The sequence below is a fragment of the Pelodiscus sinensis genome, chromosome 4 (genome assembly GCF_052426305.1).
Source record: "Pelodiscus sinensis isolate ZL-2025 chromosome 4, ASM5242630v1, whole genome shotgun sequence".
Taxonomy (NCBI): domain Eukaryota; kingdom Metazoa; phylum Chordata; order Testudines; family Trionychidae; genus Pelodiscus; species Pelodiscus sinensis.
The window spans coordinates 5,742,253-5,882,525 of NC_143055.1; the positions used below are offsets into that span (position 1 = coordinate 5,742,253).

Genomic DNA, 140,273 nt, shown 5'->3' on the forward strand with positions numbered 1-140,273 from the left:
GTGTGTTTGTTTGTGCAGGGCTGGAACACTTCAGTTATGGGGATTGGGAGTTGGCCAAAACTCTCCGCCCTACGTCAAGAGGCCAGAGGGTTCTCAGAGAGCAAAATGTCATGGGGATTGAGCGGGATCTTTTCTAGAATTGGCCTTTGCTGCCCTTGGACTCTTCTCATGGCACTTTAGTCTGAGGGCCAGTTTCTGTACAGATCTAGCGAAATCTAGGCAGCCCTCTGCTGGGCCCACTCTTGTTTTGGATGTTTTGATTGTTTACAGAAAAAAGTTGTAAGTGAAAAATAGCGTTCTGCAAAGTTCTCTGAGCTCTCTGGCTTTGCATCTCCTCTGCACAGCAGCAGATACGCACCCATCTGTTTTTGCTCTAACACCCCACTGGGGTGTTAGGTTCAGGAGAGATTGGGGGGTGGGTGGCAGGAAGCTAAAGAAAAATACATTCCCCATGTTCTGAGAAGAGTCCTGCCATCAGCTGAACTCCAGGGGTGGAATCTGTGACCTTTTGCAAGAGGTCAAGTCATTGGAGGCAGTCACCAAGACTCACGTGTGTTTTAGCAGGCCTGTTTGGAAGGGAAAGCAAGAGGCACCCAGTTTGAATACTTGCTGCAGGCCATTCCTGCTTTTGCTCCACCCCAGAGCAGCGCGGGGGCTAGTCACAGGCAGGAAAAGGAGAAGGAGGATAATGGGGGATTGTGCGTGTGGAGAGAAAATCGATGGCCTACATCTAAACACGTGTGCCAGTGCTAGAGGGGTGTCCATAGCAGGTAGAGTGAGATTAAAAGGACCTAGTTCCTCCCCTCCCCTGACTCCAGAAATGCCCCAGCTGCGCTGGAGTTTGGTGGGTTTCTTTAACATTTTCTCCCCTTTCTGAGGTTGAAATCTGGAGCAAGGAAAGTTACAGCTGAGCCCTTGTGGCCGGACGGGCTGGGGGCAGGGGAATGGGTTTCTGAGCCAGCCTGGCTCCCACAGAGGCGCTGCCAGGGAGGGGGCCGGCAGCTGCAGTCCCGGGGGCGCCGGTTTCTCGTTCCCAGCCCAGGGCCGCGCCCCGCTGCCTACAAGCCCCAGGATGCCGCGGGACTGGGCCCCACTTGGCCGGGGCCGGGGGAGGCGGGGCAGGGCGCTATAAGAAGCGGGGCTGGCAGCCGGGCGGAGGCAGCGCGCCGCGGGGATGGAGACGGGCAAGCCCCGCTGCTGCCGACGGGCGCGCCCGGGAGCCCTGGGGCAGCGTTTCCTCGCCCTCCTGCTGCTCCTGCTCCCTGGCCCGGCGGCCGCCTCGGAGGCTCCCGGTAAGAGGGAGGGGGACGCGCCCAGAGGGACCCCGGGGCTGGAGGGGATGCTCCTGGGGTGCGCGGGGAGGGGCCGCCCCGGGTCTGGGCGCGCACGGGCGGCGGGAGGGCGCTCGGAGTTGGAACGGAGCCGCCAGCTGGGCAGGAGCGCGGGGAGGGGGGGGGCTGTGGCCGGCGAGGGGCGCCCCGGCCCAGGCGGACTCCGCTCCATGCCTCTATATGGTCGTGCCGGGGAGCAGGAGGCGGCTTGCTGCTGCCGCCAACTTCCCTCTGCCCGGGGCGGGCGCCTGGCGAGTTCGCACCCTGGAGGCGTCGGCTCCAGGGCGCATCAGCCAGCGGCCCCGGGCGCCTATACTGGTCCCCTCCCCTCCAGCTCGGGTGGAGGGTCTCTCCGCCGTCAGCAGAGGTGCTGGAACTGGGGGGTCAGCCACAAACCGGCTTTCCCCTTTGGCTCGGGGCCTCTCAGCACCCCCTCTAAAACTGCCCCAGCGCCCTTGGCCTTCACCCACCCACAGCTACGCCGGCCCCAGGCCCCCGCCGCAGGGGCTCAGTTTCCTGTTGGGCGCCTTCTTTTACCGTGAAAATCCGTTTTCTGGAAGGAAACCACGTTTTCCGGGCAAGGTGCTGCAGCCCCGTGCAGCTGTCTGCTGTTGACAAAAAGGCGGTGCAAGGCGATGTTTGGTGCGCTCCCCTTCTGGGGGGTGGGGGTCGGCTCCCGAAAACTGGAAGGAGGCTTTCTGCTTGAAGCAACACCCGTGTTGTATCCTTGGGATTTTTTTCCCGAGCGCCCTCAGCATGGTCTGCACCAGCTCTGTGTGAAAAGGACCCTCAGAACTGGGGGCATGAGGGGGGGGATCCTAGTTTGGCAGAGGAAACTGGCCAAGTTTGGGGGCAGGCGGGAGCTGTGGAAGGGGAGCAGAAAGCTTACTGGATTGTAGAGTGCAAGGCAGGGACTGTCTTTGAGCGTTTGTACAGCGCCTGGCACTGTGATTGGAGATTCTGGGTAACCGGTAATAGCTGCATCAAATGCAGGAAAGCTGCTGTTTTGGAGAGCGCGTTTGCAGAAGAGGGTGGGGCATGCATGCAATTCGCTGAAAAACAGGGGGATGGATGAAACACCCCGTTGCAGTTCAATTGGTTTAGTTTTTAATGAGGTCCCTGCTTGGAGCCCCTCCCATTCAAGGCCAGGGCAGTTTTCAGCACAGCCAGGATCTTAGCATAATACAGAACTGACAGACTTCAGGCCTCCCTAGGAATCACTATAAACACTAGGGCTGTGTCTAGACTGGCAAGCTTTTCCGCAAAAGCAGCTGCTTTTGCAGCAAAACTTGCCAGTTGTCTACACTGGCTCTTGAATTTCTGCAAGAACACTGACGATCTCAAAAGAACACGGACGATTGTGCAAAAGGGCCAGTGTAGACAGCTCAGATTTGTTTTGCGCAAAAAAGCCCCGATGGCGAAAATGGCGATCGGGGCTTTTTTGCACAAAAGCGCCTCTAGATTGGCCACGGATGCTTTTCTGCAAAAACTGCTTTTGCGGAAAAGCATCCATGCCAATCTAGATGCTCTTTTCCGCAAATGCTTTTCACAGAAAACTTTTCCGTGAAAAGCATTTGCGGAAAATCATGCCAGTCTAGATGTAACCTATGTGATGTGCCCATCCTATCTCCAGGCTCTCTGGAGAAGGGGGCGTGAGAATGCTCACGTGGATGGAAGGAGAAAGCCTTGATCCGAATCAATTGGAAATCAGTCCAGTCAGGATCTGGGACTCGGTGCCTCTTTGTAGGTTCCCGTAAGTTTCTGCCGGCTTTAGAAGGGGGGAGCCAAACTTTCTCCTTTACACGGTGGTTTGGCCTTTTTGGCAGAATGATTGATTATTTCTGCCTCCTTCAAGAACCTGAGGTCACCAATTGCCCCCAGCTGTTTCCGGAATTCTCCCCCCCCCCCCATCCCCCCTCCCGACAGAAACAGTGAGTTCTGTTTTTCCCTTTCCCTTCCGGGCCTGCTGTAATCCAAAGGCAGGAAACCACTAAGGGGAAATGATTCTTTGGTGTTGGGATGCTGAATTGGGCCCTGGTCTGTAGTTCTAATCTGAGCTCCAGCGTCTGCTCCTTTTGTGATTGGGCAGCAGATCACGTCAGTGCTCCATGCCTCAGTTTCCCTGCCTGGAAAACAGAGATATTTATGGGCCTCCTGGGGCGTGAGGCTTCATTGTGTTGGGAATAACCGGGAAGTCCTATAAGCTCATATATGAAGCTGCATACTGTGCAGCCCGCAGTGTGTGTAACTGCTAAGACTTTCAGCGGTGACACGGTTACCTTTTTAACCGACTTTTCACACCCCTCATTTTTAGCAGTTACACAGTTAAAACAGCTTTTTACATCCCTGCCAGCAATCAAGATTGGATGTTTCTGTAAAAGATTTGCTGTAGTTCAAACAGGAATTAACTTGGGGAAGTTCTGTGGCCTCTGTGATAGAATCATAGGACTGGAAGGGACCTCGAGAGGTCATCGAGTCCAGCCCCCCGCCCTCAAGGCAGGACCAAGCTCCGTCTACACCATCCCTGACAGATGTCTATCTAACCTGTTCTTAAATATCTCCAGAGAGGGAGATTCCACCACCTCCCTTGGCAATTTATTCCAATATTTGACCACCCTGACAGTTAGGGATTTTTTCCTAATGTCCAATCTAAACCTCCCCTGCTGCACTTTAAGCCCATTACTCCTTGTCCTGTCCTCAGAAACCAAGAGGAACAAATTTTCTCCTTCCTCCTTGTGACACCCTTTTAGATATTTGAAAACCGCTATCATGTCCCCCCTTAATCTTCTTTTTTCCAAACTAAACAAGCCCAGTTCATGAAGCCTGGCTTCATAGGTCATGTTCTCTAGACCTTTAATCATTCTTGTCGCTCTTCTCTGTACCCTTTCCAATTTCTCCACGTCTTTCTTGAAGATGTGGGAAGGCAGATGAGATGACCTACCCTGCTATGAATCTGAGAGACACTGACATCTCTGGTAATCTTGTCATTGTAGCCTTGGTTTTAATGCATATTTGGTTTCGGACCCAATCTTCAGCTGGTTTTTAGGCCGGGCCTGCACTAGACCTGGTAGGTCGGCTTAAGGTGCACAACTTCAGCTACGGAAAATACGTAGTTGGAATCGGCTTGCCTTAAGCAGACTGGGGCCGCGTCCCACGGCGGGAGGCCGACAGGAGCAAACATTTCCCTTACTCCTCGCGACTGCAAGGAGCGCATGCGCTGGCCGGAGCGGCCCTCAGCGTTCGATTTCCGGGTCTATATTAGACCCGCTAAATCAAACGCCGGAATGTCAATCTCCAGCCGGTGAAGACATGCCCTTAGCTGCCAGAGACTCCACCCGTCACCTCTCCCCCAGCCCAGTCTGCTTGCAACTATTTGCGCTGAGGACACGAAACAAGCAGGAGGAACCCTGCTCTTCCGATCCTGCCCCCTCCCCTTTGGCACTCGAAGTCCGAACCGTCACTGAAAGCGCACGCGCGTGTGTGTGTGTGCGCACGCACGTGTTTAGCGTCCCCAGCACTCGATGTTTTGCACGATCTTGTGCTGTTTTGCAAGTTTCGTCTGTTTCTTCAGCACCAGCTGGTTTGTTTCTAAAACTGACTCCTCGGTCGCTGTTTGCTCTGGAGCCTGGTGCCGTGAATTGTTAGGAAAACCTCGGGATGCAGGTGTGTCCCTCACCAGGTAGGGGAGCTGTGGGCACAGCCTGGTCCTGGCTAGGTAGGGTGGCTCAGGGGGTGGGAAATGCGCTGAATGGAAATGGGTGACAGCTGTTACTTGTGGCAGCTGTGTGAAATTACACAGTGAGACTCACTCCATGGGCCACCTTCCTTGCTAGTGGGTAGAAGCCAAGAATTGAATTGGATCGTGGTGACTGACCTCCCTTCTGGCCCGAAGACCTGTAGCACAGGGTAGGGCTACAGCCAACACTAGCGAGGGAGTAGAGAGAGCTCTTGGAGTCATTGTGGATAGTTCTCTGAAAACATCCACGCAGTCAAAAAAGCAAACAGAATGTGAGGAATCATCAAAAAAAGGGGTAGAAAATAAGGCCGAGAATATCTTCTTGCTTCTGTATAAAGCCATGGTACGCCCACACCTTGAATACTGCATGCAGATCTGGTCGCCTCATCTCAAAAAAGATATATTGGCATTTGGAAAAAGTTCAGAGAAGGGCAACAAAAATGATGAGGGGTTGGAACGGGTCCCATATGAACAGAGATTAAAAAAAGTTGGATTTTTCAGCTCAGAAAAGAAGTGACTAAGGGGAGATATGATGGAGTCTATAAAATCATGACTGGTGTGGAAAAAGTGAACAAGGAAAAGTGATTTACTTGTTCCCACAATATAAGAACTAGGGATCACCAAATGAAATGAATAGGCAGCAGGTTTAAAACAAACAAAAGGAAGTTTTTCTCCACTCAGTGCACAGTTAACCTGTGGAACTCCTTGCAAGAGGATGTGATGCAGACTAGCACTTGAACAGGGTTCAAAAAAGAGCTCGATAGATTCATGGAGGTTAGGTCCGTCAATGGCTATGAGCCAGGATGGGTAGGAATGGTGTCCCTCGCCTCTGTTTGTCTGGAAACGGGTGACGGGAGAGATCACGTGAGGATTACCGGTTGTGTTTCCTCCCTCTGGGGCATCTGGCAGTGGCCACTGTTGGCAGACAGGACATTGGGCTGGAAGGACCCCGTATGGCCGTTCTTATGCTCTTAACATGTGCACTGTGGCCAGCGTGAGTTCCCGGCTGCTGCCGGGGCCGTGTTTGTGGGGTGACGTCACTAGGGTGGTGTGGTCTCCAAGCGAGCAGCCTGGCGTCTCTCCCCAGCAGCATGTTGATGTTCAAGAGGCAGAGACTTGCTGGCGGTCGGTACAGGCTGTGAGTTTGTGTCGGGAGCCGAGGTGTGCCAGACCACTCTGCTGCACTGATTGACATCCAGGGAGTGCTTTTCTTGCGGGGGAGGCGGAAGAGGCTGCCCGAGAGGCAGGATAGTCAGTGGTTAGAGGGGCGTTCTGAGAATTGGCGGATTGGGGATCGATTCTCCCTTTTCACCGTATATTCCCTGTGCCGCCTTGGGCGAGTCGCGTTATCTCTGTGTCTAGAGAGCAGCACCCGCTTGTCCCCGGGTTCCGCGTCCGAGGCTCAAAGGGACCCCTGGGGTCATTGAATCTGCCTTCCCGAACAACACTCCCTAGAGGACTTGCCAGAGCGATTCCTGGTGGAAGCTGAGCCGATTTTTCGGAAAAACAATCCGTCTTGGTTTGAAAACGGCCAGAGCCGGCGAAATCACCCGGCCCGGTTAACCATGGTGAGAGGCTCGGGCATTAGGGTCTGTGTAGTCACAGACATGCCTGAAATACACGAGAGAGTCCCCACCCCACCCGCTAGGGCTGTTCCCCCGGATTCCTCAGCCGCTTTCTGCCCAGGCCGTCGGGGGCGGAGGGGAGGGAGCCTGCCGTCAGCACCGGAATGAGGGGGGTTCCCGTCTCTCTTTGTGACGTCGTTGTTTTGTGGGGGGGGTCACCTGCCCGTGTGCGCTGCCCCCTGTTCACTGTCCCGTTCCCATTTGCAGGGCTGCCGCCGCACGGGGAGCTCGTCACCCCTCGCTGGCTGCTGGGAGGACGCAGCAGGCGCGCCGTCAGCGTGGCCCAAAAGGTGGGTGAGGCTCAGCGCGGGCCTGTTCCTTGGACCCCCCTTGGCTCGTGCACTGAGCGGTCCAGCGCGTGATCATCTCGGGCGTGCGCCGCGTGCTCGTGTCTTGCTCTCCCTCTCCTCCAGGGCCCACGCGAGGGGCTAAGAAATCAAGATCTGCCCGATCTGAGAAACGGTCAGCTCCTTTGGCCCTGGGAGCTGCTGAAATTTTCCCCTCACGGTCCCTTGTCGAGCTGGCCTCTTGCCCCTACGGGCCAGCAGCCGCATGCACCTCGGCTGCTGCCCAGAGCTGCAGCCAAGGCCAGATGTGATGTAGGGTGTGAATTTCCTGCTGGCAGTCGGTACCGGTGGCGAGTTTGGCTCGGGAACAGAACTCCACCAGAGGATTAGGCCGGTTTTCACAGCCGCTGGTCAGCTGGGATTTCGGGATAGTGCAGGCTGCTGCTGCCGCCCTGTGCAGAAAAGGCGCGCTCCAAGGTGAAGAGCCCCCGAGACGAGGGCAGGGGAGCTGGCTCCTGGCTGCCGGGGATGCCGTGGTGGCAGAGGGAAAAGCCCTGACTCTGTTCCGGCAGGCAGGTGAAAATCGGACGCCCCGCCGTGGTCTCTGGGGAAACACCCCGACAGTGTCCGTGGTCTCAATGAGATTGGGTCTGTGGCTAGCTGCCCGCTGCCTCGGCCTACCAGGAGGCTGAGGCTGGGCGTGATAAAACGTGTGTATTTTGATAGGCTGAATTTTTCTTTGGGTACATGTGACACCAGGGGGCTCCCTGGGAGCCGGTGCACGTGGGGAGCTGGCTTTTGAGCCGGTTCCCTGTGAATACCAGCCCTCCTCCCGCGCCGCTGCTGCCTCTGATACACAGGCAGCAGCACTGCAGGTGGGAGCTGCTACGTGCGGGTGTGTACCAGCTCCCATGGAGGTGCCTGCCCACCCCTTCTCCCTCCCCCACTGCTGCCTCTGTCCGGGGGAGGGCAAGGTGACTCCCTGGGAGCCGGTGTTCAGCTTAAAAGCTGGGCCCCTGGGCATAGTGGCTCCTGCCTGCCCCCCTGCACTGCTGTTAATTCAGGGGCAGGCAGCTCTGTGGGAGGCGGTACGCCCGGGCAGCCAGCTTAAAAGCCATCTTTCTGCGCATAGCGGCTCCTGCCTGCTCCCCCCGTGCTGCTGCCTCTAATACAGAGGCAGCAGCGCCAGGGCCGGGGGGCAGGTGGCTCTCCGGAGCGGGTGCTCACAGGGAGCCATCTTAAAAGCCCGCTCCCCATGTGCTCCTGCCTCCTTCCCTTCCCCTGCTGCTACCTCAGATACAGCGGCAGCGGAGGGGGGGAGGGTGGTGCGTGTAACAAGCTCAGACTCGTCGGTTAACCGTTTACCCTGTGACAGCCCTAGAGGGGGTCTCGGGTCTCCGACAGACGTGCACTTAGCTGGGAGGGGCTGGGGGAGCCGCCCTGTGTGGAAACGGCCTCCTTAATAGAGGGCCTTTCATCCCGAGGGATCCCAAAGCACCAGAGGCCCAGTGCAGCCGCCGGAGCGCCCCTCCGAGACGATGGGGGGCAGGTGACCCTGGAGAGGTGGAGACGGAGCCCAGCAACGCCTGGCCTGTGGGTGCAGCCTTCGCTCCCACCAATTCTTTCCTCTTTTGAAAAGCCCCTTCGGTGCGCGGGGCCTGGCCTGGCCCGGCTCCTGGGCCTGAGGTGCTGCTACGCTTCCCGAACAGCCGGCTTTCCTGCAGTGGCTTGGTGGGCTCCACGGCTGGCTCATCAGCTTCGTTGCTTCCCGGCCCTCCCACCCCGATGCCCAAGAACAGGGGTAAATGGTCTCCTGTCCTGGCCTGTGCCTCAGTTTCCCCGTCTGCAAAATGGGGGCAATGCGGCCGATGCACCGCCGGATGGCTTGCAAAGCGCTCCGCGGCCTAGAGGGATGCAGAACGTTGAGCGTGCAATCCCATGGAGTGAGTGAATCCTGCAGGGGGGGCGGCGTCTTCCCGGGGCTGCATTTCGCCCGGGGGTGGGGTGGCTCCCGGGGGCTGCTCGTAGGACGGGATCGCTCCGTTCCCAGTGAGTTACAGCCGCTGGGGGAAGAGAGGCCTGGTCTACATCTAGGCCAGAGGGCAAGGGGGTGGGGCGGGGAATGCGGGATAGTCGGGAGTTTTATTTAGCCGGCTGCCTGCGACCCGCGCCCGGCGTTCCCTCGGGAGGTGATGGGGCAGGAGGGGGTCCAATCTGCGTGCACCACAGCCCTGGCTGTGCCCGGTGACGACCTCGCCGAGCAGCAGGATTACAGGAGGGAGGGGCGAGACCCCTCCTCATTTCCTGGCATCTGGTCTGCCTTGAGCGCGTCCAGGAGCGTAGACACGGCGGCGGCCGGCCTGGCGGGGAGGCTGCTGGGAAGCAGGAAGCGAGTGTGGGGGCAGGGAGGGCGGGTTGTGGGAACCGGGCTGGGGGTGGGGGAGGGCAGAGCCGCATCCTCGCTGATCTCGGGGCGGGGGGTGTTTGGCGCTAGAGCTAAGCGGGACGTTAGGTCTGCGCCCGGCACCGCGGGACCTGACTGGCTCTCGTGTCGAGGCAGCCCCCAACCTAGAGACGGGTCCCCGTCCTACTCTGAACCCAAATGGACCGTAACAGAACCCCCACCCTCCCCTGCCTGGCTGGAGCCTGGGCTTGGAGGGCCAGCGAGCTCTGTGCCGCAGCTCCAGGCGAGGCCACTGGGTGCCAGGCGGGGGCGTCCCCTGGCTGCCGGGTTTGTCTCCGCTCTGCACGTGCACCCGGCCTGGCATGTCAGGGTGCCCGCCTCTGGGCACAGGGAGATCCCCGGGAAGGGCCGCGGGCCGTGGAGCGGAGTCTGGGAATGAAAGCGCCAGGGGCCGGTCCCAGGAAAAGCCCACGCCCAGGGGGTTCCTGGCCCGGCTCTGTTCTGAGAGCCAAGGGCTGGTTGCTGAAGCTGGACACACATTAGCCTTGAAACGGGATGCTGTTCCCTAGCAGGGCGAGGGTGGGGTGACGCCCTGGATCGGCTTCCCGGGCCCCTGGGGGGCTCGCCGGGGTTTGGCATCATGAAGCCAAGAGCTGCTTGCGTCCAGCTTCTGCGGGTGACTCGCCAGCCTAGGGAGCGGGTCCGGCTGCACGGTCAGGGTGGTCCCCTTGGGACTGTCCATCTGTGACTCCCCAGGCTCATCCCCTGCAGAACGGGGAGAACCGGTCGCCACCGCTGCCCTCCACACGCTCACCGCGACCCAGGCAGCTCCGCATCTAATCAAACCTCCGTCTGCAGCCGGTCGCCTGAAGGGGCCAGGACGGAATCTTGGCCATTAGCCCAGCTGGACACAGGGTTCCGAAGGGGTGGGCGGTGGGACAGAGACCCCGCTTTGATGCTGGCTGGCCCCTGTGCTGTGGTCGTGCTGGGGCTGGGAGGGGAATTCTCCCCAGGGACCTTGGGGCAGGAAGGGATTTACCTTCCTCTGGCGTCAGCCAGGCCCAGCTCACCTGATCCGTGGCAGGGGCCTCTGCAAGGGCCCCTCTCGTTTTCTCCCACCCGTGTGCGGAATAAATGTTCTCTGCACTGCAGCACGCGTGCCTGTGCACCTCCAATGCAAACACTGGCTGTGGGCACTCTGCCAGTCAGCTGGGTGGCATTTGATCCTCCCCGGGCGGCGGCCCAAGTGCTCCACTTCCAGGGAACACGGGGCCGCGGGGGGTGGAGGGGTGGCGCCGCAGCCTCTCCCTGTGGCTCACGGCATCCGTCCCCTCCGACTGAAATGCTCTGGGGGCACCTAGCACCCCTGCGCTCAGCCTGGGGGTGTCTGGGGGAAGTTCCAGGGCCTGGCAGGCAGAGGAGGGACCAGCCGTACGATCCGCCCTGGGACCCGCTCGCCGAGGGGTGGGGTGGCCGGCAGATCTAGGCAGGGGTGGGTCAGGGAGATCGTGGCTAGCAGCCTTGGGGCAGGGCCGTTTGGCTCAATTACAGCAGCCCCCCCCATGCCTTAAGATCCGCACTAGGAGTGTGATGGGATCTGTCCTCCAGGCCCGGCGGGTTTGCGCTCCTCCCCACGGGCGGGCTTGTGCAGGGAGAACTAACCCGCCCGGGAGCAGGTGCGCGGTGGCCTGGCTCGCTGGGGGGCGGATGTCTCTGGTATCCTGCTTCCTTTCCCTCCCGCTCCGGACGGAGCCGGCTAATCGTCACGCTGCTCCTGCCAGCGGCCGCCCCTCGGCGGTGCGCCGGCCGGGGAGAGTGGCTTGCCGGAGGGGGGGCTGTGTGACTGGCCGGCTCTGTTCAGACCCCTCTGTGCCAGCAATCGCCCCTCCTCCCGATGGCTCTGTGACTCGGGGAGAGCCCGGCGGGCTGGGGGAGCACGGGGCAGCTGGCCTCGGCCGTGAGGGGCTGGGCGGATCTCTCCCAGCAGGGTTCCTGGGGCAGGGGGAGCGGCCGTGCAGCCTGAGGAACGCACCAGGAGGCAGCGTGTGGCTAAGGCCCTGGGCTGGGACTCTGGAGACCTTGGCTGGCTACTCGTGCTGTGGGCCTCAGGCCAGACCTTTCCTCGCTCCTTGCCTCAGTTTCCCTCCCCGCCTGTGGCTGGTCAGACCGTAAGCACATGCCGGGGGGAGGAGCTGAGCTCTGCTTGGCACAGGGCTGTGAGAGGCAAACCGGTTACCTGGCGCCCCGAGCAGTAGCCTTACCGGCCTGCTTCCCCAGGAACCGGTTAACTGTAGGGTTGGGCGGGGGAGGGAGGGGGGGCGCAGACGGTTCCCCACTGCGGCCCGGCCGGCCAGAGCAGCCCTGCTGGCATTGGAGGGCCAGGCCGGAGGCGCCCCCGCCCATAGCAGACTGTCCAGATGCCGGTTAACCCATTAAATCCCGTCCTTTCCCCGCTAGGCTCTTCCAAGGGCTGTGTCCATCCCTCGCTTGGCTTGCAGCTCGGCCGTCTCCCCCAGGGCCTGTGTGAAGGGTCCATTTGGCTTCCCCGCGGCCTGGAAGAGGGATGGGCGCCTCCCTGGGTCTCCAGGGCCCGGTTGGTGGGGGGCTAGGGGAGCTCCCCCACCCAGAAGTGCTGGGGCATGTGGCTTTAAGGGGCTGTTGGAGGGTGCTAGCCCCATGTCTGTCGAGCGAAGAGGGGCAGCCCCGTGCAGGGTGCTGGAGAGCTGGGGCTGGCTGGCTGCCGCACGCCCGGGTAAGGGCCCAGTTCTGCCCCACGGAGGCTCTTCTGCTAGTTTCATGGGAGCAGCCTCCTGCCCCTCATGGATCAAGGGACTGAGCCGGCAGAGAGCGGTTCCCTGGGCCGGCCAGAGGAGACTGACCTTTGTGAGTGACCTCTGGCCCCTTCGTACAGAAAGGGAAACTGAGGCCCAGGACCCCCGGCACGGAAAGGGAAACTGAGGCCCAGGACCCCCGGCACGGAAAGGGAAACTGAGGCCCAGGACCCCCGGCACGGAAAGGGAAACTGAGGCCCAGGACCCCCAGCACGGAAAGGGAAACTGAGGCCTAGAGTGGGAACGACCCTCACGGGGAGCAGGGCAGCGCCAGCGTGCGAGTTCCAGACTTTAACCACCTTCTGTGCCCAAGGCTTTGAGTCTGGGGGCGCAGGGGGATGGGGGTGGCCCCTTGGAGAATTCGGGTTGCCAGGCGCGCCCCGCCGCCCGGTGTCCTGGCTGGGGGAGGTGGAGGGGCCGGCCTGGCCTGCGGGGGAGTTCCCGAGGGCAGGGGGAAGGGCTGTGAGGGGGCGACGCGGGACCCCGACGGGGCAGAGAAGGGAGCTGAACAGTGAAATGCGCAGCCCATGTTTGGCCAAGGCAGCGCTGTTTGGATAAGCTCATGTTCTAAAAATGCAGCCGGTTCCCAGCACCGCCCCGGAGCGCCCCCCCGCCCCCGCCCGTGGAGCCGCCGCCTGCGGGGGGGAGGGGGGGGCCGTGCTTGGGGAATGACTAAGGGGCACCCAGGGACACGGCTCGTTTTTTACTGTCTGCGCCGGTCTCCTTTTTTGGCGCTGGGAAGATTTTTGCTGGTGGGGGAGGGGGAGGCCGGTGGGACATCCTGCCTGGCAGTTTCAACACCCCCCTCCCGCCCCACGCCGCCACCGTGGGGCAGTGAGCGTGTGGGCCGAGGCGGAGCCCCTCTGGCTTTAGTGTCTGTCTTCTGCCAGCTCCCGGTGGGGGCGGCGGGGCAGTGCCGGGACTAGGGGTGTCTGGTGCCGGGAGGGGGACCCCGTTTAGTGCTACCACGAGTCGCCTCTGGCTGGGCCCCCCGCTGTGCAGCGGGAACGGAGGCGGGGAGAGGCCGCGGCGCTTAGCACGGCAGCTCGGACCCGGTGGCTCCTGAGGTCTGTGGCGATTAGGAGCCTAAATCCCTCGGCGGTCTCCTTTACCTCAGTAATTCGGGCCCTTGGGGTCGCTCTTCAGGGGTACGAGTGTCGGCCGGGCGCCCCGCTGCAGGGGACGGAATCCTTAGTGGACCGACTTCGGGGGGGTGAGGCGCAGGCTTGAGAGCCGCATGGCGCGTCCGTGAGAGCCGGGCTCCTAAACCACTTAGGCCAGGGCTGCGGAGAGGGACACGCTGTTCCGAAGCCCTGAGCCCCCCCAAAGACTGTCACTTTGAAATGGGAGGGGGCAGGCCCCTAGCAAACAGGATGGCGCAGACCCCAGCATCCCAGTCCCGGAAGTGCCCGACCCTCCGGGCCGTTGTCTCTGGGCTGCGCCACGCAGCGCCGACGGGGGCCCACCGTGAGCCCGGCCCGGCCCAGCAGCTGGCATGGAGCCCTGTGGAGAGGAGCAAAAGTTGCAGAATAAGGAACAAACTGCAGCCCCGCTAGGGAGATGGAGCCGCCCGCTGCCTCGTGGGGGTGTGGCCTAGTGGTTAGCAGTGCTGGTCTGGCAGCCTGGGCCCTCCGCCGTGGCATTGCTGGCCTCCCAGCCGCCAGCCCTGGCAAAGAGACCCCGGCCTGGGCACACAGGGCTTTGTGGGTTCCCGCTTCAGAGCTGTGCCCGGGGGTTGCCTGGAGCACTGTGCTGGGACTGCAGTGTCCCGCCGGGCACGGTGGGGGCCTGCTCCACCCCGGGAGCAGGGTTGTCCGTGCCGGGCGATTAAAGAAGGGGCGGGTTCTCGCTGGGCGTGGGTGGGCCTCCGTGTTCCCTGTAAGCGGCCACCCAGGGGGGATTCAAATGCCGCCCAGCTGGTTAGCAGAGCACCCAGAGCCGGCAGCCTGTATTTCTGCTGGTGGTGCACATCTGCACGTACCTCGGTGCATGCAACAAAATTCATTCCACACCTGGCTGGACGACGTTAGAGGGAACAGCGGTGGGCCTGAGGATTTGGGGGAGGAGGCGGCAGCGCCCCTCTTCCGCCTTGCCCGGCCTCCGAGGCGATGGTGGCTGGAAGAGACGGGGAGGCGAAGCTGTGTGTCTGGCGTGGATTTCGCCCCAGCGGCTGATTCTTTCTTGGCCCTGCTGGTCATGGAGGGGTGGCTGCCTGCTGCTTGCGTGGAAAGCAGGATGAGTGGCAAGTGAAGCAGGGGTGGGAGATTCTTGAGGGCCACGTTGGTATTGAGGGGGGGGCCACGTTGGTTGCTGTAAGTTTTGCCTTCTGCAAGAGCCAGCCCTGCACAGCTGGTTTTCCGCCTGGCCGGGCAGCCAGCTCCGGGCAGTGGCCGCTCTACGGGGATGGAAGCAACGTAAACTCAGGTGGCTCTCTCAAGCCTCCATCACCGTGCTGCCACCTGAGTCTTCCTTGGGAAGGTCTTCCATCCCTGGGCAGTTCTCCCCAAGGGAGCAAGGCCTCTTGCTTCCCCCTTTTGTTTGCGTTGCACCTCTGCAAGAGGCCCTTCCAGAGGAGGAAGCATTTCTTCATGTAATGCACAGTCAACCTGTGGAACTCCTTGCCGGAGGATGCGGTGAAGACCAGAACTTTAACCTCATGCGCAGGGGCTCCAGGGCGCACTGCCACACGGGAGCAGACTCCGCTGAGGCCAGAGGTGGACAGGGCTGTGGAGACTGCCGGCCGGCCCACCCCTGGAGGTGGCCCAAAAGCCTTGATACCTTTGCAAACTCCAGAAGCTCCTTCCCCTGAAGCAGCGGGGCTTTCTCGCATGGCCAGGAGGCCCCTCCCGTCCTCTGAGTCCATGTGTCTCACCCAGGGCGAAGTCCCCCACCCCGCTATGGGCCCAGGAAGGGCCTTCTGGCTCCGAGGGGCTGGCAGCTGTCCCAGGATCTCCTGCTGCTCTGCTGGTCACCGCCCAGCTCAGGAAATTGGAGTGTCGTTTGGCTCGCGTGGGGAAACGCTGGACTGCTGCCTGTCGGGAGGGGCAGATTGCAAGAGAGACATAAGCAGAGTCAGTATCAGGAAGAGACATAAACAGAGACGCCCAGGGAGAGGGCTGAGTCTGGCCGGCCGCGGGTACACACAGCGCAGCTCTGGCTGGTGTCAGGGGACCCGGTTTGAGAGCGTTGCGTTTGGCGCTATGGCTCTGTGCACACCCTTCCCCCCCCCCCCGGCTGCATCATGGGTAGGTATCCCGTGGTACCTTGCTAGGACTGCCAGCCCTTCCAGATTGGCCGGGAGTCTCCCAGAATCAGCAGCTATCTCTCTGAAAGCAGCCCTGGAGAGTTGGATCAAATACTTGAACACTGAGACGTCTGATGAAGGAATGCCTAACATAGCGAATGCTAGTGGGAAGGGGGTAGGTTTAGAAGATAAAATAAAAGAACAAGCTAAAAATCACCTAGAAAAGTTAGATGCCTGCAAGTCACCAGGGCCTGATGAAATGCATCCTAGAATACTCAAGGAGCTGATAGAGGAGGTACCTGAGCCTCTAGCTATCATCTCTGGAAAATCATGGGAGACCGGAGAGCTTCCAGAAGACTGGAAAAGGGCAAATCTAGTGCCCATTTATAAAAAGGGAAATAAAAACAACCCAGGAAACTACAGACCAGTTAGTTTAACTTCTGTGCCAGGGAAGATAATGGAGCAAGTAATTAAGGAAATCATCTGTAAACACTTGGAAGATGGCAAGGTGATAGGGAACAGCCTATAGCTTTCTTTGATAGGATAACGAGTCTTGTGGATAAGGGAGAAGCGGTGGATGTGGTATACCTAGACTTTAGTAAGGTGTTTGATACAGTCTCGCATGATATTCTTATCAATAAACTAGGCAAATACACCTTAGATGGGGCTACTATAAGGTGGGTGGATAACTGTACTCAGAGTAGTTATTAATGGTTCAAAATCCTGCTGGAAAGGCATAACAAGTGGGGTTCCGCAGGGGTCTGTTTTGGGACTGGCTCTGTTCAATATCTTCATCAACGATTTAAATATCAGCATAGAGAGGATGCTTATTAAGTTTGCAGATGACACCAAGCTGGGAGGGGTTGCGACTGCTCTGGAGGATAGCGTCATAATTCAAAATGATCTGGACAAACTGGAGAAATGGTCTGAGCTAAACAGGATGAAGTTTAATAAAGACAAATGCAAAGTGCTCCACTTAGGAAGGAACAATCAGTTTCACACACACAGAATGGGAAGCGACTGTCTGGGAAGGAGTACGGCAGAAAGGGATCTAGGGGTCAGAGTGGACCACAAGCTGAATATGAGTCAGCAGTGTGATGCTGTTGCAAAAAAGCAAACATGATTCTGGGAGGCATGAACAGGAGTGTTGTGAGCAAGACACGAGAAGTCATTCTTCCGCTCTACTCTGCGCTGGTTAGGCCTCAGTTGGAGTATTGTGTCCAGTTCTGGGCACCACATTTCAAGAAAGATGTGGAGAAATTGGAGAAGGTTCAGAAAAGAGCAACAAGAATAGTTACAGGTCTAGAAAACATGACCTATGAAGGAAGGCTGAAGGAATTGGGTTTGTTTAGTTTGGAAAAGAGAAGATTGAGGGGAGATATGAGAGCCGTTTTCAGGTATCTACAAGGGTGTCATAAGGAGGAGGGAGAAAACTTGTTTTTCCTGGCCTCTGAGGATAGGACAAGAAGCAATGGGCTTAAACTGCAGCAAGGGAGGTTTAGGTTGGACATTAGGAAAAAGTTCCTACCTGTCAGGGTGGTTAAACACTGGAATGAATTGCCCAGGGAGGTTGTGGAATCCCCATCTGTGGAGATATTGAAGAGCAGGTTAGATAAATGTCTATCAGGGATGGTCTAGACAGTATTTGGTCCTGCCTTGAGGGCAGGGGACTGGACTCGATGACCTCTCGAGGTCCCTTCCAGTCCTAGTATTCTATGATTCTATGATCTCCCTTGCCCTGTTTCCGGGCATGCCGCATGCTGGGCAGAATGGGGGCAGCGTAGGATGCTTCGTGGAGGCCTGAGGAATTGTGGGAACGTGGGATCACACTCCCCCTGCTAGATCCCAGAGGTCACGGGGCCCCTGGCGGGGAGGGAGCTATAAAGTTGTTTAAAAATGTGTAATGGCTAAAAATCCAAGCGGTTTCCCGCACTGCGGGCTCTGCGGTGTAAAGCTAATGGATGAGCTGTATACTGCGCGCTCCTCAGGAGACATCGTGTGATCTGCGGTGGGGGGCTGGGCCCGTCACGGACAGGGGCTGCTCTGGCTGGCTGGTTGGAGCGGCCGCTGCCTGCAGGGAGCCCCGCGGGAACGGGCAGGGAGCTGCTGCAGCTACACCCCTATGGAGGGCGAGCACCCGCCTCCGCTTGGATGCAGAGTTCAAGTCCCAGTGCTGGGGAGGGGCGTGGCACAGGGATGCCCCGGGGCAGGAGGAGTGGGGAGTTCCGGGTCCGGGTCCGAGCGGCTTGCCCAGCTGTTCGGCAGGCCCGGGCGTGTAACGTGGGCAGGCAGGAGTTGCTGGCTCTAGCCGGCCGGGAGCCGAATCGGGCTACTTGAGAGCCCAGCCGCTGTCCCGGGTGCTGTGTTGACGTCCTGATCCCGGAGCGGGCCCTGCCCACAAGCCCGTGTCCCCATCTGGCTGGGCGTGAGGTGGCAGAGGCTGGTTTCAGGCAGCGGCCCCAGCATGCGAGTTTCGGGGGTCAAGGCTGCTCCTCGGCGGTTGGCACGGGGCGGAGCTGCGTCGTGCCCCGTGGAGATGGGCCACGCGGGTGTGAATCCGCAGCTCTGGAGCCACCGGGGTGCCTGCGTCTCTGGCCTGGCTGCACACACAGAAGCCGGCAGCGTCCTGGGGAAACCGAGTCAGCCCTGTGCTGGGCAGTGCCCGGAAGCGGAGATCCCTTTTGATTCCCGGGCTGGATGCACGAGGCAGCGACCCAGCCTGCAGAGACGGTGGTGCGGGGCCCTGCCTGGACAGCGGGCAGAGCAGCTGGGGGTAGCCGCCAGGGACCAGAAGAAGCGATCGCAGGGGCCCAGTTCTCTGTTGAGCGAGGCAGCTGTTTGCACTAGTGCCAGGGCGGTTTCACGCTCGCTTCGCACGGGGGCCGGGAGCTGTGCAAGGCAGGATTCCGAGGGGGGGCAGGAGGGAAGTGGCAGCGCAAGCCAGAGCCGAGGCTGGAGAGGAAGAGCTCCGAGTGGGGCTGCAAGGAGCCCCCCAGGGCGGGAGCTGGTCACCCGGGGGCCTTGTGCAGTCGGACAAATGGCCGCGGCCCCCGGGGCTCTTACCCTGCGGGCTGACCATCGCCAGCCAGTGTGGGCTGCACTGGGGTCTGGCCCCGCCCCTTTTACATAGGCCCCGCCCCGAGGGAGCCAAACCCCTCCCCCCCGGAGCATGGGGAGGGCAATCTCTCGGGAGCAGCAACTCTCTGCCCCAAGACAGCTACAGTAGGCGCTTTGGGGGTGGAGTCAGGGCGGGGCCAGGCTGGCGGCTTAGGAAGGCAACGCCCCCCCCGCCTAGTTTACCCACCGCCCTGGGCGAGGCCTGGAACATGGGCGGGCGGGGGCGGAGGCTGGCTGGGTTGTAGCTGTGATGTCCCACCTAGCCAGTGTAGGCTGGAGACGGGACTGTTTACCCAGGGGCTGGAATTCGGGTTTGGGGGAGGAAGGCTGGCCTAGTGGTTAGGGAGCTGGACGGTGACTATGCGGGACACTTTACCTAGGGGCTGGAATTTGGGTTTGGGGGAGGAAGGCTGGCCTAGTGGTTAGGGAGCTGGACAGTGACTATGCGGGACATTTTACCCAGGGGCTGGAATTTGGGTTTGGGGGAGGAAGGCTGGCCTAGTGGTTAGGGAGCTGGACGGTGACTATGCAGCAGTCTCTCTGTATAATCTTGGACGGACCCCTTGTGTTTCTGTCCCCATCAGCCCAGCCGGGGGAATAACCCTTGTTGCATTCAGTTCTGTTCTTGGGGCAGGGACGGTCCCTCCCTAGCACAGCGGGAAGGGGAGGGCCGGTGACTGGAGTTACTGCCAGGCAAATGCTAGGACCTATCCTGGTCCGTGGGGAAGAAATGCCCCTTTTCCCATCTCCTCCCCCCGGGAGTTCCCTGGGGGGCTTCCCGTTGGTTCCCACGCACTCCGAGCCGTCTGACCTTCTTTGTCCCTTCTCCGCTGGTGTGAAAATTCCTCAGTTCCCTGCTGAGGCTGTGGAAGTCGGAGCCTGAGCTGCTCCCCAGAGCTCCCTTTGAACCCAGGAGGGGCGACCGGCTGGCGTGGCTGCCTGACGCTCTCCCAGCGAAATCCACCAGGGCGGCTTCATTTCCGTAACCCCCGAGCCTGGCGGGAGCGGCTGGGCTGTGCTCACAGACACTGCCCTGGAGGGCGGGGAGGGACGATGAATCGGAGGCTGCGCGGTTCCGGCCTCCCGCTGCTGCAGAGCTGATCCTGCGCGACCAGCGTCTGGGGGCGAAAGGAAGGGGGTGGGCCAAGGGCACGTCCTGGAGAGCCGGAGAGACCCCGGTGCCGGACATCTCCCTTCGCCCAGACAGCTGCTCCCTCCAGGGCTGGGCGGAGGACGACGGCGGCGGCGTGCGGGACTACGGAGCCCCTCGCCTGCCAGCCCGTCCGTGCGACACGCCAGGCGTGAGCGTGTGGCCAGCGGGCCGTGCACTCACTGCCGCCCGGGTCCGACCAGCGCCGGCGGGAGATGCCCAGCGAGTGGCGGGTGTGAGGCCAGCGGCCTGGTGGAGATTAGGGGTGTTTGCAGGGGCCTGGGTACCCCGTAAGCCTCGTCCGGAACGGGAGGGCCTCTCAGCCTTTCCCCTGCTTGGGGGGCAGAGGAGGGCAGGGGGAGGCCTGTGAAGTCAGCTAGCTCATCACTGGGACCACAGGCTGGCACCCCAGGCATGGCCCCTTCACTCCGGGAGCCCCTGTGCCACTGGAGGGCGGTCGCAACCCCCTGAGCTGAGCCCCCCAGCCACGGAGCGTCCGCCCCTTCCTGGCCACGACTTACAGACCCCGGCGAACCGGCCGCTCTGCCCCCACGCTGCGAGGAGCCCGGGTGAGAGGGCAGGGCAGGTGACCCCGGCCCCCTCGAGGGGAACCCCGAAGGCTACGGGACGTCCTGCCGGCGCCCTGCCTGGGGGAGCTCACCGGGCGCTCGGTGGGCGGGGCCTGCGTTTCGACAGCGGTTGGAGCAGGGTTCTAGTCCCGGCTCCCCAGGGGCGTGGCTGCTGCTCATTGGCTGCTGCAGGCGGGCTGGCTACACCGCGGGAGGCCGGGCATGGCCAGGTCCCAGTTCCTCACCCTGCCCTGGGGGGGCTGGCGGGGCCCTTGGCCGGGTCTCTCCAGGCGGCGCTGGTGACCCCGTTCCTGCCTTGCTTCCTTTCCCCAGGTGCCAGCGCCCGCCACGGGGGACGTGGCCGTGACTGTCCAGGGCAGGGAGCTCATCCTGGCACTGGAAAGGAACCAGTAAGTACCCAGCGGGGGAGCCGGTGCGCCGTGGGGTCGGCCCGGGGTGGGCGTGGGCCCCCTGCTTGTGCAAGGGGTCGTCTGAGCTGCTCCCAACACAACGGGTTAAACTGCAGCAAGGGAGGTTTAGGTTGGACATTAGGAAAAACTTCCTACCTGTCAGGGTGGTCAAACACTGGAATAAATTGCCCAGGGAGGTTGTGGAATCCCCATCGCTGGAGATATTGAAGAGCAGGTTGGACACACACCTGTCAGGGATGGTCTAGACCAGGGTGGGCAAGAATTTTTGGTGGGGGGGGGGCACTGCAAGATTTTGGTAAGTGGTCAAGGTCCGCACTTTTTTATGGAGGGGTGCAGGGCCTGGGAGGGAGTTTGGGTGAAGGAGAGAGCTCGGGGGAGGGAATTGGGGGGCGGGGGAGGGTGTGGGGGCTGGGAGGGAGCTCGGAGTCGGGGTTGGGGGGCAGGGGAGGCTGTGGGGGCTGGGAGGGAGGCTAAGTGAAGGGGGGTTCCCAACGCATGAAACTTCCCCCTCTCTCGCTGGCCTAGAGACAGAGCGGACAGCCCCACTCTGAGCCTGGGGGCTGCTCCTGCCTGTGTGTCTGGGGGGCTGGGGGGCGGATCCCCAGGTCGGATCGTGCCCCCCCACCTAGAGGGCTGCGGGTGCCTGTGGCGTGTCTCGGGTTGCTGGCACTCGGCGCTGCCTGCCCTGCGGAGGGGGGACCTGGCCGGCCTGGGGTTGCTCTGCGGCTGGGCTGCATGCCGGCCGCTGTTGCCGCAGGGCTGTTCATCCATCCACCCTGGCTTGTTTTGATAGGGTGGCTCACGGGACGGGTGACCCTGGTTTGTTGTTGTAGGATCTGCTAGAAATCATCTGCTTTGATGGATTTCCTGCCCCCTGCCAGTTTGGAATTCAGCCGCGCTGGGAAGCCCTTAACCCCTTGCTCTCCGTGTATGCAGCGCCGTAGCGTCTGTGGGCCCTGCTCGGTTCAGCAATGTTCGCCGCCCAGCAGGGCAGGGTGGGGCCGGGAACTCTCTTGCATTGCCAGGGAAACTGAGGCGGGGAGGCTAAGTGACATGCCAAGGCACACAGGTTGCTCTGTGGCAGAGGAGGGACTTGAACCGAGGGTCCCAGACTCCCAGCCCTGGACAAAACCCACGGGCGCCCTTCCTGCCACGCAGGGCCGGCTTCCCCGCAAATGCCTGGCCCAGGGAGCTCCCAGCGACTCCAGCCCCCGGTGCCGGCCGAGCGAGAGGCACGGAGCTGAAAGCTGAGCTCTTTGGACTCCGCAGGGAGAGGCAGCCAGACTGTTTGGATTTCAGCTGCCAGGCTCCTGGGGCGCTCGCTGGCAGGGAGAGGCCGGGTGGTGCCGGGGCCCCGCTGGGATTTGTTTGTAGACAGGCTGGGCCGGGGAGGAGAGGAAGAAACCAGCCACAGCGGAGGCCAGAGAGAGGGTCTTTGGCTTCCTCCCGAAGGCAGCAGCAAAAGGGCCGAGCGCCGGTTGGATCGGGCAGCGCAGGCCGCCCGGCGTGAGAAAAGAGAAGCCCTTGGAGCGTGCAGGCAGGAAGGGGGTGAGAGAAGCCGTAGTGATTGCTGGGCTGAATTGGGCCGTCTGGTTCCATCTCCCACCCCTCCAGCACGGCCTGGGAGGGCCCTGCCAGCCCCCCGGGGCACTGGGGCGGATCCCTGCCCCCAGAGAATCTCCCCTCTCTGCCTCCTCCTGACCCGGCGCAGCCTCCGACCGCTCCTCCGTCTCGCCTCCCTCTGGCTGCCACCGTGGGCCCCACCCTGGGTCCACCGGTGTCAGCAGTGGCCAGTTGTCGCTTCCACGGCGGGCCCACTGTTCTCCCGCCGAACACGGCGTGTGGCTCTGCCGGGGGAGGGTGGGCGGAGGGAGGGATTCCTTCCTGACCCCGCATGCCGGCAGCCTGTGCCCTGAAGCCTGCGGGTGGCTGATGCTCGGGGGGGGTCGTGGCCAGGGAAGAGGACGAAGGACAAACTGTGGCAGCAGCTCTAGTGGCAAGAAGCTGGAATGGGAGGAGAGAGGGGGGCAGGAAGAGGGAGCTGAGGATGGGGCAAGGGCGGCTGTGAAAAATCATGGCCTAGTGGTTAGAGGCTGGGGCCTCGGAGTCAAGGGGGCTGGATTCTAATCCTGCCTCGAACCCAGCTGGGCCAGGTCCGAGAGCAGCCCAGGCCAGAGCAGGTATTTCAGGCTCGGCCAGACCCGGGGCCCGTGCTCTGCTCGCTAGGCCGCTCTGTCTTTGCTTCTGCTGCTGGCTGGACTCCAGCTTGCGTGGCCCGGCTGGCCTTTGCTGCCCGGACGCAGCATGTGATCTCAGCCGCGGCCCCTGCGCCGGCCTGGAAACGGGGCTGCATAGATCTGCCGGGGTCTCCGTCCCAAGCTCGTCCCCGCATGGGGGTTTGCACCAGCTGGTCTCCGCAGGGGGGTGACTCGGGGGCACCTGGCCGCGAGGAGCGAGCTGGGCGTTGCTGGCGCGTGTGCGAAATGAACGAAAGGCATCTCCCCAAGGCGGCACGGCCTGTGCACAGCTGGCCTGGGCCGTCGAGGGGCCTCTTGTAGCCCGGGTCACGGGGAAGAGGCCGCTAGACTTTGCTCCGACTCCCCCTCCCCCTCCCCCCGATTGCCGGGAAGCAAGTGGAAGTTGGCCCTGGAGAGCGAGATGCTCCCCCCTTGGGGCTGTGGTGAGGCCGGTGTTTCCCACGGTGCCCCCTGCCGGCCCCTCAGCCTGCCAACGGGACGATTTCACCTCCCCCAGCTGAAGTGATATCACTGGCCCTGCCCTGGCTCTTCTGCCCTGCAGCGGAAGGACCAACCCTGGGAGCTTCCTGCTGCTGGGGCCCGCCCTGAGCCAGCTGGGGCATTGTGCATCTCACCGGAGATTTCATCTCTCGCTTTTCCACGGCCCACGCCCACCCCACCCTCGGCTCCCGCCCCGTCGCTCAATCAGGACTCCCCCCCGGTCCCGCCCCGCGATAAAGCCCCGGGAATGTGCTGAGTCTGAAGCGTATGGTGCGGTGGATCAGACGTGCCCAGCGGCTCTGCGGGGTCGGCCAGGCTGTGGGAGGCTGGAAATCTCCCAGGAAAAGGCTCTTCCTCGGGGATTTCTGGCTCTGCTCGGGAACGCAGTCCCTCCGCGGCGTCTCGTTCCTCGCCCAGCGGGCACGGGGGGGCAATGACTTCGACCCGGTGTAGCACGTTCAGCAGAGAAGGGAGGGTTCGTGGTGTGTGGCCCGGCCTGGCTGTACGTATCGGTCTCCCCGTTGGCTCACTGGCCGGCTGCGCCCAAGGCCAGCTCCTTGGAACAGCGGCACGTGGGCCCCCAGTGGCGTTTTCAGATGTCCTGCGTGGGGTTTTCAGCAGCTCCTCGCTGTGCCCACGGTTCAGCCGGTGCTGGGGCTCACACAGCCTCCTGCTGTTCCAGACTCTCCCGGCACCCACCAGTTGCGGCAGGACCACGAGAGGATGCTGGTGCCTCCCCCAGCCGCCGGTGTCTGCCTGCCACGACTCCCACCAGCTTGCCCTCGGCTCCCACGTTAGCGAGGCTGCTCCGCCCGGGCGGCAACGTCTCCTCTCGTGGGAGCAGGTGCGGATCGGCACGGGCGCGAGCAGCAGCCTTTCTCCCTGGCCTGGGCTGCTGGGCTGCTCGGCTTCTCCTGGCCTGAGACCCGCTTCCGAGTGGGATCTGGCGGGTACACGGGGGCCGAAAAAGTAGCCAGAGAAAAGACCACAGCCCTTCCCTGCCAGCAGCCCTGCCGCACATCACATGTCGCCTGGAGCCTGGCCCGGGCAGGAAGCATTTGCGGATAGACTTGACTTGCAACCCAAGTCAAACAGAGAGACGCTCTCCGCAGCAACCGAGCCGAGAGACGGGGGAGAAGGGGGGGCCGGAGACACAGCTACCGTCATAACCCTCTCGGCCCCGGTTCTCCTCTCTCCAGCTCTGCTCTCCCCCGGTGGGTCTCACTGACCTCAGGGGAGCTGCTGCGGGTGGCAGGGCCGGAGGGGCAGTGGCAGCGTTCGTCTGGCTGGACCTGCTGCCTGGGTGGAAGCCAGGGCAAGCAGTTTGCAGGCCCCTCCGTCAAACCTGGCCTGTGACCTAAACCTGGTCTGAAAGAATCGGGCTTGTTTAGTTTGGAAAGGAGAAGACCGAGAGGGGACAGGACAGCGGTTTTCAGGTATCTAAAAGGGTGTCACAGCGAGGAGGAAGAAAAATTGTTCTCGTCAGCCTCAGGACAGGACAAGAAGCAAGGGGCTTAAACTGCAGCAAGGGAGGTTTAGGTTGGACATTAGGAAAAAGTTCCTGCCTGTCAGGGTGGTGAAACACTGGAATAAATTGCCCAGGGAGGTTGTAGAATCCCCATCTCTGGAGATATTGAAGAGCCGGTTGGACAGACCCCTGTCGGATGATCTAGAGCAGCGTTTCGGAAATTGGCGTGAGCTTGGCCTCAGGCCCGGCCTTGGCGCACCAGACATGAGCTCCTGAAGGAATCACTCTCAGAACTGGCCGCCCCGGTTTGTTTATTTACTGGCGCCGTGGCCGCAAAGCCTTGCGGCTCCCATTGGCTCTGTTTCGTCCTGTGCAGCCAATGGGAGCTGCGAGGCTCTGTGGCCGCAGCGCCAGTCGGTAAACACACTGTGAATGGATTTCTGGGAGCGATGCGGCGGCACGCTTTCAGAAACACGCGTCTGGACGGGGCTGGCCCCTGTGGGGAGGGCCGGGGACGGGGCTCGAGGGCTGCGCGAGGTCCCTTCCAGCTCTAGGGTTCTAGGATTCTGTGAAAGCTGTTCCCTCCGATGGCTGCTCGAAGTCTGGGCGAAAGGAGCTGGTGGGTCTGAGCCCAGCCTCCTTACAGGGCTGCCTGCTTCTCAGACTCCCTGGCCCGGGCAGGGGGCAGCCTGTGGCCCTTCGAGGGTCTGTGTGTGGCCCACAAGACGTGTTGTTTCCCACTGCCCACGTGTGGAGTTGCCGAGTTTGGCTGGTTTCCGTCTGCGTCACTACCGGTGTCACTAAGTGACTCGCACGCAAAGCCAGGGCCCGTGGGGGGAGGCGGGTGCCGACTGCAGACAGCACTGGTGGTGAGAGCCGGGTGCTCCCTCTGAGGCCAGGCCCAGCGCTGCCCCGGTTCCCTCCGCGCCTCCCGCCAGTTCTAGGGACGCCTGCGCAGCGAGCCATCTGGCCCTCTCCCGGGAGTCCCTCTTGGGTCTGACCGTCCTGCCGCCACTGGGATGCAGGAGGCCCCGCACGTGGCCCGCTCTCCGGCCTCGCTTGCCCCTCGCTGCCTGGCCCCTTTGTTGGCCTCTCAGGTTAGGGGTCTTGGGCAGAACCGGCTGGGAGCGGGAGGAAACGCAGCGGCGTGAGCTCGTGCCCGGCCTCGGCGCACCGGACTGGACTCGGCAGGGTTTTGACCAGCGCCCCGCGCAGCCTGGCACTTCCCCCTCCGTGCTGCGCCGCGGATGCTCCGGGTTTCTCGCTGGCCGCTCCGGCCTGACGTTGCCTCGGGCTGTGCTGTGGGTGCCCGTTTCCGGGCCGACCGCCGGCCTGGTGCTCGCTTTGCACGTGGCGCACTCCCGACACAATGGCAGAGTTTATCTTTCTCTGCGCCCTGTCCCTTCAAGGGCCGGGGGCTCTGCCCAAGGAGACACAGCGGGGGAGGAGGGTGTGACCCAGGGAGACTGGGGCGCTGTGCAAGCTGCATTGGGTTATTTGGATGTGGCAATCAGTAAAACCTCAGTTTCAAGCCAGCTCCCCACTCGCCCAGCCCGATGCAGTACAAGGCACATGACACACACTAGGGTACGTTTGCTTACATTGCTGCAGCGCCGGGAGGCAGTGGTCTTGGCCTCGGTCCTGGAACAGGGTATAACCTTTGTAACCCTGATCCATGTCCGCGATGGGGAAGGTGATAAAGATCAGTCTCTGCCCAACAGTGTTGTGTTTCTCCCCCACCGCTGTGATTACAGCGCGCACCGTGTGTGAGTGGGGCGTGGGGACCACTTCCAATGTCCCCCTGACTTAATGGGATGGGCCCCGTGCCTGTTCTTCCTTCGTTATCACCAGGCCATAAGCGCTTGGAAGCCAGCCTGGTTTGCGGCTGTCTGGCTGCCTTGGGTAACGAGGGAGAAGCCAGAAGGAAACCCGAGCCCGGTTTGGTTGGAAAATGCTGACCTCTGAAGAAGTCTGATGAGTCACGCTGCTGGCTGTGAGCAGAGAGCAGCAGGGTCCCCGCAGGGAAGCGCGCACGGGGGGGCATGCACGGAAGTGGCTGGGCACGAGAGGGGTGTGTACACGCGTAAGGCTTGTGCAAAGGTGCTGGTGTCCCTGGGAGGAGCACAAGGCCGTTTGTGTGTTTGCATTCACCAGGGGTGGTGGTGTAACCCATGTGAATGGAGGGTGTCGCTTCTCCCTCGACTGCTGGTCCCCAAGGTGATGATAACCTCCTACTGCTGCCGGCGGAAGGGACTGGTCCGGTAGCTCCAGTGGTGGAGAGCCGTGCTGCGAGGGGCAATGTCCCAGGTTCAGACTTGCTGGTGCTGTGTGACAAAGACAGTTACCGAGAGCTGAGTGTGGGTGGGGAGATGTCTGTGTCTGTCTGTCTGTTTACAAGAATAGTCACATGGACAGACACAGCCCCTGAAGGATTTAACTAAAAATATGGAACTCCCCCTCCTCCTTCCCCACCCATAAAAACCCGGGACAAAATTCTGATGAGAGAAAAAAAGGGGGAGACCAAAGTTGTTGAGGAAAAAAAAAACCCAGCATGGCCCCTTTAAGAAAAGCCTTTGAAGCTTTTCCCCAGTGGCCATCTTGTTTTCCTGATCAAGCCAGAAGACAACTTCCCTGCAGAACCAGGTAAGCGGGTGGGTCCAGGGGGCTCGGGTGCTGGGCCCGGTTGCTGAGTGTGTCATAGGGTTGCCAGGTGTCTGGAAGGGAAAAAAAAAATCAGAAAATAGCGGACATTTTAGGTGTTCAGTATTTTCGGAATTTTTTTTTACCGGACAGGAGGTGAAAATACCGGACTGTCTGGGTCAATACCGGACACCTGGCAACCCTAGTTGGGAAGCCAAGCGAGAAGCCAACCCCCCTCCCACCGATCTAGCCAAGTGAAGAGAAAAAAGCCCCTCCCAGATGTGGGCCCCGACTGAGAAGCAGTGGCCTCCCTCGGTAGAGAGAGCCACGGGTCTGAGCCACTATGGCAGATGTGTACCCGGCCACAAGATCACATCCCCGCTGTGTGAGTTCAGGGAGGACAAATTGATTCCCTGGCACTGTACGGCACATGCCCCTTGGAGTGAGCTGAGGTCTTGTGTCTTGCGTGGGCATGAAAGATCCCATATTGTAACCACAAGGCTTTGCACTGCTGTTTGGTCAACATACCCCCTATCACTGCTACCCTCCTCCCCCCCCCCCAGAAGTGGCTGCATTTTGGTGGGGCTGGCGTCGCCCGTTGGTGAAAAATGTCTTGTTTTCTTTAGTGGCAGTGGCCCTGTCGCCACACACTAGTCTCTGGTCAGATCTTGCCCCCGCGCTCTGCTCTAGTGACGCCCGGGTGGAGCGCCGGGAGCAGAAGCCGATGGGGTTACAAGCGCAGAGCGTGCTCCTCGCCCCCTACACGTGGGGCACAAAAGGTCATGCGGCCCGAATTTAGCTCCCTTGTAATTGCCGTGCGGCCCCTGAGGTGGCTGGGGGGAAGCCACGGCTCGGTCGGGGCCGGCGGATTGGCCCAGGCCGGGGCGGGGCGGCGAGGAGTGGGTGGTCCGAGAAGCCACAAACAATCCACAAGTAAGTGTTCCAGCCGGGCTGGCTGCCAGGGAGACAGCAGGGGCGGGGGAATGGTTGGCTGCTATTTTCTGCAACTTGCTTTTCCCTCTCTTACTGCGGAATAAAGCAGACCGGGGGGGGGGGGGCGGACGGGGGGGGGGGGGGGGACGACAAGGGCATGGAAGTAACCCGCCTCTTTAGAATGGGAGCTGCAGCTGATGGAAATCAGGGCAGCTCCTCTGACTTAGTGGAGCCACATTGATTGACACCCGCTGGGGAGCTAGCCCTTTGGCTCTGATCCTGCAAGGCGCTGACCCTCATCTGCCACCGCGGATCTCACCTTCCAGCCCGCAGCAGCAGCATCCTTGTGAGGCCGGGTGCCCGGTACCGGGCACGGTACTACATGGACGGCAGCTCAGCGTGGATCTCCCTGAATTCGGGGATGCAGCCTCTTGGGTGTCACTCCTGGGAGCTTAGCACCTTGCCATCCTTGGGAAGGCCTGGGGGGCTGGGCCCAGCCTGTCAGCAGAGAGGGAAGGGCCCAGAGCAGAGGCAGGGGCTGGGAGAGGGAGGATGGCCAGGAAGGAGGGAGCAGGTGGGGAGGGGAGGAGAGGGTGAGTCACTGCTGCCCTGGAGCTGTCTCCGGCCCACTGCCCTCCCCCCTCTTGTGGCTGGGTGCAAGGACCCTGTTGGGCTCCTCTTCCCTGCCCAGGTGGGGATGGGCGTCTGTCGGCATCTTCCATGTGACTCCCAGGGGCGGAGAGCCTCTGAGAGCACCCCTCGTCTCTCCCCCGTTCCCGCCCGGGCATGGAAGTTCCCTGGGGCTCAGCCGCCTAAGCAGCAGCTGCCAGCCCCATGGATTCCTGGGGGCCATGTGATCAGCCCCCTGCCCTCTCTGACCTCCTAGGCAAGCACTCTGCCTGGCGCTTTGAGGGGGCGCTGGGACTTCATCCCAGCCATTCTTGCTGTGCCGGTAGTCCTGCGGGGCCGGGTCCAGCAAGCTGCCCTCTCAGCAGTGTGGGTTGGCCCTGGCTGACCCTGGAACGGCTCCCCCCAAGAGGGCTGCCTTTAAGTGGTAGCTATTCATGCGGGAGGGGCAGGTCAAGGTCCCATGTACTCGGTGCCAAGCTGAGTTCTGTGGCAAGCGCCCTCGATCCGGCCCCAGTTTTGTGTCCGTTCCCATCTCGATGTTTGAAAACCCACATTGTGAGCAGCCCCGAGGTACCGAGGCTGAATTCAGCTCATGCAGTGTCTCCATGGACCGTGTGGGGCTGTGTCCCGGAAACGGCCGGAGGGCTGTGTGGCGAGCTGGGAGGCACAGGGGGCTTCTGGCACCTGGAGAGGCAGGTTGGGATTGTGGGCATGTCACGGCTCAATTCCCCAGCCTGGCACTTCGAGTGTAGAGATGGGGGTCGGCTAACAGAATAAACTCTGTAAGCACCTGTCTCTGTAACTCCCCAGAGACAAACTTGTCCGGTCTCAGTTCCCCTTAAACCCAACAGGAAGAGGATCGATCGCTGCCACCACCCAAGTGAAGTTAAAAAATATATAAAATAAACCCTTTTCGGGGGAATAGATCATGTGAAAATCCCCCCTCTGCCCCAACCTCTGTTTTGCTTGGAGTTGGGAAAGGGAATCTGCAGAGAACAAGGGGTCTCTGCCCCTCCCTGGTAACTTAGGGTATGTCTACACTAGAAAGTTAGTTCGAACTAACGGACGTTAGTTCGAACTAACTTTCCTATGCGCTACACTAGCGCTCCGCTAGTTCGAATTTGAATCGAACTAGCGGAGCGCTTAGTTCGAACTAGGAAAACCTCATTTTACGAGGACTAACGCCTAGTTCGAACTAGCTAGTTCGAACTAAGGGCTGTGTAGCCCTTTAGTTCGAACTAGTGGGAGGCTAGCCCTCCCCAGGTTTCCCTGGTGGCCACTCTGGCCAACACCAGGGAAACTCTATGCCCCCCTCCCGGCCCCGGACCCCTTAAAGGGGCACGGGCTGGCTACGGTGCCCGTGCCAGGTGCAAGCCTGCCAGCACCCAGCTAGCAGACCCTGCACCTGGCACGGCACAGAGCCACCCACCCGATGCCCCCCAGCCCACCCCCTCTTGCCGGGACCAGGCTGGCGGCTCCCGGGAGCTTGCCCTGGACCGCAAGAGGCGGGCATCTTCCTGACTAGTGCGGACATCGTGGACCTTGTCCACGATCTCCGCACTAGGCACAGGAAAGTGGCCGTCTAGGGCAGGAGAGCTGCCAGCCTGGCCACCCAGGAGCAGGTGTGCATGAAAATCAAGGGGGTCCACTGAGACCCCCGACACTGAGCCCTGAGCTTACAATGGCCGTCCTGGGTCAGACCAAAGGTCCATCTAGCCCAGTAGCCTGTCTGCCCACAGCGGCCAACCCTAGGGACCCTGGAGGGGATGGACCGAAGACAATGACCAAGCCATTTGTCTCGTGCCATCCCTCTCCAGCCTTCCACAAACTTTGGGCAGGGACACCACTCCTACCCTCTGGCTAATAGGACTCCATGGACCCAACCTCCATCACTTGATCTCACTTCCCTTTAAACTCTGTTCTAGTTGTAGCCTTCACAGCCTCCTGCAGCAAGGAGTTCCACAGGTTAACTATTTGCTTTGTCAAGAAGAACAACTTTCTCTTACTAGTTTCAAGCCTGCTACCCATTCCTTTCCTTTGGTGTCCTCTAGTCCTTCTTTATGGGAACTCATGAAGAACTTTTCTGAATGCACCCTCTCCACCCAACCCCTGCTTTTAGAGACCTCTATCCTGTCCCCCCTCCGTCTCCTCTTTTCTAAGCTGAACAGTCCCAGTCTCTGTAGCCTCTCTTCATCTGGGACCTGTTCCCAACCCCTGATCATGTTAGTTGCCCTCCCCTCTCCCAGCCTTTCTCTTCCCCTCTCCCACCTCCTTTTCCCAGTCTCCCCCAGTTTTTTTCAATAAAGACAGAGTCAATGTTGGAAGAAACGTTATCTTTATTTTGTACATCAATAAGAAGGGGGGCTAGGGAAGGGCAAGTGGAAGGAGGTGAGGGAGGAATGGGGTACGAGCCCCCGATGGGGAGGACTGGGCTGGCTCTGCGGGCTTCTGGGGGTGGAAGCTCTCCTGCAGCCCCCCAATTACTCCCTCTCCCCAGATGGCAGCCTGCGGCAAGTGCAGCCGGGCTGATGGCCGAGTGGTGTGATGTGCCCAGTGTGGGCACTCAGGGCACTCCAAGCCAGAACTTCTTTGCAAGCGGGGCACCCCTTAGAACTGTGTGTCCGGGGTGGGGGTCGGGACCCTTTAAGCGCAGCCCTCGGCTAGCCTGAGACAGTATCTCCATGCTCTAAGTCCTCCTTTTATGCCCTGCCGGCACTGCTTCCGGCCATCCTTAAGCCCTGTTCAGAGTCCACTCAATGTGGACTTACTAGTTCGAACTAGCAAAACGCTAGTTCGAACTAGTTTTTAGTTCTAGATGCGTTAGTTCGAACTAGCTTAGTTCGAATTAACTAATTCGAACTAAGTTAGTTCGAACTAGCGCTGTAGTGTAGACGTACCCTTAGGCACGTTGGTTTAAGGACACACAAATCAACTAATACCTGTTAATCAAAACAAAAAGAAAACACTTTTATTATCAAAACACAACTATTGTTACAAGCATAGTAAATGACTGGGTGTTAAAAGCCATGGAGTGAAATAGACTCGGGGGAATCTCTGGGTTTTAATCCTTAGTTACGAAAGAGAAAAATAATTAACCAGCTCAGACACGATTTCCAAACAAGGAAAACAATAGAACGTGATGTGCTATATAAACTTTTCTCTTACTTACACATTTCAAGGAGTTCATTCCTGGGAAAGCCCGACTCCCCTGTTACCTCAGGGAAAAAACTGCTCTGATCTCCAACAAAAGGAGAGAGGGGAAAAAAACCCACCCCTCTCTCGGTTTGAAATTCCTATCTGCCTTTCATTGGCTGAATACCCGAAGCCCCCTCCCTCACTTGCATTTCCAGAGTTGCTTAACCCTTTCCTCACTCAGATAAGTCAGACTCTCCTTAGCAGCTCCTATACCTGACAGGGCAAAGCAACCTGGCTGGATGTTTCTGCCCAACGGCCGGGTGGTGAGAGAGCTGATGGGGTTAACGTGCACTCTGCCCTCATCAGCGCTCCGCTCACACCTCTCTGAGCAGTTGCTTCAGGCTCTCTGCACACTCAGCCTTGCTTCTCTGAGTCACGTGGCCAAAGCTCCTTCAAAGCCAGGAGGGCAAGGAGGTGTTTCTGAAATGGAAGCAGAGACTGGCGCACTAGGGCAGAAGCCACGGCCAGCGTGTGCGGGGCCAGGCACGCAGCGCTTGTGCAGCCCTCGGGCGTCCGGTGGGGTGCCGGCTCTGTGGGGCCTCTCAGCGTATTCCGCAGCCTGGTCTACATGGCCGACGGCTGAGGCCGCTGTGCCCGGGAACGCTGGTTTCCCAGGCGAACAGGCCGCGTCATTCGCAGTTTCCCTCCTGTCGTTTGCTCGAGCGCAGCCCACGGCTGCAAGGGGCTGGGGGACTTGGGCCATCTTTGCTCTCCCACCCGCAGTGGGGTCATCCCTGCCTAATGCCCCTCGCTTTCCCCCGTCCTGCCCCGGGCAGGAGCCCCGACGGAAGCAAACGCCGCCTTTTCTGTGGCTTTCACGCGCGCTCGGCCTCTGGTGATTTGACAGCCAGCGGCGATTTGTCAGCGGGGGGCTGGGTGTGGGGCAGCTGCCGTGGGGCTGTGGAGAGCTCGCAGGCAGCTGTGGGTCGGTGACTCGCTGGCGGGGGCAGGGCCGGTACAGGAGGCGGTGGATGGCTGCCGTGTCTCACAACCAGCTTCCTCTGGCTGAGGAAGCTGCTGTTGCTGTGTTGTCTCAGCACTTGCAGCCTCTCGGGGCTGTATTCTCACACCTCCCTTTCTGAGGGGGCCAGGTGCCTGGCCCAAGGGGGGGCAAAGCAGGGCCATGAACCCTAGTCTCCCAGACCTAGCTGGTGCCCTAACCACTAGGCCATTCTGCCCCTGGAAACACACCACGGCTGCAGACTGCTCTGTCGGCACAGGGCTGGGCCCCCACAGACACCCCAGCCCCGCTGGCTCCCCCCAAACTAGGATCCTGCTTTTGCTCTGCGGCTTTGCCACGTTTGCTCGTGTCCCCTCCCACCCAGTGAAAGGCCGGTTTGCTCCCTGTGCCCGGTGGGTTTTTCCTCGTTCCGTTCCCACCCTCGGCCGGGCAGCGTTCACGTGTGGGGACCAGCGCACGGCAATGCCGTTGCCATGGTGATTTGTCGTGCCCTGCGGCAGCAGGTCCCCGGCGGGTCGGGGGCTTCTCCCGTCTGCGGGTTGGCCGGGCTGTAAACTGGCTGCTGGGCATCGCGTGGGCTGCTCTCTAGAAGGTAATAGCCTACTACTGGTGCTAGCCACGGGCGCTCTTTCTTCAGCTTCTGCGGTAGAGGGGTTGTGCTTTGGTGCTGGGTTCAAACTGGCGCCCCTGCCCCTGGGGAGGGAAGCGAGGCATGCGTAGGTGGAGGCGAGACTGTATCATGAGGCGTTACCTTGTTTGGTCTCTGGCCTGGATGCCATTTCCCGGGGACAGACCTCACGGGCTGTGGCTGCGTTTTGTCTCGTTTCTCCGGAGCCATCCTGCCCGTCCCCTGGACAGACACACCTGCCCGGCTCCCGGCGCTCTTGCCTCCGTCCCCCGAGGCCGGTCCCATTGGTGACAGCCTGTGCTGAGAGGGGAGCCCGGGCAGCCAGGACGGGGCAAAGCACATGTGGCGCAGAGGCCTTTGGGAAGGAGCCGGAGGGGCCGGGCTGTGGGGTTGGCAGCAGCCCACGCGGGAGGCATCTCTACGAGCAGGCCAGGGCCCGCGCCCCGCTCTGGGCTGAGCTGCCTTCGCTCCCTGGCCCCTGACTGCTTAGCGCCAGGGTCGGGCAGGCCACAGGGGCCCGAGGAGGCCAGCGACAGCCACCCCCTGTGGGGAAGGCCAAGGGGCGACTCGCAGGGAAAGCGGAATGGTGCCCCACATCGGCCTCGATGTGCAGAGCCATAGCAATGGGGCAGGCGGAGAAGGGGGGGGTGAGCTGGGGAGGCCCAGAGGCTTCGTTTTGATTGGCTCCCTCTGTGGAGCTGCCTCAGTTTCCAAGAGAACAGCACCACGGGGGCCGGTCAGGGGCTCTGGGCTTGGCTTTGTGTCCTAGACACTACTGGCCCTGTCCCTGCCCCTCTCCCCCCCGATAAACCCCTTCCGTTCCTGCCCCCAGGCAGGGCTCTCCTCTACCGGCCTACCCCTGCTTCCCCCCGTATCAGCCCCAGCTCCCCTCCTGTTTGGCTGGGTGTGTCTAGTTGTGGGAATGCGGCTCTAGGGGTGTGCGTGTCTCCTTGGTGTGTTGTGTGGATCCTCGTGTGTGTGTGTGGGGGGGGATGTGTCTGTGTTCAGTCCCTGGGGGGTGTTTTTGTGCGGGGGGTGCAGGCCTGTGTGGTTACAGGATGCGGCGTGGGTACGCACCGGGCACGTGCAGGCTGTTCCGTGGGGAGGTGGGAAGGGCTGTCTGTGGGGCTGTCCAGCCCCGTCTGGCTCTGGCCTCGCGTAATGCCCTCCCCGCACCCCGACCCGTCAGACGCAGGGCGGGGCTGCCTGCTCCGGGTGCGAACGGCGTGTGAGTGATTCCCAGTGCTCCTTGGGCCTGCACGCCCGCCTGTGCCGGAGAGGAATAGGTGTGAAGCGGGGGTTCGGCAGATCCGGAGCAGCGACTGGGCAGCTTTCCACCGAAGCGACCCCGTCTGACCAGGCAGGGCAGCAGTCAGTACCAGCCTCTGTGCCGGGGGCCCAAACCCGCCAGGTAGCAGCTCGGACCGGTTGGCAGCCAGGCTGGGGCAGTGGCTTTGGGTCGCTTCTGGCCCGAGTAGCAGCCTGGGGCAGAAAGGCGCTAGGTCTCCCCTCAGGCCCTCTGCCCCATTTCCTGGGCCAGTGCCTGCCCCTCTGAGGCAGCGAGACCGGCACTTCCCGAAAGGCCTGGGGTTGCTCACCGGGTTCTCCTCTGCTTTCCCAGCAGGCTGCTGTCACCGGACTACACCGAGACGCACTACACAGCCGGCGGGCACCGGGTGACGCTGGCTCCCAACTACACCGTGAGTAGGGTGCCCGGCGTCACGAAGGGCAGGGGCGCGGGTAGCTCGGCTCTCCTGGCTAGATTCCCTTTCGTTCTGTCCGCCTCGCCCCCGCGCCCGGGGCCTGATCCTCTTCTACGGGCGGCTGACAGAGGCCTTCAAACGTTCACCTGTCCGCAGCGTTTTGAACGTGGCAACTCAGACCACGGGGGAAAAGGCTGGCCCGTCGTGTGACACTTCCTCCTGGATTTTCACCTGCCCTACAGCATGTGAAAAAGAGGAATCAATGAACATGTTACATTTTGAAAAACAAAGGAAACGGGGCAGGGGGAAATCACCAAATTCCCTCTCCCCTTTGTTTTGCTTTTTGGCCAGCTCTCTGCTTTTGAGATCCCGTCTTAATGGTGCAGGCTGGACAGACTAGACAGACACATGGTGTGTGTCTGGGAGGGGGGAAACTGAGGCACGGAGTGGTCAAGTGACTTACCCAGGGTCACGCTGTAGGTCAGTGGCAGAGCCAGGATTAAAAACCAGGGCTCTGGCCTCCCAGGGCCGCACTGCTTTCTCAACCCACTTGGAGCTGGATTCTGTTCCTAGGCCACATCCTGCTGCCAAGACCCATTGTTTTTAGGGGTGTGCTTGGCTGAGCACCCGATGGCACGAAGCAGCCGCCGTCTGGCCAGGCAGCAGGAGCAGGACCCAGGCTGTGCAGAAGCCATAGAATCATAGACTACTAGGACTGGAAGGGACCTCGAGAGGTCATCGAGTCCAGTCCCCTGCCCTCATGGCAGGACCAAATACTGTCTAGACCATCCCTGAGAGACATTTATCTAACCTACTCTTAAATATCTCCAGAGATGGGGATTCCACAACCTCCCTGGGCAATTTATTCCAGTGTTTGACCACCCTGACAGTTAGGAACTTTTTCCTAATGTCCAACCTAAACCTCGCTTGCTGCAGTTTAAGCCCATTGCTTCTTGTTCTATCCTCAGAGGCCAAGATGAACAAGTTTTCTCCCTCCTCCTTATGACTCCCTTGTAGATACCTGAAAACGGCTATCATGTCCCCCCTCAGTCTTCTCTTTTCCAAACTAAACAAACCCAATTCTTTCGGCCTTCCCTCATAGCTCATGTTCTCTAGACCTTTCATCATTCTTGTTGCTCTTCTCTGGACCCTCTCCAATTTCTCCACATCTTTCTTGAAATGCGGTGCCCAGAACTAGACACAAGACTCCAACCGAGGCCTAACCAGCGCAGAGCAGAGCGGAAGAATGACTCCTCGTGTCTTGCTCACCACACTCCTGTTCATGCCTGTTAACAGCCACGCCGGCGTCTGCGTGCACCTCGCTGCCACAGTATCTGGGTCTGTTTCCCTACAGGGAGAGGTGACCCTGAAACCCCCTCGCCTACCCCACCCCCATTCCTACTAGCCTATTGTCCGGCACCAGCTTTGAAGTGCAGCAAAACACGGTTCTGTGGCCAGTGGAGATGGAGTCGCGGGCGGCGAAGGAGTCCAGATCTGTCCACAGGACTGTGCCACCCGCCACGCCCCACTTGCTGTCACCCGCCCCAGCTGTCAGTCGAGTCTATCGGGGGCACCAGAGCCTCAGGATTAAGCCTGTTCCCTTTCCTTTTCCCTTTCCTTTCTACACTCATTCCTCCCCCCCCCCCATGGATCTTTTCGTTCCATCCCAATGTGGAACAGGCTAAGTGTTCTGTCCCTGGGGTATCTGTCTCTTACCCCACCCCCTCCCACTGGCCAGCTCACCCATGGGGTGTGGATCCCCCCCCCCCCCGGCGCCCTGCTTCTCCTCTGCCCTGGGGCAGGCGTGGGGTCTGGGCGGGAGGGTGGGCGCAGGAGCAGGCTGGGGGTGGGAGGGTGGGGCAAGGAGGCAGGTTGCAGAATTAAGTAGGGGGGTCTGGGCGGGAGGGTGGGTGTGGAAGTGGAGGGGGGGTGCAGGGTCTGGGCAGGAGGGGGCCCTCAGGGCTGGATCAGCAGCTCTACAATGCTAGGAGGGAGAAGCCCCAAGGCTCTCTCCGGGACAGTTCGGCCCCGTGGGGTGGGCGTGGTGCGTCCCTGGCTCTGCGCGGCCCTTGGACGGCGTTGGCACCGGCCCTGAGGGGCAGAGGCAGGCCCCGAGGCCGAGAGCCGGACACGCTCCCGCCCAGCGCAGCTCGCCGGGGGAACCGCCGTGAGGAGCCGCGGGGGCCGACACACGGAGCGTGAGGAATGCAGGCAGCATAGGGCCGCCTGTGTCTCTTGGACGGGATACAGCCCGTCCCAGGGCAGGGAAAGAGAAACCCGCAGAAGAAGGCATCCACTCTCCTCCCCTCCCTGCCCCGCACCACATGCTTCAGGCCTTCCTGCCCTGCCAGTGGCTTCTCACTCCGACCCCACCTCATGGGTATCTGCCTCCCCCCTCTCTCCCAGCGGCTGGCCTTTGGATTGTCCTCGCGGGCTGCCCCACAGTTTGGGGGAGATGGTGGTCCAAGCAGGGGGCAGGAGTCGGAAGCCCTGAGTTCTGTTCCTGCCTCTGCCACTGACTTACTCAGTGACCTTGGGCAAGTCACTGCCCTGCCCTGTGCCTCAGTTTCCCCATCTGTAGAGTGGGCATAATGACACCTGTCCATGTTTGTATAGGGAGAGGAGAGTTTGGTCCAGAGCCCCTGAGTTTGGGGACCTTTGGCAGCCAGCGCATGGGCAGTGTCTGGCTGTGCTCTAGCGCTGGGTGGGGTTGGTTCTCGGGGAGGGGGGGACCATGTTCCACGTGGGTGCCTGGTGCATGGCCCCGAGCCACCGGAGCGAGGTGCTGGAAGTGAAAGAGCTCTGATCCCAGGGCAGACGCCCTGCGGGGATCCCGGCCCACGCTGGTGTCGACGGCGCAACGCTCGTTGCCTTCCGTGGCCGGGCGATGGGGCCAGGGCGTGCCGTGCCGGGGGAGGAATCTGGCTCGGTGCCACACCCACCCTGTGGAGGGAGCCCTGAATTCCCCGCCCTTAGAGGGGAAGGGTGGTTGGGGGGCACGATGCACTCTTGGCTTGGGGTCCAGCAAGGCTGGTTTGTCTCCCAACAGTGGGCGGGACTAGCAAGCGGCAGGGTCTGTCTGTCTGGCCCCTGGTAGCCAATCACGGCCGTCCTTTGCCCTTTTCCCAGGATCACTGTTATTACCACGGTCACGTGCGAGGGCACGAGGGCTCCTGGGTGGTTCTCAGCACCTGCTCAGGGATCAGGTAAGGAGGGGAGTTCGACACGCGGGTGCAGGGGCCGGCCCGGTCTGTGGCACACGACAGAGGAGGGAGAATTCAACCCTTCTTCCTCCTGGCCAGGGTGGTGCGTGGGCGTGGTTCTAGGCACTGGTGAATAGCCACGTGGTGGGCAAAGGCGAGACTCACCAGCCAGACAGTCTACACGTAGCCCCCAGCTGATCCTGGCTTCTGGGGAAATGCTATGGGGAGCCGTGGGTCAGCTGGGATTCCCAAATGCTTATCAGATAGTCGACTAGTCTAACATCCCTGACCCCGCCCAGCCCTGAGGGACAGGCAGGACGTTAACGTGTCATTAGCCATCGGTGTGTAAGTGCGTTGCTGGGCCAACGCCCTCGCTCACGTTCTTGGTGCCTCTGTCTCTGTTCTGCTCGCCTGGCTCTCTTGGTCAAAGCTGCCCTTTCACGCCCCGTGGGCAGGGAGCGATCGCCCAGTTCCTTTCCCAGTCACCCCTCTCCTCTCTGTTGCCAGCGGCCTGATCGTGCTGAACGACACTGACAGCTACTACCTGAAACCCCTGGGGTCCCCAGAACCCGAGCACCACGTCATCTATAGGGCAGAGCACCTGCCAATCCGAGGCGGGACCTGTGGGCACCGCGGCCTGGGGGGGAGCAGCGTGGCCGAGGTTGCCAGAGGCGTCCAGCTGGTTCATCGGCGGGTAAGGCTTTGGTTTCCTTTTGCTGCTCTGTGCACAGGGCTGGTGGCTCAGCGGGTGATGTTCCTCCCTCTGGGCTGGGCCGGAGCGCAGTGCACTAGCATGGTGTTAACAGTCCTGGAGGGGTCCTGGTTTGGATGAGACGTGAAACTGACGAGTGTGGGGAGGACAGAACCCATGGCGGGTTCCCTGAGATCCGGGCGGGCTTCTTAGTATCATGGTCCCGTGACAAATCAGCCAATTGCGTACGAGCTGCCAGGGTTCTCCTTCCGGCTCCGTGCCTCGGTTTCCCCATCTTCAAAAGCCCTGCAGCATTGCCCAAGGCACGTGCTCTTGACGATCAGGATGGGGGTTGCTGAGAATTTGCACAGGGCCCCGTCTCCAGCCCTGGCTGCCTTTTCCTCCTGTCTGGTGACATGTGTGCTTTGTTGTGCAGGCCAAGAGGGACGCCTGGAGGACCCTGAAGTACATGGAGCTGTTCATCGTGGCTGATTACACCCTGGTGAGCACTTAACTCTCAGACACTGGCTCCGATTGATCGCCCTCTGGAGGAGCACGGCCGCCTGTCAGGGAGGGAGGCTGGTACAGAAGAGCCAGGATGTCTGTCTGTCTTTTGGGTTTTTATGTTTGTATCTGTCCTTTGGAACAGCCGCGACTGAGCATATCCATCCATCATTATATCCACTCTTAGCCTTCCTTTTGTATCCAGGAGATACTGGCAATTATTACTTTATAAGGCCCACAACCAGTGGTCCCTCTAATTTTTCCCATCACTGTGTGGAATAAATTTTGTTACTTGCACTGAGGTATGGGAGGGGGTGAAGAACCCCAGAAAGGGTTACTCTGGGCCATCTTATTCATTGCTCAGCCCCTCTGTATTACAGGCAAAGTAGCCACGTCGCCACCAGCAGCAATAACACTGTCCCTCAGCCTTGCTAAAGGACTTACATGTCCCCCCCTCTCTGCAGTATCTGGATGCTTCACGTCTGTTCATGTATTTTCCCCTGTGTCGCAGACCGAATGTCCCCATTGTACAGTGGGGGACCTGAGGCATAAGGACACTAAGTGACTTGACTAAGGGCAAATAGGAAAACGGTGGCAGAGAAGAAGATTGAGCTAAATCCCCTCAAAAGTCACGCCCCATTCTGGTCAATGTCATGGCCCTGGGATTTGAAAATTAGTTTCACATTTGCAGATCTTTGCTTCTGACATTTCAGGATGCTGTAGTTACTATGGGGGTCCCGACCCCAGGGGGGAATCACAAAGCTGTTGTAGAGGGGCTGCGGGGTTGCCACCCTTCTTTCTATGCTACGCTCAGAGCTGGGCTCTGAAGGCCTCTGCAGCCGCAGGAGCTTGCTGGCGGTGGGGGTGGGTCTCATCTCCCCCATGCTCCTGGGAGCACCCCAGCTAGTCCCGGTCGAGCCAGGGAACAGCGTTCCCTGTGAGATGGGCGCTCGTGTGGCTGCTCAGGAGAAATTCCAGTACCGCCTAGCTGATTAGCAGAGCGCCTACAGCTAGGGGTTTTCCCCCCTCCTGGTGGTGCACATGCCTCGGTGCACATAACATTTATTCTGCACATGGATGGAAGAATCCACATGGATGGAAAAGGTTAGCGGGAACGTTGCGACAGTCACAGGATTTTCCCTTCCCCTGCCTGGGCGCTTTCCGCAGGAGATCAGACCCATTTCTGGGTACCACCCCGGGTCAAGCAGAGCCACATTTCTCAGCAAATCAACGATTTGTCTGAAAACCTTCGCCCAGCTTTCTCCATAGCCCTCCCCCGTGTCTCCCTTCCACTGCCTGCTTTGACTTTCCTCCAGCCCATCCTCCGGGGCAAAGAGAATCGCAGGTGCCCAGCTCTGCCCCCCGGTCACATCCCTCGAGCTGGCGCCGTATGGGTCTTGTGGGGCACCGCTAATGCCCGCCCTGGACGTGCTGCGGGCTGCGGCGGGCGCTCCCGGGCCAGCCTCTGCTCTCCGGCTGCCTCGCGCCAGTGGCAAAGCGACAGGAGACGTGAGATTTGGGGGCATGTCCGTGGCTCGGAGGATCAGGCTCACCCGTCAGTGCTGAGAGGGGTCTGGAAAAGCCAGCGTGAAAGGACGGGCGTTAGGCACGCTGAAAGGAAGCTGCCAGCGCCCTGTCCCCATCGCTGCCTTGGAAGGGCTCAGAGAGCTGGTTTCTAGATAGGACGCGCCCTATACCCGCACGTGGCAGGTCTGAACCAATCTCCGCTGGCTACGGGGCCGGTCGAGACCCGGTCGCATCGTAGGGCGCTCCTGGGTTGTCGAGATCCTGCCCGGCCCTTGGGATCAGGGAGCTGTTACCCGTTCTCTTGCCCTCCCCTCCCCGCTCGGCACGAGGGGGCCCAGAGACTGAGGTCCACGGTTCCCACACGGTTGTGCAGGGGTCAGCTGGCTCTGACTCCCTTGGCTTTCCATGCCAAGCCAGTGAACTCACAGACTCCTGGCCTGGCAGTGCGGCGCCGGCTAGTGTCACCCGGCTGTTCCAGGTGCTGAAGAGGGCAGCCCATCCTCCACATGGTCCCTGAGCCGCTACGATGGGGCCCCTGCTGGGTATTAGATCGAGGCGCTGGCCTGGGAGAAGCACAGGAGGACTCTAGGGGCGAAGCTGGGGTCCTGCAGCAGTGCCGTGGGGCAGGGCAGGGACTAACAGCCCACTCGGCCAACGGGCAGGAACCACTCCCTTCCGGCGGGGTGCTGGATGGCAGGAAGAGCCGCTCGCGAAGGGCGCTAACCTAATCTACGCGTTTCCCCTGCTCACACTAACCGCCACCACCCTGGTCTCGGGCACAGCCGCTCCTGCGGTCAGGGGTCATTTGGCCAGTGGCCGCAGCGCCCCTCAAGCTGTCCCAGATGCCCCCTTGTGGGTGATGGTAACGGCCCCCCCCTCTATCGACTGCGCAGAAACTGCTGTGAGATCCACCCCCACCAGTCCCGTGTGCCAGCTGAGCAAGGTGCCTTAGTCGTGTTGCTTAAGGAGGGCCTAAAATCCGCCTGCTGCCTGGCCCAAAGCCCTCTCCTGCTCCTCTCTCTCCAGTTCCTCAACCAGAATCGCAACCTGGGCCGCACCAAGCAGCGTCTCCTGGAGATCGCCAACTTCGTGGACAAGGTACGAGCCGGAGTGGGCGCCGCGGGTGTGTGTACAGCACCCGGCTCGCTGCGCCGAGCCCCCGCGCCGCACAGGCAAGCCTTCGCCGGCGTCACCGGCCTGTCCCCCGGTCCCCAGGGTGTCGTGTCTCCGTTGAGTCGCAGGCCGCTCGGTGTGGATTCAGCAGCCTGCTCTCCGGGCGGGGAGGGCTCTCCCTGACACAAGCCCTGCCCCTGTGTCGAGGTGCAGAGCTAAGGTTTGGCCCTTCCCGTAGGGCAAAGACGGGGAACCTACGGCCCTGGGGCCGGATGCAGCCCCCCAGGTTGCCTGGATCCAGCCCCCGAGGCTTGGGGCTCCCCCCCAGCCTGCAATGCCACTCCAGCTCCCTGCCATCCCCCTATGGGGCTGGAGCACACAAAATCTACCAGGCTGTGGTGTGGAGGGGACTGTGGGGAGCGTCTTTCTCCTCCTCACTCGAGGGCCACGTCAACGAGGTTTTTTTTCTTTTTGCTTCTCAGGTGTGTGTAGCCCCCGGACTGATTTTTCTGTGGGTCAGCGGCCCCGATCCTAAAAAGCCGCCCCCTCCCCCCCCCCGCCATAGGGGCTCCTTGCAGACAGGACTCCCAGTACCCGCGTGTGTCACTGTGAGCGCTGAACGCGCGGCGGCTTTTGTCCCGGGGGGTGGCCGGGGCTCCGTGGCAGAAGCCCTCTGAATCCAGAGGAGCCCCCCGGCGACCCAGCTGTGACATCCTGTTGGGGCGTCTCCGCCCCCCTCAGTTTTACAGGTCTCTGAATATCAAGGTGGCCCTCATCGGCCTGGAGGTGTGGACGGAGAGGGACCAGAGCACGGTCACCGGCGACGCCACCGCCACCCTCTGGTCCTTCCTGCAGTGGAAGAAGACGCTGCGGGCGCGGAGGAAACACGACAACGCCCAGCTGCTGACGTGAGTCCCCCGGTTTGGCTGTGGGTGTCTCCCCCCCCCCCCCCCCCCCCCCGGCCGCACTAACGCGCCCGCCCCCTCTCGTTCCCGGGCAGCGGCAGGACGTTCCAAGGGACGACCATTGGCATGGCCCCGCTGGAGGGGATGTGCAGCGCGGAGAACTCGGGCGGCGTGAGCGCGGTAAGGAGGGGGGGTCCCATTAGCCCCTCAGTCTCTGGAGCACCCCCACCCGGCTTGCTGCCCTGCGGCGGCCTCGTCTCCTGGGCCAAGCCTGCAGACACGGGGGATCTGCCGACGCCAGCGGCCCGGCCTCGTGGCTGCTTAGCCGCACGCCCAGGCCTGGAGCGGGCAGTCGCCGTAGGCCGCAGGGCGGGGGGCGTAGTGGAGCTCGCCCCCGTCAGCCGCAGCCCTTTCCCGCTGCAGTCGGTGGCCTTGACGCTTTCTCACGGGGCTGCCCTTGGGCTGGGCCACACCGTCCTGGCCCTGCGCCCCTCAGGGTGGAATTCCGCAGGGGGCTGACTCCCCATTCCAGATCTGACCCTCCCCTGGGCCCCTCCGCCCTCCCCATGGGGACGCTCGGGAGTACAGCCGGACACAGGCGCAGCGGCCCTGGTCTCTGACGTGGGCTCCCTCCCCCATATTGGTTCCCCTCCGAGCTGGGATTCCCCGGCGGACCCCAAAGCTCCTGCCATTGAGGTGCCGCGAGCATCCTCCGCTTCCCTCGTCGCCAGGGAAACCGTCTCCGCCCTTCGGGGCTCCCAGCTCCCTAACCAGGCCGAGCCGCACGGCGGGGGCCCTGATGCCGCCTCCCTCCCTCCCCCTCTCTGCGCCAGGACCACTCGGAGCTGCCGATCGGCGCCGCCGCCACCATGGCGCACGAAATCGGGCACAACTTCGGCATGAGCCACGACAGCCAGGGCTGCTGCGTGGAGGCCACCCCGGATGAAGGCGGCTGCGTCATGGCCGCGGCGACTGGGTGAGAGGGCGCCGGGCGAGGGCGTGGCTGGGCGTGGGGGGCTGGTGCGGGTTTTCCCCACTCCCCTCCCTTCACACCGGCACGTGTGGCCCTGGTCTCTTTCTGGTGCCTGGCGGGTATTTAGCAGGAGGTGAGGTGCTGCTCTTCTGAGAGCCGGAGTCTCTTTGCTCGTGTGGCCTGTGGTTTTGTGGGGAGGCTGCACGCTCCGTCCCCACCTACCACAGCGGGTTTCGCCGACGCCGTGGGTTTCTGTACGCGTGCGGCCACCGAGTCCCCAAGAAGACAAATGCATGAGCCTCCGAAGAGCCACGTACCGGCTTCCCAGGGCTCGGCGGAGAGCGGAGCTAGCTAGAAAGCAACCCGAGGGAAATTTGTGCCTAACATAGTACAGCCTTTGCATGCCATGTGTGGGCTGCCAGGGCGACGCAGTTTAACCCCACCGTTTTCAGTTCTTCGGGTGACTTATTTCACGGTGCCCATCAGCAGCTCCGTTTCGACAAGGCAGCCGCAGAAACGCGTCAGGTAACGGTCTTTGACAAATAGATTCCTTGGTACGTGAGCACGTCTTTACGGCTCCACAGCCGACGAGAGGGACCGAATGTCACAGAGTCTCAGAACCCCCCCGTCCCCAACCCGGCTGTGGGGCCGGCAGGCTCAGCCTGGCAGGAACCAAGTGTGGGGTGTCAGGACTCTGTGTGGGGCACTGAATGCAGGTGGCGCGACGGGGGGTCCGGAGGCATTGTGGGGTTCTGGGTAGGGGGGAAAGGAATTCTGCAGGGGAGCCAAGTGAAGGAAGTTGGGGCTCGGTGGGGGGTTGGGTGTGGGGTGGGAGGCTGGGTGCAGCTAGTTGGGGCTTACTGGGCTGGAAGTTTGGCTGTGGGAGGGCTCAGCAGGGGGTGGCCCAGGTGCAGCGAGATCCAAATTTGGGGGGGGAGACTTAGCAGGGGGGAGACTGGGTGTTGGGGGGAGGGGGTCTGGATGCATGGGGTTTTGCAGATGGGGGGTGGTAGCTCCCTGTAGAGTGACCCCTCCCCCCTGGATGGGGAGCAATGGGGCCAGGCAACAGGGGGTCGGTGGGGAGCTTGCTGCATCCGGGGGACATTTCCAGAGATGGGTGTGATTCCATCCCGCTACCGGGGTGCACAGTAGGCGCCACCAGCTGTGGCATCCCCAGCCCTGGCTCCGAGCATACCGGGAGAGGGAGCTTTGGTCCCCCATGGGTCGTTACTCTTCCGCACTCTGCCGCCTGGCCCCAGGGCTGCTGCAAACAGAGCGTGAGTGGTGCACGGGGGTGGATTTCACCCCATGGCTATGGACGAGCCTGCGTTCCCCAACTCCCAGGCATCCGGGCCGCCGGGCGTGGCTCTGTGTGCTCCCTTCTCCCCCTCGGAAGGGGTTGCCCCTGTTTCAGCGTCTCCCCCGCTCTCCGCAGGCACCCGTTCCCCCGCGTGTTCAGCGCCTGCAGCAAGCGGCAGCTGCAGAGCTACTTCCAGAAGGGAGGCGGGATGTGTCTCTTCAACCTGCCCGACACCAAGGACCTGGTGGTGGGCAAGAAGTGTGGGAACGGCTTCCTGGAGGACGGGGAGCAGTGCGACTGTGGGGAGCTGGGGGTACGTGCCTCGGGGCGGCCAGGAGGGCGCGGCTCCCGATGGGGCGTTGGCCGGGGCGGGGGCGGGGGAGGGCATGGGGCAGAAAGGGACTGATCCACATGGAGGGGATTCCCGGGGGGGGGGGGGAAGGGACTGATCCAAATGGAGGAGGTTCCGGGGGGAGGGCATTGGCCTAGGCAGAGCAGGGGCGGGGAGGGAATGGGGCAGAAGGGGACTGATCCAAATGGAGGAGGTTCCGGGGGGAGGGCATTAGCCTAAGCAGAGCAGGGGCGGGGAGGGAACGGGGCAGAAGCGGACTGATCCAAATGGAGGAGGTTCCGGGGGGAGGGCATTGGCCTAGGCAGGGCAGGGGAGGGAATGGGACAGAAGGGGACTGATCCAAATGGAGGATTCGGGGGGTGGGGGGGAGGGAGGGACTGATCCAAATGGAGGAGGTTCCAGGGGGAGGGCATTGGCCTAGGCAGGGCAGGGGAGGGAATGGGACAGAAGGGGACTGATCCAAATGGAGGATTCGGGGGGTGGGGGGGAGGGAGGGACTGATCCAAATGGAGGAGGTTCCGGGGGGAGGGCATTGGCCTAGGCAGAGCAGGGGCGGGGAGGGAACGGGGCAGAAGGGGACTGATCCAAATGGAGGATTCGGGGGGTGGGGGGGAGGGAGGGACTGATCCAAATGGAGGAGGTTCCAGGGGGAGGGCATTGGCCTAGGCAGGGCAGGGGAGGGAATGGGACAGAAGGGGACTGATCCAAATGGAGGATTCGGGGGGTGGGGGGGAGGGAGGGACTGATCCAAATGGAGGAGGTTCCAGGGGGAGGGCATTGGCCTAGGCAGAGCAGGGGCGGGGGAGGGAATGGGGCAGAAGCGGACTGATCCAAACGCGGGGGTGTCCGTTCAGTTCAGTGGGCTTTAGGTTGCACTCTGGGACTCTGAGCACCATAGTGTGTTTTGTGCAGCACCTGGCGCGGGTGGGCCCGATCCTGACAGGGCCCGTGGGTGCTACCCCGTGATGTGTGGTCAGTGAGACATCCGTGTGAGCTGGGACAAGGTCTGGGCCCAGAGAGATCCTGCCACTCACTTGGTAGGGCAAGTTGCGCCCCACCCCGTGCCTCGTTTTCCCCATCTGTATAATAGGGGTAATGAGGCTGACTTCCTCCATGAAGTGTCTCAGGCCCTCGGGACGACGGACGAGCTCCTGGGGTGGGGGGACAGGGATCCCCAGGAGCCAGCCCTGGGGTGGGGGGTGACGAGGATCAGCTTGAGGAAGGCCAAGGAGCCAGCTGATCGCTGTGGCTGGCTCTCCCCATGCAGGAGTGCACCAACCCCTGTTGCAACGCACACAACTGCACGCTGAAGGCCGGAGCCCAGTGTGCCCACGGGGAGTGCTGTCAGAGCTGCCAGGTACGCTCGCCCGCCGGGGGGTTGGGAGACAGCTCCGGGAAGCGCGCTGCGGGCTGTGCCGCACGGCGGGTCCCGGCTGTACCCTCGAGCTCAGCTGCGGCAGCTCTTGGGTCGGCGCTGGGGGGTCGGGTGGAGTCCCCTGGCTGCCTTGAGGGCAGCTGTTACCCATTAGCCCCCTGAAAGCTGGGGATCCCAGGGAATCCCGGCTGCTGCTCCTGTGGCCGGAGAGATGAGCTGGGATTTACTGGACCAGCTGCAGTGGTTGGGCCCCATGGGGAGGTACCGAAAGGAGTCAAGACAGTCTCAGTGCCGATGGAGTGGCTGGTTCAGCTGCCAATCAGCCTCCATCCCCTCCCCATCCCCCCAGAAGACTTGGGGGTGGCTGAGGGGACCAGGCTGACGGGGGGGGGGGGGGGGTAGGGAAGCCTCATGCCCCACCCGAGGGCTCGTGGCGGCTGCTGGGCGCACGGCGCCAACGTCTCCCTTCTCCGGCAGCTGAAGACGGCCGGGACCATGTGCAGGGAGGCAGCTGGCTCCTGCGACCTCCCTGAGTACTGCACGGGGGCCTCGCCCTACTGCCCCGCCAACGTCTACCTGCTGGACGGCTCGGCCTGCGCCGCCGGGGAGGCCTACTGCAGCAACGGCATGTGCATGACTCACCAGCAGCAGTGCGAGCAGCTCTGGGGGCCAGGTGAGCCGGCTCCCCCTCCCCGGTCCTGCCTCTCGCCCTGGGGCCGGGGCTGAGTGGCTCCCAGCTTGCCTGGCCTCTCTTAGCAGCCCTCCGGGCCGGCTGGTGCTTCTCCGGCCCGTCCCCTGCAGGCGGGAGGCGCCTCCGATGGGCTGGGCAGCATGTTCCCAGGCTGCGGCTGCTGCTTCCCAGGCCAGGTCTGGCTGCATCAGGCCTGGGGGGAATTCGGGCAGCCCTGTGCATGCCCTCGCTCGCACGGCAGCCGTATCCCCACCAGTGCCCCACGCTGTGCCCCCTGCTGCCCGCACACCTGCATGGTACCTTCCACGGGGAGGGCCACGCTGCCTCCCCTTAGTGCCCCCTGCTGGACCAGGCTGGGCACTGCGGCGAGGCCCATCTGCCCTGGAGACTGAATTTCTCTGCCAGGCCACGGAACAAGAGCGGCTCCTTTTTCCCCCCTTTGGCCTCCCTCTCTCTGAGCTGCGGTGCTGCCTCTGTGCAGCCTGGGGGCCGGCTGCTCCACGTGGCTCTGAGCCTCCTGCCCTCTCTCTGGCACCCCACCCCGTCCTCACAGTGTGGGGTCGGCATGCAGGGTGGCTCAGGACGTGATGATCCTCCCCCCCCCCCCCCCGCAGGGGCCTGGCCGGCTCCCGACGCCTGTTTCCAAGACGTCAACACGGCTGGCGACGCCTACGGGAACTGCGGCACGGACAGCCAGGGGCACTACGTGAAGTGCGACCGGAGGTGAGGGCGGGGGATTCACACCCACACGTGCAACACGCCAGCTTAGTGAGTGTGATCACCGTGCCCCCTAGCCTACTGCCCACGCCTCGCTCCTGGAGATCCCTGGATGCTCAGGGAAAAGCCCCAGGTGCACCTGGTGCTGAAGGTTCCGAATCCAATTCTCATGTCTACAACATGTGTGTCTGGGCTTCCCGTATCCCCAGCCTGGTATTTTAAATTCCTTCCCTCCCTCCAGGAGGCCGGGCTCAGTTCCTCCTCCTCGCATGCAGAGCGGTGTCTACCACTCCTGCAGGAACAATCCGTTGCAAACATGCAGAATGGGAACCGACTGTCTAGTGAATGGGGTTTGGGGTTCCCGTACCCCCCTGTGTGCCTCTTGCGCCAGGCGTCCGAAGAAGTGGGTTTTGCCCATGAAAAGCTCATGGCACTATATATATTTTCATTAGTCTCTAAGGTGTTGCAGGACGTCTAGTTTTGTAAGGGGGTTTTATTTATTTAATTTTTTTGTCTAGGAAGGAGTCCTGCAGAAAGGGATCTAGGGGTCAGAGTGGACCACTCGCTCAATAGGAGTCAGCAGTGTGATGCTGTTGCAAAAAACCAGACATGATTCTGGGAGGCATTCAACAGGAGTGTTGTGAACAAGACAGGAGAAGCCATTCTTCCGCTCTGCTCAGCGCTGGTTAGGCCTCAATTGGGGTGGGACTTGACTACATCCCTTTTCTCAAAAAGGGATGTACATTAGCCAGGATTTAAATTTCCTGTGCTTCATTTGCAATTTTGAAGTATCTGATGTACATCCCTTTTTTGAGAAAAGGGATGTAGTCTAGACTACATGGAGGTTAGGTCCATAAAAGGCTATTAGCCAGGGGATAAAATGGTGTCCTTGGCCTCTGTTTGTCAGAGGCTGGAGAGAGATGGCAGGAGACAAATCGCTTGATCATTGTCTTCGGTCCACCTCTCTGGGGCACCTGGTGTTGGCCACTGTCGGCAGACAGGCTACTGGGCTAGATGGACCTTTGGTCTGACCCAGTACGGCCGTTCTTATGTTCTTATGACACAGCCTTGGAGTCTTGTGTCCAGTTCTGGGCATCACATTTCAGGAAAGATGTGGAGAAATTGAAGAGAAAGTCCAGAGAAGAACAACAAAAGTCATTAAAAGTCTAGGAAACATGAGAAATGAAGGCAGATTGAAAGAAATGTGTTTGTTTAGTCCGGAGAAGAGACGATTGAGAGGGGACATAACCGCTTTCAAGCACCTAAAAGATTGTTTCAAGGAGGAGGGAGAAAAATTGTTCTCCATAATCTCAGAGGATAGAACAAGAAGCAAGGGGCTTAAATTGCAGCCAAGGAGGTTTAGGTTGGACATTAGGAAAAACTTCCTCCTTCCTAGGATGGATAAACACTGGAATAAATTGCCCACGGGGGGTTGTGGAATCTCCAATACTGGAGAGATTTAAGAGCAGGTTAGACAGACACCTGTCAGGGATGATAGACGGTGCTTGGAATCTCTATCACTGGAGAGATTTAAGAGCAGGTGTGATGGGCTGAGGGCGTCCGCTCAGGGCGAATTGCTCAAACTCGGGGCTCCTTACAGCCCCTGACTGGAGTCCCTTCCCAAATAGGCCGCAAACCAGTCACGCCGAACGCTTCAGCTGCCAATCTGGCCAGCTGGAAGCCTCACAAGCAAAACCCCTCGGACATCCCAACTCTTCCTGTGTCCCAGTCAGCCCCAGGCCTGCTCACAGGTGAGGGGTTATGGAACCCGATCTCACCTATCCCGAACGGGTTCTTCCAGTCCCAAGAAACCAGCCACAGATCCCAATTAATTTACATTCTGGATCTTACCCACAAGACCACGCTGAGCCAATCCCTGAGAATCTACAATCTAAAGGTTTATTACTAAAAGAAAGAAAAGCATGAGAGTGAGGTTATTAAGGAGAATACATTACATGCATCGAATCTCCCAGTTCTCAACACAGGCTCTTAGCAGAGATGTTACAAACTGCTATCTTAAAAGTCTCTGGTGCACATCCTATGTCAGGATGGGTCCACGGTTCTTCCCGGCTCGTTGTTCCCTGCAAGGCTGCATCTGGGATCAGGAGCTGAACTCAGGACCAAGATGGAGGGTGTCACATGGCACTTCTATACCTCTCCTGGCATCTTCTTGGCCAGAGAAGGTCACATGGTCCAATAACCTATCCCTGCTGGTCTGCAGGTATCAGTCTTGTTCCTGAGTTGTGTATTGGCACCTAGAGATTCATTGTCCTCTTGCTAATTAGCATAGCCGTGGGTTGAGCTTTCCTTGCGCAGACAGAGAATTCTCCAGCATCCACACACAGTCCCTGTTTCTAACCTCACATAGCTATTATACAAATGACTAGTATATACAGAATCAGTAGAACAGGCGCTTTCGTGGGACACCTCACATGGCCCGCTTTGTATACACTTTGGGGCAAATACCCCCCGTGGGTGCGGCAGGGATCTGGCTGCTCCCCTTAAAATCCAGTAACGCGACAGCACCGTAGACAGACGCCTGTCAGGGACGGTGCTTGGTCCTGCCGTGAGGGCAGGGGACTGGACTTGAGCTCTTGAGGTTCTTTCCAGTCCTGCGGGTCTGTGACTCTCTGTGACGTGTGTCCCCCTGGCGTGGCTGCCGCTCAGTGGGCGAGAGGCCAGTGAGAGCATCGGCCTGGAAACGGGTGCAAGAGGGGCAGCGTGTGAACTACCCAGAATCCCTTGCTCCTCCTACAGCGCGTCCCGATCCTCTCCGACACAGGCGGGGGGCAGTAACGTGACGAGTTCGGCTCGGCCGGCGCGGGCGCCCCCTTCGGTAACCGCGGTGCCTCCCTCCCCAGAGACGCCAAGTGCGGCAAGATCCAGTGCCAGAGCTCGGCCAAGAAGCCCAAGCAGACCAACACCGTCTCCATGGACACCACCATCCGCTTTAACGGGCGGGAGGTGAAGTGCAGAGGGGCCTTCATGTACACCAACAGGGACGAGGAGGGCGACCTGCCGGACCCCGGCCTGGTGATGACGGGGACCAAGTGCGGGGACGGGATGGTACGCCGGCGCAGGACGCGGTGCTCCGTGGGGAGTCACCCAGCAGAGCCCGGGGCAGGACAGTGATAAGGGGGAGGGGTGGTGCACTAGGGGGGTGAATGGAGCCGGGGGAGGGGGGGAGGGGCGCTGCGCTCACGGGGTGAATGGAGCCAGGGGGGGGGGAGGGGTCTGGGGAGGGGGGGGAGGGGCGCTGCGCTAACGGGGTGAATGGAGCTGGGATCGGGGGGGGGAGGGGTGCATGGAGCCGGGGTCCGGGGGGAGGGGCGCTGCGCTAACGGGGTGAATGGAGCCGGGGTCTGGGGGGGAGGGGCGCTGCGCTAACGGGGTGAATGGAGCCGGGGTCTGGGGGGGAGGGGCGCTGCGCTAACAGGGTGAATGGAGGCGGGGTCTGGGGGGAGGGGCGCTGCGCTAACGGGGTGAATGGAGGCGGGGTCTGGGGGGGAGGGGCGCTGCGCTAACGGGGTGAATGGAGCCGGGGTCTGGGGGGGAGGGGCGCTGCGCTAACGGGGTGAATGGAGGCGGGGTCTGGGGGGAGGGGCGCTGCGCTAACGGGGTGAATGGAGGCGGGGTCTGGGGGGGAGGGGCGCTGCGCTAACGGGGTGAATGGAGGCGGGGTCTGGGGGGAGGGGCGCTGCGCTAACGGGGTGAATGGAGGCGGGGTCTGGGGGGGAGGGGCGCTGCGCTAACGGGGTGAATGGAGGCGGGGTCTGGGGGGAGGGGCGCTGCGCTAACGGGGTGAATGGAGCTGGGATCTGGGGGGGAGGGGCGCTGCACTAACGAGGTGCATGGAGCCGGGATCAGGGCTCCCCCCGCGCGCCGAGGCCCGTCCCCGCTAACGGCCCCTCGCTCTTCGCGCCCAGGTCTGCAAGGATCGCAGGTGCCAGAACGCGTCCTTCTTCGAGCTGGAGAAGTGCATTTCCCAGTGCCACGGCCGGGGGGTGAGTAGCCGCCCCGGGGCTCGGCTGCGGTCGGCTCGGGGGGGCGCGAGGCTCACAGCCAGGGGGCCGCCAGGACAGGTGGGGCGGAGCCGGTCTGAGTCCGTGGGAGCTGGTCCCCCGCGTCCCGTCCCCCTGCCCGTCTGCGCCCGCGCTCCGGCTCTGACCGCCTCGCCCTGCACCCGTAGGTTTGCAACAGCAACAAGAACTGTCACTGCTGGGCCAGCTGGGCCCCCCCGTACTGTGAGAAGCCGGGCCTGGGGGGCAGCGTGGATAGCGGCCCCGTGCAGCACGACAGTGAGTTCTGACGGCAGACGGGGGGGGGGGGGGGGGGGGGCGGGTCCTGGCTCCCACATCCCCCGTAGTTGAAGGATGGGGTGGGAGCAAAGGGAGCACAGAGCTGCTGTCTCTGGTGACAGGCCAGATTCAGGGCAATGGGAATCCGGGGGAGAACCAGCTGATGGGACAGGTCCCAAGCGTGGAGAGTCATTCAGCACCCCCCAGGGATGGAATGGTCGAACCGTTTAAACGGGTAATCGATAAGCATGAGCTGATCAGTTACCGTAATGGGGGGAGGGGGACCAGGAACCGGCATGGGGTGGCAGCTGGCTACCAGGGAGTGGGGCTGGGAGGGGGCCCCGGAGCTAGTTGCTGCCCCACACTGCTGCCTCTGTATCAGAGGCAGCATGGCTGAAGGGTGTGGCTCCAGATCACTGTGTTCCCACGCAGCCGTGCTGTGGATCCGTCTTGTGTGCTGAAGTCTGTCCGTCAGACGGGAGAGGGTGTTTCCAGCCCCCGGGTAAGGGGCAGATGCGGCTTCAAGCCCCCTCCTGATCTCTCTGCTCCCCCCTCCCCAGACCATGAAGCCATCCTGATAGCCCTGCTGCTTGTCTTCCTGCTCATCCTCCCCGCCACAGCTTTGGGGATCTACTTTTGCTACAGGCGGAAGGACTCGCTCCTGAGCAAGTGGATCAAGAGCGCGAGGAGAAGCCAGGGGCCGTGCAGGTGAGGCGCTGGCGGAGCTAGGGGCCGGATTGTTCCACCCCTTTAGGCATCGCGGGGCTCCGTGTTGCCAGGCCCGCCTGATTCGGGAGCCTCCGTCTCATTGTCCGAGGAGATTTAGGCACTTCGGAGCCATCCTGCGATGCCCAAACACCTTGACCAATCTGGGGCTGCCTCTGGCCTGAGGCCGGCTCCACATGGTGTGGCGTTGGGGGTTCCTCACAATGTAGGCCCCTGTGAAATCGGCATCTGACTCGGTGCCTGGGTTACACTGCTAGCCCGATGGGAGGTGGAGAAGGGATTTTCCCTTGGCTGAATTGGCGTTTTCATCTCCCTCCGAGGCACTGAGCAGGGACGATGCGTCTCTGGCTGCATCCTCCCGGAATACGGCCGGCCTCCAGCCAGGGGCTCTTTTGCGCCGGAGGGCGGCAGGAGTTTTCTGTGCTGGACCAGAACTAGACCAGTTCAGCGTGTCAATATGTTCTGTCCGGTCCCCTTCGTCCTACTCCCGGAGCCCCACCCAAACGTTTAAAAACACGGGGGACAACGGTCAGCCGCCCCCGTGAAAACGCTGCCTGCCCTCGGGTATGAAACCTCTCTTCCCCTTCGGGGGCCCGGGCCCGTCCCGGGGTCTGACAGCCGACCCCAGTGCGGGCAGCACTTCCAAAGCATTTGACTGTCTTTCTGCTGTTTTCCCTGTGTGCTCGGTGGCAGGAACGGAGCCGTGGGTCAGAAGGGGCAGGGGGGTCATTCCAACGCGGCTTTCTCCTTGCACGACGTCTCCTCCTCCAGCAAAGTTGCCCAAAGCACCCCCAAGGTAAGCAGGGGGCCTCCGCTCGGGATGCGACTGATTACGCCAAGGTCAGCTCCCCTCTGCCTCGTGTGTGTGGGCTCAGGACTCTCTCTAGCAGCTGGCTCTGACGCCTCCAAATCTGCTCCCCCGTGGAAGTTAGCAGTGTGATCCGTGGAGCTCAAGTAGGCAGGGAGTGTTGTTTTATTGGTGCTGGAGGCTCTGGGTTCTGCGCCTGCAAATAGCCTGGTGGTTGGCAGGGTTCCCGCTAACCTTTTCCACCCATGAACGGAATAAATTTTGTTTGGTGCACCAAGGAATGTGCAGATGTGCACCACCCATAGAAACACATGTTGCTGGCTATGGGTGACTGGGTGCTCTGCTAATCAGCTGGGCAGCATTTGAATCTCTCCTGGGTGGCTGCCCAAGCGCACAGCTTACAGGGACGACTGGTGGCTGGGTGCATGTAGCCAGGGCTTATTTAATTAGTATCATGGCCAAAGGGCCCGATTCTGCTCTGCATTTCACTGTGCTAAGTGCAGAATAACTCCTGCGAGGCCAAGATTTGCACCACACCTTTCAGGCCAGCAGGGTGATCATCTAACCAGGCTGGAAAGCTTCCCCACAAACAAAAGGGGAAGCACAAATCTGTCAGGGATGGTGTAGATGGAGCTTGGTCCTGCCTTGAGGGCGGGGGGCTGGACTCGATGACCTCTCGAGGTCCCTTCCAGTCCTATTATTCTATGATTCTATGAAAAGGAAGTTTTTCTTCATGCAGCGCACAGTTAACCTGTGGAACTCCTTGCCAGAGGAGGTTGTGAAGACCAGGATTTTCACAGGGTTCAAAAAAGAGCGAGATAAATTCATGGAGGATAGGACTGTCATGTGGTTCGATTTATTTTAGATCCAAGGGAAACCAGGATGCTCCAGGGATACTTAACCACTTTCTTATTTATTGCAAGCTTTAAGCAATTAATGCGGTTGTTTCAATTTTACAAGCCTTAACAATTACTATACAATTTAAACCTTAAATACGGTACTATCTAAAGCAAATAATACAGGGCAAAGCAATGCAAAAGCAATTAATAGAAGATCTACTATAAAACAATAATAAAGCTTAATTAACTTACACTTCACCTGTATGCTACCTACAGTGCAAGGCAGGAGGTCGTGGTTCTGTTGGTTCCCACGCAATGGAACGCCATCCTCTGGGCCACCGGTGTGAAGGGCCTGTTTACTTCTAGTTACATCCAGCAGGATGTGAGAGTTAATCCTGCTCTTTCCCTCCCTTTGATTGTTCTTACTAAGCCCAATTTATAGTAAAACGAGACTTGGTCGTTGGAATGCTATTTACCAATTAATGACGTAGTGCATAGGGTACGTCCAATGCCCCTATTGTGGTACATGCTGCTCCGGATGTTGCTGCGATGTGCGTCATTGACAGTTTCGTGGCTGCATCTGTAAATTTTGCTTATCAGAAACAGAAGGGCCTGTACAAGGCCGCTTGTCCTGTGTGTTTTTGACGTGGTCTTTGCATAATCTGCATTGTTATGCAAAACATTCCTTCCTCTCGGGCCCTGCCAGCAGCCTTATTTGCACCAGACTTGAGTCAGGCCTGGGTTTGCTTTTAGGCAAACATTACTATTTATTGCCAAGGCAGGAGAGCAAGGACCGTCTATATAGCCAGGATGGGCAAGGAGGGTGTCCCTGTTTGTCAGAGGCTGGGAATGGGTCGCTTGATGATCCCCTGTTTTGTTCACTCCCTCTGGGGCACCTGGTGCTGGCCACTGTGGGCAGACAGGACACTGGGCTAGATGGACCTTTGGTCTGGCCGCTCTGACGTTCTAGAGCAGCGCTTGGACAGAAAGCCACGTCAGAGGCCTGAATTAGGCCACGAGGCTGTACCGGGGCTGCTGCGTGGCTTCCAGCCACTCGTGGCCTAGAGAGAACACGGGATGGTCTCAGCAATAAAGACAAGAGCTTTCACCACCCTCTCATGGCTCTTTTGTCCCCCCGCCCCCGGCCTCTTCCCCTGATTAGCTTTTCACGTCCAACACCGATTTGAACAGCGCTTCCCTTTTGGCTCCCGCCTTCTCCGGGACAACGTGGGACGGGAGGAGGGCGGGGGACGGACATTCGAGCAGGGTGGACCCGCACCCCGCAGGGGCAGCTTCCCAGAGGTTGCTATCACGTCCCCTCCAAGGGCCACGCCTTGACGCTGCCTCTCGGCTGCGGACGGCGTCGTGCTGGTTGGTCCGTCCCAGCGCTGGCGCGAAGGCCCCTCGTGCTGGAAGGCAGCGCTGGGTTTAGTGAGCGTGGCTGCTCTGGCTGCAGTAGGTGCGTAAAGTCCCGTTAAATGGTTAAACGTTACGTTTAATAGGGTAACCACTTCAACGGGGGTGCCTTAACCGTAACCGGTAAGGGTGATGCTTGCTGGTTAACGTAAGAACGGCCACACGGGGTCAGACCAAAGGTCCATACAGCCCAGTGTCCTGTCTGCCCACAGTGGCCAGCGCCAGGTGCCCCAGAGGGAGGGAACAGAACAGGGAATGATCACTGATCCCTCCCCTGTCGCCCATTTCCAGCCTCTGACAAACCGAGGCCATGGACTCCATCTCTACCCGTCCTGGCTATCCATATTGATGGACCTACCCTCCAGGAATGTATTTAGTTCTATCTTGAATCCTGTTGAAGTCCTGGTCTTCACAGCCTCCTAGGGCAAGGAGTTCCACAGGTTGGCTGTGCGCTGCGTGAAGACAGACTTCCTTTGGTTTGTTTTAACCATTCCCGTCCCTGGAGCCTCCAGCTCTCCTGTCCTGTCCCAGAGTGCACTGGGGCTGGTGGAGAATCTGGACCGGATACCTGCAAGGTTGGCTCTGCCTCCAGGTGTTGTGAATCCCTAGTTGTTCCCCCGGGGCAGCGCCCCTCCCCACTCCCAGGGATTGGCTGACGGGGGCCCTCCGTCCCGTGAAGGAGAAGGGGCGCAGGGGCAGTTGAACCTCCGGGAGCAGAGGAGCACGTATATTGCACCCCAGGGTCCCTGCGGACCCCCCCCCCCCGAGGGCAGCCCCCACCCAGTAGGCTCCATTTCTTTGTTCTTCCGGCCTAGCAGGCAGCCAGGGGGATCTTCCCCCTCAAGCCAAGCGCCATCCAGCCTGGTTCCCAGCCCGTCAACGTCGTCCACCCGCTTCGCCCGGCGCCCAGCCCGGCCGCCCAGCTCCACCGAGACCTCAAGCCGGCCAGGCCGCCGCCGCCAAGCGGCAGATCCCCCGGCGTCCCGGCCAGCGCGAGCGGCTCCCACGCCAAGCGGCTGCCTCCGAAGAAGCCTCTTCCCAGCAGCCCTGTGAGGCCCCCGCTGGTGAGTTTGCCTGCCCCCCCCGGCACACAAGGGATTGGTTACCGGCTCAGTTCCCCCCCCCCCCCGGCACACAAGGGATTGGTTACCGGCTCAGTTCCCCCCCCCCCCCGGCACACAAGGGATTGGTTACCGGCTCAGTCTGTTCCCCCCCCCCCGGCACACAAGGGATCGGTTACCGGCTCAGTCCCCCCCCCCCCCCGGCACACAAGGGATCGGTTACCGGCTCAGTCCCCCCCCCCCCCGGCACACAAGGGATCGGTTACCGGCTCAGTTCCCCCCCCCGGCACACAAGGGATCGGTTACCGGCTCAGTCCCCCCCCCCCCCCGGCACACAAGGGATCGGTTACCGGCTCAGTCCCCCCCGGCACACAAGGGATCGGTTACCGGCTCAGTCCCCCCCCCCCGGCACACAAGGGATTGGTTACCGGCTCAGTCCCCCCCCCCCCCCCGGCACACAAGGGATCGGTTACCGGCTCAGTTCCCCCCCCCCCCGGCACACAAGGGATCGGTTACCGGCTCAGTCCCCCCCCCGGCACACAAGGGATCGGTTACCGGCTCAGTCCCCCCCGGCACACAAGGGATCGGTTACCGGCTCAGTCCCCCCCCCCGGCACACAAGGGATCGGTTACCGGCTCAGTCCCCCCCCCCGGCACACAAGGGATCGGTTACCGGCTCAGTCCCCCCCGGCACACAAGGGATCGGTTACCGGCTCAGTCCCCCCGGCACACAAGGAATCGGTTACCGGCTCAGTCCCCCCCCCACCGCCACACAAGGGATCAGTTACCGGCTCAGTCCCCCCCCCCCCCCCACTGGCACACAAGAGATCGGTTACCGGCTCAATCCCCACCCCCGGGCACACAAGGGATCGGTTACCGGCTCAGTCCCCCCCCGGCACACAAGGGATCGGTTACTGGCTCAGTCCCCCCCCCCCCCCCCCCCGGCACACAAGGAATCGGTTACTGGCTCAGTCCCCCCCTCCCACCGGCACACAAGGGATCGGTTACCGGCTCAGTCCCCCCCCCCCCCGGCACACAAGGGATCGGTTACCGGCTCAGTCCGTTCCCCCCCCCCCGGCACACAAGGGATCGGTTACCGGCTCAGTCCCCCCCCCAGCACACAAGGGATCGGTTACCGGCTCAGTTCCCCCCCCCCGGCACACAAGGGATCGGTTACCGGCTCAGTCCGTTCCCCCCCCCCCCGGCACACAAGGGATCGGTTACCGGCTCAGTCCCCCCCCCAGCACACAAGGGATCGGTTACCGGCTCAGTCCGTTCCCCCCCCCCCGGCACACAAGGGATTGGTTACCGGCTCAGTCCCCCCCCCAGCTCAGTCCCCCCTCCCAGTCTGGCACACAAGGGATCGGTTACCGGCTCAGTCCCCCCCCCCCCCCCGCAGCACACCCCCCGTCCGTTCCCCCCCCCCCCACCAGCACACAAGGGATCGGTTACCGGCTCAGTCCCCCCCCCCCCCGGCACACAAGGGATCGGTTACCGGCTCAGTCCGTTCCCCCCCCCCCCCCGGCACAGTCCCCCCCCCCCCGGCACACAAGGGATCGGTTACCGGCTCAGTCCGTTCCCCCCCCCCCACCGGCACACAAGGAATCGGTTACCGGCTCAGTCCCTCTTGCAGTGCATTGAGATGTGCTCGCCCCCTGTCCCCAGCCAGGACCCGTTCCCGGCTGCCGCCCCTGGTGTCTCCTGTCCCCCCGTGGGGGGAGGCCTCGCGGCTGAGCTGGTACCGGAGCCCCCCCGGGAGAAGGTTTAGACCCCGCCTTGTGCACACGGGGCTGGGGCTTGGCAGCTCCAGAGGCTGCCGGGCGGCCGGCTTGTTTGGCCCCAGATCGGATCCCGCCCCGGGACCCACCCCCCGTCCCTAGCCGCCTTTCTGGCCCTTTGGCAGAGCCGCCGTGCGCCATTAAACAGCCGCTGTGTCCCCTCTCCCCCGACGGTGTTGCAGCAATGGGCAGAGCTAGGAGTCTGCCACGGCGGGGCGGGGGGCGGGGTGAGATCGGGGTCCCCGAGGGCACCACCTCTGCAGCACTACCCGGTTTCCAGGCCCCAGCGGCCCCAGCTCCATGCTGCAGCCGCTGGCCAGTGCCTGGGGCTGAGCCCTGCTTGTCGCCCTGCAGATCGTGGCCCAGCACAGACCCCCTCGCCGGCCTCTGCCCGGGAGCCCTCTCCTGGCCAAGTCGCCTCCCGCGGCACAGGGCCGGACCCTGCTGGTCACAGTCCCTCCCACCAACTTCAAGGCCACCGGGGCCGGCTCTGGCGGCCTCTCGCCCAAGTAAGTGCCGAGTGCAGCTCGACGCGTGGCCCGGCTGTGGGAGGCCGTGGCGCGGTGGATGAGGCCGGGGGGGCGGATGCGCCCCATTGGGCGGCTGAGGACTCGGTAACAGCGGGGGGCAGGCGGGCAGCACCTCCTGGGCTGGAAAGGGCCCGAGTCAGCCGGTCCGTGGCTGCGGGGAGCCAGGGATCTGGCCCAGGAGGCAGCACTGGGTGGCGGGTGGGGAAGTCTGGGCACAGACCAGGGGCTGAGGTGGGGGGGGGGTTAGTCTGGGGAAGGGAGCTGGGGGGAGGGGTCAGTGAATGGTCTGGCTGGAGGGGCACCATGGGACAAGGGTGCGTGAGGTCTCACTGACCAAGAGGTCCCAGAGGGAAGGGGCCCATGGGGCGGGGGGGGGAGCGGCTGAGGGAAAGGGCCCATGGGGGGGGGGGGGGAGCGACTGAGGGAAGGGGCCCATGGAGCGGGGGGGGGGGGGAGCGGCTGAGGGAAGGGGCCCATGGAGCGGGGGGGGGGGGAGCGGCTGAGGGAAGGGGCCCATGGAGCGGGGGGGGGAGCGGGGGGGGGCTGAGGGAAGGGGCTGAGGGAAGGGGCCCATGGAGCGGGGGGGGGGGGAGCGGCTGAGGGAAGGGGCCCATGGAGCGGGGGGGGGAGCGGGGGGGGGGAGCTGAGGGAAGGGGCCCATGGAGCGGGGGGGGGGGGAGCGGCTGAGGGAAGGGGCCCATGGAGCGGGGGGGAGGGGAGCGGCTGAGGGAAGGGGCCCATGGAGCGGGGGGGGGGGGAGCGGCTGAGGGAAGGGGCCCATGGAGCGGGGGGGGGGAGCGGCTGAGGGAAGGGGCCCATGGAGCGGGGGGGGGGGAGCGGCTGAGGGAAGGGGCCCATGGAGCGGGGGGGGGGAGCGGCTGAGGGAAGGGGCCCATGGAGCGGGGGGGGGGGGAGCGGCTGAGGGAAGGGGCCCATGGAGCGGGGGGGGGGGGGAGCGGCTGAGGGAAGGGGCCCATGGAGCGGGGGGGGGGAGCGGCTGAGGGAAGGGGCCCATGGAGCGGGGGGGGGGGGAGCGGAGCTGAGGGAAGGGGCCCATGGAGCGGGGGGGGGGGGAGCGGCTGAGGGAAGGGGCCCATGGAGCGGGGGGGGGGGGAGAACATGGGGGCTGGGCTGGGGCTTGGACAAAGCCACCAGGCTGTGACTGGCTGTTTCTCTTTTTCCTCCCGCAGGCCGGGCCCGCCTCAACGGTGAGTACACGGCCCTCCTCCCCCCCCCCTCCCCTTGCCGCAGCCCACTGACAGGAGCTGGCCCCGGCAGGAGCGCCTTGGGGTTAGCAGCCTGGCTTGGGGAGCGGGGAGCAGTAAGTTCAGTCTCCGGCTCCGCCACAGACTCCCCCTGGGACCTTGGGCACGTCACTTTCCATGTGTCTGCCCTGCATGCTAAGGGCTCGTGTGGGCTTGAAGCTCTCCCGTGGCTCCCGGCTCTGCCCTTTTGCAGGGCGGCTGCAGCTGCGGAGCCAGCGCGGAGGGAAACCCAGGCCCCTCCGTGGCAAGCCCAGGTCATGGACCACAGAGTCCGTCCGCCGGGTCCCGCAGACCCAGGTTGACAGTGCAGTGTGGCCATCCCCTTAGTCTCTGGGCCTCGGTAAATCGCCCTTCCCGGCGACGCCGCAGCGAGCTCCCAGGCCCTGTGGCTACGGCCCGCGTCTGAGCGGCCTTCTCAACAGGCATCAAGCCGGCCGGGAACGTGGCCCGTGTTGCTAGGCGCTGCACAAACCCCGGGCCTGAGAGCTCCCGGTCCCTGCCCCTGAGAGCCTGCAGTCAGAGCACCTCAGACTGGGGGGGGGAGGCGCAACAAGGCCAGGAGCAGCCCCCCCGGGGGCGAGAAGGGAGCACCAGCCATTGCAGCTCCGCTCCCGGCCCTGGGGCCAAGGCTGGGGTGTGCCCAGGGGCGGCGTTACACCTGGCCGGGGTCCCTGCTGCCAGCACCCACTGCGGCCCGGCTGCAACTCCTCTCCTGCAGCCCCAGTCTCGGCTCCCTTGCCCCGTCCACTCCTCCCCTCCTGGGGCCACACCCCACAGCGGCCCCAGCTCCTGGGGGGGGGGGGGCAGGCAAGGACAGAGGAGGCTCAGACACTTGGGGGCCGCTGGTCGAAAGAGACACGCCAGCCCCGGGCTGGAAAAGCACTCGACGGTGCCTGGGCCCTGAGCTGTCTGTGCCCGGGTGTGAATTTGAGCCGGATGTTCAGGAAGCCCCTGGGTTTCTCCTCTCTCCAACCTGGTGTTTTTCTCCTCCTCTCCGTCAGGCCTGTCCCGGGGTTCAAAGCCCCCTCCCCCTTTCGGAAATGACGAGCCTGGAAAAAGCGGGAGGGATCCTCGCACGAGCTCCCCGAACTGGCTCTCTGATTTGCACTATGCGGGTGCCAGGCTCTCTTGGAGACCAACGGACTCTTTTTGTACGAGGGGGGGATGTGTCTGCACATACCTGGGGGGGGAGGGAAAGCGGTACTGGGGTGGGGTGGGAAGGGTGCGGAGTTAACTGCTTGCCAGGCAAATCGCACAGACTGGTTCTGCCCAGCGGTGCGGGCTGGGCTGGGGAGGAGCACGTCGGGGTCTCCTAAGCAGCCAGTGGACGAGGCGGGGGACCAGCCGCCGGGCAGCGCCCAGCTACCTACTCCACCATGGCACGCCTCTCGGGTCACTGAGCCCCATGCGGTGACCGCAGCTGGTGGTGGTGAGCCTCCCGTGTCTGGGGTCAAAGCCATTCCTGACTCAAACGGCGCCACCTCGCAGTGGGACGTCGGACCGGCGTGTCGCTCCTGGTGAGAGAGGCCACGGCAGGCGTGCTGCGCCCAGCAGGGTCAGCTGCTCTGAAGAGGAACCACGTGAGCGTGTGTGTTTCACGTGGCACGAGGGATGACCGGGTGAAAACAGCTGTTTCCCCAGCCGCCTGCTTTGTTCCTGCCCGAGGGTGGAAGCCGTGTGGTTGCTTGGTGAGCTGCTAGTTTTATGATGAAAATGGGGACAACGTGTGGACCAGCAGTGAGAACAGAGGACTGGGGAGACCGTCGTCTAACTCTGCCACTGACTCACTGCGTGGCCTTGGTCAAGTCACTGTGCCGCTCTGTGCCTCAGTTTCCCCGTCTGTAAAATGGGGGCAATAATACCTACCTCACAGGAGTGTTGTGAGGTTTGACAACCTGTTGTCTCTCAAGGGCTTTCTGATCCTCAGATGGCGGGTGCTGCAGCGTATGACAATGTGTTTAATGTCTGAGTCACTTTACAACACGATCAGTGCCTCTGAAGTGAGACCAATGCCTTTCTCCAGATTGCCTGCCATCTTTTGTTTTGCTCCATCTCACTCACAGCCGTCCCTTGGGCCCTTCAGTCACACGGGGCCCTGGTCACGGCTCTTGCTTCTCAACCCGCTCGCCGACTCCTGGGCTGGAAGGGGTGCTGTGGCCTGCCCGACTGGCTATCACAGGCCAGAGAACTAGCTCCAGTCCTTCAGGGGTGGGGTACCTGAGTCCCAGGAGTCGGAGGCAGCCCCTGGCTTGCCTGGATCCAGCCCCCCATGGCTCAGGGCTCCCCCCCAGCACTGGCGTGCCAGCCCCTCCTGCTATCCTCCTGGGGGGGCCGGACACACCAAATCTACTAGCCTGCCCCCCCTGGGCTCTGGTGCGTGAGGGGAATGTGGGAGGGTCTTTCTCTTTCTCCATCGGGGGCCACGTCAGCGAGGGGTTAGTTGTATTTTGCTTCTCACTTGTGTGCGGCCCCCGACTGATTTTTCTGTGCGTCTCTGCCCCCCCCCCCCCCAAAAAAAAGGTTCCTCGCCCCTGACGTCCCATTTGATGTAAAGACTGTGATGGAGAACACGCCCCAGCGCTCGGTGAGTTCCTGCAGGGGGCTTGCTGTTAACCATGGGCGCCTTATTTCTGGCCTGAATGTAGCGAGCGGGCGCGTTCAGCCTTTGCAGGGTCAGCTTTGTGTGCCCCTGGGTAATGGGGGAGTCACCCCGTTCCCTTCTCTTTGTGCCTAGACTGGGGAGCCTCTTGTGGGCCTGCCGGCCTTCCGGCTCTGCTCTGAGCCCTCTCCGGGTTAGCCGCCCCCGTGTGTGGTGGGCCCCGGAGCCAGGAGCCCCGCAGCCGTGGCGCCAGGGCCCCAGAGACGTGACGCAACCTGGCTGCCCCTACTTGAGACCCCCCCCGGTTGGATGGCCACGGGTCACGCCGCCCCGCGTGGCCGCGGCGGAGCTCACGGTCAGCCACTCCGCCGCCGGGACCCCGTGTGAAGACGCTGGGAGCGCTTCTCGGCCCAGCTGGGGTGCAGAGGGCAGTTCAGTCTTTCCCGCCAAAACGAAAAGCGCGCCAGCTGGCAGGGGCGGGGCCTGGCACAGGGAGGCTGACCTGGTCCATGGAAGTGGCCAGCAACGTGGGGTGAGCTAAGTGCGTTCGCACCGCTGTGCTCTCCGTTCTCTCAGGCCCCGCTGGCAGCCAACGCCCTGGCTCCTGTGCCGCTGAGAGGTCCAGGAGGTCCCCCGGCTGCAGGGGATGATGGGGCTGCCCCCGGCGGGCCAGGTACCTGCAGCTGGGGAAGGCAGCTGCCAAGCCTCCAGCCACGAGCTGGGGACAGGTGTTGGCTCCTCTAGTCTGAAGGCACAAACCTAACCCATAGGGAATCCCCCCTCCCCAGCCAGCTGTTTACAACTGGATCGGCAAATGCATTTGATTCTTTGGGAAATGGGTCTAGTCACCTGTATGGGGCAGAGCCCCCTGCCTGGATCCCCCCACCACCCTGGACGGAAACCAGGCTGCTTCACTGCACACGGGCGCCGGTGCCTCTCGAACGCAGCACTGAGCAGTCAGCCGGGCATCCCCGTTCTGCTTTCCTATCCCAGGGGGCTGGAAACCTGCCTCTCCGGACAGAAAATATCCCTAGGCAGGTGTAACCCACACGCCCGGATGTAGGGTGCTGTCCCATGGGCTGGCACTGGGACCGCTTACAGAGAGAGACTTTCCACTACAGCAGGGGTGGGCAATAATTTTTATGGGGGGGGGGCCACTTAATGAACTTTGGTACATGGTCACGGGCTGGGTCCACTTCCCAGAAGGGGCGGGGCTTCGGCAGAAAGGGCGGGGCTGGGGCGGAGCCTGGGGCAGAAGGGGCGGGGCCTAGGGCAGAAGGGGCGGGGCGGGAGACTAGCCTCCCTCCAAAGTTGTCTGGGACCTGAGGCTTAGAAGTAAAACCACAGCAAGGATTTCGTGGCTCCTGGCCCCACCACTACTGCGTTGCCTGGCAGCCAGCCGGTGTTGTGGTGGCTAGTGAAAGAGCTCGCCGCGCCAGCCTCTCTCGGGCCATGCCTGGGAATTCGGCGGCAGGGGCAGCAGGGTATAAATAGAAAGCGGCCAGATGCAGCCCGTGAGCCGGATCAAAGTTCAGGTGGGCCAGATCTGGCCCAGCCCTGTGCTGCAGCCTCAGCTTCTAGCTCAGGCTGGAGAGACTCCAGAGGCCATGGAAACCTGCATGGGGCAGTGCATTGCTAGGCGCTCCCCAAATCCCAGCTCACCGCCCAGACGTCCGGCCCCTATTCAGACCACTACGTAATCAGGGGCTTCACTTGCATCCCCTGCGAAGGCACTTTCCCGTGAAACGATTTAACGCAGGTTCAGTAACCGGGGCCGTGTCCACCAGCCCCCCACCGGGTGGCAGCAGAGGACTGTGAAAGGAACCGTCCCATGGCCGCCGGAGAGCAGCGACAATCCGGCAGGGGCCACCCTTCCCCCTCGCATCTCTCAGCCTGTCCTGTGTGCTAGCCGGTCACGAATCCGGCTGCTCTCTGAGATGCCTGGCGGGGACCCGTTCTCTCCAGCAAGGGGCCTGCTGCGAGGCCCGGAGCCTCAGACAGGCACGGTGAAGCTCCCCCCGCCACTAGCACAGCACCCCCAGAATCAGAGGAGCCTCCGCTGAGCAGCACGGGCACCGCTACCGGGGTCCCTCCCGAAACTCCCGTGAACTGGAGGCTCCGTTGGGGTTTCCAGAGTCCCTGGGGATGCTCGGAGGGAAGTCGCTAGGTGCAGGTGACCCGGCTGAGTTGTCCCTCCGTCGTGCGGACTTGACGATGGCAGACGACGATGTCCTGCCGGCATGGGATGCAGAAAACTAGCGGGCCCATCTTTCCCAACTGGGCCTTGGAAAGGCAAGGCCTACTAGAGGAGACGTTACCAGATGGACTCAGCTCCACCCCCGGGTCAGCTACCCCAGCATCCTGTCTCAGATGGGGGCCAGCACCAGAGGCTTCAGAGGAAGAACCCCCCTCCCCCAGTAGGCAGCGAGGGGATATTCGGCTCCCTATAAAGCAGTGGTTCTCAACTCGTTTCAGTCCACGGACCACCAGGCCAAACAAAAAATTTTCGTGGACCACCTCCTTTGGGAGACGTGATAAAAAAGAGCAGACAACGAACATTTTGGTTTCATATTTATTTCTTACTAGATTTTTGGATTCCCTTCTCACTGACAAGCTTTTCAATGTTTGGAGTGGTACTCGATAATCATAGAATCATAGGACTGAAAGGGATCTCAAGAGGTCATCGAGTCCAGTCCCCCGCCCTCAAGGCAGGACCAAGCTCCGTCTATAATGCACAAGGACTATCGCTTTCCACTGCCAGCCGATTCCTCTGTTTGGATTGAACGTGCAACCAACATGCAAATCCAGTCTCACACACATAAGTTGATGCAAATGGCAATAGAAATCTGACTGCGTGCGCTGACAGACTTGGGTAATTGCCAGTCAAGCTGGCCCAGAATTTCTCTATGGTAGACGGCTGGTCCACGTCTTGAGCCGCAAAATCATTTTTCAGATCCAAGAATTCCTCCTGCAGGTGACGCTATGGATGACGCGCCGCGTGCTTGTGAGCACGGCGTAAAACAGCCTAACGGCGGCGCCCGCTCACACCGTGTGACTTTGGACACTGTTCCTGTGGACCACTGAAAAAGTCACCATGGACCACCAGTCGAGAACCACAGCTATAAAGAACTCCCAGTCCTTTATGGAGACTGGCTTAAACTGTGAACCTCCTTTCTGTCCTCCAAACATCTTTTTACCAGCACTCTTCTAACTGGTCGTTGTCATCTATAGAAATAGCCCATTTTCTTGGAATCTGGCCTCAGAGATTCCCTCAGGCCGTGCCTTCTGCACACTGGTCACAGGTTGCATGACAATAAAATCCCTTTGATTCGTTTTGAGTTTGCCACCTTTCTGTTCCATTGCAGGGAACAGGGAGAGCAGACGTTCCTAATTCCCCGTCTCTAGTGTGCCCACGGTCTTCTCTAATTGGCCAGAAAACGGGAGATTGTGTCTAGTCTGCTGCTCATCGCGATGGTGTCTGGGCTCTTCCCGCACAACATCCAGAGCAACAGCCAAGTTCCTAGTGGTCTCCATGGAGTCTTTGGCTTTTGGGGGTCAGGAGTCTGACTGGGGTGGGGGTAAGGGGACTTGGAAGAGAGCTGGGAATAGAAGGGGCGTCACATGTGGTGGAAAGAACTTTTCAAAGAGGAGCTTTGCAGTGCGTAAAGCTGGCCCAACGCTGGATTCACTCGGTCTCCTTGCAAAGTTTGATCCGCTGGTGGATCCTCTTGAGGGAGTTGAACCCCTTTGTCCTCTGCTCTCAGATGCTTTGAGATCTTCGTCATCGACTCATTGCCAGTGCACGTGGATAAAGTCGGTATCTTGGCATGAGCCAAATGGGCAGGATGGAGCCACTGAGGTACAGGGTGTATATCAGAATAACTGGAGAGGGGCCGACAAGGTGAAGATAGACACCCCACATGCAAGAGTGTCTGGGGATCACCGAGGAAAAGCCGTGTCAGCTCTCTGGAGCAGCTGGGGAGGAAATGTTGTCAGTGTGAGCTGAGCATTTTTGACAATAAACAGCCTTCCAACACACTGACAGTCTCCAGGGAAAACAATAAAGTTTGGGTTGAAGTTTTTTCTATATTTTTTTTTATGAAAATTGTTTTTTGTGGGTGTTTTTCCAGTTTTTTGATTTTTCCCTTCTTTTCTTTCATGTTTTACTCCTTCCCCCTTTATCCACTGCAAAGAAGGGGTATGAGCTTTTTTTAAAAAAAAAAAGGAGGGGGAAGAAGTGGGCGAGGGAAAAATCCAAAATGTAAACCTTTAAATAATATTCCAAATGCTATCATGGGAGAAAATAATGGAAGGAAAAATGTTTGCTTCTTTAGAAATTCAGACGAAGTTTCTGACCTTCCCTAGGCATGAGAGTCATCATACAGCCTGGTAATCAAAGTCATGGAGAGGCACGGCTGGAAAGAAGTCATCAAGTCCAGTCCCGTGTGGCAACAGGGCCAAATAAACCATCCTTGGATGGTTTGTCCAATCTGCCCTTTAAAACTTCATTGATGGGAATTCCTCAACCTCCCTGGAAGCCCTATTCTAGAGCTTAATTACCTTGATACTTAAAAGTTTTTCCTAATATCTACGGTAGAGCCTCGGCGTTACAAATCCTAGTGTTACAGACTGACCCATCAAATTCAACTCTCTTTTGGAGCCGGAATTAAGCAATCAGGCACCAGCAGAGAAAACAAAAAGGGAGAAAGCGAGAGAGAGAAAAGCAAATTCAGTACAGTTCTGTGTTAAATGTAGGCTACTAAAAAAAATTAAGGGGAAAGTTTAAAAAAAAGATTTGGCAAGGTAAGGAAACTTTCTGTGCTTAAAGAGACACTGCTGAGCTACAGTTCATCTGCAAATTTGACACCATCAGTTTAGGATTAAACAAAGACTGTGAATGGCGAGCCAACTACAAAAGCAGTTTCTCCTCTCTTGGCCTATGTCTACACTCTCCGCTTCTTGCGGGAGTAATATGCAAATGAGGCTAAGCGTAGACTATTGCCAAGCCTCATTTGCATGCCTAATGAGCCACCATTTTTTTCAGAAGAGGCTCTTGCGCAAGGAGGAGCATCTACACTGCCCCTTCTTGCGCAAGAAAAACCCTCCTGCGCGATGCCGTTACAGCTATCACTTTTCAGGAAGAACGGCGTTGCGCAAGAGGGTTTTTCTTGAGCAAGAAAGGGCAGTGTAGATGCTCCTCCTTGTGCAAGAGCCTCTCCTTAAAAAAATGGTGGCTCATTAGGTATGCAAATGAGGCTTGGCGATATTCCACGCTTATCCTCATTTGCATATTAATCGCACAAGAAGCCGCGAGTGTAGACATAGCCTTGGTGTTCACACCTCCAGATCAGCTGCTAGAAGTGGACCTCACCCTCCCTGATTGAATTAACTTCTTTATCTCCAGCCTGATTCTGGCCTGCATAGTTATACCTGCCTCTGGAAATTTCCACTACGTGCATCTGACTAAGCGGGTCTTTGCCCACGAAAGCTTATGCTCCTACACTTCAGTTAGTCTATAAGGTGCCCCAGGACTCCTTGTCCTTTCTGTGCTTGTTTCATTTAAATTAAGATGGTTAAAAGCAGCATTTTTCTTCTGCATAGTAAAGTTTTTTTTTGTCCACGCAGTTCCTTCCAAGCCTCTCCATCTCTTGCAGGAAATCCTCCCTTCCTTCTTCTGCTGTCATGACCCTCTCCTAGGATGCAGTCATGAGATCAGTGAACCTGTCCTTCCTTGCCCTCTCACTTCTTTCAGAGGTATGCCAGGTATTCAGCAGCTGATAAGACCTGTCTGTAAGGGCCACAGTCTTTCAGATACTAGAAGAACAGAGAAACAGCACAAGTAAGTTATTGTCCTAATACAAAATGACAATGTCAGTTTTTTTGCAATTTTACATTGTTATTCCCAACTACTCTAACCAGTCTGGTGAGAGCTTGGAGATTAATGTGTTCTGCATCACTTCTTCCTTGTATAGAACTCCTGTACCAATGGGGGCATTAAGTCAACGTTCAGTTGTGAGCTTTCAAAAGCACTAACCGTGCTTTGTTCACAGTTCTGAATATTTCGGCGTTCTGAGCCACTTCCTTTCCTGATGTGTTTGTAACTTGGAGGTTCTCCTATAACTTTAGTCTCCTGGGCTGTAGATGAACCACATTATTTCTTTACCCTACCTTCAATGGAGAGGGACAGCAATGGATCCTGGTTCTCTTTTCATATAATAACCCTGAGCATATTTGATGACTGTTCCCAGGTGACCCTCCTCTCCCCCCCCCCCATTCCGTCTTTTCTCAACATGCCCAGTTGTTAAACCTTTCCTGGTAGATCAGGTTTTCCAAACCTTTTAGCAGTTTTGTGGCTCTCCTCTGAACTCTCTCTCCAGTTTGTTCTCATCTTTCCTCAAATGTGTAATGTAAACCAGGCAAAGAGTTGGGAGCTTACATGAAAGGCTGGAAAGTGTCCCGTATGGCTTGGAGGAAAGGAATCTAGTTTCCTCTGGTTTTTGTTCCTCTTAGAGCAAATTCTTTTATGGTCTAGTGATGTTCAGGCACTTACTGCTTGACCAAAGCATTCCTAAATCAATGACAGCAGCTGCGACCGGTCTGTGCATCTCTGCATGGTGTGCGCTTCTCAGGGGGTGGAGCTCTGTGCTGTCCCCACCCCCAGCACAATCCCGGCAGCTCCCATTGGCTGGAAACAGGCCAATGGGAGCAGCCTGGTCCATGCTTGTGTGTGTGTCAGCTCGTGAGGCTCCCTCCCATGACGCACAGTGCAGAGATGCACATGGCCCCAGAAGCTGGCCACTTTGACTGGCATGCAGAGTCTGCCCCGGAGTCCTGCTGGCTGGGAGCTGCCAGGGCAAGTACCTCCTGGTCAGAGCCTGCACCTGGCACCCTACCCGCTCCCCCACCGCAACTCCCCCCTAGAGCACACACCTCCTCTTCCACCCCAACCCCATGTCAGAAACTTCTCCACCCAACCCCCTGCTGGACCCTGCATCCCCTCCTACACCCCAATCCCCTGCATGGGGTCACAACCCGCTCCTTCACCCCTACTCCTCCCACATCCCACCGGTGCCACAATCTCTTATTCCAAGCTCCCTTCTGCACCCAACTTCCATCCCAGACCCGCACCCCATCCACAGAAAAGTGTAGCCCTTGACCACTGTCCAAAATCTTGGAGCAGCCCCCCCCCTTCCTCCTGCATCAACATTTTTTGCCTACCCCTCCCCTAGCTGCTCCTGGCACCGGTGGGGCAATGAGCTGTCTGGAAGACTGCCTGGGTCACTGCAGGAGCGCCAGCGTCAGGGCACCGGTGTGACGACTGCCGGAGGCCCCGTGAGCAGAAGAGACGTTGAAAGAGTCCAGAAGGAGGAAACGCTGAGTGATCTGGCCGGAGGGCCGAGTTGCCAGGAGCCAGCAGCAGCTCCCGGGCTGCAGACAGAGAGCAAGAGGAGAGAGATGGCGTACCCAGCAGGACGGGGTATCGTACTAGCGACCGTCTCCTCTGGAAGCTGGTGATCCAGCGGGCTGGGACTTGCAAGCCAGGCGTTTTCTTCCTGGTTCTGGCCAGCTGTGCTTGGCCCAGCTCACTTCCCCCCTCCACTCCCTCTGCCCGTCCTCTTGGTTGTCTCTCCAGGTTGCAAGTTATTGGGCCAGGATCTGTCTCCTTTTGTGTATTTGCACCGGGCCTGGCATGAGAGGGCAGCATTCCTGGGCATGCTGGATCCAGAAGGAGTGTTTTAGCCTCTGGAAGCAGTAAGTCTGCAGACAGGAGCTGAGCTATGAGCTTGTGCCCCTGAGCCGGGTAGGCCCCGAAGAAGCCACCTAGATGACACGTGCCAGGCTGAGCCTGATTTCCTGACGCACGGTTGCTGCTCAACAACAAACTCTTCAGAGAGTCCAAGGGGCCGGCGTCGCTTAGGATCCGACCCCTCCCCGCACGGCCCTTCTGCAGCCGGCTTTGCTTAATGGATCCAAAATGACTTGCAATTTGGCTAAATGGGCTCATTTTCTGCTGGGTGCGAATGTTTCAAAAGGAGCTTGGACTCCCCCTTTCCCCCGCAAGATGAACGTCTGGTCCTGGACTGAGCTGGGGGGATTTGGCGGGCATGGTCCCCCCCTCCATCTCCTAGCTGCACAATAACACAATTACAATCCCACCTGGCGTGCTGGTTCCCCGTCTCCGTGGGACTGGGGCGCCGGCCTCTCTCCGTGCTGGACTGGCGCGTTGGGCTGTATTTTTATAGCGGCTCTGAAGAGGGCTGTGCTGCCTTTGCTGTTTGCGTGCACACAGGGCTTTCTTTGGGGTGGATTTTGTGTCTTCTCCTTTTAGAGCAATGCCGGAGAAAGCCAACGGGCTCGAGCTGCTGAAAGGGTTTGGGTGGAATTGGGCCTTTCTAAAGAACATAAGAATGGCCACACTGGGTCAGACCAAAGGTCCGTCCAGCCCAGTGTCCTGTCTGTCCACAGTGGCCAATGCCAGGTGCCCCAGAGGGAGTGAATCAAACAGGGAACCATCTAGTGATTCCTCCCTTGTCATCCATTTCCAGCCTCTGACAAACAGAGGCCAGGGACACCAACCCCACCCATCCTCCTTAATAGCCATTGATGGACTTAACCTCCATGAATGTATCTAGTTCTTTTTTGATCCCTGTTAAAGTCCTGGTCTTCAGAACATCCTCTAGCAAGGAGTTCCGCAGGTTGTATGCTGCATGAAGAAAAACGTCCTTTTGCTTGTTTTAAACCTATTTCTTAATTTCATTGGGTGACCCCTAGTAATTTTGTTATGGGAACAAATAAATAACTTTTCCTTATTCACTTGTTCTCTACCTATCATGATTTTATAGACTGCTATCCTATCCCCCCCTTAGTCTCCTCTATTCTAAGCTGAAAAGTCCCCGTCTTTTTAATCTCTCTTCCTATAGCAGGTGCTCAAACCCCTCAACATTTTTGTTGCCTTTTTCGGAACCTTTTCCAACACCCAGAGATTACTGGGGCTCCCCCTTAGGTCTCACATCTGAGGTGTCTGCCCACGAAGGCAGGGGAGCCGACGAGGTCTAGCCATTCTGTCAGACCTCAACGCGTTTTACAATCTAGAGCTTGGATCAGTCTCTCGGGGAGGGTGGTTGTGACCTGTGCAAACTCTGGCGAGTCTGAATGAAAAGCTCTCCCCAGCATCGTGGCCTGTCTAGGCTCAGCTGTGCCAGGGATTGGCTAACCTAGAGGGTGGAGCTTAGCAAGGCTCCACCCCCAAGCTGTTGTGAGTGACAGGCAAGGTTCTGTGGAGAAGGCGGTGTCTCTAGTTGGCCAAACTCTCTTTTCCCAGCCTTGTCTCGCTGTCCTGGAAGAGGGAGTGGGATAAATTTAGTGCCAGGGCTACTCTGATTTCTGTGGCCTTATTGCAGCTCTGCTATTGCTCCTCTGGCAACGCCAGGAGAAGGGAGAAATGTTCTGAATCGTTAGTTCTTTTCCCGTCTCCCTTCATAACACCACGTGGGTCTACAGCGCCCTCTACTGGCTTGGTCTCCTAGCTCAGCCCGCCCTGGAGGTTCCAGTCGGCACAAGTCACACTGCGCCCTGGTCTTCGCTACACACACACTGATCTCGTCCAGCCCCAGACGAGGTGTTTCAGCCGCAGGCTCGATAAGCAAATCCGATCGGAAGTTCACTAGTCGTGGGCCTGGCTCGTGGGAAATCCGCTCCGCTCTCCCAGGTTGATTGCTAGTTACCGTGTCCGCAACAGTGTGTTCTACCCGGGGGCTCCTCCTCTCAGAGGCCGGACAAGCGGTGTACATGTAACGTCGGCAAACCCCCAGCCTGTTTCGTGCCAAAAGCCGGCCGGTGGCAGAGCAGACTCATGATTCTCTCTCTACGTGGTCTCGGTGCTACTAGATGGGACAGCGGCCCACGCCTAGCAGGTGGGGGAGGAGTGAAAAACGGGAATTCAGGGAGATGCTTTCCCGAGTCCGTCTTGTGTCCTCGGTTCCCGGAGGCCAGCGGTGCGCAGTGCGGCGGGAAAGCGCGAAGGCTGGCGGTCTGCACCGGAACACCAGTTCGTTTGATTACACCCTGCTCCGGCAACAGAACAGTGGAGGCAGCTGATGCTTAACACTCTGCATTATTTTCCTCCTGCCAGCTCCTTGGTGGTTTGCACGACCCTCGCACGCACGGCGTTTTCTGTTGCCTCGCACCGACGGCTGCATTTTCATCGAATCGAGCCGCTACCTCTCTGCTTTCCCCAGAGTCCTGCGAAACAGCAGCCAGGAGGTGAAACAGGTGGAAGCTTTTTCAGCGCCGCGTGGAGAAGAGGGGGACTCCGTCCTGATTGGGCTGGTGGTGCCCACGGGTGAAACGGTGTCGGAATTGTTGGCAGGTCAGGGCGGGGACACACCCCGAAGGTCTCCTGAGCTCCTGGAGCCCTATGCAAACCAAGTGTCTCCTTGCCTGTGGGATGAGGTTTTCTGGTGGAGCAACGGGGTGAAATTCTCTGCTCACATGACTCCATGGACGTGACCGGAGTGGCGCCAGCGTGAATGTGGCCTATTGAACGGACACGGGTGTGAAAGCAGCGCTGTATCCAAAGCCAGCCCAGAACCTCGGCGCCAGAATTCCTACGGCAACCAGGTTCTGAGGCAAGGTTTGGGGCCCTGTTCTGCCATTCGCCTCCCTGTTTTTCTGCCCGCCTGCATCCAAGCCCGCCAGGAACCCGGCAATTGCAGCGGCGTGATGTGAAAGGAAGCTCATGAGGTCGCTCGGGTGATGGGCACCTGGCTCTGACCAGGTGAGGTCGCCTGGTGCAACAAAGCCCTGCCCATCTCCCGGTGTCTTTCCGGGGGGCTACTCTGCCCTGGGTGTGTTGGGAGGAACCTCCACTCGGGTCTTTGTGTTCTAGTAAGTCCAGCTGCTTTCGGAGTCTCTCCCAGGGAACTGTGGGAAGGCACTGGAGGATAAACGCCAGTCGGAGATGGCCTTCATGGTGCTTGGTCCTGCCATGAGGGGACTGGACTTGAGGACTTCTTGAGGTCCCTTCCAGTTGGATGATTGTGGCTCTCAGGACCACGGTGGGTTAGCCGTGTCCTCTCTGCAGAGGGGGTTCGTTACCAGCCTGAGTCAAAACAGCCGCTGAGCCACAGAGTGGAGCCGTTCTGGAGCCAGCCACCTCACGCGGAAAGCCCCACTAAATGGGGCATCAGCGGTTTGTGGGCGCGGTAAGGACCACCCCTGAGAGCCCGAGCCAACGCTGCCATGACGACGGACCCAGGAGGGGGAAGCAAATGGCTTCACTGCTCCTTGTATGTTTGGGATCAAGGGCCACTGCTCGGTTCTTGTTTTTCTATCCCGCGCCGGCCCGGCTCTCCAGCCCCGCGGCAGGCAGGACGCCGCCCCACGAGCGGAGGCGCAGGGAGGGAGGGGTTGCTGTGCCTGTGAGAGGCATGGTAACAAGATTTCCTGGGTGCGTGTGGCTGGGATGGGTGGCAGGGTGAGGCAGGATGGAGGTGGGATACTCCGAGCCGCAGACTTGAATTCTGAGGCCTTGGTGCAGGTTGGAAATTGGACCCTCCTCTTCCCACGCTTCAGAGACCTCAGACGCCGGACCTGCCCAGAAGCCCCTGGCCCTACGTTTCCATGGCTCTGCTCACCAGGGCAATATGGGAGGGTGCTGAGATGAGGCCCGGCACCCTGGGGCACCAAGCCAGCCGGGGCTGTGCCTGGGGGATCGAACCCGTGCAGCCCTGGGACCCCGTGTGGGGACGGCCAGGCTCACCCCGGTCAAGACTCAAGTAGAGTGGCCACCCATGTTCCCTCCAATCCTTTCCATCCATGTGCAGACTTTTTCCATTCATGTGCGGATTCAATTTTTTATGTGCACCAAGGCATGTGGGAATGTGCACCACCCGCGGACCCCACAATCTAGCTGTGGGCGCTGTTAATCAGCTGGGCAGTGTTGGAATCTCTCCTGGGCACTCAAGGGAATCTCTCCAGCTTCCAGGGAGCACTGGTTTGCACACTGAGAAGGAGAAAAAACTTCCCATGACCCCCCCCTCCTTACCCTCCCAGGAACCCACCACCCACCTACAAACCTGACCACCCCCCTGTGACCCAGGGACCTCTTGGTGCCACCTGGCAGAGGCCAGGGGCTGCACAGAGGTTTACAGGGATGCCCTGGCTCGGATGAACATCTCACAGTGCAGAGATCTGCCCTGCAAGCCAGGGACCCCAGCTCATCATAACCCCTGTGCAATGGACAGAGGCGTGGATGGTAGACAGAGTGGCGGTTCTACACTGGGAAGGAGGGTTGAGGTTAAAGGCAGGTTCCGGGGCGGGAGTACGTCTCAGGCAAGTTCACGTCAGGCAGCGAGCGGTAGACCTTTCTCTCGCCCTCTGGTCCCGCGTTTGGGACAGTGGTGGCGAAGGCGAGAGGGGAAAGTTGTAGCCAGAAATGGAAGCATTACCGGGTTGTTTGCTAAGGCAGCAGGGCTGAGTTTAATAATACAGCAGAAACCTTGCTCCAGACTTCTCCCTGGTAGCACCTTCCCCTGCTCTCTGGTGTAAACTTGGGACAGAGGAATCCCAAGCATTGTTCCAGGCTGGAGATCGACTGGCTAAGCAGCAGTTCTGCAGAAAAGGACCTGGGGATGACGGTGGATGAGAGTAGGGTGGCCAGGTGTGAACCGGACAGTCCGGTATTGGAGCTTTCTGTTTGGGAAACAAACTGAGAAAATAGAAATATCCGATTGTGATGAATGTCGAGTGTGTCCGGGATTTTTGTTGAAACCATCTGGCAACCCTTGATGAGAAGCTGGAGATGAGTCAACAAGGCGCCCTTGTAGCCAAGAAGGCTAATGGCATATTAGGGGGCATTAGGAGGAGCATTGCCAGAAGACCTAGGGAAGTGATTATTCCCCTTTATTTGGCTCTGGTGAGGCCACATCTGGAGTATTGTGTCCAGTTCTGGGCCCCCCTTTACTGAAAGGATGTGGATGCATTGGAGAGGGTCCAGCGGAGGGCGACCAAAATGATTACAGGGCGCATGACCTGTGAGGAGAGGCTGAGGGATTTGGGTTTGTTTAGTCTGCAGAAGAGAAGAGTGAGGGGGGATTTGAGAGCAGCCTTCATCTTCCTGAAGGGGGGTTCCAAAGAGGATGGAGAGAGGCTGTTGGCAGACGACAGAACAAGGAGCAATGGTCTCAAGTGGCAGTGGGGGAGGTCTAGGTTGGATATTAGGAAAAACGATTTCCCTAGGCGCGTGGGGAAGCCCTGGGATGGGTTCCCTAGGGAGGGGGTGGAATCTCCATCCCTAGAGGTGTTTGTCCCGGCTTGACCAAGCCCTGGCTGGGATGATTGAGTTGGGATTAGTCCTGCTTTGGGCAGGGGGCTGGACTCCATGACTCCTGAGATCTCTTCAGCCCTAGGATTCTATAACTTACAGGCTGGATTTACCCCTTGACCTAAGGCCTGGAATTTCCCCGCTTTGCTTCCTCCCCACCCCTGGAGCACGCGATGAGTTGGGGCTGAGGATCATTTCTGGTCCCACAAAGCACTGTTCAAATGCACAGAACTCAATGAGCAACACCCCCCCCCCCTGCCGTTTGGCTGGCAGCGGCCTTTTCTATTACTCACTCCCACCATGTGGGTGGCTTTCCCCCTCCTTTTCTTCTCTCCCCTTTTGTCTTCAATTTGCAGATTCCTCTTAAGCTTCAAAGTGGAAGGCTCTCTCTTCAGTGTCCTTATCTACAAGGTGAAAAAAGAGAGAGATTCTCTTCTGGCGTGGGGGACTCACATCCCGTGGGGCTCTTCTCCGGCAAGAAGCTCTTTGAGGCCGTTTATCAATTAATTGCCGGGTTGCCTTGATGCTCATTAATTCCTCCCGCTGTCTTTCGTTTTGGAAAGGTCTGTGTGGCTTCGGATCCAATCGTCCCTCTCTTCACGTTCTTTTTACAAAGCGAGGAGGATACTATCGGCTTCCGAGGCTACATTTGTGTTTCGCTCAGAGTTTTCCTCCTGCGGATGGCCTGGCCCAGAGATTATTTTTCTGAGGCCCCAGACTTAGATCCTCACCCTGATCTCCGAGAGGCTTGCCACTAAAATGCTGACTCAGCAGCAAGCTGCTTCCTTTTTAACATTTCAACTGTGGTGGCTTCTAGAGACCGGTGTGAAATCCGGGCCTCCCGGCGCTAGGAGCTGTACAACACACACGGAAAAGGGGGATACAGATCCCAGCCTGCTTTGTAGTTGTACTGAGCCCGGCACTCTGAAGACGATGAACATTATGCAAGGGTGTGGCAGGGTGGTCTTCTCTTCTTTCTCCCTGGGGGCTGAACCACAGGTCCCACCTGCACGATCGGTCAAACAGCAGTAGCTAGACCCCTCCCTGCAGGGCTGGATAGTTTGGCAGCCAGAGTCAGTAAACTAAAATCAAACGCTGGCCCTTTAATGCAGGGCTGGACGGCTTCTCCGCACTGTGTTCAAAGAGGCATCTCTCAGGCTCCAGGCCTTCCCACGTGGACCCGTTTGCAGAATCAAGTTTTTATGGGGGCCAGGCCAGGCGGTAACGATGGGCCACGATAGCAATGGCACTTTGACTAGGTGGCATGTTTATCCAAGGACTGGAACCCATGAGCAACTCTGAAATTGGAGGCTCCGCCCAAGCGGTTTTTTTGGATCCCTTTCCCATTCAGAGCCGTGATGCTGTTTAAAAATAAGGCACTGAGTTTAGTAATGGTTTGGGAGGTGCCTGGAGGCTTAGCTCTGGGGCTCCCTATCAATAACCCCCATTTATGAGGAAGAGACAGATCCGGTCGGGGAGGCAATGCAAGGGCCGTTCCAAGCCCCGGGCTTTGTTGCTGAAAGATGGAGTGGGCTTTGGTTTCCTTTAGACAGTCTCCATAGTGAGTTTTTGGCGCGTTAGGCAGCGGGTCGCATAGCTCAGTGTCACACGGGGCTGCGATTCGGGGACGAAAAGGAATCCGGGGAGAAAGGCGCACGGGGCAAGTGTGTTTCCCACAGGGGCAGACGCCCTCGGAAGAAAGAGTCGGATCTCAGAGGCAGGAATGTGTAAATGTCCGATTTGTGTGTGAAGCGGCACAGTTTGAGGCAGTGGGCCCCAAATTATGGAGTGAGCAGGGAGGAGAATTTGGGGGGGGGGTTGCAGTGGGGCCCGGGTCAGCCCCCATGAGGGATGGAGGGGGAGTGCTACCTAGCTCCATTCTGTTCCCTCTTCTGCTCTGTCTCTGCCCCCAGCCACAGCCCCCAGGCTGCGCTGTAGCTCTGCTCCTGATCCCAGCCCCACTGCCAGCCTCAGCCCCCCCACCCCAGCCACACCTCTGCCCCCCAGACCCGGCCCCATCTCTGCCCCCAGGCTGCGCTGTAGCTCTGCTCCTGATCCCAGCCCCACTGCCAGCCTCAGCCCCCCCACCCCGGCCACTCCTCTGCCCCCCAGACCCGGCCCCATCTCTGCCCCCAGGCTGCGCTGTAGCTCTGCTCCTGATCCCAGCCCCACTGCCAGCCTCAGCCCCCCCACCCCAGCCACACCTCTGCCCCCCAGACCCGGCCCCATCTCTGCCCCCAGGCTGCGCTGTAGCTCTGCTCCTGATCCCAGCCCCACTGCCAGCCTCAGCCCCCCCACCCCAGCCACACCTCTGCCCCCCAGACCCGGCCCCATCTCTGCCCTCAGGCTGCGCTGTAGCTCTGCTCCTGATCCCAGCCCCACTGCCAGCCTCAGCCCCCCCACCCCAGCCACACCTCTGCCCCCCAGACCCGGCCCCATCTCTGCCCCCAGGCTGCGCTGTAGCTCTGCTCCTGATCCCAGCCCCACTGCCAGCCTCAGCCCCCCCACCCCAGCCACACCTCTGCCCCCCAGACCCGGCCCCATCTCTGCCCTCAGGCCGCGCTGTAGCTCTGCTCCTGATCCCAGCCCCACTGCCAGCCTCAGCCCCCCCACCCCAGCCACACCTCTGCCCCCCAGACCCGGCCCCATCTCTGCCCCCAGGCTGCGCTGTAGCTCTGCTCCTGATCCCAGCCCCACTGCCAGCCTCAGCCCCCCCACCCCGGACACTCCTCTGCCCCCCAGACCCGGCCCCATCTCTGCCCTCAGGCCGCGCTGTAGCTCTGCTCCTGATCCCAGCCCCACTGCCAGCCTCAGCCCCCCCACCCCGGACACTCCTCTGCCCCCCAGACCCGGCCCCATCTCTGCCCTCAGGCCGCGCTGTAGCTCTGCTCCTGATCCCAGCCCCACTGCCAGCCTCAGCCCCCCCACCCCGGACACTCCTCTGCCCCCCAGACCCGGCCCCATCTCTGCCCCCAGGCCGCGCTGTAGCTCTGCTCCTGATCCCAGCCCCACTGCCAGCCTCAGCCCTCCCACCCCGGCCACTCCTCTGCCCCCCAGACCCGGCCCCATCTCTGCCCCCAGGCCGCGCTGTAGCTCTGCTCCTGATCCCAGCCCCACTGCCAGCCTCAGCCCCCCCACCCCGGCCACTCCTCTGCCTCTCAGACCCGGCCCCATCTCTGCTCCCCGCCTTTCTGCCTGGATGTGTCTCCATGCCTGGCCCCATCTTGGCCCCCTTACTTTTCTCTGTCCCCTCCCCCAAGCCATGGGCAGTGCTTAATTATTCCGACACTTAGGACTTTTTTTCCCTAATGTGCAACACTAAACTGCCCCGGCTGCTCTGTAAGCAGCTTGTTCTAGAGCACTCGCTTCTGGGGTTAAAATCAGTGAAAAACGTACGGCGGGTGCAATCTGTGGAAAAATCTTCCCCATAAGAGCAGCAGCCCTGTTGCTTCAGATTTAAACCTGGAGTGGAAAAAGCACCGGAGAATGTACAGGTGGGAGCAGCTGGAGGGTGACCTGTCTCGTAGGTGCTCCGATATTACGAAGGTAGGGCTGAGAGAGAAGAACTAAGCACTGTTCCCTATCAGCTGTGTGCTTGTGCAGCCACTCCGGAGAGATCTGAATGCTGCCCAGCTGGAGAGCATCCCCAGCTAGGTTTGTGTTTCTGTTGGTGGTGCACATTCACACATGCCTCGGTGCATGTAACAAAATTATTCCGCACATGGATGGAAATAGTTGGAGGGAATATTGGCGTGAAGGTAGATCTCTTTATGGTTGCATGATGGTCCAGTGGAGTCCTAGTGTGTTGGGGTTATGTGAAAGAAGATGAGGAAGAGCCTGTAGGGAGGGATGGGCAGTAGTTTCTGTGGGGCAAGCATGGGTTATGGAGTGTGGGGGGTTTGCTGAACTCCTCGTCGTCCTCGGTGGTGAGAGCTTTTCTGAGCTGCTGCCCTGGAGCGTATGGCCGAAGAGACCGCTCTGGAGTGAGAGCCGCTCCCCTAAATCAGCCTGATGACAGGAAACAAGAGGGAGGCTGGTTCGGCCTACACCTCTGGGGAGATTGATGGGATGTGGGGGTGGGGGGACAGCTGGCTGGCGGCTACTGATGCTTGCTCAGTGGGTCAAGTAGCTCTCAATGCAAACAACGCCGAGAGCCGCTACCCACCAGCTGGCACTACGGAACCTCACCGCCACGCTGGAGACGCCCCCGTGTCAGCCATAAATCTCTGGGGAGGCAGGACAGAGGCCTCAGTTCAAACAAGCCAAGCAAAGCCCAGCTGAACGGGTGACAGGCCGAGTGATTTGTGTGTTTGTCTCTGCCGGGTGTGGGACCCTGGGATGCTCTCGAGGTGTTTCAAAGGGTCAGCTTCTGGCTTTGACAAAGTCACAGCTGTTGGTCCACGGCCCTGGATGGGGCCAGGTGGGGAGGGTGGTGGATTTGATATACCTGGGATTTAGCAAAGCTTTTGATACGGTCTCCCCCTGTGTTCTGGCCGGCAAGTTAAGGAAGTATGGATTGGATAAATGGACTGTAAGGTGGATAGAAAGCTGGTAGACTGTTGGGCCCAGCTGGTAATGATCAATGGCTCAATGTCTGTTTGGCAGTCGGTTTCAAGTGGAATGCCTCAAGGATCGGTTCTAGGGCTGTTTTTGTTCAACATCTTTACTAATGACCTGGATGAGGGGATGGATTGCACCCTCAGCAGCTTTGCGGATGACACTAAGCTAGCGGGAGAGGTAGATACGCTGGAGGGCAGGGAGAGGGCCCAGAGAGACCTAGACAAATTGGAGGGTTAGGCCAAAAGAAATCTGATGAGGTTGAACAAGGACAAGTGTAGCGTCCTGCACTGGGGACGAAGAATCCCAAGCATTGGTACAGGCTGGGGACCGACTGGCTAGGCAGCAGTTCAGCAGAAAAGGACCTGGGGGTGACAGTGGGTGAGAAGCTGGAGATGAGTCAACAGGGCGCCCTTGTAGCCAAGAAGGCGAATGGCATATTGGGTTGCATTAGGAGGAGCATTGCCAGGAGACCTAGGGAAGTGATCATTCCCCTTTATTAGGCTCTGGGGAGGCCACATCTGGAGTATTGCGTCCAGTTCTGGGTCCCCACTACAGAAAGGATGTGGACGCTTTGGAGAGGGTACAACGGAGGGCAACCAAAACGATTAGGAGGCTGGAGCACATGACCTACGAGGAGAGACTGAGGGATTTGGGCTTATTTAGTCTGCAGAAGAGAAGAGTGAGGGGGGATTTGAGAGCAGCCTTCAACTCCCTGAAGGGAGGTTCCAAATAGGACGGAAAGAGGCTGTTCTCAGGGGTGCCAGACGGCAGAACGAGGAGCAATGGTCTAGCTGCAGTGGTCTAGGTTGGATATTAGGAAAATCTATGTCCCTAGGAGGGTGGTGAAGCACTGGGATGGGTTCCTTAGGGAGGGGGTGGAATCTCCATCCCTAGAGGTTTTGAAGTCCCGGTTTGACCAAGCCCTGGCTGGGATGATTGAGTTGGGTTGGTCCTGCTTTGGGCAGAGGGCTGGACTTGGTGACTCCTGAGGTCTCTGCCAGCCTGGGGATTCTATGAGTCCAGCTCCCACGCCCGGGACGTGAGATTCCCGTGGACTCTGAATGACGAGGCCGGTTATTTCTGGGGTGAGAGAGCCCCAGCCTGGGAGCTCTGTACAGGAAGTCAGTGCAGTCCTGGAGCACGTGAGGGGAGGACTGGTTCCTGCCGTCTAACCCCAGCTTCCTGTTTCCTCCTCTTTTTTATAAGGCACTTCCTCTTGGGTCACCAGGGACCAGCGCAACCACCAATGTCCCATTTTGCGCTCTCAGATTTTTTGCTGGGCCCAGAGGGGGAGCCAGGCATGTTTCTGTTCTGCCTGTTTCCAGTGCAAGTCGGAGCAGCCCCAGGGCTGCTCAAACTTGAACCAGTGGGCAGCCGTCCCCAAAGGAGCAGTTGAAAAGCCGAGGGTGGCTGCAGGGCATGTGAACTGCCTTGCCCCTGGGGGGGCTGAATCTGGCATAGCTGGGCCTTGCCACACAACCCTCTCCTGCTGGTCTGGAAGAGCCCGGCTTTGTTAGCTGTGGTAGCAGCAGGCTTGCAAGTTGCGGAAGAGACCCAGTCACCACTAGGGGGGGACAGAGCGCCACACGCGTGAGTTCCACGCCCACATCCGCAGAAGCCACGCCTCCCAACCGTCTCGCGGTGTCGGCTCTTCCAGAAGGAGAACAGTAGGCCCCATTCCAGCTCTTTTGCAATCCCTGAGCCGCACAAAAGTCACTGAGTCTGGCAGGGAACCTGCCCTAAGACCTGGCCCTCTCCAACGCGACAGGTTGAGCAAAATTCTGAAGGTGCCAGCACTGAATCACGGCACCTTCACTGAATCACGGCACTGAAGCAGGCTGGGTTTGCTGCCTCTTCTGCAGATTTGAATTCCCGTGAAGCTCTACCCCTCAACCTGTCTAGACAAAATAATAATAATCCAACTTGGCGTGTAGCGTTCATCTCCATTTCACGTGAACGATATTGCTGTGCGTTTAGCGTCTCTCTTTAATAACTCGCCGGGCAGCTCTGTAATTTTGATGAAGGCGGCATGTGTATGCGCAAACCGGGGAAAAAGCACTGAACATGTAATTGGACTTAATCTCTCCCTACTCAAGGAAGCAACAAAGCATCTCTCTGGTCTATTTAGTCCAAACACCTCAACAGCCTTGCTCAGGAACAATAAAGATGCAAATAGCAGCAACCTCTCCCCGACTTTGTCGGGGGCGGTTACCAGGGAGAATGTTTTTGCATTTTGATTACTTTGTGTGAAACCCGCTATCAGCAGCCACGCACGGCTCTGCTTCTCAAGGGTGTTGAGCTAAATGGGAATGAAATTCACGACCATCGTCTCGGCCGTTTGCCTTCACTCTCTAACTTATCTGCATCTGAAGGGCACAGAACGGGAGGGTTGGATTCTGTGTGTGTGGTGTGTACAGTGCACATGTCTGAGGCCTGGGGGGGCGGTTTGTGTCCCATGTGGCTAGTGCATGTGTGTGTGGCACATGTGTCTGCAGACGTGCAGGGTTAGTAGGGTTGTAGGTGTGAACATAAGAATGTAAGATATAGACCAGAAAAACGGCCACACTGGGTCAGACCAAAGGTCCATCTAGCCCAGTGTCCTGTGGCCAATGCCAGTTGCCCCAGAAGGAATGAACAGAACAGAGAATCCTCATGTGATCCCTCCTCTGTCGCCCATTTCCAGCTTTTAATAAACAGAGGCCAGGGACACCATTTCTACCCATCCTGGCTAATAAGTATTAATGGACCTAACCTCCATGAAATTATCTAGTTCTTTTTTGAACCCTGTGAAACTCCTAGGCTACATCTACACTGCAGGGTTCTTGTGCAAGAATTGTTTTGTGCAAGAGGTCTTGTGCAAGAGTGGGTCCACGCTGCCGTGTGCTTTTGCACAAGAGCGTCCATGGCAGTGTGGACGCTCTCTTGAGCAGGAAAGCTCTGATGGCCACTCTAGCCATAGGGGTTTCTTGCGCAAGAAACCCCTGTTGCCCATCCACTCTGCCTTCTTGCACAAGAGCTCTTATTCCTCGCGGGGAGAGGAATAACTCGTGCACAAGAAGCCTTCTGTTCCGACGCTGTACTGTAAATTTACTTGCGCAAGAACACGCATGCAGTGTAAACGTGCCACAAGTTTTGTGCAAGAACAGCCATTCTTGCGCAAAAAGTCTGCCGTGTAGACGTAGCCTTAGCCTTCACAGCATCCTCTGGCAAGGAGTTCCACAGGTTGATTGTTTGCTGTGTGAAGGAAAACTTCTTCTTGTTTGTTTAAAATCTGCTACCTATTAATTTCATTTGGTGACCCTAGCCCTTAAGTTATGAGAACAAGTAAATAACTTTCCCTTATTCACTTTCTCCACACCTGTCATGATTTTACAGACCTCTATCATATCTCCCCTTAGTCTCCTCTTTTCCAAGCTGAAAAGGCTCAGTTTCTTTAATCTCTCCTCATTTGGGACCCGTTCCAAAATCCTAATCATTTTAGTTGAAGAAATAAGGAAGTGTTATTTGGGATCAGATGAACCTTTTCTGATTTGATGAGGTTGGTTTTCATAACCTCTTGCCTGTATAACCAGCGGTGGCACCGAAGAACTGGAGCGTCTAAGGAAATTGCTTCTATGACTTATTGCTGGTCAGTGTGGTGAATAGAAGTGCTTTTGGTGGCTAGTTTGGTGCCTAATCGAGGAGGACCACCCAGTCAGGGCTATAAGTAGCCCTGTCTCTAAGCAAGTCACCCTAAATTAGCCCTGTCAGCAGTGCCCTCAGAATTCCTCTGTTACACTAGCCCCACACAGTTAGCTCCCTTACAGACTGGTTTTGTTGTCTAGTGCAGCTTGCAAGAAAGATCTCCTCCTTTTAAAAAAAACAAAAAAACACTCTTGGCCTCAGTTACATCTTGTGGCGGTGAGTTCCCCAGGATAAGTGTACCCTCTGTACACTTCCCAGTCTCAGGGGGATGCTAAGTCACTCAGGGGACCATGTCCTCCCCAGTCAATACACTCCCACTACCCACTGCTGTATAACATAAGGACTAACAAGTTTCCCTTTGGGGGTTCTTTCTCCTAGTACGTTTTCAGTCTGAAATGTTTCTACAGTATCTGGGGCACCTTTTGCTGCTGGCTCTTCAGACTGATTTTTCCTCTCTCCCCTTTGGTCACCTCCTGTTTGCTGACCCTTCACTTCAGCCGTTTATCTCTGAGATGAAACCTTAGGAAAGGCTCTTTGAAAATCTAAGTCTATAACAGCCACTGAATTCCATTTATCATCTGTATCCCGGCAGCGATGGTTTCACAGACCTTTAGCAAATCTGCTGTGACCTTCTCTGCCAGCGCTCGCTCTGGCTGTCATTTGTCAGAGAAGACTCGTCCCAAAAGACGGTTCCTTAGGATCTATGCCCCATCCAGAAGGTCGGCTTAACGTGAGCAACTCCAGATCGACACAGGGATGGTCTAGTCAGTACTTGGTCCTGCCATGAGGGCAGGGGACTGGACTCGATGACCTATCGAGGTCCCTTCCAGTCCAAGTGTTCTATGATTCTATACCTTAGATCTTGGCACAGTCTCCACAGCGGGAGGTCGACGGGAGAAACACTCCCATTGACTTCCCTTACTCCTCGCAGCTGTGAGAAGTACTGACATGGGGGCACCCTCAGGCTGTCTACACTCGCGGCTTCTTGCACGAGAAATATGCACGTGAGGCTAAGCGTGGACTATCGCCAGCCTCATTTGCATACCTAATGAGCCGCCATTTTTGTAGAAGAGGCTCTTGTGCCAGAAGGAGGTGTCTACACTCTTGTGCAACAAAACCTCTCTTGTGCAATGCCGTTCTTCCTGAAAATAATCAGCGTAGCGGCATTGCGCAAGAGGGGTTTTGCTGTGCAAAATGGCGGCTCATTAGGTATGCAAACGAGGCTTGGTGATATTCAACACTTAGCCTCATTTGCATATTTCTCGCGCTTGAAGCTGCGAGTGTAGGCATAGCCCCAGTGTTTGATTTAGTGAGTCTTTACTAGACCCACTTGTAACAACCCCTCCCCTATGCTTTGTGAAATTAACGTATGGACACAAATACGCATCGCTCGACGATGCTTTGGACAAAATACCCCATGTAACCCATCAATCTTAATGTCTCAGTCTGCTGGATCTGTAGATCTTATTTTGGCATCTGTATCGTTCTTGTGTGTAACGTTAGAGAGATGGCGTGTGGGATGGTTTATGGTTTTAAATGTGCAAATGGAAACCATCAAGGCTGTTTCCCTCCGTGTCTGGGTGACCACCTGTAAACAGCCCCCTTTGTCCTTTGAGTTTTAGCAGTGGTTGGTCCTAGAAAGTCATGTGATCTCCCCAGCTGGTAGGGTATGAGCAGGTAACTTTCCATGGAAGGGTGGAATGTAGCAACACAGAATTCCCATCCCGAAAGAAGGCTGTTTAAGGATCCAACGTTTTCAGGCCTTGGCCTTTGTCTGGCATGATGCACCCAAGAGGATAATCAGAGACTCCAGTGAAAAAAGGTCTTCCCTGGCTTGGAGGTTTGTCTGAAATAAGAACAGTTTTAGGGTGAAAAGTTTCAGAGGGGGAGCCAAGTGAGTCTGTAACAGGAAATACTTAAAAACCAACAAAGAGCCTGGTAGCACTTTAAAGACTAATAAAACATGTTTTGTTGGTCTTTCAAGTGCTACCAGACTAGTTGTTTTTTAAGTTTTAGGGTGAGTTTGCTATCAGCTTGAGTGTGTGTCAGAACCAGCTGTGCATTTTAAATTTGTAATTCACTTTGCTTTGTCCATTTTCACTTGCAGTCACTTAAATCCCACGGCTTGTACTTAATAAAATCACTTTTATTTACTCTCAAGCCCGATGTAAATGATTGTTACCCAGGGGAGCCATTCTCCTCACATTGCTAAAGGGGGCTTGCCTGAATGGTTTATTTGGGGTTCTGATCCCAGTTGGGGAGTGGGTTTCCTGATTGCTGGGCTCAAAACTGTATTCTCCTCGGACCTGAGGTGATTCAGTGCCTGTATTGTTCTTCGGGGGGCGGTGGTCTCAGCTCTGTGCCTTGCTGGGGGAGACCAGGCGATCTGGATGATGAGTAGGTGGATGGTGGATGGACAGGGTGGTGAGTAGCCCCAGAAAGCAAGAAGGTAAGTACCAGTGGTTTTGTCAGCACTCCAGAAAGCAGCCCCAAAGGGGTCTTCTGGGACTGCACCCCGTCACACCACCAAATTGAACCCCGGGAGATCGATCACCAGAGCACCAATTCTCTGGTAAGTGGGGACGGGGCCTTAGACATTTTCTACCCAGTCATCGTTAAACTGGTTGGACATGCTTTAGAGCAGGGTTTCTTAAACTGTGTTCTGGGGAACACTGGTGTGCCGCGAGGCAGTCAGAGGTGTGCCACAGATACCAACAGAGTTCAAAACAGGCACTTTTTTTTTTTTTGCTCAATTACTTTCCCCCCAACTTTTTTTTTTTTTGCTATCCAAAAAATCCTTAGTGTTCTTCCTAAAAAAATGTATTGTTTGGTGGTCCTCAGTCTTAAAAAGTTTAAGAAACACTGCTTTAGACACATGAATTGATTCATGCTTGGCCAGGCCCATGTGAGGTAGGCAAAAGATTTACATAGAAGAGCCACCCACATCCACTGCTGAAATGCAGTCACCTCTGGGGTGCAGCTTAGCAGCAGTTTAACAGCACATAGCAACGCTATGGAAGAGTTTGAGGCAGGAAGCGAAGACAAATGCAGCTTGCAGTTGAAAGAACAGGCTGAATGTGTTTGATCGAGCTGGAGGTTTTGCAAATACCATCGGTATGATTAGGCAAAGTGCTCCGGGTTAGGTAAAGAACTGAACAGTGTTAGAGCTGCAAGGTCTGGGAAGAAGAACCTCTTCTGCTCAGTCTCTGCTGTTCTTCCCCGCATGTAGCTCAGCTGCAGTGCACAGGCTGAACCTCTCTAGTCCAGCACCCTCTGGTCCAGCAACATCTGTGGTCCGGCAATGTGCTTAAATTGTGGCAAAGAAGATTAAGGTTGAAAAACTTCCTAACTGTCGGGCTGGTTAAACACTGGAATAAATTGCCTAGGGAAGTTGTGGAATCTCCATCACTGGAGATATTGAAGAGCAGGTTGGACAGGCGTCTATCAGGGATGATCTAGACAGTGCTTGGCCCTGCCATGAGGGCAGGGGACTGGACTCGATGACCTCTCGAGGTCCCTTCCAGTTCTAGTCTTCTATGATTCTATGAACATTCATGGTCCAGCATGATGTCAGTTAGCTGGATGTCTGCTTATCCTGGGTGTGGCCAAGTTTCCCGCGGCCCCATAAAGTTTGTTTCCAGCCACCAGTGCTGGCTCTCAGAGTTCTGTGCTGTTATTTAGCTCTAATTTATCCCTAAACATCTTCTAAGAGCCCAGGAAGCAATGGAAGTGTTGGTCATGCTGCTAGACAATATTAACCTCTCGTGGTCTGGCAAATTCTCTGGTTCAGCGGAGTTCCTTGTCAGATTTTCCATCCATGAGTGGAGTGAGTTTTGTCTTGTGTACCGGTATTGAAGTCATGCGCGCTTGTTTTGGATGGATGCCACCGTGCACCTACCTGTTATAACAAATATGTTTATATATTGAATGTTATGGAAGAAGGAATACCGAAACAGTCCTTTCCCAATTACAAAAAAAGGAAAAAGAGCTGTTAAATCAGAACTTTCACTTGAGCATCCTTATTATTATGGCTGACCTGAAGTGCCAATGTATTGTATCATGCCATTGGTGACAGATAAGGTAAAAATACACGACCCCCCACCCCCATCCCTGTGAAGTTTGAACAAGAAGCTGTTTTTCTTAAAGACCCATGCTGCGCTGCTACACAACACCAGTAGTAAATGGTGGCAGGCAATGTTCCCACTAACTTTTTCTGCCCGCATGCAGAATAAATGTTGTGATGTGCACTGAGGCATGTGCAAAAGTGCACCACTAGGAGAAACACATGCTGCTCTGTGTGTGAGCAGTGCTAATGATCTGGGTGACATTTGAATCTCTCCTAGGTGGCTGCCCAAACGCTCAGCTGACTGAGGTAGCACGGAGGAAGAGTTAAGTTGTACGTTAGCGGCACCTGTGCTTGCGCCTAAATGTGTAGACAATTGCAAATTAGGATTTGCACTGGGGGAGCTAATCAGGGATTCTCCCAATGGAAAAAAGGTTTGTTACCTTAATTAGCATAAATTCCTGCAGGCGCTGTGCAGGCTGCCCGTCGCCTGCTCCCCGTGGCCGACCTGAAGCCGTGGGGGCCACGGGGCACGGTGGGCAGCTGCTTCCCGTGGAAGCAGGGGCTCTGCTGCTGACCAGCAGCTGCTCCCCAGGGCTGGAGTGCTTGCTGCCCACATGTGGCTCTGGCTCTGGCCCCAGCCAGGAGCAGCTGCCAGCCACTGCAAAACCCACAGCCCCAGCCCTGGGGAAGGGCTGAAGCTAGGGCCAGAGCCACGTGGGGGCTGCCCGGCTACTCCAAGGGTGGGGCAGCCGCCTTCCATGCAGCCCTTCCTGGAACAGCTCAGCCACCACTGCGCAGCTGTGCCGAGGAGGTAGGCGGGCCTCGCGTTTGTGGTGCACAGGTGTGCACCTTAGAGGGAACACCAGTCAGGTCCCGAGGGAGCGGGACTAGAAAGGTTCCACTGTGTTTGAGATCTAGACGCCCATCCCTGCCCCTGAGGCCAATGGGTGTTTTGCCTCCACCCGCATTGCAGCCTGATCCAGGACCACATGGAAGCAGAGGCCGGTGTTTAAACCTCAGGAACGTCCGTGGTGCGTGTTTCCAGCGAGCAAACGCCTTCCTGAACAGAGACGCTTCCCTTGCACCACTCCCAGGGAATACGGCTCCCTCCTGGGGCTGGTCTCTGACCTCCTTCCCTTTGGGAGGGCGGATGCCGCGCCAACGCTGACCATTGCGTGGCATTTTTTTAAGAGGCGGCTCTTCTCTTTGCTAGCTGTGTGCATAGCAGAACGGGATCTGGCTGCAAATTGCCAGTGTGTCCTGCAATCTGCTGCTGCTTGCTCCGTTTGGCCTCTCTCATTAGCGATTCCCTTTGACTTTTCCCCGCTTGCTTTTGCAGCTCTCGCAAATGGTCCTGCTTTGCCATGCCTTTGCCGGGGCTCTATTTTTAAAGTGCCGCCTTGCTCGGCCTCCTCAGCAGTTCTCTGCTTCCCCACCGATCCGCCCTGGAGTCTGTCACACTGCAATCTTCCTTTCGCTTGTTGGTCTCTTGATTGCCTCTCCCCAGCTGTGCCGTAAAAGCTTTCTCTGTCTCCACACGGGCGTTGCCCAGAATGGCTTGAATCACATCCAGAGTGAACTCAGTTTCACAGCTCTGCAATCCAAGGCTCCGCTTTCTATGGTTTTCCCCTTCTTACAATTGCCAGCAGCCGTAAGAACGGACACACTGGGTCAGACCAAAGGGCCAGCTAGCCCAGTGTCCTGTCTGCCCACAGTGGCCAATGCTAGATGCCCCCGAGGGAGGGAACACAACAGGTAATCTTCACATGATCCTTCCCCTGTCACCCACCTCCAGAGAAACAGAGACTAGGGACACCATTCCTACCCATCCTGGCTAGTAGCCACTGATGGACCTCACCTCTGCAAATCTATCTAGCTCTTTTTTGAACCCCATTAAAGCCCTAGCCCTCACCACATCCTCTGGCAAGGAGTTCCACAGGTTAACTGTGCACTGAGTGAAGAAAAACTTCCTTTTGTTTGTTTTAAACCTGCTGCCTATTCATTTCATTGGGTGACCCCTAGTTCTTATATTGTGGGAATAAGTAAATCACTTTTCCTTATTCACTTTTTCCAAAACAGTCATGATTTTATAGACCTCTATCCTATCCCACCTTCGTCTCTTCTTTTCTAAGCTGAAAAGTCCAAGTCTTTGTAATCTCTCTTCATAGGGTAGCCGTTGCAAAACCCTCATCATTTTTGTTGTCCTTTTCTGAACCTTTTCCAGTGCCAAGATAGCTTTTTTGAGATGAGGCAACCACATCTATAGGCAGTATTCAAGGTATGGGCGTACCATGGTTTTAAATAGAGGCAATAAGATATTTTCTGTCTTATTCTCTATCCCTTTAATGATTCCTCACATTCTATTTGCTTTTTTGACTGTCGCTGCACACTGAGTGGATGTTTTCAGAGAACTATCCACAATGACTCTGAGTTGTCTCTTGAGTAGTTATAGCTAAATTAGTCCCCATTATATTGTATGTATGGGTCCAGGGCCTTCCACGCCACATGCTGTATTGACCGGTCATAGACTTTGAGGCCAGATGGGCCCAGCAAAATCACCACAGAACCCTTACCCACCCCCTCCTGTATCAGTCCATAACCTCAAGCTGAGTCCTCAAATGTAAAGACTTTATAGATAATCCACCATTTCATCTAGTTCAAACTAGCATGTGACTCAGGCCCCATGTTGCAGAGGAAGGCCGTAGAGGTCTATAAAATCATGAGTGGTGTAGAGAGGGTGAATGAAGACATGTTATTTGCTTGTTCCCATAATAGAAGCACTAGAGGACACCAAATGAAATTAATGGGCAGCAGATTTAAAACTAATAAAAGAAAGTTCTTCTTCACACAGCGCACTGTCAACCTGTGGAACTCCTTGCCAGCAGAGGCGTAGCAAGGGTATCACGCGCCCGGGGGCAAAGGAAAAAGTTGTTCCCCTCCCCCCACCGCCATATGGCACGGCCCTGAACCTGGTGCACAGCTGAAGGGAACTTGTACCGCATCTTCCCCCACTCCCTATAGTTTGGGGCCAAGTTCCAACATGCACTAACCTGCCTGTGGAGATAGAGGAGGGTTGGGCTTGGAGCAGAGAGGCAGGGAGGAGGCTCCAGCTGCCGGTGGCAGGTGGAGTAGGAGCAGGTGAGCTGAAGGGATAACGGGGGGAGCAGAATGGGATTAAATTGGAGCTTCCCTAGCATGGTGCCCAGGGGCAACTGACCCCTCCGGCGCCCTCGCTATGCCTCTGCTTGCCAGAGGAGGCGGTGAAGGCTAGGACTATAACAGAGTTTAAAAAAGAGCTAGATAAATTCATGGAGGTTAGGTCCATAAAAGGCTACTAGCCAGGGGATAAAATGGTGTCCCTGGCCTCTGTCTGTCAGAGGCTGGAGAGGGATGGCAGGAGACAAATTGCTTGATCATTGTCTTCGGTCCACCCTCTCTGGGGTACCTGGTGCTGGGCACTGTCGGCAGACAGGATACTGGGCTAGATGGACCTTTGGTCTGATCTAGTACGGCCGTTCTTATGTTCTTATTCCCCCCAGGGTCTCTACCAATCTGACCGTGGGAGTCGGGAGCAATTCCTTCTTGGCCTCATCTATGGTGATAAATTAGCCCTCAGGCGTGTTGGCAAGTCCCACTAGTCAGACACTTGGAGAATTCTCCTTGGTCACTCAGAGCCTCCCCATCCAGTGTCCCGTCGTTGGCCTTGGGAGGTGGTTCCACAGCTGCATCCCTCTGGAGGTGAGAAACCTTCATCTAAGTTAAAGCCGACACTTGTGGCTGGCCCGTTTATCACCATCTCTTCTTGGGCCAGCATTGGTGCTTCATGTAAATCACTCCCCTCTCTCCCTGGTATTTATCCCTTTGATGTATTTGTAGAGACCGATCCTATCCCCCCTCAGCCTTCGTTTGCTTAGTTCTAGTTCGATCTCCACCGTGAATATGGGCGTTTCTGTATCCATCTCTTCATCCCCATTGGCCACCCTGGCTCTGCCCCTTATTAAAACCTGAGGTAAAATCTTTGTGTGGGTGTTGGGCCGCGCCTAGGTGAACTTTAACCTTCACCCCAGTGCGTAATGGTGCTGCTGCTTTTTTCCTTCTTTTCTTTTCATTCCCATGGCTAATGAATCTTTTACTGTTTGTTTTAATTTCCTCTGCAAGGTCCAAATCTGCCTGGCTTCTGTCAGTTCTCACTTTATCTCTGACTTCCAAGAGGTAGCGGATCTCTCCCATATGCCACTCACGGATGCTAGGACTGGAAGGGACCTTGAGAGATCATCATGTCCAGTCCCCTGCCCTCCCGGCTGGACCAAGCACCTGTCTATCATCCCGGACAGGTGTCTGTCCAACCTGCTCTTAAATATCTCCAGAGATGGAGATTCCACAACCCCCCTAGGCAATTTATTCCAGTGTTTAACCACCCTGACAGGCAGGAAATTTTCCTAATGTCCAACTTAAACCTCCCTTGCTGCAATTTAAGCCCATTGCTTCTTGCCCTAACCTCAGAGGCCAAGGAGAACAATGTTTCTCCCTCCTCCTTGTAACACCCTTTTAGATACTTGAAAACTGCTCTCATGTCCCCTCTCAGTCTTCTCTTTTCTCACCTTAACAAGCCTAATTCCTTCAGTCTTCCCCCATCGCTCATGTTTTCTAGCACACAGTTAACCGGTGGAACTCCTTGCCAGAGGATGCTGTGAAGACCAGGATTTAACAGGGTTCAAAGAAGAACTAGGTACATTCATGGAGGATAGGTCCATTGATACTTATTAGCCAGGATGGATAGGAATGGTGACCCTAGCCTTTGTGTATGAGGGGCTGGGAATGGGCGACAGGGGAGGGATCACTTAATGATTCCCTGTTCCGTTCACTCCCCCTGGGCACCTGGCACTGGCACTGTTGGAAGACAGGATACTGGGCTAGATGGACCTTGGGTCCTATGTTCTTAGCACGTCCCACAAGGAGCTGGTCCTTGCCGCACTAGGGCTTTCTTGGCATTTCGTTAATGCCTTTCCACTGAAGACCTCCACGTGCTTTAGATCAATCTTCTTCCAGGTAGCACTGGCAGCAACAAAGACCGATTCAATACCCAGCAGTTCCCCTTCACAATGCAGAACAGAACTGGCTTGACCCCCCACCCCGTATTCTGGGGAAATGGAACCGTACACCTCTAAGAGGCAACAGTCCCCCTTGCACAAGCACCAAGCCTGTGTATAACAAAACAGAACTTGCACAGGAAGGGAAAGGCAACCCGGCGGGAATTTGTAAAATTCTCATCACCGCATTGATGAGCAAACCCAACCCACAGTGCACCGGGAATTTCCTTTCCCGTCAAGAGACACAGATGTCCTTAAGACCCAGCAGTCCCTCTCAATTCATGGTTTGCTTTTCGAGCTTAGCCAAGGCCCAGAGCTCAGAGAGGCGTTGATGGGGTCCACCTCCACCCCCTGCCTCCGCTGCTGCCTGTGCTGCTGGCTCTAAGCTGCCGCTGCTTCTCCGCCATCGCTAGCCACCCCAGCCACTGTCTCTTTGCCACTGCTAGCCACCTCTTGCTGCTCCTGGGACAGCATGGTCTGAGCTCCCACCGCTTAACTCGGCGCTTAGCGATTTCAGCTAGTAGAGGAGAATCTCTGAGTTCTTTGCCCTTCCACAAGGTCTCAGACCTGCTCAGGAGTGATGTCTGCTCCAGAACTCTCTCACCTGAAACAAGGACTCTCAACAGAGACTCATCAGTGCTGTTAGGGTTGCCAGGTGGTTTAACCAAAAATACCAAACACCTCCCCCCCCCCCCCCAAAAAAAAAACTGGGAAAGAATTCGGTTGAGGAAGAAAAATGGGGAGGGGGAGAGATCAAAGTTGCTGAGTAAAAAAAAAAAAAAAAAAAAAATCAGCATGGCTTCTTTAAGAAAAGGCTTTTTTGCCGGTGGCCATTTTGTTTTTCTGTTCCAGCAATAATACAAGCCCCTGCAGAACCAGGTAAGCGGGGGGGGGGGGGGGGGGGGGGGAGGAGTAGGGGTGAGTAGGGGTGTCCCAGGGGTGCCAGGGGCTGGGCCCAGTTGCTGAGTGTGGTAGGGTTGCCAGATGTCTGGTATTTTCGACTCCTGGCAGGAGGAAAAAAACAGAAAATACTGGACATTTTAGGTGTCCAGTATTTTCTGAATTTTTTTACCAGACAGGAGGCGAACATACCGGACTGTCTGGGTCTATACCGGACACTTGGCAACCCTAAGTGCTGTTATTAAATGCTGGAAAGGGGCCAATCAAATGGTGCCCTGGACTTTTTAGGCAGACGTCACACCGCCATATAAGAAGACTCTTCCTCACACCGGGATTTGACAGCCCTACTTCTTGCTTAGCAAGTGAGGGTCCAATTAGGGTGACTTCAATCAAGCCAGTTCTCCTGCCCTTTACTCACACAGTGAGGGTAACAACCTTTCAGTCCCCCTGCACTCGGTGACGTGTAACCCCAAAGCAACCCCAAAAGGGTCATTTGGGCAATGCAGCTCCATCTGCTGGACATCCTCGGAGGTGCAGGCGTGTCTATGCAAACAAGGTCTGGCCTTCAAGTCCCTCCCCGCCCCCAGGGCATCACTAGATGTCTGGGGAGTGCTCATTCGCATCTGACTTACATGGACAAAGCTTAATTCGACCCCATTGCACCCATCTGAGGGAAGGGTCTTTCCTTTCCTTTGCTGGAAGAGGCAGGCGGAGTGGCTTGTTCTCTCTGAAAGTCGGGGACCGAGTTTTGGAAAAGAACCCAAGACTCGCGATTTCTAGTCGTTGAATTGATCTGTAATAATGCCTAATTCCTCTAGACTCCCTTGTCCCCTGGGCATCGCAAAATACGGCACAGAGGAAGCATCCGTACTCCTGTTTTTACAGGCAGAGAAACTGAGTCACGGAGCAGGGAGGTGATGGTCAGAGAGAGGCTGAGACCTCAGGGCTCTGGAAGACTCATTCCGGGCCCCGTTCCTGGAGCTCACGTAGCCAGAGGATTCCTGCCTCTGGGATTTCCAATCCATGCATCTGATGATGTGGGTTTTACCCACGAAAGCGGATGCCCAAATAAATCTGCTAGTCTCCACAGGACTCCTCGTTGCCTTTCTGCTGTGTACTTGGCAGCTCTGAGCCAGCAGACCCAGCCTTCCTTCTCAGGCGTTAGGTTCGGAGTCCATGCAGGACTGCTTTATAAGGAAGGCGACTGGATGCTTACCAGGAGTTTTAACAAATGCCTAGCCAGTTGTTATGGATTGTTCCCGAGTCAGCTGGTCAACAGGTGGCTTATCACCACCCCTGACGCTGATTGGCCTCTAGCCTCCGGGACACCCGTTTGTCAGGCAGATTTCTCCCAGCGCCGGATCAGCAATGAATGGTCCCTGGCACTCACTGTAAGGTGTGACCCCGACTGCTCTGTTTACCGAGGGGTGAAAATGTTTCATTAGTGAAGCACCCCAGGAACCGTCCTTTACCGGCAGCGGCGGCTGTCTCCTGGAAGTCAGTAGGGTCTCCGGCGGTGTTGGCTGGCAGCCATAATGGAGTATGGTCACATCAGTGGCCTCTTTCCCTGGGTAAATGTTTAGCATTCCTCATCTGCTCCTTTAAAACAATGTAATTTAGCCTAATTGTTTGTGTCAAGGGCTGCAGAGGACGTTATATTCTGTCACAGAGGTGTCAGGCCTGGCTGGTGTTAGTACATGGATGATACTCTGGGTCAGGCAGAAAATGAGTTGTTCCTGACTTTGCCCACTGCTGCCAGCCTGTCTGGCTGGCATCCTATTTTCCCACAGCCCCAGCGTCAACGCTGGATGACAGTCCCGGAGGAGAGAGCGAATACATTGTGACTAAAGACTCATCCGTCACACGGGTGGGAACAACGGGATGCAAATGTATTTAGGCAACTGCAGCGAGCCCCACACAGTCGCTTGGGGAGTTTTGCGGTTCTTTTTTTTTTTTTTAACCCCTTCATGGGAGGGAAAAGTTGGGAAGAATTTCCGAGGTTGTGAGGAAGGGGCTGGCGCAAGGAGCAGAGCAGACACTGCAGAGTTGGGGTATGGACGGGGAAGGTAACTACCCGCCTGCTAGTGTCTAACAGGTACGAAACCACCAGAGGGACAGGACTTGCGTAGGGTGACCCAAGGGGCAGCTGGTTGAAACTGAGAAATAGAAAGTAGAGGTTCACTAGCAGATATACCCGGCGTGGCTCTGGTCCTTAACTGTTGTAATGTTTCGGGTTTTTTAAATGTACTTGATGTATTTAAATGATTGTAGAGGGCAAGGCACTGGGTGGGGGGAGAGCCGAGGGCAGGGGGCTGTGAGGAGTGGGGGGACTGAGGCAGTGGGAGGGGGAGCAGAAATCAGGGCAGGGGTGAGGGTCTCCGTGCAGGGAATGAGACAATGGGGGGCTCCAGGAGGGAGGGACAGGGTTCAGCACTATCACCCACACCTCCACCATTTGGCCTAAAGACACGCTGCCATGTTAGCAATTATAGGCTGGGATCGCCTTTGGACCAGCCACTAGAGGGAGACAGAGCACACAACAGATGAAAGAACTGACTCTCCAGCCAAGACGGCAATCGAATTCGAACCAGCGAGTAACCTCGGAGGTTAGGAAAGATCTGGTTGATTCTTTCCATCTCCTACGCCAGTTTCATGCATCTCGATGCTTTCTTGAGTCTTGCCATTATTAGATTTTATGGTACCTTGGGCCTAGCTGGAATCCTTAAACTAGAATCTCTGCAAGTGAACCTATTTGTATCACAACTCCCATCAGGTGCTCTTAAAGACCCATCTTCCCGTTTTCTCCAAGGTTTTCCCATCACGGATCTTTGGGTGGAAGAAGTGAGGCTAAGGGATGTGTGCACACACCCCGATGCATGGCGCATCCTTGTACATTGTGTGGCTGGTGAACAGGAGCAGCTAGTGCGAGTTTGGCAAGTGAGTTAGGGGTGGAGGGTTCAGACTAGGGGGTGGGAAGTCTGGGGGGGGGTTCACTGGGCCACTTGTTTGATGAGGGCGGTGCTATTCCAGTTACTTCCACCTTTTTGCTGTGTCCTTCCACCTGACACTCTGCTGGCTACTCATTGTGTCTTCGCTGCTGCCTTGCTGGCTGTCAGTCACCATTCATTGCCATTCACCTCTCTGCTGTGACCTCTGTACATCGGTCTCTTACGCCTTGTCTACACTAAGTGGAAGATCGCCGCTGTCGCGATTGGAGTTTAATTTAGCAGGTCTACTTAAGACATACTCAATCAAACTCAGAGGGTGCCCCCATCGTCTGCCAGTACTCCTGCTTGTCCTGCTGTGGGGATGTCACCAAGCACAACTTAAAGGAAGCCAACTCTAGCTATGTATTCTATGTAGTTGGAGTTGAGTCCCGTAAGCTGAGCTGCTGGGTCCAGCGTTGTCCTGGCCTGAGTGGTTTTCAGCTCTTTTCAGGCTGGACAGAAACCCAGCTCCCAGGAGGCAGGGCAGAATCACTGTTCTGCCAGGACCGGTTGCAGCTCTGATCAAGCTGCAATTAAATCTCAGAGGCTCCCCATGAAGCCTGTTTAGCTCCATTCCTTGAACAGCGGGGAGGAAGAAGTCAAACCAGTGTACGGAGTGCCCCTGGAGAGACGCTGCAGCCTCCTGATCAGAATACCTGCCTCCACCCTTCTTCCTCTCACAGGGTGCTGTTGTAATGTTTGGGGTTTTCCTGGATGAGGGGATGGATTGCACCCTCAGCAAGTTTGCGGATGACACTAAGTTGGGGGGAGAGGTAGATACACTTAAGGGCAGAGACAGGGTCCAGAGTGACTTAGACACATTGGAGGATTGGGCCACAAGAAATCTGATGAGGTTCAACAAGGACAAGTGTAGAGTCCTGCACTTGGGATGGAAGAATCCCAAGCATTGTTACAGGCTGGGACCAACCAGTTAAGTAGCAGTTCTGCAGAAAAGGACCTGGGGGTGACAGTGGATGAGAAGCTGGAGATAAGTCAATAGGGCGCCCTTGTAGCCAAGAAGGCTAATGGCATATTAGGGTGCATTAAGAGGAGCATTGCCAGCAGATCCAGAGAAGAGATTATTCCCATCTGGAGTATTATGTCCCGTTCTGTGCCTCCCCACTACAAAAAAGATGCGGACGCATTGGAGAGGGTCCAGTGGAGGGCAACCAAAATGATTAGGGGGCTGGAGCATATGACCTATGAGGAGAGGCTGAGGGACTTGGGTCTGCAGAAGAGAAGAGTGAGGGGCGATTTGAGAGCAGCCTTCAACTTCCTGAAGGGAGGTTCCAAAGAGGCTGGAGAGAGGCTGTTCTCAGTAGTGACAGATGGCAGAACAAGGAGCAATGGTCTCAAGTTGTGGTGGGAGAGGTCCAGGTTGGATATTAGGAAAAACTATTTCCCTAGGAGGGTGGTGAAGCACTGGAATGGGTTACCTAGGGAAGTAGTGGAGTCTCCATCCCTAGAGGTGTTTAAGTCTCGACTTGACAAAGCCCTGGCTGGGTTGATTTAGTTGGGATTGGTCCTGCCTAGAGCAGGGGCTGGACTCGATGACCTTCTGAGGTCTCGTCCAGCTCTATGGTTCTATGATTCTAAGATAATCTAGCCCCTACCTAACAACGTCCTTTCTGCTGAGCGTGACCCTCTTCCTTTGGGACAGGTTAAGCACACGCCTGCTTCCCTGTCATCTTCCAATAATTACCACACTGTTCACACAAACAGTGAGGAGTCCTGTGGCACCTCTGAGACTAACAGATTTATTTGGGCATCAGCTTTTGTGGGTAAAAACCACTTTGTCAGCTGCATGGAGTGGAATTTAGAGGTGAGCGTCAATACACTAGCACCTGAAAAGAAGGGAGTTACCTTATCAAGTGGAGGACCAGTACTAATTAGGCCAATTCCCTCAGGGTGGACGTGGCTCACTCCCATTAACGATAACAGCAGCATTTCTATACCCCTGCATTCGGTACTAACTGTGTTTTCTGACCCAACCCCAGCCAAACTGATTACAATCAGCAAAACCCCGCTCCGTCTGTCAACTAGCTAAGCAAAGCAGACTCAAAGTCTCGGCTTGACAAAGCCCTGGCTGGGTTGATTTAATTGGGATTGGTCCTGCCTTGGGCAGGGGGCTGGACTTGATGACCTTCTGAGGTCTCTTCCAGCTCTATGATTTTATGATTAAACTGTTTTTACATAGACACCCCCAACATTTCTTCCCAGCCAGCTGTCAGGGAAGAGATCTTTCACGCCCTGCTCCCACTGACGGCAGAAGATTGCGGGTGAAGCTGAGAACAACCTTCAAATATGTCGCAAACATCTATGAAAAAGACCGTGATCTACAGTACTGTTCACTGTCAGCTAAAGGTAAGACAAGAAGTAATGGGCGTAATCTGCTTTAAGAGAAATTGAAGTTGACTACTAGGAAAAGCTCTGGAACGGGTTCCTAAGGAATGTTGTGGAATGCCCATCCTTGGAGGTTTTTAAGAACAGGCTGGACACACACCTGGCAGGGATGGTCGGGGTTCACTCGAACCTGCTTCAGTGCAGAAGGGTGGACCTGATGACCGCTTGGGCTCCCCCACCGCCCTGCATTTCTACGGTTTTATTGGAACCTGGCCTGCTTTCCTGCCAGCTCATGTATCTAGCTCCTCCATAAATTGACATCTTGTCTGCTGGGGAGCCTGGTAGCTCTGGCTCCCCCAACTCTTATGCTCCCAGCATCTTAGCTGCCTGGCATCTCAGGTTTTCCACCGCTGGGGCAGGGCCCTCCCAGAATTGGGGCTCTCAGATCCCCCACTTTTTTCTAAACACAATGCGAGAGTTCCCTTTTCCATGGGCATTTTCATTTTTGTTCCATTAACGTAAGAACATAAGAACGGCCAGACTGAGTCAGACCAATGGTCCATCTAGCCCAGTGTCCTGTCTGCTGACAGTGGCCACTGCCAGATGCCCCAGAGGGAGAGATCACAACAGGCAATCTTCACATGATTCCTTCCCTGTCACCCGCCTCCAGAGAAACAGAGGCTGCTAGGGACACCATTCCTACCCATCCTGGCTAATAGCCATTGATGGACCTCACCTCCATGAATCTATCGAGCTCTTTTTTGAACCCTGTTCAAGTCCTAGTCTGCATCACACCCTCTGGCAAGGAGTTCCACAGGTTCACTGTGCGCTGAGTGGAGAAAAACTTCCTTTTGTTTGTTTTAAACCTGCTGCCTATTCATTTCATTTGGTGACCCTTCGTTCTTATATTGTGGAAATAAGTAAATAACTTTTCCTTATTCACTTTTTCCACACCAGTCATGATTTTATAGACCTCTATCATATCCCCCCTTAGTTTCCTCTTATCTAAGCTGAAAAGTCCAAGTCTTTTTAATCTCTCTTCATAAAATGATTTCCAAATGATATTTATATTTTTTGTGTGTGGGGGAGAGGGATCATATTTTGAATTTGCTGCAGAATGAGAATCCCGTTCTCTGACCAGTTGTATTATAGCTGCTTTTTATGGGCAGCCTCTCCCCACCCAAAAAAATGAAATTTGCAGAGGAGGAGGATGGATAAACAGGATCACAGAGGAGGCAAAAGAGCGACTCTCAGAGAAACAGCAAGTGTCTTTCTTGTTTTTCTTATGACTGTTTTAATACATGCCCCTGAGGAACGGCGGAATAAAGCATATGTACGGTACAGGGGTTTGTTGTATTGCAGGGTGCTTACGCTTGTTCAATTAACTGGAAAACTCAGAATTCACATGCAATTTCACCGATGACGGGGGGAAAAAACCTTCACCAAGAGAGCAATATTGGTTTAATACTCAGGTCTAAAATAAGCCTGGTAAACAACTAGATGCGGCTGCCGCATGGGGGAATGTATTTAATGGAGAAAGAGGATTTTCTAGCACACGTACTCCAGTCCTTTGGCACAAGCAAGTGGTTGAAAACAGCTCCCAGGGGAACCCAGACAGGGACGTGCAATTCTATTCCAAGATGCCTGAGACACAAGAGGGAAGGACCTGGACTTAAGCCCCCAAATGCAACATCTCCGACGTGCAAATCTGAGCCATAGTTCAGCTTTATGAATGGTACCAGACTGAGGCACCGTTCAAATGCCCTGAACTTTGGAGCTACTCTCAGACTTGGTGACTGTTTCAAGTGAAAGCTCCCCATGTCTGGTCTACCCACGGAGTTTTAACCCAGGCCATTAAGCACCATCACCCATGCACGCTTCTACCCCTTTGCCTAAAGACACACTGCCATTAATTGCTAGCCGTTATGGGCTGGGATTTCCTTTGAACCAGCCACTGGAGGGAGACAGAGCACACATTTTAGTAGCATGCTCCCTCTAGAATCTAGATTAAACAGAAAACAGGACGATGCAGCATTTTAAGACTAACAAGATGGTTTATTAGGTGACGAGCTTTCGTGGGTCAGACCCACTTCCTCAGATCAAATAGTGGATTTTTTTCCACAATTTGATCTGAGGAAGTGGGTCTGGCCCACGAAAGCTCGTCACTTAATAAACCATCTTATTAGTCTTTAAAGTGCTGCATCGTCCTGTCTTTTGTTTCAGCAAGACCAGACTAACACGGCTACATCTCTATTACCTCTCGATTAAAGAATTGAATCTCTCCAGCCACCACCACAATCAAATCTGAACCAGCGAGTAACCTCTGAGGTTAGGAAAGATCTGGTTGATTCTTTCCATCTCCTACTCCAGTTTCATGCATCTCGATGTGTTCTTGAAGTCGTGCCATTATTAGCTGTAGAAGGATCAAAATGAAATGAGAGAAGCCGATCTTACCTTATTTTGAGGCTAGCTGGAGCCCTTAAACTCTGCGAATCTCTGCAAGCGAATCTATTTGTATAAGCACACTCATCAGAAGTTGTTGAAGACCCTACCTCCAGGTTTCTCTAAGGTTTTCCTGTCACTGATCTTTGAGCGGAGGAAGTGAGGTTAAGGGATATGTGTGCATGCACAAACACTTTACGCATGGTGCGTCCTTGCACGTTGTGTGGCTAGCGAACAGGAGCCGCTGACAGGGAAGTTTTGACAAGCGAGTTCTCGAAGAGGACCTTTGGGATCAGTTGTTGTGTGTTTGTGGTGTGCTTGCTCCATTCTTGGTGCGTTGATCTTGTTTGCTTGCAGACTGGGCTGAAGCTAGCAGCCTGCTAGGCAAGGCGGAGAGCTTTTTAACAAGGCTTTGAGCCTTAATCCCTTTCACACCCATCAAGACTTAACCAGGGGACAGGGCTACTCAGGAAGGCCGGTCTTCTAAGCCCTTTAAAAAGCCCACTCCTAAGTGACTAGAGGAGCTAGCAAACGGGAGCAGCTAACACGAGAGTTTAGAGGGGGAGTTTGAAGGGGGCTAGATACACTTCACCAGGTTCTTCTCCGCTCTGCTTCCTCCTTTCATAGACGCAGAGAAAGGAGGATGTTTATTAACCCCTATGGGCCATCCCCACCCACTGCAGCATTATCCCCTTCCGCCGTGGTGTCCAACCAGTTCTGAAGCGGTAGCCTCTATAGTGGCTATTGGTATAGTGAACTAGCCACACTCATCCGGCCAAATATCCACATGTTTGGATATTTGGACACCACGGCCCTACCGCATGTTCCTAGTCAGTCACTTTGCGGCCCAGCAACATCCGTGGTCCGGCATGATTTTAGTTAGCGGTATGTCCGCTTATCATGGGTATAGCCAAATTTCCCACGGTCCCATACACCAGTCCTGGCTCTCAGTGTTCTGTGCTGTGATTTAGCTCTAATTTACCCCTCCATGTTTTCTAAAAGCCCAGTCAGCAGTAGAAGTACCGTATTTTCCGGCGTATAAGACGACTTTTTATACTAAAAAACATCCCCCAAAAATCGGGGGTCGTCTTATACGCCGGGTATAAACATACTGTAGCTTCGGCTACATACAGAACGTCCCTCTGCTGATACTGTATGTACCGCGCTGAGCCAATCACGGCAAGCGGTGTCATCTATTAATGCATACAAAGCCTGCTCGGATTGGCTGAGTCAGAGAGGCGGGCTATTACAACCTTTGCCAATCCGAGCAGGCTTTGTATGCATTAATAGAATACACCGCTTGCCGGGATTGGCTCAGCGCGGGACATACAGTATCAGCACAGGGATGTTCTGTATGTAGCCGAAGCTACAGTACTGTATTAGGGCACATCCAGCGGGCTGGTGTTATTAAATGGTGTTGCCTCGGAAGGGGAGGTAGTCTTATACGGCGAGTATAGGCCAAAACCTATGTTTTAACTGGAAAATTAGGGGGTCGTCTTATATGCCCAGTCGCCTTATACGCCGGAAAATACGGTATTGATAATGCTGCTAGACAATATCGACCTCCCATGGTCTGGCAAATTCTCGGGTCCCGAGGGTGCTGGCTAGAAAGGTTCAACCTGTAGCTGTCTTTCTTTAATACATATTCCATGCTTGAGATGGACTGAGATTCCACATGCCACGGAGTCAGCAGTGAACTCTGTGGCCGTCCGTTCATCCCGGCTGTCAAGCGAAACGACTTTTCCTGCATGGCCCTCTCCATGAATATTATTTGGTGGGGGTCTGTTGTGTTATGTTTTCCCATAAACAAGGGAACAAAGATAAGACAGTCAAATATGTGGCTTCGTAAACACATGACTGCAGCAGGGAAAGAAAGTCCAACAGACGGGACCCGGGACTGCTCCAGAAATCTATTGCTAATGCATCAGCATGCCCTCGCCTCAGCTAGAACAATTAGCAGATTCTGGAAATGAGTTTACTAGTTAATCAGTTCCAGTGATTACATTTATCTTCTGAGTGCACATGCACATCCAGGCAGCGTTGCTCCTTAATATGGCCCTTTCAGCCCCGGCTGATAAGGGATGAAAATGAGTTCAGAGGCAAGATTAGCCTGTTCACGCGTGCCGTGGCGGCGTGACCGGGTTAGTGACGCAGGCTAGGCTGGTGGAGAGATGTAAGGACGGGCCGCGAGCGTTGGTGGGAGTTGAGCAGGGTTTGGGGGCCCCTGAGACGAGCTTGGTGGGGGACTGAGGCATTGGCCCCACTCGGTTGGGGAATCTGGGGAAGTGAGGGGATGCTGGGGTTGGAAGAGAGGGGCGGGGGCCGGAAAATCAGCAGGGGAGGGTGCGAGCTGAAACATGCCCCTACTTAGATGTGGACTTCCATACGTCCTCTCTGCCTCTGTGCTACTCACACACAGGCTGTGGCCACGCTGGGGTATCGTGGGAACCCCCTGCCGCTTGAGCGTGGCAGCATGGGCTGCGCTGTAGACCAGGGGCTTTCACACGTTTCTTCTCGTGACCCAGTTGAAGAAACTTGCTAATGCTGCGACCCAAGATCATTTGACTAGAGTGTGGGACTGGGGTGGGGCTGAGGATGGGAAGTTTGGGGTGCAGGAGGGGTTGGGGGGGCAGAGCTAGGGCAGGGGGGCTGACCTTAAGCGGCTCCCGGTCAGCGGTGCAGTGGGGGGGCAAAGGCAGCTTCCTGCCTCCCCTGGCCCCACAGACCAGGCTGCACCCAGAAACAGCCGGCGCTCCCGCTGCACACACGATGTGTGGTTGTGCGACTCGGGCGGGGAAAGCCGTACAGCTGGGTGGGTCTCGGTGTGTTTCCTCACGGGCAGCCTGTGCTTCTTAATCCACCGCCTGGTTCCTAGAGGCCTCAGACAGGGAGAAGAGAAAATGCCCAGAAAAACAGGCCCGGCATCTCTCAGTGCCCCCCGAAAGGCCCTCAGCTGGCACTTGTGAGGGGCTAGCTGTGCTCAGGGGTATCCCCCGTGTCGCAGGCCTGGTGCAGAAAGCACGGCAACCCTGTGGTAGAGCCGGGAGGGACTGAGCCACCCCCGCGGAGACCCCTCTGAGTCGCAGCTCCCTCCTGGAGGGCTATGTAAGGGGTAATCGTTGCCTGCCGCCTACCCTGGGAGGCATGGGACACTGGTGCCTGCAGGGGAGGGGGTGCAGGGAGGGCCACCAGGAAGAAGGGGGAGGGGCATGAGGAGGGACCCCATTTAAATTGTTGGTGGAGGCCCGGCGGGGCGGAAGTGTGCTGCTCCTTTGCCAGGCTGGTTCAGAGAGCAGGAGAAGGGGGCTGTCCAGGCCACGCCCGCTAGCCTAGCATTGGGCAGCAGGATCCTATTTCAATGGCTCACGGCTCCCAGTTATGACGCTGCCCTGGCAGGGGCCGGAGCCGTGAGCCCTTTAAATTGCAGCAACCCCGGGCGACATGGTAGGGGCAGGGTCGGGAGCCCTTTGCTGTGTTTTTAATTCAAAGCCTCCGGCCCCAGACAACTCGGGGGGGGGGGAAGATCTTGGCCCCGCCCCTTCTGCCCCAAGCCCCGCCCCTTCCAGGTGGGGTGAAGCCAGCCTGTGACCACGTATGAAAATTCATTCAGTGCCCTTCCCCCGCAAACATGATTGCCCCCCCTCCCCCACACAGTAGCCCCAAGGAGGAGGCAGGGATGCAGCCCTGGGTGCGTGTCGGGGGCAAGGTGTTACACCCTTGCAGGGGCCGTGGTCACAGGTCTGAGATCAGGCTGAGCGGGCAGCAGAGCAAAAAAACAAGCTTGCCCACGGCAAAGCCATCGGGCTGACTGGTGAGAGCCAGCCCAGCCTGGGGGAGGGGGTGGGAACGTGGCTGTTAGGGCCACCACTGCACGGTGCAGACCTGTCCAAAGCAGCCCAGCTCCGGGGGATTATGTCAGTCTTCACCGGCTGCCTGTGCTCATTAGCCCAGAATCCCCTCGCACCGGCACCTGTCCCCTCCTGTCACACCCCTGCCCACCGCCCCAGCGCCTCTTGTGTCAGACTGGCACTGGAAAAGGTGCAGAGAAGGGCAGCGAAATGAGGAGGAGTTTGGAAGGGGTCCTATATGAAGAGAGATGAAAAAGACTTGGACTTTTCAGCTTAGAAAAGAGGAGACTGAGGGGGATAGGATGGAGATCTGTAACATCGTGACTGGGGTGGACAAAGTGAATAAGGAAAGGTGATTTACTTATTCCCACAACATAAAAACTAGGGGTCACCAAATGAAATGAATAGGCAGCAGGTTCAAAACAAAGGAAAGGAAGTTTTTCTTCACTCAGCGCACAGTTAACCTGTGGAACTCCTTGCCAGAGGATGTGGTGAAGGCTAGGACTTGAACGAGGTTCAAAAAAGAGCTAGCTAGATTCATGGAGGTGAGGTCCATCAATGGCTATTAGCCAGGATGGGTAGGAATGGTGTCCCTAGCAGCCTCTGTCTGTCTGGAAACGGGTGACGGGAGAGAAATCACATGAGGATTGGCCACTGTCGGCAGACAGGATACTAGGCTAGATGGACCTTTGGTCTGACCTAGTGTGTCCGTTTTTATGTACCCTGCCCCCGCACCTGGGATCTTCCCCCTGGCGTGTTCAGGACCCCTAGGTGCCACTGCGCTAGGGCAGGGGTCTCTCAATCAGGCCCATGTGTTTTATTCTGGGATTTTTTTTCTTTAAATCAATTTCTCTCCCCCTCTGGCGGAAGGTGTCTCCCGCAGCCCGGCAGTCCTAGGAAGACATGGCTTCGCGCGGTGCTTCGAATCCAGATGGGTGTTTTATTTGTTGCTATTTTTTGAGTTAGTGCTAATTAAATCGCCTTCCTTCCCCGGAGACGACTGTCACTTATTTAATGGGTCATTGGCTCTTGGGGGCTGCAGTAATTTCGTCTTTTCGTTTCGTTTTACTGTACATTTCCACCAGCGGCGTTAGAACCAGGCCTCGCCACACACAGCGGAGAACTGCCTATGCTGATGAAAGAGCATCCGGGCCGTGGACAGTTTACGTCTGAGCCTGGGCTTTTCCTGGACACCCCCTTGCATGCGAGCGCTGACGCCTTGGGATGGGGTGGCCGGCCCCACTCTGGTTAATTGCAGCTTAACAAGAGGCAGAGCCCAGTTAAACCCCTGGGCATCGGGTGTAATTGGTGATTCAACCAGCTGGCGCGGAGATGGGTGTCACCCAGGAAGGTGCCCGGAGCAATGGGGCAAAGGCTGCAGGGGAGGAAGGAAAGGGAGCGGAGAGAAGAGAAGCCACAGGGGAGAGCTGGGCCTGACGGGAGAGGGCAGCAGGGGTGAAAGAGTCTTTGGCAGTCGGCTGTGAAAAGTCAACAGCCAGGCAGACTGGGGGCAGGAGGATACACAGGCAGACCAGCCAGGCAGACTGGGGGCAGGACGATACACAGGCAGACCAGCCAAGCAGACTGGGGGCAGGAGGATACACAGGCAGACCAGCCAGGCAGACTGGGGGCAGGACGATACACAGGCAGACCAGCCAGGCAGACTGGGGGCAGGACGATACACAGGCAGACCAGCCAGGCAGACTGGGGGCAGGACGATACACAGGCAGACCAGCCAGGCAGACTGGGGGCAGGACGATACACAGGCAGACCAGCCAGGCAGACTGGGGGCAGGACGATACACAGGCAGACCAGCCAGGCAGACTGGGGGCAGGAGGATACACAGGCAGACCAGCCAGGCAGACTGGGGGCAGGACGATACACAGGCAGACTAGGGGCAGAGTCCAGGAGGGAGCGGGCGGAGCTAACACCCGGGAGGCAGAAGCACAGAGGTGGGGATGGATTGAAAGATCAAGCCCAGGAAGGGGAGAAGTGGCTTTCGATCTGCTTGGTTCAGCGTTTGGGTTTGGTGGAGAGACTCCAGCGGGAAGTTGCTGGCCAGATCGAGGGAAGGCTGGATGAGGAAGCGACTGTCTACGAAGGAGTATGGCAGAAAGGGATCTAGGGGTTAGAGTGGACCACAAGTTGAATATGAGTCAGTAGTGTGATGCTGTTGCAAAGAAAGCAAACATGATTCTGGGATACATTAACAGGTGTGTTGTGAGCAAGACATGGGAAGTCATTCTTCCGCTCTGCTCTGCGCTGGTTAGGCCTCAGTTGGAGTATTGGGTCCAGTTCTGGGCACCGCATTTCAAGAAAGATGTGGAGAAATTAGAGAGGATCCAGAGAAGAGCAACAAGAATGATGAAAGGTCTAGAGAACATGACCTACGAAGGAAGGCCAAAAGAATTGGGTTTGTTTAGTTTAGAAAAGAGAAGATTGAGGGGGGACATGATAGCCGTTTTCAGGTATCTAAAAGGGTGTCACAAGGAGGAGGGAGAAAACTTGTTCATCTTGGCCTCTGGGGATAGAACAAGAAGCAATGGGCTTAAACTGCAGCAAGGGAGGTTTAGGCTGGACATTAGGAAAAAGTTCCTACCTGTCAGGGTGGTTAAACACTGGAATAAATTGCCTAGGGAGGTTGTGGAATCCCCATCTCTGGAGATATTTAAAAGTAGGTTAGATAAATGTCTATCAGGGATGGTCTAGACAGTATTTGGTCCTGCCATGAGGGCAGGGGACTGGACTCGATGACCTCTCGAGGTCCCTTCCAGTCCTAGTATTCTACGACACTATTCTATGATTCTCTGAGGAGCCCGGGAGGCGGCGTGGGGTGGGAGGGGAGTGGCGGAAAGGACCACACTGAGGACTAGTGTTGTGTGGGACACGGTGGGGGCTGGCTGAGTTACAAGCAGGGACAGGTCCCTGCAGGGCTGGACCGGGAGTGGCTCTGTGCCTGCTGGGAGACTCGGCAGTGAGCCAGGGGTTTCCAAACACTGGGTGGTGGGAAGCGGGGTACTGGGGCTCGTGGCTGCAGGGGGATCTAGTGAGCAGTGGGGTGGGGCTGAGGCAGTTCCCTGCCTGTCTTGGCACTGCAGACTGCGCTGCGCCCCAGAAGCAGCCGGCAGCAGGCCCGGTTCCTGAATGAAGGTGGGGAGAGTGCACAGGACTCCCCGCACTGCACCAAACACTAGCTCCACACTCCCATTGGTTAAAACCTGCTGCCGGCTGCTTCTGGGGCGCAGCCTGGTCTGCGGGGCCAGGGGAGACAGGAAGCTTCCTTAGCCGCCCCATTGCACCACTGACCGGGAGCCACTCAAGGTAAGCGCCTCCCTCCCCAGTCCTACCCCCCCAAACCCAGGCCCTCTCCTACACCCCAAAAGCTCCCATCCTCAGCCCTACCCCAGAGTCCACACTCCAGTCACAACTTTGCAGATGACACTAAGCTGGGGGAGAGGTAGATACGCTGGAGGGCAGGGATAGGGTAGAGTGACCTAGACACATTGGAAGATTGGGCCAAAAGAAATCTGATGAGATTCAACAATGGTACGTGTAGCGTCCTGCCCTTGGGACGGAAGAATCCCAAGCATTGTTACAGGCTGGGGACTGGCTGGCTAAGTAGAGTTCTGCAGAAAAGGACCTGGGGGTTACAGTGGATGAGACACTGGAGATGAGTCAACGGGGCGCCCTTGTAGCCAAGAAGGTGAATGGAATATTAGGGTGCGTTAGGAGGAACATTGCCAGCAGATCCAGAGACATGATTATTCCCCTTTATTCGGCTCTGGTGAGGCCACATCTGGAGTATTGTGTCCAGTTCTGGGCCCCCCACTACAGAAAGGACGTGGACGCGTTGGAGAGGGTCCAGTGGAGGGCAACCAAAATGATGAGGGGGCTGGAGCACATGACCTACGGGGAGAGGCTGAGGGAGTTGGGTTTGTTTAGTCTGCAGAGGAGAAAAGTGAGGGGGGAGTGGAGAGCAGCCTTCAACTCCCTGAAGGGGGGGTTCCAAAGAGGATGGGGACGGGGGAGAAGCTTTTCTCAGGGGTGACAAATGACTGAACAAGGAGCGATGGTCTCAAGTTGCAGTGGGGGGGGGGGTCTAGGTTGGCTATTAGGAAAAACTATTTCCCGAGGAGGATGGGGAAGCACTGGGATGGGTTCCCTAGGGAGGAGGTGGAATCTCCATCCCTAGAGGATTTAAGTCCCGGCTCAGTGGTTGAGCATTGGCTTGCTAAACCCAAGGTTGTGGGTTCAATCTTTGTGGAGGCCATTTGGGGTAAGGGGCAAAAATCTGTCAGGGATGGTACTTGGTCCTGCCGAGAAGGCAGGGGACTGGACTTGATGACCTTTCAAGGTCCCTTCTAGTTCTAGGAGATTGGCAATCTCCATTAATTTACGACTGAGTTGGGGTAGGTCCTGCTTTGGATTCGATGACTCTTGAGGTCTCTTCCAGCCCTAGGATTCTAGGATTATGTTGGGTCGCGGCATCAACAATTTTCTTCAGCTGGGTCATGAGGAAAAAAAAGTTTGAAAACCCCTGCACGAAGGGGTCACGTGGGTGAAGGACACGCGCCGTGGGCACCGATTTGCCTGGGGCCGGGAGGAGCAGGCCTCCGCACCCAGACTTACGTGAGCAAACCATGCTGGGAAGGGCGGGCTCTTTGGGGTCAGTGACGCTGCTCAGATGAGTAAGAATTTGCTGCAGCGCCTATACAAAAAAAATGCCACCGGCGAGGCTGGTGTAGCGAGGTCACAGTGTCTCATGCAGACCCTGCTGCCTCATTAGCTCCTGTATTTCTCCATCTGTTGTCTCTTGTCCAACACTTAGGCTGGAAGGTCTTTGGGGCAATGAGATGGAGGTCTACCCCACCGCAGCACTGAGGGGGCTATAAGGGTTCCCCAGTGGGGGGCTGAAGGAAGGCTCAGGGATACAGAGGTGACTCTTGGTAGGTGCCCCGCCCCTCTGTGCCCTGCCAAAATCTTCGTTGTTAAATGGGGTGCTTCTGCACACCCTCTCTCTCTTCCTCTGGGTGGCCCTCCCTGCACCCCCGCCTCCCACAGCCCTGGGATCTCTCAGTGCTTGCTGAGGGAGTCTAGCAGGGGAGGGATATAAACAGAGGAAGTTGGTAACAGCAAGGGACTGCTGGAGCTGGCAGATTTTGCATTCGCCCCTGCTCCGATGATTTCTGTGTCTGCTTGTTCCCAGCCCTGTCCCTGCCTTGGGCACAGCCTTCCCTGCCTTACCTCACCCGGGTAACCCGGCTCCGGCACTCGGATTCCTGACCTCTGATGTCTGCTCCAACCCTGGGGTCTGGCCTCCGGTCTGACCCCAGTTCTAACCCTCCGCTCCAGCTCCCGGCTCTGCCTGTGACTCTTGGCTTTGGCAGGTGGCTACAGACTTCTGACTACTAAGCCTGATGCCTGCTCCCACCAGTAGGCATGCTTGCCATTGTCCTGGTCACATGACAACGGCCATAGTTGTGAAAGGTTTTGGGGGTGAAAAACCCTCTCCATTTGTCTCTTATTGACATCGACGATGATGTATCATTTGCTGGACATATCTCACATCGTGCCTTTAAAAAGACTATATATTCCAACTCTGCTCTGAGACCTACCAGGGGACAGTGCTGTATCAGAGCCACATCTTATTAATTATTATTATGAATTAATAAATCACTTTCAAACAATTTAACTGTTCTCGACAATCCCCTTTCCAGCTGGCTGAATTTCCGTGTCTGCAAGACTCTCCTTCCGTCTGTCACACTGGAAGTTGTCCAGAGCGGTTTCATTATTACGAGGCGGGAGGAATGTTTATTCTAATCCCTTTGAGAGGATTTGAATAATTAGGGGCACATGTTATTAAGCTATCCTGATATGCGCTGATACGAGGGGTAACCAACACCCTTTCTTCCTCCCACCCATCCCTGTTCGACCTTTTATTTTAAAGCTTTAAATCCCTAATGATGGCAAAGCCAAGGACATGTTCAACTTTTGCTTTGCCTTACTGAGAAGCACCGGCTGAGTCACTTGATTTCCATGCCATTCCTATAAAATAAGCAGATGAGATAGGAAGGATGGTTCCCAAAGTAGGGAACACAGTCAACCTGTGGAACTCCTTGCCAGAGGATGTGGTGAAGGCTAGGACTTTAACAGGGTTTAAAAAAACAAAGCAAAAATCTTAAATGTATCAAAATGTTCCATAGAATCACTATGGATAGTAATTCCATGCTCTAATAAGAATATAGCAGTAGGGATATATTATCGACCACCTGACCAGGAAAGTGATAGTGACGTTGAAATGCTAAGGGAGATTAGACAGGCTATCCAAATAAAAAACTCAATAATAATGGGGGATTTCAATTCTCCCCATATTGACTGGGCACATGTCACCTCAGGATGAGATGCAGAGATAAAATTTCTTGATTCCTTAAATGACTGCTTCTTGGAGCAGCTGGTACAGGAACCCACAAGGGGAGAGGCAATTCTCGATTTAGTCCTGAGTAGAGCACAGGATCTGGTCCAGGAAGTAACTATTACAGGAACACCTGGGAATAGTGACCATAATATAACAACATTTAACATTCCTGTGGTGGGAAGAACACCGCAGCAGTCCAACATTCTGGCATTTAATTTCAAAAAGGGGAATTATGCAAAAATGAGGAGGTTAGTTAAACAGAAATTAAAAGGTACAGTGACTACAGTAAAATCCCTGCATGGACATTTTTCAAAAACACCATAATGGAGGCCCAACTTAAATGTATACCCCAAATTAAAAAACATAGTAAGAGACCTAAAAAAGAGTCACCGTGGCTTAACCACCATGTAAAAGAAGCAGTGAGGGAAAAAAGGTATCTTTTAAGTGGAAGTCCAATCCTAGTGAGGTAAATAGAAAGGAACATAAACACTGCCAAATTAAGTGTAAAAATGTAATAAGAAAAGCCAAGAAAGATTTTGAGGAACAGCTAGCCAAAAACCCAACAAGTAATAGCAAAATGTTTTTTAAGTACAGGCAGTCCCCGACTTACGCAAATCCGACTATGGTACGCCCACATCTTGAATACTGCATACAGATGTGGTCTCCTCACCTCAAAAAAGATATTTTAGCATTAGAAAAGGTTCAGAAAAGGGCAACTAAAATGATTAGGGGTTTGGAATGGGTGCCATATGAGGAGAGGCTAAAGAGACTGGGCCTTTTCAGTTTAGAAAAGAGGAGACAGAGGGGGGATATGATAGAGGTCTATAAAATCATGACTGGTGTGGAGAGAGTGAATAAAGAAAAGTTATTTATTTATTCCCATAGTATAAGAACTAGAGGACACCAAACAAAATTAATGAGTAGCAGGTTTAAAACTAATAAAAGAAAGTTCTTTTACACACAGTACACAGTCAACCTGTGGAACTCCTTGCCAGAGGAGGCTGTGAAGGCTAGGACTATAACAGAGTTTAAAAAAGAGCTAGATAAATTTATGGAGGTTAGGTCCATAAAAGGCTATTAGCTGGGGGGTAAGGATTGGTGTCCCTGGCCTCTGTTTGTCAGAGGCTGGAGAGGGATGGCAGGAGACAAATCGCTTGATCGTTCTCTTTGGACCACCCCCTCTGGGGCACTTGGCACTGGCCACTGTCAGCAGACAGGACTAGATGGACCTTTGGTCTGACCCAGTATGACCGCTCTTATGTTCTTATGTGAGGAACACAGGTTAATGTCAGAAGGAAAACATAATAATAATAGAGGTGTTGCTGGAGCTGAATTTCCTCTGCAAGTGATGGGAGGAAAACAGAAGTGTACCGTGTAGATCTACTTAGCCTGTGGTACTCACAGGTCCTTGGATACTGTGATAATCGCTGTACTGAAAACCCTGAGAGAGACAGATTCACGCGAGGGACATGTCATGCCATTGTTAATGACTATAGACATCTTAAACAATGACAGGGCCGGATTGCGTGGAAACAGCCCAACCCCCACACCGCCATTCCATGGGAAACGCGGGAATTCTCTTCATTCCGAATCCAAAGGAGAAGCAGAAATCCCCAAACTTCACACCGAACGGAAATCTCCCGAGGGGAGCCTTCCGAGCATTTTGTTCCAGCCAGGGTCCGAGAGGTTTTAGAGTGGGGATGGCTCACCCTGACTCATGCAATGCTGAGGAAAGTCCGCCAGCCCCAGATAAGCTGCGAGGCTGTAGATCAGGGTCGGTAACCTATGGCATGCGTGCCGTAAGGGGCACGTGGGCCGATGCTCAGTGGCATGAGGAGTCCACGTTGGGAGCTCAGCCCCCTTCCTACCCTCCGCCTGGAGCCTGCTCAGCCACGAGGCACGGAGCACCAGCTCCGGCTTCCAGGCACTCAGGGCAGGGAGGGGAGGGAGATGAAGAAAGCCCCAACTCACGTCCACCCCTAAACCCCCCTGGCTCCCCACCTGCCTCCACCGGGCGGCACAGGAACCCCGCACTGAGCTGTGGGATCGAGGCCCTGTACCTGAACACCTGCTGATGCTGCACCGCCCGCTCCAGCTCCATTGGCATGCAGAGACCTGCAGATGGGGGGGCAGGAACATGCTGCCCTGCCCCCGAAGCCTGGCCAGAATGTCCCCAAGAAGCCACCACCGAGATGGGCAGGGGGGATCTGGGGTGTTGAGGGCTGGGGGCATGATGAGGCAGTAGGGGAGCTGGGGGGGAAGGAAGCAGTGGGGTGGAGGAGCCTGTCCCCGAGAGCCTCTCCGGCTTCCTGTCTGCTTCCACTGGGCAGCGCAGGGGTCCACAGAGAGCCAGGACCACCCCCTGCTGTGGGAGGGGTGGAGGAGTGGGGGCCGGGGTGAGGAGGTAATGGGGGACTGGGGTGCGATGGGGTCAGGCTCAGAGGGTTGGGGGTTTTCTGGAATAGTTGTTTTGCTTCTCATTTGTGTGGTCCCCAATGCATAGTCCCCCACCCCCGCTGTAACTAAAGAAAACATGAAACCTTTTGTGTCGAACATCCATTCATATTTTGCTTTATTTAAAACGAAGTGCGATCTGACAGGAGAAAGTTACGACGCTTCATCTGTTTTATCGTTTAAATTAAACCCTTCCCCAGCCGCAGCACTAGCAAAACGGCTCGGGCGTAATTCTGTAATGAAAGGTGAGTTTCCATTGGCAAGGGGTGGCCCGTGGAAAGGTTTGCATGGACCCAGGTGGTCCACGGACGAAACGTTTGAGAACCACTGTGCTAGGGCGTGAGTGCTGCCAGGGCTGCAGCTCTGGGGATGGGCAGTGGCGGAGGCGGCTGAGGGGAGAGGAATCACGGGGAGACCCCCTGTCCCAAAACCACGCTGGCCCCTGGGCACGTGAGACCCTGGCAGGAAGGCACGGGCGCCATGGACCGGACCCCCTTGGGACCTTGTGCCTAGTGCCAGCTCTGCTCAGAGTGAGATTTCGCTGCAGACACGGAGGTAAGCAATAAGAACATAAGAACGGCCACACTGGGTCAGACCAAAGGTCCATTTAGCCCAGTGTCCTGTCTGCCCACAGTGCCAGGTACCCCACAGGGAGGGAACGCAACAGGTAATCCTCACATGATCCCTCCCCTGTCACCCATTTCCAGACAAGCAGAGGCGAGGGACACCATTCCTACCCATCCTGGCTAATAGCCATTGATGGACCTAACCTCCATGAATCCATCTAGCTCTTTCTTGAACCCTGTTCAAATCCTACCCTTCACCACATCCTCTGGCAAGGAGTTCCACAGGTTGACTGTATGCTGTGTGAAGAAAAACTTCCTTTTGTTTGTTTTAAACCTGCTGCCTATTAATTGCCTCTGATGACCCCTAGTTCTTGTTACAGGACCAAGTAAATAATGTATTCACTTTTTCCATGCCAGTCATAATTTTATAGACCTCTATCATATCCCTCCCTTAGTCTCCTGTTTTTTAAGCTGAAAAATCCCAGTCTTTTTAATCTCTCTTCATAGGGCAGCTGTTCCAAATCCCTAATCATTTTTGTTGCCCTTTTCTGCACATTTTCCAAGGCCGAGGTATCTTTTCTGAGGTGAGAAGACGGCTTCTGCATGCAATATTCAAGATGTGGGCGTACCGTGGATTTATACAGAGGCAATAAGATATTCTCTGTCTTATTCTCTATCTCTTTTTAAATGATCCCTAACATTGTATTTGCTTTTTCGACTGCCGCTGCATACTGAGTGGATGTTTTCAGAAACTACCCGCAATGACTCCAAGATCTCTCTTTCGAGTGCTAATAGCTATCCCCATCATTTTGTACGTCGAATTGGGATTATGTTTTCAAAAAGCATTGCTTTGCATTTACCAACATCAGAATTCATTTGCCATTTAGTTGCCCAGTCACCTAGTTTTGTGAGATCTTTCTGAAGCTCTTCACACTTCATTGCCTTCAATTTATAGATGGGGAAACTGAGGCACAGGGCAAGCAGTGCTTTGCTCAACATCAGCCTGTAAAACCAGTGGAGGAGCCGGGAACTGAGCTATCTTTCTATCCACTGGGCCACACTCCCATCCAGAAAGCTCAGTTCTGACGGAGTTAAACTGCAAGAAAAATTGTGCGCAGACCGAAAATAAGGCAAAGAACCAAACCAGCGAGTGAGTTCCCTGAATATGGTACCGACTGTGAAAGGACAGGACGCCCCTTGCTACAGGAGATAATAGGAGCGGACGCTAAGCTCTTAAGTACACTTCACAAAGCCCAGTACGGCCCCCTCACAAAATTGGCCTTTTGAAAACTGGTGTGAGAGCAGCTTAAGCTGTTGCTACAAAACCTTCCCATCAACACCCAAATAAACCCTCCTGGGGAGTGGATCAGGAACCACAGGCAGGGAAAATGCCGAGAAATTCACAGGAAATCACTCTGGTCCTGCAAAAGGAAAAAAACAACCCAACTGCTTTCGGTGGATGTGAAAAAATGGGAACATTTACCAAGCCCCCTCGTGGCTCCCAGAGATGGTCATTGGAATAAGGGGCATGCGTGTCTAACCGGGGGCAGCCGGAGACATGAGCCGCTCTGTGCCCCCCATCCCTGGCCAGCGGAGGCCTCTGCAGCGGACAGACTCTCCGTGGGGTTTCGCTGGCTGTGTTTCACCGAGCCGAGAGAGCAGCAGGGGGACCCTTTCGCAGGTAGGTCACCAGCGGGGTCAGCTGTGACAGGAAGATGGTTTCTGTCTGCCGGCTGTTCCGTAGGCAGGGTACATCGAAGGGCTGGGCTGGGTTCACCCCTAGCTGGGGACTCGAGCTCGTATTTCGTTTGGTGAAGAGGAGCATCTCGTTATTGCCCCTGGTTCCTGCTGCCGCCACCTGGCAGACGGAGGGAGTAGGGATTCTTGGTGCCGTCAGTTTCGTTGGGGTAGGGTTGAAAAAGACAATCTCCCACAATGCCTGCACATCACGCCATCAGAACGGCCAGACTGGGCCAGACCAAAGGTCTGTCTCCTCCGGTGTCCTGGTGCCCCAGACGGAGTGAACAGAACAGAGAATCATCAAGTGATCCCTCCCAGTTTCTGGCAAATGTTGGCATGTAGATCTCTCAAATCCACCCACCATTCGCCTTACTGGTAAGAACAATAGGAGAAAGCTGTGTCCCATGTGCCCCATTTCTCTCTCTCCTCTCTCTGGTATCCCGGAAAAGCTTTGCAGTTTAGACATAGCCTTTGTCTCTCAGGATTAGATCATGTTTACTGTAAGGCTTTCCTTCCTGGCAGCATTACAAATTAAGTCGTACCCCTTCTCTGGATCACCAACTAAGCGGTGTCTTCTAGACACTGTTGATCCTGTCGGATGCTCTGCACAATTGTGTGGTGTGAGTGGAGGAGGTGTGTGAGTGTGGCAGCCATCACAGATGCCCAGGTGGTCAAGAAGGGGGAATCTTGAAGATAACCAGGAAACAGCCATTGTGTCTGAGGCTGAATTGAATTAGCAGCATTGACAGACCCTGGAGACAGGCAGAGCCACAAAACCCTGCTCCAAGAATGAGAGAGAACGATCGAAAGCCAGACAGTCACCATCACAAGGCAGCTCTGGAAAACCCAGATTAACCCCTCCTAAGCATGACACGGCAAAGCCCACAGACTCCCATGGGATCTGACATGTATAAGAAGGGGACGTCTTGGGGCTAGAACTCTGGGTACAGTCCTGCAAGCCAGACCTCAGAGGAGTCTGAGGAAACCCCAACTCCTCACTCAGTCAGCCTTGCCTGGCCAGTAAGATGGACTTAAGCCATAACAGACTGGTAACTATGCACCATCTGCAGGACCCGTGTGTGTGTGTGTGTGGGGGGGGGGGCTTGTCTTTATGAAGCACATTCTAACTGCTTTTCTACTGCATTTTCAATGAATGCAGCGTATTGCCTTTCCCCTGGAAAAGATCCTGTGTGCTTCTTATGAGCATAACACAAGCGCCGTCTAGATCACCCCGACAGGTGTCTGTCTAACCTGCTCTTAAATATCTCCAGCGATGGAAATTCCACAACCTCCCTGGGCAATTTATTCCAGTGTTTAACCGCCCTGACAGGCAGGAAGTTTTTCCTAATGTCCAACCTAAACCTCCCTTGCTGCAGTGTAAGCCCCTTGCTTCTTGTCCTGTCCTCAGAGGCCAAGGAAAGGCCTCCTCTGCCTCTCCCAGTGCATCCTGGGAATTGCTGTTCCTGCTCTCCTAGCACCTAGGCACAAACTAGGGTTCCCCTTCGTAGGTAGGTGGCTAGAACCCAGCGGGCAGCACGGAACCCAGCAGGGACGCGGGCGGTGCCTGGAGCATGGCGCACCAGGCGCCAAGTCTGCGTCAAACCTATGGGAAGCGGCAGAGATCAGCAGGGACCCGGCGGCCGAAGAGCTGAGCAGAGAGGGGCCCCAAGAAGACTTCCGGGCTAGCGCAGGCGCTGAAAGGGATGGTTGCCGGAAGGAGGCCGCTGCATCTGCCGTGCCCCAGTCACTGGGGATGAGCTGGAGAGGGGCAGCCTGCTGTGACCGGGAGAACGGGCGCCACGTCTTGGACAGGGTGACGGCCTGCAGAAGGGGAGTGGGGGCTTAGACGCAGCCGGGTCCCAAGCGGTGACCAGCCCCAAATCAAGCCTGTCAGTCTGTGTCTCTCTCCGGTGTATTCTGAGATCTCCAGCAGCCGCTGCTGCTCGCGCCTTTCCCCGGCTGCTGGGCTCTGGCTCGGAGCGGCTAACTCAGGCTGACAGCTCTTGTCACATCGCATTACGGGGAGGAGCAGCACCTTGCCGGGTGGATTAGTGTGGACGAAGCTGCCCTGCTGTTATTGTACGCGACTGTCCCTCCCGTACAGCCTCACTGTTGGGGGGCAGGCTGACGGCCCTGGGTCCGCTTGTTGCAAAGCACCTTCTCCGTGGGAACCGCCTTCCGCTCCTCCACGGCGGTCTCGCATCCCCTGTCCCCGTGCAGCACGTTCCAGCATGTCTGAAACTGCTGTTCTTCCCGGCGAGCTCTTTGCTGTTCTGTCACAATCAGAGAAACACAAGCTCTCCCTGTACTGGGGGCCTGGTGTGTGGGCGATAACAAGTCTTCTCCAGTGAGTGCTAAAGGCATCCGGCCAGACCCCCCGTGGGTGGCGCTCAACTGATTCCAAAAGACCAACACTGACTTACATCGGGGGAGTGTTTTGCCCATCCCTGTGTCCTGCGCTGTGCAGCAAGACATTCATCGACCAGCGGTGGAAGTGCAGAATTTCAAATCACTTGGGCTGGATTATTTGATTGTTGTTGTTTTCATCGGGGCTTCATAGGAAAATGAAGCAGCTGTAAAGTGTGGTGTGCATTACTGCCCTCTTCTGGGGAGAGGGAGAATTCCTCACCCGTGTGTCAGAGACCCTATACGACTGGCGGTGAATGAAGATTCTCCCATTGATCAGGTGGATGAGACTTTTAATTGTCTACTTTTAATATGGAGATATGCCTATTTCATAAAACTGGAAGGGACCTTGAGAGGCCATCTAGTCTAGTCCAGTCCCCTGCCCTCCTGGCAGGACCAAGTACCATCCCGGACAGATTTGCCCCAGATCCCTAAGTGGCTCCTTCAAGGATTGAACTCACAACCCCGGGTTTAACAGGCCACTGCTCAAACTGTGGCTACAAAGTTTAGAATGGCCATATATGTAGCACGATGAATGCAGCGCTCTTGAAAAGTGAGGCGGTGGCGCAAAGCCCATTCAAGCCAAAGGAGCCTTAGTTACTTTCCCTGGGCTTGGGATCAGATCAGCTAGAGCCAGGCAGGGACCGTGCAGTTTTCCCCCATGTATAATGTAACAATCCCCCGTCTCACAGCAATCTTTATAACTGGCTCCTCGGCCCAGTCGTAACGAGCTGCACTTTTGAACCTGGAATGCCGGGGCGCTCTGGTCCGACCATATTCGTGGTCCTGCCAGATCACAGATATTGCTGGACCAGAGAGTGCCGGATTTGAGAGTTCAACCTGTCCTATGTACTGTCTCGGGAGCAGGTCAGACGAGCCATCCCGAGAGGGCAAAGTTAATGCAACTGGGTATCAGCCTCGCACCCATTTCATTTGGTTCTCGCTGGTGGGAATGGGTCAGCAAACCCTCACATGGCACCAGGCGTGTTTTTAGGCCAGTGATGTTCGGTGATTGATTGGGCTCCTTAATAAAAGCAGGAGAGGGGAGCTCTGGCGAGCACTCACTTTTCTTTAACGGTGCCTGGCAACATGAGGTGGAGGTGGCCTTTATTTTGTTACTTGGGTCACATGGGAGAAGGGATCAAACTCCACAGTACCAGGGCTTGGATCAAGCCTCTTCTGAAGCCCCCCAGGTGCTTTGTTTCATCTTAATGCCTCCTACCAGGTGTTAAGTTTCGGCTGGACAAAGCCCTGGCCGGGTTGATTGAGTTGGGATTGGTCCTGCCTAGAGCAGGGGCTGGACTTGATGATCTTCTGAGGTCTCTTCCAGCTCTATGGTTCTATGATTCTACCACCACCCTCTGTCCTGGGCTGTTTAGTGCTCTGGCCTGGCTGTGTGCTAGCCCAGGGAAAGTGAGTGATGCCACTTTTATGATTCACGTCTGCAAGTGCACCCACAGTGCTGACTCAGTGTACATCCCTCTACCCAACTCCCTGAAGGGGGGTTCCAAAGAGGCTGGAGAGAGGCTGTTCTCAGTGGGGACAGATGCAGAACAAGGAGCAATGGTCTCAAGTTGCAGTGGGGGAGGTCTAGGTTGGACATTAGGAAAATCTATTTCCCTAGGAGGTGGGGAAGCACTGGGATGGGTTCCCGAGAGAGGGGTGGAATCCCCATCCCTAGAGGTTTTGAAGTCCTGGCTTGACCAAGCCCTGATTGAGTTGGGAGTGGTCCTGCTTTGGGCAGGGGGTTGGACTCGATGACTCCTGAAATTTCTGCCAGCCCTAGGAGTCTACAATATTCCTGCTACTGCAGATGTGCCCTTGAGGGCTAGCACCTACACACTGGCCGGGTGCAGGAGGCGAAGGAGGAGGAGTAAGGAGGACATGTTTGGACTGCAGCAGTCATCAGATTGGAGATTCCCAAGGCTTCAAAGGGAGAGGGGGATCTGTGTATTGGGCTGCAGGGCAGTGGAGCAGCCAGGATGGGTGTCGTGGGACAGCTCCTGCAGGTCAGTTAGGGTGGCATAAGCAAATACCGTGTCTGCGTGACATCGCGTCCCTCTGCCTTTGTTGCAAAACACTCGCCACCCCCTGGAAGGGGTGCAGGAGAGTTAATGTGGTAGGAGCAGTGCTGTTGGGTTTGCACCTCCATGGGTTTGTCCATGAAACCTGACTTTTGTGGCCAGCACTGTGTAGTGTAGACAAGACCCCAGCATGGGGGTTGTCATATGGAACTTGCACAGTTTAATTTTATCCCAGTTGCCATGGGAGCTTGTCGCAATCTTACGCTAGGTTGTTTCTCAGCTTTCCTATAGTCTAAAACAGCGGTGGGGAACCTCAGGCCCAGGTGCTGAACGGACCCCCAAGGCTCAGGGACCCCCCCAAACACTGGGGAGCCTGCGCTGGTGCTCCAGCCCTCTCGCTGCCCAAATGTGGGACTGGAGCACACTGAATCAATTAGGTGGGGCCCCCGTAGGTTCTGGTGTGGAGAGGAATGTGTGGAGCGTTTTTCTTCTAAATCAGGGGCCACGTCAGTGAGGGGTTTTGTTTTTGCTTCTCACTTGTGTGGCCCCAACTCATTTTTCCATGGGTCTGTGGCCCCCGACCCCAAAAATGTTCCCAACCCCTGGTCTAAAAGGTCACCCACAGACACAAACTTCCACCGACCCCCCAGGCCTACCACTGTCTCACTCAGCTTCCAGCGGGAAGCTTACCAAGGTGATAATACTGGTTGGTAATACAGTTGGTAATACCGGAAGGGACGAAAGGAGTATGTATTTAGCTGTCTGCATGGCCCCTGAAAAGAGTGGTTTCACACCACTTACGGCGTGTCTACACACGGAGTTATTCCAGAATCACTCCTCCAGAATCACAAATTCTGGAATAGCGGAAGTAGATGAAGCTAAACTGGAACAAGGCACTCTTATTCCAGAATAAGCACATCCACACATGGGCTACGTCTAGACTGGCATGATTTTCCGGAAATGCTTTTAACGGAAAAGTTTTCCATAAAAAGTATTTTTGGAAAAGAGCGTCTAGATTGGCACAGACGCTTTTCCGCAAAAGCACTTTCTGCGGAAAAGCGTCCGTGGCCAATCTAGATGCGCTTTTCTGCAAAAAATCCCCGATCGCCATTTTCATGATCAGGGCTTTTTTTGCGGAAAACAAATCTCAGCTGTCTACACTGGCCCTTTTGCACAAAAGTTTTGCGCAAAAGGGACTTTTGCCCGAACGGGAGCAGCATAGTATTTCCGCAAAAAGCACTGATTTCTTACAGTAGGAAGTCAGTGTTTTTGTGGAAATTCAAGCGGCCAGTGTAGACAGCTGGCAAGTTTTTCCAGAAAAGCGGCTGATTTTCCGGAAAAATTGGCCAGTCTAGACACAGCCATGGAGTTATTCAGCTACTGCACTTTGCATTCACATCCTACCTTAACCCAAATGAACCTTTCTAGTGTAGACAAACCCTTAGAGATGATGCATCACATCTTCAGCTGATGTACATTGACAATGCTTCATTGACTTAAATGGAGCCATGCTAACTTATAGCTCCTGGGGCTCTCTCTCTCACGGTGGGAAAAAAATATACATTCTTCTCCTTATGCTTCTGTGCTGACCTAGAATATTCCCGTCTTTTTGCCATACCTGGTACCAGAGAGGCGCATCGTTCTGATTGTTTCTTCTGCTGTGTGTTCTTTCTGGGTTAGAACAAGCTCTTTCGTGTTTGACTCTGTCTTGTAAAACGACATGCACATTTACGGCATTGTATACCTGATTACTGTCCTTGACTGCTGTTGCTTTGAGCAGCCTTCCCTACGGACTTCCATCCGCACAACCCAGCGTAGGAAGGTTAAGGCTCCAGAAACCGATACTCCAAAAATATGTGGAAATGTCAAAACTGGAGTTGTGCATTGCTTGGGCAGAAAGGTTCTCTCCAATGAGGAGAGGTGGGAAATCCAGTCCCTCTGCCGGAGATAGCTATGGCCACAACCCCCCCAGTGTAGACACAGTTCTGTCAGTGGAAGAGGGATTTGCGAAGGTGCTAGCTCTGCAGTGACAGAAAAACGGTGATAGGAGGCTATCCCGGCCTATCTGTGCCGACATAGGCTTGGTAGTGTCGACACAACCTTGGTCACCAGATAGGATACAGCTTTGGGTCATGGAATATATTCAGGTTTTGTTTATAAAGGATTACTAGGGGGCTGTGCCCCCTGCATGCTGTGGTCACCAACCCCCCTGTTTCTGGGGATAGGCAGCCACTGGGGAGAGGAGGGCCGAGGCCACAGCCAGCCCCAATCTCTTGCCCCCTCCACTCCATGAGGGCCACAGCCAACCCTGGCCTCTCGCCCCTCCCTCCCGCAGCCATCCCCGGCCTGTGGCCCTGCCCTCTGCTGCAGCCAGCCTGGAGCTCTCAGCCCCCCCACTTCTCCCCTGCTACAACCCTGGTCTCTCGGCCCCCCCTCCAGGGTGGTGCAGGCCATGGTAACTGGGGCTCGCCCCCATCTGCTGGGGAGAGAAGGGGAGGGCCGGCCAGGCTGGGAGTGGGTGGGGCTTTTTTCCTGTGGATGCAGAGGGATGTGATGATGTTGCTCTGTCGTCCCACAGGAAAAGTGGGGCTTTTTTAGACAGAATATTGAGCTATAGATGTTATAAGCATATTACAGATGCAAGGATTGTGTGCTATCAATGGTCATAAGTAGAGCCCTGCAAATCCACGGATTTCTGCTTTAAAGCTGTGAATATTCATGGCTTATTTTGTGGATGCAGATGTGAATATACATTTTGTATCAAGAACCCTGCAAATTTACGGATATCCACTTTGTATCCATGGGTATGTGCATCTGTGGATGTGGATATCCGCAGCTGATTTTTGAAGCTACAGATGTGGATGAGGATACAAATTTTGCATCCATGCAAGATTCTAGTTATAAGCACATTACAGAAGTAGAAAGAATTGTGGAGAATGATTGCATCCAAAAATTGTGTAAAAAGAAACATTGTTTGCACAGTCAAGCACACAAATGGTAGAAAATACCAGAAATGAGGTTGCCTCTGCAATTTTAATTCCTCTGCAAACTTAATTCAGCCTCACTGTGTATACCAATTATTACACAGTCTTTAATTACATGATCAAATACTTTTCCCCCTATGAAGTCTCAGCTCTAAAGAAGGGAGGTATGAGAACTTTTAAAATAATCAAAGCCAGTAAACAAATAAAACTCCTTTTACAGTAAACTTGTTCACATAGGCAAATCTATGGATATTTCCTTATTCTTACTCTTGGAAACAGGTGAACCATTTTTGCTGAAACTTTCCAGCCAATTTTAACCTGAGTTAGACACCCAGTTCAGCTCAAGCTGTTTGAGGGCTTGTTTTCACTTACCGGGAGATGGATGATGCAGAAATCAGTCTCCCAGGGTTTAACTTAGTGGGTCTAGTAAGGACCCGCTAAATCAACTGCTGATCATGGCCCCATTAACTCTGGTATTCCACCAGGTCATGAGGAGTAAATAAGTCAATGGGAGAGCTTCCAGTTGGGATGCTGCGGAAATTTGACCTAAGGTACATCGGTTCCAGCTAAGCTATTTGCATAGCTGTAGTTGCGTATCTTAGATCGACTTTCTCCTCTGGTATAGACCTGGCCTGAGTCTGGCATGGTAATAAGTAACTGAAAACAGGTCTTACAGTGGGAAGTGTCAAGCAACCTTAACCCCAAGTATAGCTTTTTGCACTGCCTATAAGCAGCGAGTGGTTGTAAGAAACCTATTGACCTCTAGGACTGCACAAAAATGATTAGCCCTTTATTAAAATAGCTAAATTTTTAAAACAACGTATAACATTTGAACTTTAGTATGAAATGTGATCTGATTTTGAGTGAAGTCAGTGAAACCTAAAACCAATTTACATTGAGGCTACGTCTAGACTGCAAAATAAGAAAAATTCAGAAAAGCGGACGCGTTCTTTCGCCATCCCTGTAAACTTCGTTTTACGAGGAAGAAGGGATGGCTTGAAAGAGCAGCTGTTTCCAAAATTTGGCGCCGTGTAGACGCGCGAAATTTCGGAAAATCCTCTTTTGAAAGAAAAGTGGAAAAAGATATGCAAATTGCGATTCGCAATTTGTGTATTTTTTTCCCGACTTTTCTTTGCAGTCTAGACGTAGTCTGACACACATTTTTGGACAGAAGATTATTTCTGTTCAAAATTTAAAATTTCTGCTTCCATCAGGAAGGGCTGGTTGTAATATACCGCGAGAATATTTTGTGACGCGGAAGGCAGGTTTTATCCCTGTCTTGGCACTGAAAAACGGCACAACTGTTTTGGCTTCACAGAGAAAAGAAAAATGTCACTTTCGAGTGGAGACCAGGCTTGGAAAGATTCAGCCCCAGTGAGGAAGGTTCCAGAAAGTTCTGAGCAATGGAAAATAGGATTTGAATGGAAACCAAGGTGTGCAATCTTTACCAGACTGGGAACTGCTATTGCTATGGCAATAATACGCTATGACCAAGGTTAATGATGGCCCAATCTCTCCTGTAATTGCAGATTTAATGTATTCAGGGCTGAACTTTGGGGGAGAGGAGGAGGCATGGGGCTGTGCCAACCCCTTGCCCAGTGCCCCAGGTGTGGGGGCCGGGGCAACCCCTCCCCGACTCCACCCTGCTTGCCATGCTCCACCCCTTCCCCAAGCTCCGCCCCTTCTCTGCCCCTTCTTGCCCCCTCCCCCAAGCAACGTGTGCTGGAGGATTATGGGGGCCTGGCATGGAGCACCAACGAGGGTCGGCTCCCTCCCAACCTGCATTCATTGGCCCAACCCCAGCTGCCACCCCACACTAGGCCTCTCCCCCCAGGTACTCCCCTGGTTGCCATGGGACCCATCCATAGGACAGTTGAGGTGTCCACCAATGCTCCCCCCCTTCCCAAAGCACAGGGCTTGACGCAGCCTCCCCAAACTGTCCTACGGCTGGGACGGCTCTGACTGAGTTACAGACGCTTTGTGATCTGTTGGTACCTACTCAGTTCTGCAATACGACGGCCATTGAAGTCAGTGGAAAGACTCTCATTGATTTCTTCAGGCCTGGAAGCCAAAATCTGGGCAGGGCACTAATCACCAGGCTTGTTGATTACAGGAAAAAAGACCCTACGCTCATGTGCCGACTTCTTTGGGGTTCCCCCCAGACACTGGGGTTCATAGCGCAGGATAGGGACCCAAATGCCGACAGGTTTTGTGGACGGGATGTTAAATGTTGCACATCCATCCTGTTTTGTTCGATTGATCACAGCAGCCAAAGTCGCTGAGGTTTGCAAAGCACCTCGAGTGGAAAGGAGGGTTGGACGAAGAAAAGAGAGAGCCACATGAAGCAAAATGCATTTGTGGCAACTAACTAGATCACCGGCACAGGTACGTGGAAAACCCTGCTAAGTGGTATGCTAGCTATTTTAGCTCCCTTCCTTTCTCCATAGGAGCCTCACAAACGTGACTGAATTTAGCCTCATGCCATGCCTGAGAAGTGGGGATGTATCATTCCTATTTTGTGCAAGGGGAGCCAAGACACAAGGGCTAGATGTCAAGAGCACATTGGATGCTGACTGTTTGGAGAACATCGCCACAAATGTCACTGTGGGAGCTGAGCACTTTGGAAAATCTGGTCACAAAGGACTTGCCCAAGGTCACTGAGGTAGCTAGTGGCAGAGACCGCAACTGACTCTAGATCTCCTGAGAAAAAGCCCTGAGTTTTAAGGAGATAAGACCATCCTTCATCTGCAAGTGACTATTAGTTGCTTGATTATCTAATTTATTGGGAACTATGGTGGTATGAAAAGTTAAATGGGTGCAACCTCTTTTAGGAGAAGTGGTAATTACAGCGTTGCAAGAGAGGAATGCTAAAGAGATTTTCCACTGGTTCTGCCTTTGTGTTGTGTGGTTTGGCTTTTGGATATGAGAGGAGCCAGTAAAAACACCTTAGATTATCTCTTTATTATACACAGAATAGTGAAGGAAAGCAGTGCAAAGTTACACAGATCTATTTCAATACACAGGACAGTTAGCGCACACAATAATATAAAATCTACACCTAGGGCTAGGTATATCCCTAGCCAAGATATTTGATTTTAAGGCTAGGGATATACATGTACTTATTTCTATAAATCACACACAACTCCACCACTAAGACCCTTACGACTGTCAGATGATTGTCAGACAGGAAGGTCGTGGCCTCATTGTTTCCCCATGCGCAGAGGCATCCACAATGCATCAGTCAGTAGGAGTTGGCACAGCTTCTAGTTGCAGCAGATAAAGTAGCAGGGACCCCTTACCCAATCTCTCCCACCGATTACCTCTTCTACACCTACTTTTATAGCAAAACAAGACTTGGTCGTTCTAGTAAAATCTACCAATTGATTGCATATTGTGTATGCACATATTTGGGATACATCCTGCTATTCAAACGATACCATCCTTGATTGGTAGTTCTATGGCTGCATTGGTGATTTTCACTTATTAGAAATGTTATGTACCAATACCAGCTCACTCCCAATGTTCTTGGCATTGTTTCACTATGCCAATACTTCCTACGCACTATTGTTTAAAGCACTCCTGACTCTCAAAGCTCACCCCTTCTTGGCCTGGCCTACATGCTTTCATGCACTAGGCTTGAATCAGGCTGGTTTGCTTTATTAGAACCACACTTTGGTCAAGGCAGCCATCGTTAGTCCGGTTAGGGCAGTACTGGACAATGGCGACATTATTATTATGATCAAGATAGGGTTGTCCAGGCTCCCCTATACTTTCCGTAGAACTAGTGTTTACTAGAGTTTAGTAAAATCTCAGTGGGATTGGGTTTGAAAACACAACCAATGCAAAAAGTTTTGCAAGTTTGAGATGTTTTTCTTAGCTGATGTTTTGCACTTTGGTTCACTGAGGGGGGGTTGCAGAAAGTTTGAGGGGGTTTGTTCAGTAGCAGCAAATGATTGCTATCCGAGAGCATCTATAAATCAGCACATTTAGAGAACTCACTTCCAAGAGTTTTAAGAGAGCTGGCCGAGACACATCTGGACCATTAATCCTGGAACACTAGAGAAGCTCCTGAAAATGAGAAGAAAGCTTTGTGCCAATATTTTAAAAGGGTAAATGGAATAACTCTGGCAATTATAGGCTTGTCAGCTTGACATCAATCCTGGACAAAATAATGGAATGGCTGATACGGGACTCAATTTATATAGAATTAAAAGTGGTTAATACAATTAATGCCAATCAATCAACACAGGCTTATAGAAAATAGATCTTGACACACTAACTTCGTTTGAAAATGAATTTAAATTTTGACAAAAATAACAGGGTAGATATAATGTACTTAGACTTCTGCAAAGTGTTTGACTTGGTCCCGCGTGACATTTTAATTAATAAACGTTAGAATAATAAAAAACCCAACGGGGCATGTATTAAATGGATTACAATAGGCTAACTGATAAGTCTCAAAATGTAACTGTAAATGGGAAATCATCGTCATGTGGGTGTTTCTGAGAGGTCCGGCACAAAGTGCTTTTTGACTTTGTTATTTATTATTTTTAACGAATGTCAGAACGGTTGGGGGAGTGGTAAATAATCAAGTCACTGGTACAGAGTCAGCTGGATTGCTTGGCATTCTGGGTGCAAGGGATGAATATGGCCAAATGTCAATGCACACATCTAAGGACCAAAGGTCCATCTAGCCCAGTATCCTGTCTGCCCACAGTGGCCAGCACCAGGTGCCCCAGAGGGAGGGAACAGAACAGGTAATCCTCACGTGATCCCTCCCCTGTCACCCACGTCCAGACAAACACAGGCTGCTAGGGACACCATTCCTACCCATCCTGCCTAATAGCCATTGATGGACCTAACCTCCATGAATCTATCTAGGTCTTCTTGGAACCCTGTTCAAGTCCTGGTCTTCACTATATCCTCTGAGAGAGAGATGTCCTTCTACCCTTCCGCTTCTGGGCCACCTGCTCTTTTCTAACAGATAGTAGCAGCTGTGGGGCGGAGGAGGGGTAGGAGGCGTGTCTCCCCCCAGGAAGGGGAGAGGAGATGCAGGGTGCCAGAGGAGGGAGCACAGGCAACACCAGCAGCTGTGAGGTGCCCAGGAAGGTTTGAGCTCACCCGGTCCGGCCAGCTGCACTGGGGTCAAGCAGGGTGAGACGAGAGAGAACTTCAAAGGAAAAGGGACTGGCCGCTCGCTGCTTAACTCAGCCTGGAACAGGTCAGCAGGCGTGGGGTGGGACAGCTCAGCCATTTCCTGGCCTAGCCCTGAGCTACAGAGCAAGCAGAGCCGGGGAGCAGGGAAGTGCTGGCAACAGGCCTGCATGAGCCAGCCACGGGCCCTGAGGAGCGGGAAGAAGGAAGGCAGCAAAGCTGTCAGCTCACATGTCGGGCCAGGCAGAAGGGGCTTGAGGCAGCAAGAGGCTGTCCTCGCTCGGTGACCTTCACCGGGGAGACATGCACAGTGGAGGAGGCGCTGGAGAAACTTCTGAGAGGGGGGGAAGTTTGTCACAGCAGGTGCTGTGAGGCTGGTTCCAGGATCCCAAGGGCACAGGGGTGGGGAGGGCAGGTGCACACCCCCATGCCCTGCCCTGGAAGTCATTGGAGCTGCGTTTTAGCAGTGGAATCCTACAGAAAAGCATTTCAGGCTCTGTCGTCATGTGAGGCCACTGAAAACACCACCGCTGCCGATTTCCTGCTTTGTTTTCATCACTGATGTTCCTGTGCCCAGCCCCTGCCAAAACACAAGCACCTGCTAGTCCTCACCACACCCCAGCAGCAGCTGTATCCCCAGTCTACAGAGGGGAAACTGAGGCACAGAGCAACTTATCCCCAAGCGCACACACTCCCTCATCCACTGGGGCTCCCGGCTCTTCCTCAGCTGGTTTCTCTTGTCTTTGGTGAGGCTCCTGTGTCAGTGAAGTTGCATGGGAGGGGAGGGGGGGAATGAGATGACTCACCCGCTCAGAAGTTGTGGGGCTGCTTCTGTTCCACAGAAGCTGGCAGGGGAGGAGCATGCGAGGAAGAAAAATCAGGAAGTCTTTTGTATTATGTGCCACCGATTAGTTGCTTTCTCAGCTCTTTCTTCTGGCTGCATCTCAGCTGAGAGAGAAAAGGTCATTTACTCAAGGGTAATACTTGTGCCCTAAAAGTGCTTCTCCATTCATTAGTCTAGGAAGAGGTTGTTTGGGGGTGGTTTTTTAAGCATCTTCTGAGGCGGCTTTTTAATATACGAATATAAGAACAGCCACAGTGGGTCAGACCAAAGGTCTGTCTAGCCCAGTGTCCTGTCTTCCGACAGTGGCCAATGCCAGATGCCCCAGTTCCAGAGGGTCTCCCCCACACTGCTTTTATAACCTCATTCGCGGGGATGGGGCACAGAAGAGGAGGTGTTTCCATCACTCTGCAGCATGGCTCTGAAGGAACGTTGGCTGTGCAGACACGCTGCTCGTTTGGGAGGCGCGGGGGCAGAGACCTGTTGTGCGTTTGTTCTGCTCAAAGGGGCAGCCTTGTTCAATAAAGAAACTTGGCCCCCTCGGAAAAACCAGCAGGGATGTCTCCAAAGCTGGGCGAAATCTGGTGACTCAACCTGGATGAGAATCGAGGCATGTTATCACCTCAAGGGATGGGAGAGGATGCAGAGTGTCTGGGGGGGAGAGGGGGCGGGAGACACACATTTTCTATTAGTAGGTAGACCACCACTGCAGAAATTTGCTGGGAAGAGGTGCTGAGATTGTTCAGTGATCTTTGGGAAACCAGGTGGTGGCTCTCTTAACCCAGTGCTTAGTGGGGAAATTGCCACATTACAAGAACAGTCATCACTACCAGCAACGACGGTGGCATCTTCGCAGTGACCAAGCAGAGAATGGTGCCAGCGGTGGGATCACCCTTTTCTTGTAGAACAGTGTAACTCTAGGCCAGGGCTAAGACATGCTGGCCAGAGAGAGGTACTGCTGATAAAGAAGGAAGCTCCCACTCTCGCTGTATGTGCTGTCCCTGGGATATGGATAATCAGAAGACTACAGGGCCGTCCAGCTAAAGCATTGAATTCTAAACAGAAAGCGTAGCTTCTCTAAGAGCTTGAGGTGAAATCTTCTGTACTCACTATGCATTATACTATACCCTTTGCAGGGTTACTATTCTATGCACGCTATATATTATCCTATATCTTCTATAGGGTACTTTCTAACACATTATAATATGCCCTCCATAGAATTTCTACTCAATACCCTCTATAAGGTACCTACTATGAAACTCAGAAGCTGTGTCTAGACTGGCAAGTTTTTCCACAAAAGCAGCTGCTACACTGGCCGCTTGAATTTCCGCAAGAACACTGACGATCTCATGTAAGAAATCAGTGCTTCTTGCGGAAATACTGTGCTGCTCCTGTTCGGGCAAAAGTCCTTTTGCGCAAAAGGGCCAGTGTAGACAGCGCAGATTTGTTTTGCGCAAAAAATCCCCAATCGCGAAAATGGCAATCGGGGCTTTTTTGCGCAAAAGCATGTCTAGATCGGCACGGATGCTTTTCCGCAAAAGCACTTTTTGCGGAAAAGCATCTGTGCCAATCTAGACGCTCTTTTCCGCAAATGCTTTTAACGGAAAAGTTTTCAGTTAAAAGCATTTGCGGAAAATCATGCCAGTCTAGACATAGCCAGAGTGCATCTACACAGCAGCATTATTTTGGAATAACATCTACACAGCAATTCCGTTATTTCGAAATCAATTTGAAATAACAAACGGCTTATTCCAAGTTCTGTAAACCTCATTCCACAAGGAGAAACGCTGCTTCCATAATAGCTATTTCGGAATAGCTGTAGTGTGGACGCTCCACTGCTGCTATTTCGAAATAGCCCCTCGCCAGGGTCATTCAAAGTAATGCCTCCCTGCGCCTCCCAGGGCTCTAAATCGCGGTAGTGCATCCACATTAGGGAAGCCTACCTTGGGCTAATTTTGAGGCTTCCCTGCACTGTAGACCAGTGTGTGTCAACCTTTTTTTTTTTATAAAGTACTCCTTTAAAAAAAAATCTAAGTACCCCCTTTTTCAAAAAAATAAAATTAAGTACTCCCCAGTACCTACAGTTTTCAGACACACACACTTTTTTTCTACCATTGCAACACATTTGTTTAAACAACTTAATCGTAACCAGACAGGAGATGAAATTTTTGGGTGTAAAAAGGACCAAAATAATAAAACACTGTAAAACGTAAAACAAACATTCAGTTTTCTCCACAGTTCAGTTGTGTTGATGTATCCCCCGGACTTCTCTCGAGTATCTCGGAGGGTACGTGTACCCCTGGTTGAGAAACACTGCTATTTCGAAATAAGCTATCTTGAAAAAAAATCCTTAATGGCTTATTTTGAAATACGCATGCTGTGTAGATGTACTCGCAGTCTGCTGTTAATGGGACTACTCATGTGCTTGTGTACTTTGCTGCACGGGGGCCTAGCTCTGTGTGATGCATTTTCTTTTTTCAGCCTCTCTAGGGCTGTTTCCTGCCGAGGGGTTAATGTTGATGCTGATGGCGGCCAGGACGTGCTCACGGATGCCCAGTCTAGAGAGACACTTGATGGACTCCGACATTAATTTGCCTGGCAATACTCACAGCAGCTGTGCGGGGTCTGCCCAAGGCAAAACCAGCGAGTGCGGCTGACGGTCTGGCTAGTGAGGCTTCGTTTCATGCCTGTTCCCAGACCGCCCGGCGAGGCAGGCTCTGCTAGGACATAGAATCACAGAACACTAGGACTGGAAGGGACCTCGAGAGGTCATCGAGTCCAGTCCCCTGCCCTCACGGCAGGACCATGCACCGTCTAGACCATCCCTGATAGACATTTATCTAACCTGCTCTTCAATATCTCCAGAGATGGGGATTCCACAACCTCCCTGGGCAATTTATTCCAGTGTTTCACCACCCTGACAGTTAGGAAGTTTTTCCTACTGTCCAACCTAAACCTCCCTTGCTGCAGTTTAAGCCCATTGCTTCTTGTTCTATCCTCAGAGGCCAAGATGAGCAAGTTTTCTCCCTCCTCCTTGTGACACCCTTTTTGAAGGTGTCAGGTTCAGGAGCCATGTGCTTCGCTGGCAGGCTCTTGGTCTCTTCTTTCCTCTTTAGCAACTTCAGTCCATCCCTTTCATTAAGTGAATCCAGGTGTCAGTGCATGTGGCTGCTCCCAGAGGATACATTTAACCCCTGGAGAACCGGGGCCCATGGCCACATAAGCATTCCTTACGGAACAGGCTGAAGAGTTTGCAAAGCATAAGGACAGAGACAGGTATGTCTCACCCACCCTCCTCTTAAGCCGGGGTGGGGCAGTCATTTTTGCAGGGGGACGACTTATGAATTTTGGTACATAGTCATAGGCTGGCTCCACCCTGGAAGGGGCGGAGCCTGGAGGGGAAGGGGCGGAGCCTGGAGGGGAAGGGGCGGGGCTGGGGACTAGCCTCCCTTCAGAGTTGTCGAGGGCCGGAGGCTTTGAATGAAAAACACAGCAAAGGGCTCGCGGTTCCTGACCGTGTTGCCTGGCAGCCCCCTGGGCTACTGCGGATATTTAAGGGGCTCACCGCTCTGGCCCCTTCCAGGGCAGCACCACACCCAGGAGCTGTGAACCATTAAATAGGATCCTACTGCCTCAGCCGCCGCCTGGAAATTCAGTGGCCCGGGCAGCAGGATATAAATAGAAAGGGGCCAGATCTTGCCCAGCACTGCGGTAAACTGATGGAAAGACCTCATTGGGTTTGATGGGAGCAGGGTGTGTCGTGGGGAAGGACTGTGCAGCACAAGCCCCTAATGGCAGAGTTACACAGTGTCGTACATGGCTTTTTCCCCCCCTCAGGAGGAGGCGGTTTTTCTTGGAAGAAAGGCTGCATTGTTGCCGCTTTGGTTCTCCAGGGCTCAGGGCAGAGAAAGCTGTTGCCTGCAGGTGGATGAAAATTTGCTCTCTCTGTCAATCCCGTTCTTGGTGCAGAGTCTTGGGATGCAAGCATGAGGGCTGGGCTGAGAAGACCCACAGGACACAGGATTGCCCTGCATGCCGTTTGGCCACCTCTGCTCCAGGACTGGGGTATGTATATAAATTCAAGAAGTTATGCTCAGAGTTTACCCAGGCTTAATACCACTCATGTCTCAAGGGTACAGTATTTACATGAAAATAGCCACACCAGGCCAAACCAGATGGTCCCTCTAGCCCAGTATCCTGTCTTCTAGCACTGACCAATGTCTGATGTTCCCATTGTCCAGTCACAGCTTCTGGTAGCTGGACGTTTAGGGACACTTGGGGTGGATCTACACTGCAGGGCTTAACTGAAAATAAGCTACGCAAACTGAGCTACGTCAATTGCGTAGCTTATTTCGAAATTGGGAGCCTCCACACAGCACTTATTTCAAAATAGAGCACTCGTCCTCCGATTTCCCTTCCTCCTCGTACAATGAGGGTTACAGGAGTCAGAGTAGAAGTCCTCCAGCTTGACAGCTCTTCAGCATTATTTCAAAATTACTGCCTGCTGTGTAGATGCGGTCTGAGTTATTTCAAAATAATGTTGCTGTGCAGACATACCATTGGAGTTCTGGGTTGTGTATCTGACCATCCTGGCTAATCGCCATTGGTGGACCTATCCTCTGTGAACATAATCGTCTACTTCTTTGAATCCAGTTACAGTTTTGGCCTTCACGACAACCCCAAGAGGGGACCATGTGTGGTGTGACCAAGTACTTTCTAATGATAGTTTGAAACTTCCCATATGAGGAGAAATTAAAGAGACTACGACTTTTCAGATTGGAAAAGAGGAGACTAAGGGGGGATATGACAGAGGTCTATAAAATCATGAGTGGTGTGGAGAAGGTTGTAGGGATAACATATTAATGTATTGAAAATGATTCCCCCAAATGGAAGTGACTCCCCGTAATTTGTTCCCCACAACTTAAAGTGTTTAGATTTATTATTATTATTATTTGTTAAGATTGGTAAATGTTTAGATTTATAATTATTGCCCCTCTAGAATATAATTTGTTAGGAATATAATATTAGGACTATGTAGCCAGAAATAGCTTCCCCCGCCCCCCCGTGTCCCAGGGCATGCTCAAGCTTGTGCAAGGGGCTACTTGAAATTGACATTGCAGAGATACATTGTAACAATGCATTGTCAAACCACTAACTCTGTTCTCTTTAAAACATTGTAATTTTACTCAGCACTCAGAGAATGTTTTAAGCAATACCACCCAGAAACTTTTGTAACTACAACTTTTATTATTATACAAAATACTGTATGGGAAACATTAATTAGGGAATGTATGTAAGAGAGAGAGTGCTTGGACGATGAATGAATGGCTCTGAGAGGTGCCAGCCTGAGAATACAGCAACAAAGGGCTGAAGAAGGCGTCAGGTGCCAGTGCAACCAAAAGGTGTCAAGTGGAGAAAACCAAGTACTGGAGATCCACCCGATGAGATCACTGACGAGCACCTGGCAGCCACTCTGGAGACATCAGCATGATGCAGCAATTTCCATAGACTGGCATAGGAAGAAATTCCTATAAGAACTGGACTAAAAAACTATGGAATCAGAGTCCAAGGTTCTGCTGCCAGCCTACCAGGAGCTTCAGATGCGCATCTGATCAGGACTTCGCTCCCCACTACCATCACTTGTGTACAGACTACCTGCCCAGTATTCTGTCACAAGCAACTTCCAGGCTGGTAACTATAACAAATACACAGAACCTGAATGAATGGATGAATGAATGTTTATATGTATAAGGGTTAAGTAGTTAAACAACGTTGTTTGCTTCTATCTTTTCTTTATTTTTTTATTATTATCTTTACAATAAATGTGGCTTTTTGCCTTATCCCCCTCATAAGATCCTGCTTGCTTTTATTTGGTACAACAAGGTGAGTAAGGAAAAGTTATTTACTTGTTCCCATAATATAAGAACTAGGGGCCACCAAATGAAATTAATGGGCAGCAAGTTTAAAACATATAAAAGAAGTTCTTCTTCACATGGCGCATAATCAATCTGTGGAACTCCTTGCCTGAGGAGGTTGTGAAGGGTAGGACTATGAGGGTATGTCTACACTAGCTCGTTAATTCGAGATAGGTAGGCAAATCAGGCAACCGGAGTTGCAAATGAAGCCCAGGATTTAAATATCCTGGGCTTTATTTGCATGTTCCCATCCAGACATTTTTAAATCCCCCTTAGTTTGAACGAACTGCCCGCGGCTACACACGGCAGTTTAAAGTTAATCCAAACTAAGTCCTTAGTTCGGATTAACTGTTACTCCTCATGGAATGAGCTCATCACTTAATAAACCATCTTTTAAGTGCTACATAGTCCTGTCTTTTGTTTCAGGGTTTAAAAGAGAACTAGATAAATTCATGGAGGTTAAGTCTATTAATGGCTATTAGCCAGGATGGGTAAGGAATGGGGTCCCTATTTGTCAGCGGGTGGAGATGGATGGCAGGAGAGAGATCACTTGATCATTACCTGTTCGGTTCACTCCCTGTGGGGTACCTGGCATTGGTCACTGTCGGCAGACAGGACACGGGGCTGGATGGGCCTTTGGTCTGACCTAGTATAGCCATTCTTCTGTTCTTATGTTTCCTGTTCATTTCATTGGGACACTCTTGGGTCTTGTGTTATGTAAAGGTGTAAATTAACACTTCCTTATGCATGCTCTCCACACCTTTCCTGATTGTATAGAACTCCCTTTAGTCATCTCTTTCTTAAAGTGGGCAGTCCCAGTCTTCTTTGATCTCTGTTTCTGTGGAAGCTCTTCCATGCTCCTAATACTTTTTGTTGCCGTCTTCTGTACCTTTTCCCAACTTTAATACATGTTTTCTGATAGGGGATGACCCAAACAGCATGCATTATTCAAAGTATAGGCGTCCCCTAGATTCATATAGTGGCAACACAATCTTTGCTGTCTTATTATCCATCTCCTTCGTAATGGCATCAAGCCAACGTTTTCCCATTGAGCAGATGTTTTCAGAGACTCCAAAAATCTCTTTTTGGACAGTACCTGCTAATTTAGAGCCCATGATTTTGCTTGTCTAGTTGGGATTGTGTGCTCCAATGTGCATTACTTCATGTTTATCAACATTGAATTTTCTCTCTCCGTTTGGTGAGACTCCTTAGTTAAATCCAAAGCCGACTGCAAAGTTACAATCTTGAGTAATTTTGTATCATCTGCAAACTGTTGCCACCTCACTGTTCGCCCCTGGCTCTAGATTATTTATGAATATGTTGAACAGCACAGGTCCTAGAATGACTTTTGGGGAGACTTGGCTATTTATCTCTCTCCATCCTGAAAACTGACCATTACCGTATTTTAGCAAATATAACCCATGGGTTATATTCATTTTTACAAACCCCGCACCCGCCCGTGGGATATACTCGTCTGTGGGGTATACAAAACTTTTTTTACTCACCTGGGGGTGAGTGCGGCTGTGCGGGAACCAGGGGGTAAGAGCTCCCCCACCCGGAGGCTGGGCCTTGCAGCAGCTGTGCGGGAACCGGGGGGGTGAGTGCGGCTCCCCTCCCACAAGCAGGCTAAGTCCCCCCCCCCCCGGTCCCTAGAAGCCCCCCCGCCAGGGACAGTTTGAAATGCAAGGCAAAACCAAGTCTTGTATACCCCGCGGCATACAAGGAGTATAACTCCTGCGGGCTATACTCGTGCGTGGAGTATACAGGTTTTTTTTTACTCAAATAGCAAAAACAGCGGGGTATATTCGGGTGCGGGGTATATTCGCTAAAATACGGTAGTCCAACCCTTTGTTTCCCATGTTTTAACCAGTTATCAGTCCACGAGAGGACCGTCCCTCTTGTCCCATGCCAGCTTATTTTGCTTTGCTTAAGAGCCTTTGGCAAGGGACCTTGTCACAGGTTTTCTGAATGTCTAAATACACTATATCCACTGGATCATTCTTTTTCACATGCTCACTGATGCCTGCAAAGAATTCTAATAGATCGGTGAGGCCTGCTTTCCCTTTACAAAAGGCATATTGACTCTTCCCCAACAAATTGTGTTCTTCTATGTGTCTGGTCATTTTGTTCCTTACTATAGTTTCAACTAATTTGCCTGGCAGCAAAGTAAGGCTTAATGGGCTTTCATTGTTGGGCTCACCTCTGGAGCCTTTTTAAAACATTGGCACCACATTGGCGG

The 140,273-nt window shown here is 56.0% G+C and overlaps 1 protein-coding gene across 3 annotated transcripts; it reads left to right on the forward strand.

Moving 5' to 3' along the window:
- The first annotated feature begins 673 nt into the window (after window positions 1-673).
- Window positions 674-63,710, forward strand: ADAM33 (ADAM metallopeptidase domain 33). 3 transcript variants are annotated; one of them, XM_075931027.2, is made up of 24 exons: window positions 674-770; window positions 6,900-6,982; window positions 20,628-20,704; window positions 35,540-35,618; window positions 38,751-38,827; window positions 39,332-39,518; window positions 39,952-40,017; window positions 42,573-42,644; window positions 43,401-43,567; window positions 43,660-43,744; window positions 44,398-44,540; window positions 45,973-46,150; window positions 47,457-47,546; window positions 48,042-48,237; window positions 48,870-48,978; window positions 51,834-52,038; window positions 52,899-52,976; window positions 53,162-53,270; window positions 53,831-53,978; window positions 54,690-54,792; window positions 57,875-58,123; window positions 60,252-60,406; window positions 61,618-61,635; window positions 62,694-63,710. In XM_075931027.2, exons 1-24 carry the CDS (start codon window positions 689-691, stop codon window positions 62,734-62,736), a joined length of 2,799 nt encoding a protein of 932 aa, XP_075787142.2. In that variant the 5' UTR covers window positions 674-688; the 3' UTR covers window positions 62,737-63,710. The 3 variants fall into 3 exon arrangements, with proteins under 3 accessions (XP_075787142.2, XP_075787140.2, XP_075787141.2); XM_075931025.2 differs by lacking the exon at window positions 674-770 and adding an exon at window positions 1,135-1,292; XM_075931026.2 differs by lacking the exon at window positions 674-770 and adding an exon at window positions 1,135-1,292 and having other exon boundaries at window positions 57,878-58,123.
- The last annotated feature ends 76,563 nt before the right edge of the window (window positions 63,711-140,273 follow it).

Excerpts from the sequence above, each read along its gene's own strand:
- ADAM33 (XM_075931025.2), top strand. The coding sequence starts at position 1,175 with ATGGAGACGGGCAAGCCCCGCTGCTGCCGACGGGCGCGCCCGGGAGCC. Across the intron at positions 38,828-39,331 it reads AGCACCTGCTCAGGGATCAG|CGGCCTGATCGTGCTGAACG; the intron begins GTAAGGAGGGGA and ends CTCTGTTGCCAG. Across the intron at positions 42,645-43,400 it reads TCGCCAACTTCGTGGACAAG|TTTTACAGGTCTCTGAATAT; the intron begins GTACGAGCCGGA and ends CGCCCCCCTCAG.